This window comes from Ursus arctos, unplaced genomic scaffold, assembly GCF_023065955.2.
Source record: "Ursus arctos isolate Adak ecotype North America unplaced genomic scaffold, UrsArc2.0 scaffold_23, whole genome shotgun sequence".
Taxonomy (NCBI): Eukaryota; Metazoa; Chordata; class Mammalia; order Carnivora; family Ursidae; genus Ursus; species Ursus arctos.
In genome coordinates this window covers 23,527,899-23,672,077 of record NW_026622908.1, presented here as the reverse complement: position 1 = coordinate 23,672,077, position 144,179 = coordinate 23,527,899, and the positions used below count along the sequence as shown (strand labels likewise).

Sequence of the window (144,179 nt, the reverse complement as noted above, 5' to 3'; positions counted from 1 at the left end):
CTAGATCAGTGGTGGCATTTGGAGTTGCTACAGTTGTGCTGCATGGTGACCCTGTTCCCAAGGATAGGCTATTATGAACCTGCATCATATAGTACCCCTGTGTCCAGGAGGGCAGACTATGTTTCCAGAAGAAAGCAAATGATGGGAAAACATTCTAGAGAGCCAAAATAAACCCATAATCCACCTCAATGTATCACCCCAGAGTGAGAAGAAATGAAAATTCCACACCAACCCCCCCTATGCCTTGTGTCTGTGAGTAGGATGGGGCAGGGGAGGTAGACACCGCACTCTCTCAACCCTCAGAAGAAATCAGTATGTGTCTGCGAGATACTACAATGAGGAGTCACCTTTCCTTTAAGGAAACAAGCACACACACACACACACACACACACACACACATACACACACACGTAAAACCTTCCGCTGATTTGTGATACAAATGACAAAATGCAGCCCACCTCTTGAAATATGGCTAATGTCTGCTTCAGAAGCCACTTTCAGTCCTGAGAACATTTTTTAAAGAGTAAAACTCTAGAAATAATGCACAAAGACTGGCTCATGTTCACAACATCTCACCTTTTCCAATTCTCAACTCTGATGGACTCCTGGGTTTCAGGATGTGCACTCGAGAACCTGTGAATTAACCCACGCCAACCCACTCCAGGGGCTGCCCTGGCAGGCCACTGGGGAGGCAGCCGGGCAAGTACAGGCCACATCAGTGCAGCTGCTCCCTCTGACCCGCACAGTCAGCCCCTCCTGCTGCCCCCAGCTCACCCACAGAGCTGCCGGAAGAGGTCGGCAGGCAGGGTGGGGGCAGGCACCCTCCTGCGCTTCCCATCACCTGCAGCCCATCGCTCTGCAGTTAAACAGTGTCTTGTCTTTGCTCCTCTTTGCATGCTGTGCAAAGAAACACCTGAAGCATGTGTTTAAAAATACAGCTTCCTGGGGCTCCTCTCAGGCTTCATCGTACAAACATCTGGGGGCAGAGGCCCAAGAATCTGTATTTGTGCTTAGTCCTCTAAGTTGATTTTGATGCAGGGCAAAGAACCGCTGTGATCACGCCTTTGCTTGGCCCTTGTTTGAGACTCAGGCATTATGAACAGAAAATAAAATCTCAGAGCCACTCTAAGCCAGGCGTCCCTCCGGGAACTCTTTGCTGACTTATATCACTATTTCCTGCTGGGACCATTTACACTCTCCGAGCCTACTGCAAGGAACAGTCACTGAGTAACTGAGTAACACAGCTTTTGTTTATGTGGGCTGTACCTACTAATGTGTAAAATATTAGCAATGAAAATGGAGACACTTTAAAATATTCAATAAACTCTTTACATGTTCACATTAATAAGATATTTTCTAAAAAATAACTGTACTTTCCAGAATTTAAAAAAAAAAGGGTGAGAAGAGTGACACTGACATTCTCAGAAATCTTTTTAACATGTGGTTTAATAGAAGACAGCTGGCTTCTTATATTTGCTTTTACATTTAATCTGTTGCTATATCATACATCATGTTGCCTCCAGAAAACGACACTGGACACTCATGAGAGAATGAGATCAAGAAAAGCAAATAATGGTTTAGTATTATTAGGAAAATAAGTTTGACCTTATGAAGACCCTTTTGAAAGGTCTTCAGGGTCCCCCGGTAGTCCCCCGATCACACTGTGAGGACCCCTGGTCTAGCCCATTCCACACCACATCCCCTTCACCTTCACACACATGCTCATTTTTCTAATTTCAGTGTTTGTATATTTTAATGTCTTTTTAATTTTTACAAATGTTTGACTTGTTTCCCTAATCACGTGTGTGTGTGTATGTATGAAATCATTAGCTTTCAGAAACAGAAAGCCACTCAAGCTAGTTCAAACCAAGGAAGATTTCTGGTGAAGTTACAAGGAAATTTCCCAAAATGCCACGTGAGAGGTGCAGCTAGGTCCCCACTGTGTTTCTTCCCAGACCTCATGGCTCTGCAGGTGGGTCTACTCTCCATTTTGGTGTCCTCTGCAAGGCTCTTACTCTCTCAAAGGTAGGTTTGGGTTACCATAAGGCTATCTCTGATGAACCTTAGAGTTCCAAGTCTAACAACTTACTAGCGAATCTTGATTTTAAAATCCTAGATGAGAAAATTTGATTGGCCCACTGCGAAGAAGTTCCCAGAAGGAGTGGTGTAGCATTTCTGATGTTTTATTTATATCCATAGAGGAAAAAGCCCACATTGAGGACCACACAAGCAACCAAATGGTTCTCAGTTCAAAGGTGGTCTAATTAGAGCTCATAAACCAGGCTTATTGGCGCATTGGGCAGTCCTGCTCAGGTTGTGTAGTTTCACATAGAACAGAGTATGTGTGGCAGAGAGGTAACGGGCATCCCTAACACAGACTACCAGCACTGTTCAGTAGAAATATCATGTGAGCCATGTATGTAATTTAGAAATTTTTCATAGTCACATTTAAGAAGCAAAAATAAACTAGTGAAATTAATTTTAACATATCTTAACCCAACATACCCAAAATATTATTTCAACATGTAATCAGTATTAAAAAAAAGCAATAATGAGAAATTTTACATCCTTTTCTACTACAGTCTTCAAAATCAGTGTGTATAAAATACATCCTCAGTGGTACACTAAAGTTTTCATCAGAATTACTTGGATCTGTATTTAGAGATCACAAAATTTATGATCAAAAAAGCAAACCCATGTACCCAAGATGTTCCAGACATAGTTAGAACTTCCCTGGTAACTGAATCAAATACCAGTTTTAAATGTTTAATTAATCATAACATAATGCAATTAAATTAAAAATTCAGTTTTTCAGCTGCATTAGCCACAATTCGAGTGCTCGGTAGCCACACGTGAGTAGGGGCTACATTCATACACAGCAGGTGTAGGCTGAGTGCCAGTGCCTGGTCTCGTCCATTCTTTCATCCCTCCCACAGCTGGCAGAGACCTGCCTGGCAGGTATGCCCAACAAGCACTGGGGATGGAAGCTGTCCAAGCAAGAACCGCTCGAGTCTAATTGAGGAAGGACCCTTAAAAGCTGCATGTCAATGTTTTTCTTCAACAAATCACATCATTTTAAATTCATTAAAGAACCTTGTTAGTTAAAGGACTCCTACTGTGATTTAACTCATTTATCAAATAAATCACCTCTCAGTCATTCATGTAAAAAAAAAAATTCTTATATCAAGTTTAACCAAGGCACAGACATACAAAAAAACCAACTGAAGGCCACGCAACAAGTGAGTAACCTGAGAGGCCATAAGTCACATTCTCCACCCTCATGAAGCTGAAGTGAGTTTTTGCAAAAGTCCTAGACAACCTGAAACAAAAAGGTGCAATTTCTGGTTCTGGTGGCTGATACTGGCTCCACTGCAGTATGCAGGTCCCGCGCCCGCCGTGAGTGGGGCTGGAAATCATGAACAAAGGTTGGTAAGTGAGGTAACAGCCTTAAGCTCTTTCCAACAGATGGCACTGTAATCAAAAGGACTGCTCCATGATGCCACAAATCAGATTTCCACAAGGATTTCTGAAATCTGATGCCTTTACATCTGCCCATTATATTCGGAAGCTGGCCTATTATATGTAGCCCATTTTGACTGAAGTGAATTATTTAAAGCCTCCCTTTGCTCAATCAAATAAACACCTGAATGTTTAGTGATAGCCAAACAAGCTGTTCCTTTGTTCCTTCCTTCATTCATTTATTCATCAAACCCTCCTTGAGTGCTATCAAATGGCAGGTGCCAAGCCAGCGGGCTAGAGACACAAAGAAAAATAAGAAAAGAGCCTGCCTGTAGGAGTGCACAACCAGTTAGGAAAATCAGACATACACATAAATAACTACAAAATGGTGAGATTTAGTACTGTGAGAGAGAGGCAGTTCTGTCGGGAAGATGGAGACGAGAACTGAGGAAGGTTTGTGCATAGAGATACCCTTGAGATAGGCAAGGAAGGTAGAGAGCCATCGCCAGACAGAAGTAAGAGGGGAGTGGAAAATGGACATCCCTGCAATGGTTACAAGAGACAAAGTCTCCTACGTGGTCTTCCTGCCTCCACCTGGACCCACCGTGATCCAGTTACCAGCCACACAGCTACAGGCATGATCCTTGTAAAATGTCCATCAGATTCCATCACCCCTGATCTCAAACTTCCAATAGCTTCCTCACACACCTGGAATAAAATTCAAAGTCCTCGCCATGGTCTAAGGACCTCACATGATGGGTCCCTGCTATATTAGAGACCTCCTCCCTTCCTTCCATGTTCCCCAGGCTCATCATTTCAGCCACACTGGCCTCCTCGATGGTCTTCAAACATGCCAGGCAAGCTCCCATCTCAGGGCCTTCATTCAGTGCCTTCTTGAGCAATCCTACATAAAAGAGAACTCTCCTCACATTCTGGCCCCTTGCTCTGCTTTATTTCTCAACACAAGACTCAGGACTATGACATTAGATCACATATTTAGCTATTCACCTGTGTACCGTCTGCCTTCTCCCTTAGAATGTAAGCACCATGAGGGCAAGAGCTTGTTCACAGTGGTATCACCAGCACCCAGCAGATGCCTGGCACAAGGCAGGCTGCCCAAAAGAATTTATAGAACGAATAAATAATTGAATGAGGTGAAGGAAAATATGCATATTTCAAAATGTTGCAAATACCCCACATGATTAGTACATGGGTGGGGAAAGTGGCAGGTAGGAGCAGCTAGGAAGGGATAGGTGTCAGTGACCTGGTCATGAAGGGCCCAGAACTCCTGGCTAAGGGTTAGCACTATATTCTGACAACAGAGAGCCAGTAGAGCTTGTGAAGGAAGAGGATGACACAATCACACAAGCTGCCATGTGGTGGGGAGGGACTGTAGGCAGAGGCATCCAGTTTGCTCATCTGTAAAATGGACATAACGACATCATCCTGGTCCGCGGCTACCGTGATGACTGAGGAAGCTGATGCATCCAAAACACGGAGCACAGTAGCCAGCAAGAGGAAGCTACCGATAAATGGTATCCATTACCACACGGAGGAGGGAAGCTTGGAGGATGATGCCCCCACTTCCGCTCAGGTGACTGACTGCTTGAAGCGTGGTGCCTTTGATCCTGATAGGATCTACAGAAAGAAAAACTCATTTCTGGGAACAGAGAATAAATCCCATTTTGGGCAAGCGCAGTTTGAAATAGCTGTGGGATATCCAGGTGAGATCCGGTAGGCAGTCTGATATAAAGGTCTCCAGCTCAAAAAGGAAGTTTAAACCAAAGATAAAGATTCAGAGGAATCCTTTACCTTATGAGCAATTGTCCTGGTCGCTTATAAGCAAACCCTGAATCCAAAGTACTCAAAGGAAACTCACCAGAGTAAAAAGCCCCAACAAGAAATCATCTTATTGAGCTGAAAAGCAAACTACTGTTACAGGAATTGACTCCAATTCTGAGCCTCTCAGTAACTCCTGCAAACGTTCACAGAGCCCTCTTTTGCATTTCCTCCAGGCACAGGGAAAAGAGTTTCAGGCACTCAGGCTTTTACACATCCTTTTCCAAGGCCTTCTCCGCTTTCCTATTTTCCAATGTGCCCCTGTAAGAAAGAGCTGAATAAGCTCCGAGAGTCTAAACATTACAGCTAAGAGACCTCTTAGCTTTGAAGGCACTTTTTTTTCTGCGCTGAATGATGTTTAAAACTACTGCTGCTTCAAGAATCTGAGCACACACGCATGACAAATGGTCTAAGGTGCAGAGGGGATGGGAATCTGTATCGAGTTCCCTGGGGCTACAGGTTTAAGAAGACCAGGAAGAGCAGAGATGGAGGCGGCTCTGGAGCTGGTGCAGAAAAAAGCGGCTTGACTCTGTGCCACCGAAAGGACAATGGCTCTAGGGCCACATATGCATGTGTGCATTCACTCAGTCATTCAACAAACAGCTACTTAGTACCAAAACTATGTGCCTCCTGCAGGGGAAGCAACAGTAACCGAGACAGACCTGCTCTCTCACGGAGCTTTGTGCCTCATCTCCTGCTTCCCAGACCCGCAGGGATACCTAAAACACAGATACTTCTTGTACTTTCTTCATTTTCATTCTTTCAGTCAACAAAGATTTATGGAGGGTGCTGTGCTGTCTCTAGGGTTACAGTGTTGGCTGGGATTTGACAGTTACAATTCACCTTAAACAACACGGTGAGATAAATACAGCGTGCCAGGAGTGGTTGCAGGAAGGGCCCTGTGATAGAATAAGTTTCCACAAATTTTTTTGAGATTGCAAACCCCCTCAGTGAAAGAAAATGCCTCTGTCCCCTCCCCTTGAATCTGGCTGGTTCTGGGACTGTGCTGACCGGTAGAATATGCCAGAAAGGGTGCTTCACCTAGGCTTTAAAGAAGTGGCAGTATCCTCTCTGGGAATGCTTGCTCTAGGGGAAGCCAGCTGCCATGTGATGGGCCTGGCTGGCCTCAGACTGCCGTGCTGTGAGGGAGCCCAGGCTAACTATGTGAAGAGGCTGTGGGGAGAGAGAGGCCCAGTGAGCTCCTGTTCTTTAGCCATTCCAGCCAGGTGACAACACTTAAGTGAAGAAGCCATCTTGGATATTTCATGTGGGATGGTACTTTGGTCTGAATGTTTCTCTCTCTTAAAATCCCTATCTTGAAATCCCAATGCCCAATGTGACGGTATTAGGAGGAGCGCCTTTGGGAGGTGCTTAGGTTATAAGGGTGGAGCTCTCATGCATGAAATTAGCATTCTTATGAAAAAGACCTCACAAAGCTCCCTAGTCCTTTCCACCAAGTCAGGACACAGCAAGAAGGAAGCAGCTATGAACCAGGAAGAAGACCTTCTCTGGACCTCGCAGGCACCCTGAACTTGGACTTCCAGCCTCGGGAACTGTGAGAAATGACTGTGTGTGTAAGCTGATCAGTCTGTGGTACTTTGTTACAGCATCCCAAATGGACTAAAACAGATGAAAGTGCCTCTCCGAGGACGGGGCATTTAGTCTGACACCAGAGGGATGAGAAAGATTTTAACATACAAGAACCAAGGGGAAGCACATTCCAGGCAGTGGAAAGAGACATTTGAGATCCAGATTTGGGGAAGTTCTCGAGGCGTTCAGGGAGCAGGGATTCAACCTGTGCGGCAGAAGCACAGGGAGCAAGGTCAAGAGCTAAAGACTGGACTGACAAGAGGACAGGGACAGATCGGGAAGGCCTTGTCAGCCATGGCAAGGTATTTGAGTTGTGTTCTAAGTAGAAAGGGAACGCCTTGAACAATTCTAAACATAAAAACAACATAAGCTATATTAAATTTTTCAGAGGATCCCTGTGGCTGGTAGGCTAGCTTTGTGGGTACCAGCTCCATGCCTTTGATCACTGCTATAGTTCAGTATTGAGAATAGTATATACAGAAGGTGTTCGAAACACAAATGTTAAATGAATGCCTTAATAAGAATAGACTGGAGAGGCTAAGAGTAAATAAAGGGAGACCAGCAGGGAAGCCATGCAATAATCCAGGTAAAAGACAGTGGCCATGGCTGAAAAGAAGAGGGAAGTGTTGAGAAACAGCCAGAGGTAGAAGAGTCTTCAAGACTCAAGTTCAGGCTCTGAGATGCATCAGTTCTATGACCTTGAGCAAATCAAACTCCCCGTGCTTCTAATTCTTCACCTGTAGAAGCTTCTCCATATAAAAATCTCTAATTCACATTGGTGTAAGAATCTCATGAAAACATGTAAGGAAAGCACTTGGTCAAACTCTGTGTTGCAAACTCATGTGAACAGGCAGAACTATTATTACTCCATTCTTTGCCTAATGGCCTGATGGATTCATCAGAAACACAGTCACTGGTTTTCACCACATCTCCTAGTTTTCTAGAGTAGTGAGTACATGAGCCCAACCCGTCTGGTCTCTGAAGCTGGCACCATGATTCCATGAGCCACGCCAACTCCTGAAGCTCCTCACCATGGTCAGGAGAAGCCCCTTTCCATTTAGAGCAGCAGTGCTCAAGTTTTAGCATGCATCAGAAGCTCCTGGAAGGCTTGTTAAAATCTGGACTGTTGAACCTCACCTCTAGAGCTTTTGATGCGGTCAATCTGGAAAAAGAACCAGAACTGGCATTTCTAACTAGTGCCCAGGTGAAGTCAACTTTGAGAACTGCCTTAGGTGAGCATATACTCAATTGCCTTTTCTGCTTGGAGGGTCTCCTATTCTTCCCAGATGAGATTCCCAGGAAAATTCAAGAACCAAAAGAAAAATTTTGCCCAAGTTTCCTCCATATTTCTTTCTTTTTTTTTTTTAAGATTTTATTTATTTATTTGAAAGAGAGAGAGATCGAGACAAAGCATTAGTGGCAGGGGGGAGGGGGGAGAGAAGCAGACCTGCTGAGCAGGGAGCCCAATGCAGGACTCGATCCCAGAATCCTTGCATCATGACCTGAGCCAAAAGCAGATGCCCAACCAGCTGAGCCACCAGGCGCCCCTCCTCCATATTTCTTATTATGAGATTAGTTATTCTTGTTTTAAACAACTGGTATGTTTTAAAAGCATGAAGCCACCATGCCTGGCTTCAAAACTGTGTTGCGTGACCTTGGCCTAGTACCTACCTTCAAAAATCAATGTGGGTATTAAAAGTTAATACATGCAAAGCACTGAGAGCCGCAGCTGGCATCCAGTAAGCACTTGATAAATGCTAGCTGTTAGCATTATTATTCCAAAGTGTGACTCATGTAATTGGTTGTTTTATGGTTTTCACATAAAAACCGATAGAAAGTTCAGCTTCACCTCTGAAAAATGTATAGGACTGCACAGCAAGCATTTCAGGAACAAACCTCACTCCCAGCTTCATCTCACTTTCTAACCTACATTTTTCTTAGGATTCCGTTTCCTCACTTTGCTTTGTCTTATTGAATTATCATATGATTCTCTATACCACGTTCTTAAACAAGGTGAATCCTGTGCATAAAAAAAATAGTTCTCCATTCATTTACGCAGCTTCTTCATAAATAATCAAGGTGTTTCAGGTTCAAGATCCCTACACCCCAACTTCTTTGGCAATCTGGTCATTATTGTTTCACATTTTCAAGCATCATAAGCCCCCAGTAATAAACCAGACATGAGGCACAAACATAAAAATACAGGCATGTACACTTATCCTCCCAACCAACTTTCTGTCCTTTTGATTCTTGCAATGATGGAGAGTGTGCCACCCAGCTTTCGTTACCTTTCTCTTATGAAGACATGATTGACCTTCCACTGATAAAACAGTCTTTCCGTTGTTTTTATGGCATTCACTCATTCAAGAAGTAGCTGAGTGTCTAATACATGTCACACATTGTGCAGGGCATTAGGCAGGTGATAGTGCTTAAGACACTATCTGTCCTCACGGAATTCAGAATGTGAAGAGCAGACCCATAAACAGGTAGGCTATTACCATACTGCAAGACACACGCTATGAATAAAGGTCAGCGACACTTGCTGAACACTGGCTACATGCCAGGCACTGTGGTGTGCATTTTCACGAATGATCTCTTTTATCCTCACGCTGACCCTATGAAGCAAACACTGCCATTTCCCTCACTTTGTAGCTGAGGACATGGAAGCACAGAGACTACAAGGTCGTACTGTAAGAGGCAGAGACAGACTTCAAAGTCAGGCAGTCTAACCTCAGGGTCTGCACCCTGAATCTCTCTATTATGCTGCTTTTCTGCAATGTAACATAAACAACAATTGGACGAAAAAAGGTTTGAGGGAACTTTGGACCCAGTAATGCAAAGAAGTAGCACTGGACAGAGAAATCTAATTAGCAAGAAGAGAGAGGGCAGGACCCCTGGCAAAGCAGGTTAGGTGGCAGAATTAGGGAGCATTCCTTGGCATGGAAGCATAGGTTGAGGAAGGCTGAGTAAGTGGCCTCTGGTAATGACCCGTAGAGCCTTTGGAGGCTGACCACTGTAGCAAACTGCAGTACCAGCCCCCGGGAGACCAGTGGGCCCCACACGGGTAACCGTTTTATGTAAGGTTCAAAATCAGCACTTTCCATGGAGTTCATTGACAGAGCAAGGACTGTAAGACCTAAGGCCTAAAGAGGCACTCACTTCCAGGCCTCACACGTGAAAGAAGAGAATGGATTTTGCAGACAGGCATTGTCTGAGACTTCAGTGTCTATGGTATTCTATGCTATAATGCTGGACTTGTGACAGATATTAATTATCTTCCAAGTCTAGATTAGGGTCCTGTTCCAGCTACCTACTGCTACATAACCTACCACCCCAAAGCTAAGTAGTAAAATAGCCACCATTTTATGAAGCTCACAAGTTTGCAAGTTAGGACTTTGTGCACACCAGAGCTGGAACGGCTTTGGGGTAGCTTGAATAACTGGAGATGGCCAGAAGATTTGCCTGGGGCCACATGTCTGAGGCCATGGTTCTGGATTCCAGTTGAATTCCTAGGTTCTGTTCTGCATCGTACAACCTAAGTTTAAAATACCATAGACAGCTTCTTCGCTCAGTATTGGCACTTAGCAGAATGGCTGAATAGTCAGAGCTCACCTGGCAGCTCTCGCCCCAGAGCCTCTCTGCGTGGGCCTGGACTTCCTCACAGCATGGCAGTCTCAGAGCACCCAGACTCCCTACATGGCAGCCGGCTCCCCTTAGAGCAAACATTCCAAAAGAGACTCTGCTACTTCTGTAAAGCCTTGGTGAGGCATCACGTCTGCCATACTGCACTGGTCAACACAATCTCAGAACCGAGCCAGATGCAAAGGGAGGGGAAAGAGACACTTCCTATCAATGGGCAAGAGGGTCAAAGAATTTGTGGACAAACTTACTCCATCATAGGACCCTTCCTACAGACTTCACTGGTACATTGCACTTGTCTCACCATGACCTGTAAACTAAATTGTAACTGCCAATCTTAGCATTATAACCCCAGAGGCCAGCACAACACCCTCAAAAAAGTTCTGCTGAATGAACAAACGAATGGATGACAATTAAGAGGGTTTGCCTTATATTTTAGATATCCCAAGGATCCTGAGAAACAGAAAACAAACTACCCAGAAATATTACTTGAATGAAATCACTAACATTTTACCCAGGAAGGTGCCACAGAAATGTGTATTTATACTTATACAAGTATAAGACACATTTTTGTACAGATAAATATGGTGGTTTTGTAGCTGCATGAGAAAACAAAAATAATTGTACTATAATTGAGTAACTCATTGTTCATATAGTGCTTGCCATGTGCCCAACATCATACTAAGCCCTTCACAAGGATTACCTCAGTACAGGAAGCTGAGCTCTGTTTTGGACCGAACTGACACCCTATCCCTAAATTCACAGGTCGAAGTCCTCATCCCCACTACCCCAGAATGTGACCCTAACTGGAGATAGGTTCTTTAGAGAGGTAACCACGTTAAGACGAGGTCATTATGTGGGCCCTAATCCAACATGACTGGTGAAAAGGAAAGTATGACATAGAGGGAAGACCATGTGAAGACACCCACCTACAAGCCACAAGAGAGACCTCAGAGAAAACCAACCCTGCCAACACCTTGAGCTCTGACTTCTACCCTCCAGACCTGTGAGAAAATTAATTTCCAGTGGTGAGACCACCCAGTCTGTGGCACTTGGTTACTGCAGCCCTACCAGACTAATCCACGGTCCCCGAAGCCAGGGGCAGTACCACCATCAAGCAGGATGGGACCTCACCTCACTCTCTGCTGAATGCCTTGGGAATGAAGGGAGGGTTGTGGTTCTTCCCTAGAAGCAGAAGAGAGGACCGTGGCGTGCAGAAGGAGATACTGGACAATAAAAAGAACCTCAGAGAGCCATCTAAGCTGTCAGAGCAGAGGGAGACAAGAAAGCACTCCCAAAACATCAGAGGGTACCTGTGAGCTGAGAACTAGATGACTTGAGGACATTGAGTTTTTTTCCAGCATAATGGGGAATGCTGCCAATAAAACTTGCTTCTACAAAAGAAATAACTTCACGGTTCCACCTTGGAGTGTCAAGTGCCAGAAAGCCAACCCTGCCTTGATATGGGCTCAGGGAGGCTTGACCTTCCCCTGCCACCACCGGCCCTGTGATGGACCACATGAAGCAGGTGATTCTACTCCAAAGGGGAGGTGGAGGGGAAGCTGACGGTAGCAAAGGAATATTGAATCAGGTTCCTGTGGCTGCTGTGACAAATTACAACAAATACGGTGGCTGAAATACGGAAATGTATTCTCTCACTGGGCTGGAGGCCAAAAGTCCTCAGTATCACTGGGCTGAAATCAAGATATAGGACCTCTGGAGCCTCTAGAGAATCTGTCCCTTGAGTCTTCGGCCAATGATGGCTGTTGGCATTCTTTGATTTATGGCTGCATCACTCCAATCTCTGCCTCTCAGTCACATTGCCTCCTCCCCTCCTGTCTCTAGGTCAAATCTCTCCCTGCCTCTCCCTTACCAGGACACTTATGATGGCATCTAGGACCCACCCAGTAATCTAGGATAATCTCCTCATATCAAAGTCCTTAACTTCATCACATCAGCAAAGACCCTTTCTCCATTTGTAATGTATTTTACAAATATAAAAAAATACATATTTTATAACACAATCCATTTGTAACCCTAAGACAATATTTACAGGTTCCAGGTAGGAACCTGATATCTTTGGGGGCCATTATTCAGCCTACTACAGACATTCTCCACTTCTGCCTGGCAAACAATATTCCACCAGCTCTGGAAAAGCCACTTTTGAAGCTGGTTGGGATGCCCTTCTTGACACATTTCTCTATCTGCATATATGTTTGGCGGAACACCAAAATGCTAATTTTCCTAATGATATGATTCTAAACATCTTTCACTCATATTACATCTTCTACCTTTTAATTATTTATCACTGGCAAGTGGGCTCTAGGATGCAGCTCACTGTGTATACCAAACACGCTCAGGTATGCAAAGAGTTGCAACTTTTAATAAAGGTTTGCAGAGAGTTGCAACTTCTTCTTATGTTCGAATTCTCTGCAGGCTCCTCCTGAAATACACAGAAACTCAAGAGGAAGAGTGAAGGTCAGTCTGGCACTCCAAAGCCTGAAGCAGCAGGACGGAGAGAACACCGTAGGTGTAATTTTTAGGGCATCAAGATGTGTCAGAGGGTGCTATGTCCATTTTACCAAAGCTAGCAACTACGCCCTCAAGTAACTTCTTCCCCCTTATGGATCTGGCTGAGGCTGTTCAAAAGAGGAACTCGCAGGAGAAAGGAAGAAGTCATTCTCAGGACACAGTGGACAGACCTGGTGACAGTCAGATGCAGACAGAGGTGACTGGCAACCTCCCAGCTTCCAGCTCCTCTTTCTCACTCCCCCCCCAAACAAGAGTAGCCCCCGGCCAACCCCCAGAGGCAGCAGCTCCCCGATTTCTCTACTGGCCTCCTTCGCTGGGTCACTTCAGCAGCCAACATGCATCGGCCGTGTGATGTCCTGCAAGCTGTGACCTGCTCATCTGCCTCTATCAGGTTCTGTGACTGCTTCCCTGGTTCTCCGACCCTCCCCCCTCCACACTTTCACTTCCTCAGCACCTCCCACACTGTGTCAGCTCCAACTGCTGTGGTCAACCCCTTGTTCCCACAATACTTTTAGTGGCCCAACTGATACACAGGAGATGGCTTTTTCCAAGCACAACTCAGCTTGTCAGTTAATGAACAAGTAGTATTTCTCAAAGTTTAGTCCAAGACCCTCCTACACTGGAAATACCTGAAGAGCTTTGTTTTTATAAAGATTTTATTCAACCACTTGACAGAGAAAGAGAGAGAGCGAGCACAAGAGGGAGAGCAGCATGCAGAGGGAGAGGGAGAAGCAGGCTGCCCGCTGAGGAGAGAGCCCAATGCAGGGCTGGATCCCAGGACCCCAGGATCACGATCTGAGCCAAAGGCAGACGCTTAACCAACTGAGCCACCCAGGCACCCCAAGAGCTTTTTTTTTTTTTTTAAGATTTACTTATTTTAGAGAGAGGAAGAGAGAGAGAGAATGATGGGGAGGGGCAGAGGGAGATGAGAGAGAAACTCAAGCAGACTCCGCACTGACACGGGGCTCGATCTCACAACCCTGAGATCAAAACCTGAGCCAAAACCAAGAGTCTGCCGATTAATAGACTACCCCATGCAGGTGCCCTACCTGAAGAGCTTTTTAAAAATACAAATTCCTGGGGCGCCTGGGTGGTGCAGTTGATTAAGCATCTGACTCTTGATTTCAGCTCAGGTTGCGATCTCAGCCTTGTGAGTTCAAGCCCCGAGTCAGGCGCCATGCTCAGTGTGGAGTCTGTTTGAGATTCTCCCTCTCCCTCTGCCCCTCCTGCTGCTTGCACTCCCTCTCTCTCCCAAATAAATAAATAAAACTTTTTAAAAAATACATATTCCTAGGCTCCCCTTTAGACCCAAGACTCAAAATCTCAGTCACAGGGCCCGGGATTCTGCATTGTAAGAAGTATGCCAGGTGGCTCTTGGGCACCTACAAGTTAGAACAATTATGTTATTGCTCAGATTAAAAATTTTTGAGATCACTGAAAACAGTAGTTCAGTGTACCTATACTAATGGTATATGCGAAGAAATATTATGTTGCACTAAAATTTTAGGTTGCATTTCACAACTTATATTTTATAAGGCATATTACTGTCATTGATGAGAGGCCCCCAAATCTCCACCTTTTCGTAGGGAGCTAAGGCCTGGTGTAGTCCAGATAAGTGCAACAGTCTATTTCCTTATTCATGGAACCATCACTGGCCACTTGTCATGTGCTACAGACCGTATGAAGACCAGGAGATAATTAAGAGCCTCTCTTGTCCTCGTGGAGTGTACGCTCCAGTATGGGAAATGTAAATTTGATACCATCTCACATTTATGAGATGCTTACTATGTGACCATTTACATGCATTGCTTCATTAACAACCCTTTAACAAGTCAGACTCTTACTAAAGTCATTCTCCAGGCAAGAAAATTGAGGCTTAACAAGCTGAAGCCCCAATGTCAATAACCCCCAACTCCTAACCTCTGTGCCTTCCTGCATCCTGCAGAATAATGTAAGCTGGGCACGATTTACAGGCACCTCAGGTGTGAGGGCTGAAGAGTAAATCAGAATGGCAGAAACCATAAAGTGAGGAGGAACAATTTAAACCATAAAGTGATTTTGGAACAATCTTGAAATCACCCATATCTCTTCCACCGCTTGGGATTTGATAGTTAGAAGGCAGAATTATTTCAATGCCCTACAAATCTGTAGATAAATGCTTGATTCCTTTTGTTAGGAGAGAGAGAGAGCTCTGTTAAGATGTCCTGACAATCCTCTCTGTTCCCCTATTGTATGTAAAAGTTACTTTAGATATTCAGAAACCTGATGCCAGCCTTGACTGTAGAAGGCCTGAGGCAGTAGGAATCTGGAGGAACTATTTGCCTTGCTTATCTAGGTTTTGATATCAAAACTCTTCCCATTAGGGAAGAAAGGTTTTGTCCTGCCGAGAAGGTACTTCTGTGATTGCTATAAACCTGGTCCAAAGCTCGAAACATTACACTGCTCTCTCCCCTGGAGGCTCTTGACATTCTGATAATAAAAATTGCCAGTTATTATGAAAAGGCTTTTTCCTTGTATGAGAGGTTACTCTGGAAACTCCAGTCAGCCGTGGCTGTGAGAAGGCTCTCGTCGGGACTGTAGGAATAATCATGAGGTGTTAACTAAGGTTTCCAATCGTGGCACCCAGATTCCAGTCGTAGCTGCTACGCTCCTTTGGAGCTGCTTGAGACTCCCACACTGCCAAATTCCCAGGAGTGTCCTCAGAACCCACGACACACAGCACACCCGGGCCCTTCCTAGCTGAGCTTCTCCTATTTCCCATTAACGAAACAAGTACCTTTGGAACAAAATATTTGGTGCAAGAGACCCAGATTCCCTGTTTCCCTGCCAAACACCTTAGTATAAAGTTGGTTACACAGTCCTGATCTCCACCTGGTTCCACCCTCTGACAGCTGGATCTTACCCTTTCTTGTAGATCTCCAGTGCTGGTCTTGTTCATTTGTTCCTTTTTTTAACTGAGAGCATCCTGGAATATTATTGATCTAGACTGCTCCTCCCAGTATCAAACACTGTCTGAAACATGCCAAAGATGGCAACAGCCTTCACATCCTGAGCCTTATCCTCACTCAGTGTGACCATGCTGGAGAGTCCCATGAGACTCCGGCATTTCAGCGGGCACATATTCCCAGAATCTCCTCTTTCCCCTTCATCTTTCTTTCCCATTTCATTCTCATATGCCTTTGCTGGAAATACATTAGTCCCTTTCAGTGAATGTTTGACATTTTAACTAAAAGAATTCAAAGTAGGGTCTTTGCTATGAACAGAATTGTGCCCACCCCCCAACAAAGTTCATATGCTCAACTCAAATGTGACTCTACTTGGAGATAAGGCTTTTAGGAGGTTAAAGGTTAAACTTCCTAAGGTTTAAGGTTAAAATTCCTAAGGTTAAATAAGGACTTAATCCAATAAGATTGGTGGCCTTAGTAGAGGAAGTCGTGTCTCTGTCTTTCCATGTACAGGCCCCAAGGAAAGGCCATGTGAGTGTACAGAAAAGGCAGCCAACTGCAAGCCAGGAAGACAGGTCTCACCAGAACTCAACCCTGATCTCAGACTTCCAGCATGCAGAACTGCGCAAAATTAATTTCTGTGGTTTAAGCCACCCAGTCATGATATTCTGTTATGGTAGCCCAAGCTGACTAAGACAGTCTTATTCTAAACTACAGTAAATTAGGCTGACAAAATATACCTTGATGGGGGCTATAATACAAACCAATATCATTCAGTGTTGAACTAACCCAGCACTGAGGGTAGGAAATCTTTCCAGAAGAAATGATGTCTTAAAGCTGAATCTTAAAGGATAAAAGGGTAGAAAGTGTCTTCAAAGAAGTGGCCTTGAGTGTGCATAACTCAGAGGATGAGAGAGACCATGGTTTCACTAAGCACTACAAGTACTTCAATATGGCAGAAGAGGAGAGTGGAAAGAACCGAGTGGCCAAAAGTGGGACTGACGATATTAGCAGGGATAGGTTGAGAAGGCTTTTCTGGCCATGTAAAGAAATCTGCAGGGGTGCCTGGGTGGCTCAGTTGTTAAGCATCTGCCTTTGGCTCAGGGTGTGATCCTGACGTTCTAGGATCAAGCCCCGCATCAGGCTCCTCCGCTGGCAGCCTGCTTCTTCTTCTCCCACTCCCCCTGCCTGTGTTCCCTCTCTCGCTGGCTGTCTCTCTCTCTCTCTCTCTGTCAAATAAATAAATAAAATCTTTTTTTAAAAAATCTGCAATTTATTTTGAAAGCAAAGAGATACCACCTGAGGATTTTTAAACAAAGGACTCACAAAATAGGAAGTATATTTTAGAAAGGTCATGGGAATAAGCAGCATGAACATGTCAGGGGTGCCTTCGGCAACAGCAACAGTACTAATTCAACTAATATTTATTAAGGACTTATTATAGGCCAGGAGCTTTTCTAGATACCAGGGATAGAGAAGTGAACAAAACAGACCAAAAAACAAAAAAAAACAAAAAACATCCTGCTTTCATAGCACCTGAGTATGGAAATACAGTTCATAAATAAAGAAATATATAATGTGTCAGATAGCAACCAGAGTCCCGGATAAGTGTGGGTGAGCAGGTTATGGAGAGAAGAACTTGCTAGTAAAATGGCATTTGAGCAGAGACCTAAAGGAAGTGAGGAATAGACTGGTAGAACCTGAGGTCAGACCACCTCAGGAAAAAGAATAGTAAGAAAAAGGGCCTGAGGTACAAGAAGGCACATCCCAGAAATAGGAGACCATGACGGAGGCGGGGAAAGGTGCAGAACTGATGCCAGAGAGGCCAGCTCATGTGGCTTCTTGGGATATACTCAAAACCCTCAATTCTTGGGCTGCCAGAGCATTGCTAAGGCCCATGAAAAAGGACACAGATTATAAATTCCGTCCCATCTCTATGCCACACTTTGGACCCAAAAGCAGCTCTCCTTGGATCCAAAGTCTCTCTTGAACAGTTCTGCCAGCTACTGACCACAGTCCCTCCACCAGATTTCTCACAACAGGTAAGTTTTCATTCCTACTCCACTAACCAGAGGAATTTAAACCCAATCCAAGGAGTCCAAAGGAAACTAGTACTAAACCATCACTTCATTTATCATGCTCCTTGTTTTTCCTGCCCTCAACCAAAATTCCTCCTTCCTTTCCCACATCCACACCCGCGAGTCTGTAAATGCCTGAGAATACAAATACTTAGAAGAAAAAATGGAATTAGCCACACCAATGGTTTTCACACACCTCCCCATGAACCGTGCCAGGAGGTGAATTTTCACTAAATCCTTAGGGAAGTAAGAAAAAAAAAAAGGTGAAATAGAATGGGTTTTCATGAAATTAAACTTAGTCCACTTAAATTTAGTTTGGGGGATCTGTTTTGATTAGCTATTCTATCGACCACCAAATACCTTAGCTTGTAATACAATAAAAGAATATTTCTTACTGTGCTGACAATTACGCTATTGTCTTTCTTCTCAAAACCCACCTTTTCATATTCAGCTTAATGGTGCTCAGCAAGCCACATTCTTTTTCCAGCTGTGTCCTAGAGGTTTTGCCAGGAGAGAGCACCGCAAGGAGATTGCAAGACTGGTCGAGGACTAAGGGACCAGCTCTCTCGTGGACTGGTTTTGTTTTTTCGTCTGCGTTTTTGTGGGTTGTTTTGTTTTGCTACAACTACTAATGCTACCTGAGCACCAGTTCCTTACCTGCAGGCTGCACTCGATTCTGGAAGCAGCTGATTCCAGTTTCCACTTTGTTTCCGTCTTTCCCAAAATGAGCCTCATCAAGCTCCCAGAGATGTGGACGCCGCTTCACCGACCAATGTCCCCGCCTTGGGCTCTGAGTTTCAGCTCTGCGCTGGCTGACGTGGAGCCCAGTGAGATGTTCTGGCTCGGCAGTGGCCGTCTAGGCGCACAGGCTCCTGCCACCCTGAGACTTTGCCACCACTAGGGCTTCGGGGCCTCTGCGGAACGCTCAGCATCTGCCGCACACGTGCGGAGGGTGGCGGTGGATTTCCGGTGCAGGACAGCACGCGCTGAACCTCACTTCCGCCTCGGCCCGTGGTCCACCTGCAGGGCAGCTGGGAAAGGTAGTCCAGCTTTTGTGGCGGGCGCCGCAATGTCCTTCCTACACTTGCTGTGAAAACCTCCTTTCGTGAATTAGGGTGCTAGTAGAAGGTAGGTTTTCGTATCGGCAAAATAAGAGGTTATGTCTCCCAAGCCCCGGCGTGCAGTAAGTCAGTGAAATCCACAAGGTTGAGAACCACCCTCCCGGGATAACACCCGCTCTCACTTGCCTTATTTATGCTCACAGAGAGGATCTGTTTACTTTTATTTCCAAGTTTTACTCTTCCTTCCTGAACACAGGGATGCATAAAACTTCTCTCCCATGGTATGGAAAATCTACAATCATAGGTCATCCTTGATTTCTAACATCAGGGTTATAATTGTTCTTTAGTGAACTAGTATATTAAAGGTTCCAGATGAGTGTTGAAACTGGGACAGCATTGGCCAAATTCGTTGAGCTCCCTAGAAGAAATTTTCTATTTAAAAAAAGAAGAAGAAGAATACAGAGTTTAGAAGAGGCTCTAAGTTCTGTACTCGTTTCTACCTTTTGTTAAACTTGCTTTCCAACTGGTTAAGTTAATGTACTTACACTTGGCTCTTTCATTAATCTTTGCAAATTATGGAATGTTTTGCATAAATCTCCACCTACCCATAAATTGCTGTTGAATCCATATTAAGTAAGATCACTGTAAAGATATAGGTCATCTGACCTTTAGAAGGTGACACTGATTACAAGGCCCTAAGGATATCAACCTCATGCCTACAAAATGAAAACAAATTTCATCTTCAGTGCTATTTCTATTTTTTTTAATAATTGAACCAGAAGTGTTCAGGGTGAACAGACAGAACCCTTAATTAATGCAGGAAGAATGTTTTAAACTCAAGCCAGGACTGCGGGAGGTAAAGAGGCAATTAATAGTCTGTCTCTCTCTCTCTCTGTCTCTCTCTCCCTCTCTCTCTCTTTATATTCATAACAAAAACATTTAAGAGGAAAAGCATTATGCCAGCAGGGTTTTTTAAAGACAACTACTTTTTTTTTTCTTTTTCTGTAACTCTTGCACATCCAGGATGAGCTAGACTGTGACTGACTATTGCTGGAAAATCTTAAGTTTCAACCACCTCGTGAACATCGAAACCATTGCATTAAAGACCTCCAGAAGCCTACTGCTCTTCCATTTTCCCTCTTTTCTTCAAGAAGGCGTCAACATTCACCAAGTCACTGGAGCTAAAAAAACTTAGAATTGTTGTTGGCAGCTTCTTGTGTATGATATCAGTGCACGTGGCATTGCATTGTATGTATTTATTATTACCCTCGCCTCTCCTTCCAGCTACTTAAACACAGGAACCCTCCCTTTCTTGTTTTTGGATCTCTAGTGTTTAGCATGGTGTTCACACAGAGCAAATACCAAGTAAATGAATTTTAGTTCTTCCTCTTCCCTTCCTCTTTATTTTTGGTCACCAAGTCCTGCTCATTTTTTTCTCTGAAATGTCTCTTGAATCTATCCTCTCCCCCCAACATCTACACCCCTGTCACTCTCACTTGGACTTTCCAGAATCTTCCATTGACTATTCTCTCTGACTCCAGGCTCACCCCCTCCTTCTCCTGCCCTCCCATAGAGGTGCCAAGTTACCATTCTCAAACACAAGTCTACTCTAGTTGTCCTTTTGTCTAATACCTTCAATAGTTCCCTAGCACCTGGTATGGGGTCCAAATTTCTTAGCATAATTCTCAACACAGCTTCCCTGCCCAAATTCATTTCCAGAGACTTGCCCCCGTGTGTCCTAAGCTCGTGCCATTCCAAACAACTCATCATTTAATCAAGATATACTCCTTTAGGGCTCTGTGTTTTGCTCTTTTCCCTTTTCCATTTAAAATGCCTTTTCTACTCTCCTCAGAAAGTTCCTATTCATCCATCAACGCTTAGAGATTCTGTTCTTCCACTGAAGTTTGTGCCTCTCAAAGGTAGGGACCGTGTCTAATTTATCATTGTACTCCTGGTGCCTAATACAGTTTCTGAAACCCTCGGCATCAACAACTCTTTGTGAATAGTAATTGCCAACCAGTACCTAGGATTCTTTAGTGTCCTGATATCCTAATTGGTATCTTCACTTCTATAACGGCTGCATTCCTGCTCTTCAGAACAGCTCCCCAAACATATTATTTTAGTACAAACTGGAAACCCTCCAGAACCTCTGCTCAAAGTCACAGACATGATACCATCCCTTTTTAAGTAGCTGAAGAAAGTGGATTTACTTATTTGAAAAAAAAATAGCTGGTGTGATAAATCTGAGACAGCACAAAGGTAGTCCCTTTTTGCTAAAGATGATTATGATAATCTCATCTTGACTAAGTAATTTTCAAATCACTTCTATATACATTATCTTACTTGATGACATATTGACATGGCCGGGTAAAAGTCAAATTCATTAGCAAGGAGTCATTTGGACTTTGGCATCAAAATGACAGAATCTAGCCCCAGCGCCTCCTCCTACTAAATATTTGGCCTTGGGAACATTACTTAACCTCCTTAAGCCTCCTTAAACCCGTGTTTCCTCACCAGCAAACATCAAGATAATGACAATAAAAATAATTATTGTTTGTTCAAGGAAGTTCTTTTGTTGTTTTTTTGACAAAATTGCATACATTTAAGGTATACAACTTGATGTTTTGATATGCGTGTACATTGTGAAATAATCACCACAATCAAGCTAATTGCCATGTCCACTACTTCACATGGTTACCCTTGGTGTGTGTGTGTGAGTGTGTGCATGGGGGATTGAGAACACCTAAGGTCGACTTAGCAAATTTCAAGTACACAGCACAGTATTGTTGCAGTCACCATGCCTACACCAAGCACCAAAAAAGAATTATCCAGGGGTGCCTGAGTGGCTCAGTTGTTAAGCGTCTGCCTTCGGCTCAGGCAGTGATCCCAGGGTCCTGGGATCGAGCCCCGCATCAGGCTCCCTGCTCCACTGGGAGCCTGCTTCTTCCTCTCCCACTCCCCCTGCTTGTGTTCCCTCTCTCACTGGCTCTCTCTCTCTCTCTGTGTCAAATAAATAAATAAAATCTTTAAAAAAATAAATAAAAAGAATTATCCACTTCTCTACAGCTGCAGTAGGAAAACAAAGGGGGGAGCAGAGGTAGCAACAAAATAAGAGTATAGGTATGAAGGCAACTTACAAGTCAAAGGTACTTCAGAAATGAATGGAGGTGCTGTGACAGAAGCAGGAATTTCTGGAAGGGTGCCACATTACTGGCATTTAATTGTCCTGTTCCCAGTATTGGGACTGCTCATTTTCCTCCTTGACAATCAGCCCAATCCTATGGAAAAATGAACAGGGCCCTAGACTGTGTTTTCTTGTGGACACAAATCACATGATAATCATGTCTGTGTCCACATAGGAAACCAGCACGATACAGGAAAACCCTCCCAAATCCAGCCTTCCTCACTCCATCCCCCTAGGATCCCTAAAGTGGGCTCCCTCTTCGAATTCAACTGCCTTCTGTGTTTGACTATTTGACCTATTTTCTCCCCTCCAGACCACATGGATTCTACTTCCCTTCCTCATGGTTTTACTGAAAGCCAATTAACGACAACTGTCCCTTAAAATAGCAGATTAATTAAAAGAAAAGTTGTTGCTACAGGCATATCATATGTCAAGTGAAGATCCCTTTTCAGGAAAGCTCTATAGCATGCTGTCCAATAGAACTTTCTGCAAGGATATTATCTTCTCTGTCCGGTATGACAGCCACTAGACACATGTGCATATCGGGCTTTTGAAATATGCCTACTGCAACTAAGGAAAGAGATTTTTCTATTCAATTTACTTTTAATAAATTTAAATAGTCACATTTAGGGAGTGACTACCATATTGGACAGAGCAACTCTATAGACTATTACCCACTTCTACTAATCAATGCGGTATAGACTACTCAAAATTGAGGATCTGATCTCCTAAGACAAAAGAAGTCAACTCGGAGGAGGCCGGTCCTCTGAAGGCATGATGACATGTAGATCTATAGCCCAAAACCAAATATTTCTGAAATTTGCTTTCAGAAGAACAGGAAGGCCTGACTCTCAAATTGGCCCCGTGCCGCATTATCATTATTCAGTTCAAGCGTGTAAAACAATTACTCCTCTATCAGTTTTACAGAAAGATGAACATTTCAGTGGCAGGAGAAGTCCAGAATTGACTGCTGCAATCACAACAAGTCCCTAAAGAAGAAATTAAACATCAAGTATCACCCAAGGAAAAGCAAAATAATTTCTCTGTTCTTTCTCCTTCACAGAAACGTATCCCCAGGCATGCATTGGCCTGGGAACTGGAGTGATTTGCTTTCCTATGAAGATCAATTTGCTAGGGAAGAGAGGAAGGTGACAAGCTACACAAGACAGGTAAAGAGCAAATGCCAAAGCTTTGTGAGAAGGCAAGTGCATGCAAAGGAATGTGGGGCTTGGATCTTGAGAACAATAGAAAGCCCTTGGACTACAAGGAGCAGGAAGAGCACGGCCTTCCATTTTTTTTAAAGATAAGCTGGTAGTTTGATGAAATGTCTCATTTTTCAGCTCATAAAAGATGATGCCCAGAAGTCGCCTAAGGGCTTAAATAGACCAAGGAGGACTCCACAGCTTCATCCCTATAGAACTTCAGGCTGCCAACCCCTCCAGGAAAGACTACATTCAAAACCTATTTTGGAAGCGCCGCAAACATGATCAAGTCCTCACACACTCTGCCAAATGACCATCTGTCTTTACACTTGCCCGTCCTGGGTGACGCACCCCAGAGTCCACAGGGGTCAGGCTTGAACTGGACCGCTACCCAGCGCCATCCTGTTGTCACATAGGAAAAACTAGTATTACTGGAATTTATACGTTTTTAAGAGAAGCTGAAAACATGAGGCTTTTTTCTTTTAAGATTTTATTTATTTATTTGAGAGAGAGCGTGCACATAAGCAGGAAGAGGGGCAGAGGGAGAGGGAGAAGCAGACTCCCCACTGAGCAGGGAGCCCAGACATGGGGCTGGATCCCAGGACCCCGGGATCAATGACCTGAGCCGAAGGCAGACACTTAACCGACTGAGCCACCCAGGCACCCCTTAAATTAAATCTCTACTTTTAAATGTTTCGCTCATGTTTGTTTTTTTTTTTTTTTTAGAAGACCAACTGGGCCAAACAAAATCTCTCACAGTCCGCACTTACCCCATCAGCCACCAGTTTGTGACTTTATCTCGGGGTGGCACCTGCATGGCCTTCATCTATCCATGCATTAATCACCCCTGACTGATAGCCTTTCCCACTGAGTCTGAATGCACCCTCAGAATCCATCTCAACACAGTCCTCCAAGGGAGAGGATGTTCTAAGATATTCAGAGCTGTGGCAGTTGAAACTTATCTGCCATGTATATTCTAGCAGTGACCAATGTGACTCCACAGAAACGTGAAGACATCACAAAATGCCCTCAACGTCCCTCTCCTGCCCTCTCTTCAGGAGAAATGGCCTTGCGGCATGCTCACACAAAGGCCAGACTCTCTCGGCGCCTGTTTCTGTTAGCGCATATCGTGCTCCGGAGCCTACACACGGTGTACTCCCATTTCTTTTGCAGCCTGTCTCTACTCCTGACCTTTTAAACGCCACTGCAGCTCAGCTAAGTCAACATCTTTTTCTTCTTCTACTCAATCTTGGCCTTCACCTCTCCTCGAAACTTTTTTTTTTTTTTTTGTAAATCTCTACAGCATTTCCCTAAACACCTCGTCCTGATTAAAAGCAAGACCTGGACACTTTTCTCTGCATAATTCTCTAATGTGATAATAATTGATGGAAAAGCCTTTTCATACACTGACCTCAGAACTCAAGTGCAGTGAGAAGAATCTGCAAGGCCGTGCTCTTCCTGCAAAGCGACTCGCCTTGTTTTCACCTGCGTTTCAATAAATGGAAGAAAGAGTTCCCATTCATTCCAATTAGTTAAAAAAATAATCATTTTCTCATGTAAAATTAAAGCTTAGCAGGAACCTCTCTTTGGGAAGACATGAAGCCGAACACTTTTAATTTAAGCCAAACAAGCGCATTAAGAAGATGTATTTCTCTAGAGCTGTAGTCCTTCAGGGTCCTTGAATGCCAGTTATTGGCTTACTTTTTAGCCCAAGTAAAAGATCTTTTTGCTGCTGTCTTTAAGGATCACCATTAAGAAAAGCAGCAGCAGTTACCGCATTATTGAGTTTTCTTTGTCAGGGGAAGAGGGAGCAGGAATTATAGTCTCAGACCCTGGACGGCGGTGGCATTAGTTCGCTGGGGCCACCGTAACCAAGTATCACAGATGGAGTGCCTTAAATAGCAGGAGTTTATTTTCTCACAATTCTGGAGGCTAGAGGTTCAAGATCAAAATATCAGGAGATGTGGTTTCTCCTGAGGGTCTTTCTCTTCGACTCGAGGATGGTTGCCTTCTCCCTGTGTCTTCATGTGGTCTCCCCTCTGTGTGCGTCTGTCCTACTCCTTTCTACTTACAAGGACACCAGATGCAGTGGAGTGGGGTCCACCCAAACGATTTCATTTTAACTTAATTATCTCTTTAAAGACCCTATCTCCAAATACTGTCACGTTGTGATATAGTGAGAATCAGGATTTCAATATATGAATTTGCAGGGGATGGGGGGAACACAATTCAACCCATAATGGGGATCCTGAGGATAATGTATATTAGAGCAGAGTGTGTGTTTAGTGACGAGCAATAGAAACAAATTCCTGCCAGTAAGTAGCCTGAGCAGCAGCAACAAAAGAAAGAAAGAAAAAACTCTAAGGTAAGAATATAATCATGACTCAAGAAGGGACAGGAACCAAAAACGGAAAAAATCTCAAAACTTGTCCCCCTCCACTCCTTCTGGTAGTAGTTTTCTTCTCTGTCCACATACGTCCTTTTCCCTCTTCTCATTCCACAGGATAGAAAATGGTCCGTAGGCTTCTAAGCCTACACGAGACAGATTTTACCATTTATCCAGATGAACTGGCTAGAAAAACCAGCCCCGATTTCCAGGGGAGAGACTCTGATTGCACCAGCTTGGGTCAGGTGTTCACCATGGTCCAATTACGATGACCCGGCGATGTGGTCACCTGTTTCAAACGTGGCTGTTCTGGGCTTACCACTGTGAACTGGAGTGATCTTGATAGGAAAAGGGGGCGGGGACGTAGGGGTATGCGATCATGGCAGATGCTCTAACACTTGTCGCTGCGTGGGTAAGGATGTTTGTCGCCTGTCCCACTCTTTTTTGCCAGACCCCAGTGCGTATTGCTCCCCTGCTAGCTAGCCTAGCTAGATATTTCTCCTCTTGACATGTAGACAAGAGGTAACCATAGCAACTGGTTGTACAGGTAATTGCTATAAAACATTGCCCAGGGGTTAGAAAGCCATGGAGAAACTGATCCCTACATTCGACCAGGGCATTAGTTCACAGCTAAGGTGAGTTTCTTGGCTCCAGAACAATCAATGTTTTACCTTTAAAAAAAAAAGAAAAGTGTGTGTGCCACAATTCTGTCTGAAAGCTCAGGCATTGAAGTAGACCCAGGAGATGCAATTTCAAACAAGACTCACCTTTTCATTTTCCAGGTCTGTGACTTGGTTAGGTCTCAGTGCCTCTAATCTTCTTTGTTATCTTGGCTTCAGCTGCCCACCATTTCCAGAAGCAGGCTGACGGGGAACGACCCAAGTTTAATAACACCACCCTTAGATCTAAAAAGACAACATTCCTTTAAATGTGGTCAGTTCACCCCCCAAAGGACCAGCCAGCCTGTTAGGCATCCCAGAACCTGGGATGATCTCCCTCTTCATTAATTGGCTCTCACCTGGAACTCACAGACACAAGAACAATATCCTTCCCTCTCTTTCTCTCTTCTAAACTAAATATAGAATTGCAATGACTCACTTTGGAATTGTTGAGATAAAGAAACAGACATAACCTAGGGTTTTAAGAGCTCAGCTCCTCTCTTACCAATAGTTTGAGAGATGGCTCAGTAAGGAGCATGTCGAGGTTCAAAGCCCTGCTCTACCACTTACTAGCTCTACCTTAGACAAGTTATTAACCTCTCCGAGCTTCACTTTCCTCACAGAGCTGTCATGCTCATTAAATGAGCTACTGAACCTAAACTGTTTAGAGTTATGCAATTTATTGCTATTACTAATACTACTGTTATAATATCAAACATGGCCTGAAGGGATGACTAGGGTCAGTCTCAGACAAAACACAGGGACATTCCTTCTGCATTCCCTACTCAGGGTGCTCTGCTCTCCTGCCTCCTGCCTTCTTTTGTTTTCTTCATCATCCCCAGCACCCAAGCATCTGGGAGCCTCCTACAAACCTCCCCATCACTACCCACCCCGAACTCACTCGGAAGGTAGCAGCACTCTCTGAGAGTAAAGTCTGAGAGGCAGTTCCATTTTCTCTGAGAAAAATACCTTCACTATTTTCTGTTTCCTTTTTTTTTTTTTTAGAGCTTTTTTCTTTTTCTCCCACAGTGTGCACACATCTATAGCCAATGGAGTTATGCCAATTGTACCGAGCAGTAAGACGCCAATCTCCTTGAGCTGCCCCTGCCCTCTATACTCACGCAGCTGAGTTTGGACCCTCTCATCTCTCATGGACCATGACATCAGCCTTCCTACTTGGTCACACTATCAATACTTTAGCCAATCCACTGCCCATCATGGTAGGAGTGAGCTGGACAGTAGGTAGTCAGGGCCAGGGTCCCCAACAAGAAAATATACAGTCAGGACAGTTAAGATAAAACAGCACTGACATCCTGTTTTGCAGCTTAGAAAGGACTGCACTAGTATTCTGCTTTTCAGGCTTTGCAGAAATGCCTTCTGTAAGATGTCCTAAAATAAGAAAATTAACCACAAAGCATTTGTCCCCAACATGGGCAAGGGGCACTTAAGACATAAGCCCCCAGATATCAGCAATAAAGGCCATCAGCACGTAGACATTAACCTACTAGGCAGACAGATACGTGACCAAAGCCCTGATTGGCACGACTCAGCACACCCTGGTTGCTTAAGATAGCTCGTCAGAAGAGCTAATAAAACCCCCTAAACTTAGAAACTCCAAGGGAAACCCTCTCAGGTCCCCTCCCTCTCCAGGAGTTTTATACTCCTGCACAATAACCTTCGCTGCCCGCCACTCTTTGGTCTACCTCTTCATTCTTCCAAGGGGTATGACCAAGAAATCCTGCAACAATAGTGCTGACATAGGCACTTCCTAAACATTTAATTTAATCACAAATTAAATATTTTTCCACATAAAAAAACATTTAAAGATCCCTATAACCTAGAGGTATATTCCAAAATTCTTGGCATGGCCCAAAAGCCCGATTCTAGCCCCAACCTACATTTTCAGTCTAGTCTCCTACCATTTCACTTCCCTATAGCCCTGCATTCTAGCCACAGAAAATCAGGATCCATTGCCATTCTGTGTATTGTATTTTTCTCCCAGCAGGAATATTCCAGCCTTCTACTCCTCCACCTAGTTAACTCTTACCATTTTTCAAGCTGCCACTCAGCAGACATCTCCTCTAAAAACTGTCTATGGGTCTCCACAGAAATAATCAATAATGCCCTCCTCTCTATTCACATAATATGATATATATGACAAAGTGCCCTAAATACTAGTTTTCTAGACTCTCTCCCACCTTTAAAAAAAACCACTCTACTGAAATATGACTGACATATAAAAAGTATAAAGAATTCCTACAACTCAATAGCAAAAAACAAAGAGCCCATCTAAAAAATGAGCAAAGGACCTGAATAGACATTTCTTCCAAGAAGACATGAGAGTGGCCAACAGGTACGTGAAAAGATGCTCAACATCACTAACTATCAGAAAAATGCAGATCAAAACCACAATGAGCTATCGCCTCTCACCTGCTAGGATGCCTATCATCAAAAACAACAAGAAATGACACGTGTTGGCGAGGATGTGGAGGAAAAAGGAATCCAGGTACTACATTGGTGGAAATGTAAATAGGTACAGCCATTAGGAAGCAGTATGGAGCTTCTTCCCCTATTTTACTGTAAGTTCTTTGAGGTGAGGAATCATGTTTTATCAATCTCAGTACTTCCCTCAGCATCAAGCCCAGAGGAGAGTATGAGCTGTGAGAAAGATGTGATGAATGAATGAATGAGGGAGGAGGAAGATGCTATTCTTTACATACAAAGATTACATCACTACAACCCAACCAACAGACTCACTTTTGTCCATGTTTCCCAACATTGGGATGGCTTATGTGGATATGTCCACATTTCCTCATCCTTGGTACTCTAGGCCCAATGATTACAGAATGGCTGAGCGAGAGCCTTCAACAGTCTCTGACTAGGGACAAAGCCAACTGGCTCTACCCTTGAAGAAAATTCTGATCTTGGTCTCCTCATCAGCATCATACACTCCCCAGCTGAACCCAGGCCCCTGAATGAAGTTAGCTTACAGCATGGTCTGGCAGTGGGGTCAAATGTAAGGACAAATCTTCTCTAACCTGCAATAAAACAGAAAAAGCATGTGTGCCCCATGTCAATGGATGGAAGACTCCCTCCCTCCCTGCCTGCCCCTATCTGCCTTCCTTCTTTTCATACAGAATAGCAAATGTGCTGGTATAAACTTGAACATAACAACTCTGGTGGTTGATTAAACTCTTCATCTTCATTCCCTTGCTAATCAACTACAAAAGCCTTCAAAACACACACCAACCTCAGAAAGGTTTTATCACTTAATTACTATAAAACAACCCCACAGGTTAATGCATGCTTGATCTCAAAGGAGTGGCAGTAACCATTATGTTATTAATATCAATTGCACAGCTAGGAACAAGTAGAGAGAATTCAGGCCTAGAAATATGGCACAAAGTCTGATTTAATGGGATGTGCTGCTTGCCCCCCTGACACTACTCCCCAAAACTCAACCTACCATTTTGCTATGGTCTGAAATTCTGGAACCAGAAATGTATTCCTTTGGGTTTTTTTTTTTTCCTGTTGAAATGTAAATAGCATATAGATAGATCACATATCAAATATGGTCAATCATTTATGCCTTAAATAAATCTAAATAAATTCAGCCATTTTTCTAGGGCACTGGTGTTTACAGAGGATTGAGAGAGAATATGGGGAAGAAGTGACCTGAGTAGTTAGGGCAGGCTTATCATCATGTATTGAAAACAAGGCTGAAGAGGAATGAGGGTCTGAGAGAGCGATCCTACGTGCTTCACACATGTACTTCCTGCTTGACATTGATAAAATCGTATGTAGGCAATTGTATGGCAATAAGAGGCTGAGGGGTCTGACTGTCGCTCACATCCTAATCTGCAGGGTTGAGTTACTGAAATCTGCTGCCTCTAATTTTGCATCGCTAGCATCCAAAGAATGAGGCAGCGGGAATTCCAGCTCAGCGTTTCATGTGTACAGTGTATGTGTTCCTGACGAGCTCTGGGTCAATAACTTTTCATAAGTCAAATCACAATACAGGCACTCCAGGAGAGAATTTGTGAGATCCTCTTGAACAGTGAATGTGTCTTGACTATTTTGTATAAACGCATGCTTTTTTACATCAGGCTTGCTTGCTAAAGGAGGACACTCAACAGTGTATGCTACATCTCCCTCTGGAAGGCAGAGCAGTTAGAACTCTATGCCAACTACTGATTTAATTTACAAAATGCCTGCTCTGGTGGACAAGGTTCTGCATGAGGGTCCTGGTGATCTCAACGTGCCTGTGTGGAATGCACAGGATAAATATGATTATCCCCAAACTGGTGAGAGATCTGCTTACCTGACAAGTTGGTGGAGGAACGAGCAGACAGACTCTTCTCTTGGGAAACACAGAGGATGCCAGGAACCAGATAAGAGAGTCCTTATAGGGACTGGTGCCTATCATAAGAACAACTGATAAAAATGTTTTGAACAAAAGCCTCAGTGTCATTGAAATAGTTCATGGAAACTCAAGAATCATGATGTCTACCATTGTGTCACGTAAGGTTAGACACTCAAGTTTCTTCCAACACGGGTCAACAATCTAAAGAGTGCTGTGCATAGAAAAACACCTTATATCTCAACAATACAACTTGGTTTGCACATGATGATCCTTAAGAATATTTTCACAAACAAAAATAATTGGCTTAAGGTGGTACCTGGGGGCGAAGTGAAGCATGCCCCCAAAGAACCTGGAAACAAGGGTGCCCACTGACAGACAAACCCAATAAAGGGATCACTGAAGAGGAGAAAGGAAAAAGTCCACCAGAAACATAATCAATGATGTTGGCACATTGGGGCCTCACCTGGACCCCAAATAAACGTTCCCCAAAAGGAATCCGTACCCCTTTGCTTTGAATCTTCACTCAGCCATCTACTGATTAATACCGTAGCTCGACACCCAGAACAGGGGCCACCCAGGCACACGCGGGAGTTTTCTCTTGTAACCAATCACATTGGCATTCGAGTTTATTCATGAATCTTATGTGAATTGACTGGTGAGTATTCACTGCTTTAAATTTGATCAATTCTACGTATACCGATAAAGCCCAGTTTCTGTAGTCCATGGACAGTGGTACATTTACAAAGCTGCTGCTGCACTTTACCAAGGAGACTTTCTATGCCTCTCTCCTTTCCTTTCCCACTGATCTTCTTCCATTCTTCCACTGTTGTTTAAAAAGCTAATTTCCTTTAATGGTAGGACTCACAGTATCTACCCAATACCAAGAGAGCTAGTTGATCCCTTTTAATTGTGTGATTAAAAACCGTTCGAAATGATTATGTAGCAGCACTGGCAGAGATGCAAGACTAGACTTGATGATTTTCAATAACACCAAAGCTTAAACCTTTTTAGTGCCATAGTCTCCTTTAAGAATCTGAGACAAAAGCTACGGGCCCTCTCTCCAATGAAATGCACAGTCACAAGATTTGGAGTTCGGGTGGTCCCATCTATAGACTGCTACTTAAGAAGCCTGACCTCATGCAAACCTTTCATTCGTAGATGGGGAAACTGAGGCTCAGTGATGGGAGATGACTAACTCGAGGATTATCCAACTAGTTACAGGCAGACACAGAATGAGGTCTTTAATATCTTCAAATCAACGTTTGTATGACCAGTTATTTTTTTACTTTAGAACAAGGCATGTGGACATCTAGTAAACACAGTCATATGCAGAAAGCAGTCAGTACATTCTGCTTGGGCACCAGCCTATCCTGGGACCTGGAAAGGGACCTGGAAAGATCTCCTCACCCAGCCAACCCCCATTCTCTAAGCCACACTGCATGGAGTCATCCAATTTCTGAGGCTTCATTCGTATTTTTTTTTTTTTTTAACGGGGAGCTGAGGGAGGGGAGCAGAGCTAGCCAAGCCAATCTGGAGAAGAACCCAGGAATTAGCAGAGCTTCCTCCAGTAACCTGAGCTACATGATACAAACTTCTGGTTTGCCCAGTGATTTCAGTCAAACAAATGTGAGATTATGGAAAGAAAATAGCCAATTTTTAAAAACTAACTAGGCTGGTCAATGAAAACTGACCATCTAAGGGACCCAGGAAGGCTTCCCCTAAAGCCATTCCTCTGTAAAATATTAACTAACATGTCTTCGAGTTTTTGTATTTCATAAAGTGCTTTTGGGTACAGAAATCAACTGCAAAAGGAAAAATAAAAGGAAGGGGAGGAGCAGCAAATCCTTCACATTAAATGCTTTACTTCCAAAACAACTCTAAAATAAAGACCTCTGTTTTTAACCCATGAAGAATCAGACTCAGAGTAGTTAAGTAATGTACAAGACCACAGAGTAATGAGCAGATCCGGGATCCAAATCCTGATATCTGAGTAAAACCCTATTTTATAGATGACAGATTAAGGTTCTAGAAGGGTAAGTTGCTGCCCTCATTCATGCAGCTCCTGAGTTTTGGAGGCTGTATGTGAAAACTCACGTCTTTACGTCCTACAGCAAGCTGTTAATTCCATGGAGTCGGTGTTTCTCAACATAGCATGCGGAGCACCTGCGTGAGAATGACCCGGCTGCCCATTGTTTGAGAAACACAGGTCTTGAGTAGGGATTCTCAAGGAGACCAACCGCATTCACCAAACCTGGGAATTTGTTAGAACTTCAGCTCCTCAGGCCCACCCCAGACCTACTGAATCAGAAACTCTGGGGGTGTGGCACCCAACGCTGTTGGACCAAATGGTCCAGGTGATTTAAGAAACACTTACGCAGTTGGCATACTTTTCCTTCATGCCCTCCATAAAAGAAATTCATTTACACCTTTTCTAGAACAATTCTAACACCTGGAACCTCAGCTGAGGAATCATCAAAAGGTATTCAGTATTCACTCTAAGTCCCTCGAACTTCGCAGGATTCCAAACCCCGTGGCATTTCATTGCACCACATAATTCATTTAGCCTCTTTCCCCCAGACACACTCAGAACTCAGGGGGCTCAAGAATGGTTCAAAGAACTCAACCCTGAACATGTCCTCTGAGATTGCTTCCTACTAAAGAGGAAAATGATTCCCAACAATATCATTTGCTTGAAACATTTCACAACTCCCAATTTTTTTAAAATTTTGTAATTTTTATTATTTTTTTTTAATAGAGGAGCTTATATTAGAAAATAGAGTTTCCTCCAAGAAAACCAGCAGGGTAGGTTGTAAGGCTCTGTTTCGGAGCTGAGCTTGGCAACATGGTGTTGGTATGTGGGCCTTTCACAGTTTCCTTATTTCTTGGTGGGTGGTTTGTTTTATGACACTAAATGTTCTTCTCAAACAGGTGTTGGCTGGATAGAATAAAACTAATTAGTTTGATCTTGGGGAAAACTGAGCCTATATGCCTGGAATTCAGACTGTGTCTGCATTTGTTATTTGCTTGAATTACAAGCGAGTTCTAACAAGGGGTGAAAATGTATTACTTTTCCTGGAGTATGCTATATTTTATCATGGAAAACACAATCAGTGGTACCAAATACAAGTATAATGTTCGCTGGTTAAACCAACACCGTCCTGCATCTCCCAATTTATTGCTTAGCAATTGAATTTACCTGGAGCCCAGCTGTGGGTGAAGGTTTTGCAAGGAATGATGCAACATTGCCACCATGTGGTCCCCAGCTAAAAATGGCAGCGGCAGAAAGAAGATCCACCCCCATTAAAATAGATGCACTGCTTCCCAGCCCTCCCTCCGTGCTTAACCTTTGTGTTTGCAGCTCAGAAATCAGCTGGATAAGGAGAGGCGAGACGTATTTCCGGATGGACACAAGGCATTAGTCAGACAGTGCAGTAGTACTGTGTAATCAGCTTACCCTTAGGAACTCCCATTTTCACCTCTTGTTCAATATATTCTGTTCTTTCCCTTCCTTGTTCCTTTCTTGTTAGTGGCTATTATAGGACTCCAGCTTAATCGACCTCCGTGCCATTCCTGAATCTCAGCTGCTGGTTATTTAATTCCCTCCCCCACCACCACACACACCCAGCTCAAATCAGAGGCCCCACAACCCTTTGGATCCTCCAGGCTTCACAAAGTCCGTGCCCAATCATTAGGAACCAAATCTTACCCTGGTCTGTGTGAGGGAAAGGAGGAGGAAGACGCATAAAAATAGAAAACTCAGAAAACTTTAACAGTGATCCCACCAGCAGTTAACCTGCCTGTTCTTCATTTCTTACCGTTTTATGAATCATGTGGGAGTTTTGAGTTAGTACAAATATCAAAGAATCTCACAAGCCGCCTATAACTTTAGGAGAAAAAGAATTATTTTTCCCAATGAATCAAAGGCCTACATTGGAAGCTTATTTATCTGCAAAGAACAATTCCAAGACTTGCCTTAGGGCTCCAATCCATCATATAATGACTCATAATCAGCCAGTGAAAACCTTGAGCATGAACCATGTGCCAAGTATGTGTTACAGGTAATAAGCAAAAAGACATGGCGCCAGCTCTCATGTTGCTCCCCATTCGGGAGGGAAGACACATGTTTAAGAAATCATAGATGAGGAGCACCTGGGTGGCCCAGTTGTTAAGCATCTGCCTTTGGCTCAGGTCATGATCCCAGGGTCCTGGGATCGAGCCCTGCATAGGGCTTCTCTGCTCAGCAGGAAGCCTGCTTCTCCCTCTCCCACTCCCCCTGCTTGTGCTCCCTCTCTCGCTGTGTCTCCCTCTGTCATAGAAACAAAATCTTTTAAAAAAAAAAAAAAGAAGAAGAAGAAGAAGAAATCGTAGGTGAGATCTGTTCGACAAAGGAAAAGTACAAAATACAATGGTTGGATCTTCTGGGGATTTTCTCATCTTTCCCAAGAGGAGGCAGTATAGGACAGCCAAAAGAGCATTGCTTTTAAATCAGATCTAGATTTTAATTCAAACCTTCCCACCCATCCACTGGGGACCCGGTAGGGCACTTAAACTCTTGAAGCCTTGGTTTTCCTAGCAATAGAATCAGTGCATAAATCTCTATTTCGTGGGGGGATAGTAAGAGGATTAACTGTGACATTGCATGCGAACATGCACAAATTCTTGGCACCGGGTAATAAATGGTAGCCCCCTCCCCGACTTCAACCAGCATACTTCTGATGATGAGAGTCACTTGATAGCACTCCCTCGAACAACTTCACCTTGCAGCTAGATAAAGACTGAAGGCTAACTGCATATTTACCCAAGACAAATCTGGTAGTCCCATATTTTTACAGGTATCCCCATTTCATTAATAACCCTGTTGCATGCCAGGATCTGGCTAGGTCTTCATTGTCCATGTCATTTCTCATTCTCAAAATACTTGGCTATTTCTAATTCTTAAAATACTTGCTTTCAAAGCTAAATACATGCACGTGCACACACTCCTAGTATCTGGAAAAGTGCATTATTTGCAGTGGAAGATGGAGATCTCTTTCACTCCCATAGTAAGGCTGATAGCTTTAGTGTTTCCTTTTCTAAAAAGTTATTCAAAGTGGCTTTTATCCTCATGCCTGGAGAGGAGTTGGCGCTGAATGTAAATTGAGACATTTGGGCTGACCAGGAGAAGGCAGTGTAGGGGATTGTTCAATGGGAATACGCATATTTGTTTGTTTGCTGGAATCTGCTTGCTAGCAGCTCTGGTCAAACCTCATGCCAGTTGTCCCAGGCTCCCAGACCCCCTGAAGCAGCTGGGAAGCTTTTCTCCCACATTCTCTCCATCTTGGGAGGCTCTGCCTCCTGCTGACACCTTTATAAGCAGACGTCGAAGTTGGGAACTTACCGAGAAAGCTGGGAAATATTCATTCCTACAGAATTTTAAGAAACATAAAACACACACTGTAGCAGGATCAATATTCACTTACACTATACTCAGATGTACAAAAACAAATAGCCTTTTTATTCCTCTGTAATTGATCTGGCTTCCCTCACAGGCCTGCACCCAGTCGATGGCAGGAGAAAAAAAAAAGAAATGACACGTTTGTCCAGCCCAGTAATTTAGCCTCTGCAGGTATCACGTCTCTGCTGGGATAACTTGGATAATGCTCAGTGTTTCTGGGTCTGATCCCCTTTTTCCTAGGATGCCACCTTCGAGGATGGCAAGACCCATGTGGCTTATGTGACCTCACAGGGACAGAGGGGAGATGGCTGCTGTCCTCAAGATGTGGGTTGGACTCTGCTGCCGAGGGCTCAGGCTGGGCTGACCCCTGGATGGAGACCACTGAAGTGTGATCTTATGCCCTGGATATTCTGCTGGTGCCTCTGTAGTCTGTGGCTGGCCTGACAGTCTACAGACTAGCCTGACCTCAGTTCTTGCTGGCACGGTGGACACACCCCTGAGGCCTGGTGGGGGAGCCCTGACCTGCTGTCCTCAGCAACACTGGCTCCCCTGCCCACTGAAGCAACCCCTTTCTGCCAAGCTCCCTAGTCAGGCTCTGTAATTGAGGGCCAACTCAGTGGCTCGCCCTGGGGACATGAGGAATTCTTAGGTTCCTTTCAGCCGTTTGAGAATTCAGGCTGGTTTAGAAAAGCCAGGCCCTCCTCCATCTAAGCAGGATGTGTTGACGAGCGCCTTCTAGTGAAGATACCCGCGGGTTCCTGCAAACCCAGAATCAGCCAGATACACCAAGAATCCCAACTCCACTGCAGGTGTCACACACACACACACACACACACACACACACACACACACACATACTCCCCAGGTCTCTAGGGCTCAAACCCAAAAAAGAGAAATTCAAAACCTTGCACTTTCTCTGCAAAGTATTCTCTTTCTGGACATCAAGTCTTTGCCCTACCTGTCCAAGGCAGAGGGAGGAGCCTCTGCATGTGGAAATCTCTGTGCTTTAATCCACTGAGGCCTCCTCTTGATGTGGTGCATGGGGGGGGAGGGAAGAGTAGGAGGGGCTCAGGAAACCTTATCCTCTCTTGACAGAGGCCTTATCTTACTGCAGAATAAAAAATACTACTCTATTTTTATTTTATTTTTTATTATGATATGTTAGTCACCGTACAGTACATCATTAGTTTTTGATGTAGTGTTCCGCGATTCATTGTTAAAAATACTACTTTAAATACCAAACCCAGAATATTAACTTTTTCCCTTTGCATGCCTCTGGTCACCCCTCTAAGAGATTAAGAGGATGCCTCAGTAATCTAGGGTGAAGATTATGCATAGAAAAATGCAAAATTGAGTTAAGACAAATTTCAAAACATCATCCTGTAATACTGCCCCAGCTCTTCTGTTAAATTCTCCAGATCTTTCCCGAGTACCTGCTACCTTCCTCAAGATTAGGAAAAGTACTACAAGAAGTACAGAAGACACAGAAGGCATGGTCCCAACCTCAAGGAAACTTCAATCTAATAGTAAGAAAGTCTCTTGAATAGTAATAAAAGGTAAGACCTGACTTGTCTGAATGAGTGGTGAAGTCAATAAAAGCTCTAACTGGCGGTTCAAAAGGCACTCTCTCGACCCCCGATTTCCCTTCCATTTCTGCTATTGTGAAGTTCTTTATGTTTTTAATCTCTCCGCTGCTTGAAAGCAAAGCATTGAAGCAAAGAGAAAGCCGGCAACTGCTGGAGCGCATGTCTGCAGAGGACCCTATTGCGGGGAACAGCAATTCGCTGGGGTAGCAGCTGAGCGGCTGAGGACACTTACCCAGCATCAGGTCTGCATATGCAATTTGTGCCCATGATTATTTTGATTACTTCACGGGTCACATAAGGCTTTACCAAGCAAACAGCCACTAATTAAATATTATGCAAAGTGTCTCCTTCCCGGGCAGTCTTCTATACGTGAACTAGAGTCCACAAAAAGAGAAGTCTTACACCGAGTGATTTTGACCTGTCTGCTGGTATGGTAGAGGTGGATTTTTTCTTTTAAGTCAACTTTGGTAGATAGAAGACTTAAAGGGGCAGAACTAAATGTCGCCAGGAGTTACCCTGGCTCCTGTGTGTGTTTTCCTTGGGCCTTTAAGGTTAGCATCAACATGTCGTAAGCCAAATAGAGCATGAAAAGTCACATTCGGAAGTCAAAATATCTTCTACTGAATTTTCCACAGTTGTTTTGAGGATCACTTAAGATTTCCACCAAAAGGAAAAAACAAAAACAAAAACAAAAACAAAAACAAAAAAAACCCGAGACGAATAGGAGACCTGCTGACAGCTTCCCACGGACAGATGGGCAGATAGGAAGAAGGGAAGGTCACTGATCAGTCACTTCCACAGAAGGTTTTCTACCCTAACTCCGGTCATCACAGCCTCTGCCAGTTTTCCTTACACCCCTGCTCGATGATCTACTCCATCAAACACATCCTGCAATGGTCTCGATGTCCGGGTCCCTACCCCACAATGTCATGCTATGAGGAAGTGGGACATTTGGGAGGTGATGAGGACTGGATGTCGTTCTGAGGGCGGGGTCCTCATGAGTGGAGTGAGTGCCCTTGGAGGAGTCACAAGAGAGCCTGCTTCCTCTCCTGTGACCACGCTGACCCCGCTCCATGAGGATGCCGTGGGAGGTGGGCAGTCCGCAACTGGGAAGAGAGGTCTCACCAGAACCCGACCTTGCCAGCACCCTGACCTCTCCCAGTCTCCAGGACTGTGAGAAGTGAATTTCTGTTGTTCACAAGCTCCCCGGTCTGTGGGAGTTTGCGAGAGCAGCCCAAACTGAGACAGAGCCACACCTGCCCCCTTACCAGGCTCACCGGGAAGGCCAACACCTCCACACCTGCGCGATGGCCTCGCAGGCCAGACTGAGCAGTTCGGAATGTCCTCATGGAAGGAGGCCGCCCCCTTCTCGGCGGGCCTCGGGGCCTGGCGTCTCTGGCCTTCCTTTTAGATTCTTCATAGGTAATGCTCAGCACACTGCTGTAGCGATTCTTCACTCATGGGGTAGCCTTTGATCCCCTCCTTCTGCTTCTCCAATTCCCTTAAAAGACCAGAGGCAGATGATCCATGCAGCTCACATCTGTAGTAAGCAGACCTTTTTCTTTCAAAGAATTTTGACTCTGTCGGGCTCCTGCTCTGCCGCTTCCTCCGTCCCCTGGGTTAGGATCCCTTCGAAACCCTCCGCGGTCTTCCCAGCCCCAGGCCTTTCTCCCAGAGCTGCTCATACTTGCTTCTCCATTCCAAGTCCTCCCTTTGCAGGACTTTCCCCAGAGCATCTAAGGCCTCTGTCTGCTTGGCAGCACGTCCGTGTGCGGGGGGCCACCAGGCAGAGCTGGACATCGGGGCACCCAGGGGAAGGTCTGCCACATGAGCAATTTCCCCTCCTAAGAAACCAAGTGCCATCAGCTTCACTTCCAGGAGGCGGCCAGTTTGCATCGTGAATTTGTCTCAGTGGCCAGGGGAGCCAATTTAATAGGGCTGTCTTTCGGGAATGGGTCAAATTTGAGGTATAAAAACTATTTGCTCAGGGCAGGCTCTTTAAATGAGAAAGTTCTAAACTGCTCCAAAAAGCCCTCCTGGGTGCTGTGCCTAGAACACCAACAAAGCCTCTGAATTTCTTCTCTTGGAGGTCCATGGAGGCGCTGGCCCTTGCTGAGAAGGGGGGAAGGGGGAGGGTGGGGGATGTCAGCTCACTGCCCAGACTGCTCCTGGGAATTCAGGAACCCAAAGAATTCACTTCCCACCTCCCCTACGGCTCTTCTAGCCTCTGCTGCTGTTGCGCTTTAAATACATCCTCAGGTGATTCCAATCTGCATCCAAAATTGCAGACTCATGAAGAATAGATTTGTTCCCCAGGAGAGAGCCAGGTGAATTGAAGAGGGGGTGTATGTAAAAAAAACTTACACAGTTGTCTCATTTCTCCTGAGCTTGGCTTTTATGGTTTTACTTAATTATTTTGTGATTTGCTAGAAAATCCGGCAACTCTTCATATATTAAATTAGAGAATGCACTCTACAGACAAAAGAACATAAATGTTGGTTGTTGGCCTTTTTTAATAATGCTTTTGCTTTTGTTCCCCTCTTCTTTGCAAGTTGTTAAGATCTGACTATCTTGGTAAAGGTTCATCTAACATCTTTGTGTCAGACATCTTCATTTCTTGCCACTTAATTGAGGTTAACATGTGCTAGAACAGGTGACTATTGTCCAATGCAGAGTGCAGCTGAATTTTACTTGAATTATATTTTACTTGAATTATAATTCAAGTAAGATAAAATCCTTTGCCATCCCCACATCCTGTTCATATGACCTGCTGTCAACAGTTCTCTGCAAAGATGCGCAGGCTTCAGGGAACCTCAGGAGCTTATGAAAACAGATTGCTGGGTCCCTCCTCAGAGTTGCTGGTTCAGTAGGTCTGGGTTGGGATCTGAGAATTTGCATCTCCAACTAAAATTCCTAAGTGATGCCGATGCTCTTGTTGTAAGGGGATTCAAAATAAAAATTAATTCTCCTTGAGGTCCAGAAAATGGAAAAAGACCTTCCCTCATCCCCTTATTCTTTGAGAGTCTACCTTTAAGAAGTAGTCATTGTAGGTAGGCTCTTTCTCTGCCTCTTTGAAATACATGTAAATCTTTTTAAAAGCTAAGCAAGGTTCCTGCCAATTTTACAATCCAGAAATGTTTCCTCAAGGCCCAAGAAGTCATTTCTTTAAAATGTAATCATCAAAAAAGATAGGGCCCCATAGCAGTTTCCTGGAAGGGTAAGAGCCTAAACTCTTGGATCTGCATTACAAACCCACCTCCTGTCATAAAGATATTAGAAATTTACTTTTCCTTTGAATAAAGACACCTAGCAAACACAGATGGTCATCCCAATTGTCAGGCAGATGTGGGATGAACTGTGTGTGGCAAATAGTGCTGTCACATCCTCTTACTTGAGGACTAGTTATCATTTATCTTGAGAACATGTATGTAGTGGGTTGTATCTGCTTGGCTATATTAAACAGTGAGTTTCCTTTCTGTCTTTGTAATTTCTTAGCAGATAGCCCATGATGCACATCACATTCTAGTTTAATACTTTCTCAGTTAAAAAAAAAAAAAGAAAGAAAACCTTTCTTTTATCTTTGTGGAGAGGTTTCTGAATTGCCAGGAGGTTTTGTTTTTCCTGTGGGCTTTTTTTTTTTTTTTTAATGTTCCAAACTCTCTATTTTGAATACTTACCATGTTTGTGATTTCAAAAGTATTTTAATATTATACCATGGAATTAATACAAAAATTAAACATATCTGAATGCTATTTAGTTGTCTTGGATTAACATATGGGAATTAACTATCAGGAAGGATGGATCATTCTGGAATATTCTGGATAACCTTCAACACGACTGATTATTATAGACCTTGGTTTCTCCATCAGAACAATGAGGATTATGTAACTTATGTTAATCAATTACAGGTTTCAGAAGATGTTTAAACATCTCCTCAGTATGTCCCAAAATACAGTAAACTTCTAGCTTAATCACACACCAACTGTAGATAGGCCTTCCTATCGGTAAAGCTTTCCTTCTTTTGAAACTATGGTTCTTCTGTTAGGGGAAAGACAACAACACGGTGCAGGAATTATCCAGTGATTTACAAGTAGTCAGGATACAAAAAGTGAAGAAATGGGTCATGTTGACATTAGTATAAACCACCACCCTACCTCATCACATTATCTATTGTATTTTTATCAGCAAAATATTCAGAGATTTGCTCATTAGGATTGTTCAGGGTTTTTTTAAACTACACAGTAGTTTTAAATCCTAGAAATAAATACTTTCGATACTTTATTTACATTTAAAGAATGCCACAGCAATGAATAATGGCCTCATAACAATGATCAATAATACTTTCTATTACATTAAACGTTTTATCAACCCTAAATTCAAACATGGCCATGCTAAGATAACTGTGAGCAAAAGAAACAATAAGCTATCTGGTATCTAAATCCCTACATTAGGGGCACCTGGGTGGCTCAATCAGTTAAGTATCTGCCTTCAGCTCAGGTCCTGATCTCCAGGGTCCTAGAATCGAGCCCCGCATTGGGCTCCCTGTTCAGGGGGGAGCCTGCTTCTCCCTCTCTCCCACTTGTACTCTCTCTCTCTCAAATAAATAAATTAAAAATAAATAAATAAATCCCTACATTAAAAGTCATGGAGGGGCACATGGGTGGCTCAGTCAGTTAAGTATCCAACTCTTGATTTCGGTTCAGGTCATGATCTCAGGGTTGTGGGATCGAGTCCTACATCAGGCTCTGTGCTGAGCATGGGGCCTGCTTAAGATTCTGTGTGTCTCTGGGGCGCCTGGGTGGCACAGCGGTTAAGCGTCTGCCTTCGGCTCAGGGCGTGATCCCGGCGTTCTGGGATCGAGCCCCACATCAGGCTCCTCCGCTATGAGCCTGCTTCTTCCTCTCCCACTCCCCCTGCTTGTGTTCCCTCTCTCACTGGCTATCTCTATCTCTGTCGAATGAATAAATAAAATCTTTAAAAAAAAAAAAAAGATTCTGTGTGTCTCCCTCTGCCCCTCCCCCACCCTCTCCCACCTGCTTGAGCAGGCTCTGTCTTGAAAAAACAAACAAAAAAACCAGTCATGGATATACTATTTGACTAAACATTATACAGACTTTACAAGGTGTATTTTGTTATTTATATCACTTAAACCAAAGTTAATTTTAGCAATTTAGTATCTACTACTAATCACAGAAAAAGCCCTGAAACTCCTAAGATCCCAGGGCCTGAACAATTAAGACCATGGGTTTGAACACAGGGGAGAAAAAACAGACAGGCAAGCCAAGAAACAGACTCTTAACTATAGAGAACAAACTGATGGTTACTGAGGGGAGGGGCGGTGGTTAAACAGGTGCTGGGAATTAAGGAGTGCACTTGTCCTGAGGAGCACCAGGGGTTGTACGGAAGTGTTGAGTCACTAAACTCTACACCTAAACTAATATTACACTATATGTTAACTAACTGGAATTTAAATAAAACTTGAAAATGCAATGCAATGCAATGCAATGCAATGCAATGCAATGCAATAAAATAAAATAAAATAAAATAAAATAAAAAGACTATAGATTTGGAATCAAACAGATCTGGTTTTAAAACCAGGATTAACAATTGATTAACAGGGGGACCTTGGTCAGGTTACTTAGCCTCGTAGCAGAGGTTCCTCAGGTGAAAGTGAGTTGAAATCAGGGGAGCTACTACCCTCAGTAAAGAGCAGCCACTAGTATTGTTGGAGAACTGCTCCATCCAGCTGTGTCATTCAAAGGTATCAGAGTTCCCAGCTTTGTAGTCGCCGATGTCTCTGTTCATGACCTTGGTAATTTGTTGTTTTAAAGAAAGAAAATGGAAGTTGCCAAAATGCTCTCACAAATTATCATACAACCAAAAGCCAATAAAACTCAGCCTGGCTTCCAAATAAGAAAGAGACGCTTTGGTTTGTCCCTTTAAGAAATCAGAATTCTGGGGTGCCTGCGTGGCTGTCAGTTAAGCCTCTGCCTTCTGCTCAGGTCATGATTCCAGGGTCCTGGGATGGAGCCCTGTATAGGGCAGTTCTCCTTCTCCCTCTCCTTCTGCCCCTCCTCCCTGCTTGTGTTCCCTCTCTCTCTCTCTCTCTCTCTCTCTCAAATAAATAAATAAATCTTTAAAAGAGAGAGAGAAATCAGAATTCTGGATCCACCACGCAGCCAAAAATAAAATAAAAACTCAACTGCAGCTCACTCCTATCAGCGAGACTTATTGCTTTCAACCCGATTTATCATTCTGTGGTACAAATCAGCATCACGATAGCATGTTTCAAATTAATTAAAAGACATTCCTTTCCATCCAAGGTATAATCAAGGCAATTTACTTCCAAACATAATTAAGAAATTATGTAAAGGAAGATTAACCATATGAGGAATTTTTTCATGTGTGAAGTTAATTGATTTTCATATTTTTTTAATGTTTCAAATAAGGATTCTGAAAGACTGGGTTTTCTAAAATATCTCAACTCAGCAGAGTTTTGAAATACTTCTTCAAAGGAGATCACACTTTTCACCAGAAAAAGCTCCCAGGCTGTGGGGGACACTGGGGCACTCAGTGAATTCGTCATGGGCCTGCAGCAGCTGCATTCAGGGTTCCTGGAACTCTCGGTCAGAATTCCTTCTGAATACGTCGAAAGGGGCAGGCAGAACAAGGAAAACATATCCTCTCAGGAAAGCTTGGAGCTACCTAGTCGAACAGTCCAGCTGGGGGCAAGACCCTTAACAGCTCTTGGAATGGGGGAATAGCGAGGGGGGAAAAGCTGCTGGCCATGTTTGCTCATCTCTGATTCTCTGGGGCAGAAAAACAAAACTGTTCACCTGCAATAATCAGGAGGATTGGTACCCTCTACTGAGAGCCAAATAAGAGCCTTATTTAGACAGAAGACACAACTGCCATTGCAACGGGGATTTGAAAATGTTTCCCTGGTCCCAAATCTCAAGCTAGTATTTCCATAGCCCCTTAAATTTATTCCTGAGTCACTCCAGTGAACCCCCCCCGACACAAATATTGCAGGAGGGCAACATTATGGTACCATGAGCAGTCATCATGCACGTTTGCCCATTATCTTCACGATTAAGGATCCTTTTTATTATAGCCTTCTACACACCTCTGTGGAGTCCATGGATTGAAAGATCTTGCCAATCAAACTAATAGCATTTATTAACAATCCTCTGTCCCCTATTTTTTTTTTTAATTAATAAAGGACAAAGAAAATGACAATGTGAGCTGTGGTCAGCCCAGAGCTACCAACATCACTAGTGAGTGATATAATTCCAACCAAAACCCAGTAAGAGTGGTTCAGAGCCCAAACTCCAGAACCAGAGCACCTGGATTAGAATCCCAGTTCTGCCACTTGCCAACTGTGTGACTTTGGGCAAGTTACACAACCTCCCTGTTTCTCAATTTTCTCATCTGTAAAGCTGTTAGTAATAATAGTACCAACCAGTAGGGTTGTTAGACTAAACGTGTTAATACAAAGAACTTATAACACTGAAATATAGTAAATGCTAATTTGTGCTAGCTTTAATTTTTTTAACAACTTTATTTCTAAAAATATCTCTAGGAAATATTCCTAGAAAATTGTGTTCCTGAATGTTTGAACCTAAGTGAAGGACTTTACATAAAAGTCTTATAAAAACTCACCCTCGAGCTCAGTCGGTTAGGTGTCAGACTCTTGATTTTGGCTCAGGGTTGTGATCTCAGGGTCACGAAATCAAGGTTGTGAGATCAAGCCCTGTGACTGGCTCAGCACTTAGCATAGACTCTGCTTGGGTTTCTCTCTCCCTCTCCCTCTGTCTGCCCCCTAGCTCGTGCTCGCACGCTCTCTCTCTCTCAAATAAATAAATCTTTAGAATTTTTTAAAAAAATATAATAACTCATCTTATTTTCATGTGACTCTCACCACTGTAATTAATCATACCATTGATACCATCTCTCTGACCCAGGTGAGGTGAAAATAAACACAAGTTATCTGTAAGACTGTGTCAGTAACACCGTTAATCATTTAATCTCTAGATCTTTTAAAATGACTATTACTTCATTTATAGTAAAGTGTTACTAGGATGTACCCATTGTTTCTATTCCCCCTATTTTATTTGGACACTCAAGATATGATCTTTTGTCTGATAGAAGACAAGCAGTTGGAAGAGGGGGGCAGTAATAGAAAGGCAGGAAAAGTCTGTTGGTTCGATCAGATTTCTGGGGAAATAGGTCAAAATGTCCTAACTGGTAAACTATGTTACTATGCCCAGAGAAAATGAAGTATACAGTAATCTTGGCATAAAGAAAGAACTCTGAAAATGACAATGGCCCTATCTTTCTAAGTGCCGATATGGATAACTATCCAAAGGGTGAGAGAGTTGAGCTATGCAATCCCCATACCAGCCATCCTCAGGGCCACCAGCACTTGGGAACAGACTCTGTAGGCAAGACACCCCCGCCCCTATCAGTTTCCAATACGGAAACTGTGTAATCTTCCCTACTCCACCCCCTCCCCCCCCCCCGGAAGTCTTAAGAAGCCACTCTGTGGTTTGATTTGCTCATTTGTAAAATAAAGAAAATACCTGTACCTACTTTATAGGGTTTTATAAGGATTAAATGAGTTAATGGATGTAAAGCTCCTAGAACAGTGCCTGACACAGATGAAGTGTTACAAAAGTCTAAACTACTACATTTATTTGTAAAATAATACAGGTTCCTAGGCTTTTCCCCAGTTTTAGTGAATCTGAATGTGCAAATCTCCCCTGGGTGGTTCTGACGTGGGGCAGCTTTGGGAACTACAGATTGGCGACTTAATTATTATCTTAAATGAAAGTACCATTTGCTATTTCATTTAAAATAGCTCCAAATGGGGAGCACCTGGGTGGCTAAGTCAGTTAAGCGGCTGCCTTTGGCTCAGGTCCTGATCTCAGGGTCCTTGATTGAGTCCCGCATCAGGCTCCCTGCTCAGCGGGGAGCCTGCTTCTCCCTCTCCCACTCCCCCTGCTTGCGTGCTCTCTCTCTCTGTGTCAAAAAAAAAAAAATACGTTTAAAAAATCTTTTAATAAAATAAAATGAAATATCTCTAAATGGGTCAAAAGTTACAAACTTCCAGTTGTAAGATAAGTCATGGGAATGTTATGTACAGCATAGTGACGATAGTAAATAATACTGTGTTGCCTATTTGAAAGTTGCCAAGACAGTAGATTTTAAAAGTTCTCATCCCAAGAAAAAAAATTGTAACTCTGTATGGTGATGGGTGTTAACTAGACTTACTGCAATGGTCATTTCACAATATATACAAATATCAAATCATTATGTTATACACCTGAAACTAATGATATATGTCAATTTTACCTCAATTAAAAAATGTTTTTAAAGAAACAAGGCACTTAACAGGAAGAAGGAAAAAAAATACTCCAAATGGCCCAGAAACAGAAATATGAGACAGTTTGATGGATCTAGACCAGCAGTTCTAAACTGGGATCAACTTTGCCCACCCCCCACCCCGTCCAACCAGGGCACTCTTGGCAATTTCTGGAGGAATTGTGCCTGTCATAATTGGAAGGGGAGCGCTACTGGCACCTAGTGGGTAGAAGCCAGAAATGTGCTTAAACATCCTACAATGCACAAGACAGCCCCAAAATGTCAATAGAGCTAAGATTTGAGAAACCCTGATCTGAACCAATGCTTCTCAAATTTTCTGTACATACAAATTACCTGGAGATCTCATTAAAGTATATATTTTGACTCCGGAGATTTAGGGTGAGGCCCGAGAGTCTGCTTTTCTTTTCTTTTTTTTTATAATTTTAATTTTTTTTATTATGTTAGTCACCATACAGTACATCCCTGGTTTCTGCTGTAAAGTTCGATGATTCATTCGTTGCGGAGAGTCTGCTTTTCTAACAAGCATCGCCGGAGAGCTCGTTAGAATCATCTCAAGCTCCACCCCAGATCTGTTGGATCAAGCATCCTTATTGTGACAGTTTCTCTAGAGGACTTGCATGCACAAGAGAGTTTGAGAAACAGTGCTCTAAAAAATCCAATCAGATTCATACTGATCCCCCAAAGAGAAAGCTATTTTTCAGACATTGACAAAGAGTAAGATTGAACCTTATTCTCTAGGCAATTTTTCTTTCATTTAAATATGATGGAGAACTGTAGGCATCTCATTAGATGAGTCCCTGTGTTGGGTTATTCAGACATTCAGAGTAGGTCTTAGTCAAAGCCCCCCAGATTGTAGGGGTGTCCTGGGAAACTGAGAGGAGAGGGAAGGACAGAGAGAGGCAGGAAAGGGAAGAAGGGGAAAAAGAAAGGAGGAAGGAGAAAATAAAGGAAAGGAGGAGGGAGGAGGAGGAAAAGAAAGAGAAAGAGGAAAGATAGGGATGGGGGAAGAAGAAAGAAAGAAGGAAGGACAAGAAAATGAGAACTCAGGGTTTGGGAGATGCCCCACACAAGATTAAACAAAAAAGTTTTCTTTACTGCAGGACTTCTCAGAGCCTTTGATGTTCTAATGTGCAATTTGACATTCAAAGGAATATATTTTAAACACTTGACCATAGAAGCTGTTTACTATAGAGTATCTCAAGGCCTTGAGGAACTCACCTTTGGAAATGCTGGTCTAAGTAAACCATTCTATTTACCTGAGCATGGAAAGGACTGCCATGTCCTCTTTCTGGACCACTCAACTCCTAGGGAATTTGTACCCCTTAGGAACTAGAAGAGGCACTAATAATAAAAATAGCAGCTACCATTTTTATCAAGCACATACCAGACACTGTGCTAGACACCGATATGCATTTTTTCTGGTCGTTACAACAACCCTGCAAGGCAGGAATTAACTCTATTTACACCAAAGGAAAAATAAGACGTGGAGACACAGAAAATTGCTCAGATCCACGCATCTTAGTGAAGCTCAAGGTGCTCACTCAGCTCCATTTGATGAAACACTGTGTTTTGTGGCACAGGGATAAAAAAAAAACAAGAGCCCCCCCCCCGCCCCCTCCCAATTCAAATCCTGGCTATGGACATCTGTTCTCCTTGAAGCCCCGACTTCCCCTTTGCTAGTAAATGGCCTCGCCTCTGTCTGGATTTCTAACCCACATCTCCCCCGTCCTTTTACAGGCTCACCCGTCTTCCTCTTTCCCACAAATGAGCCCCTGGGATGGAGACCCACCACCTGGAAGCTCAGGCTCACTCTTAGATTTCCCAGGTGGATTATGTCACCACATCTAGCTTGGGAGGACACCCACCCAACAGATGAAGGCATTGGCAGATGGACAGCTCCTGTCTGGGGTGAGGACACCTCACCCCATTCAGTACCGAGTAAACTCTGGAGATTTGGCATCTGTTGTCACATTAGAGTAATAGGTGGTCCTCACACTGGACTTGACTGGGCAGCTCACCTTGTCACTTGATCCTCTGCGTTCATTAACCCTCCCCCCCCATCAGATACAACATCTGCCTACAACATCCCACTACTGAGTGATTATTCTGTACCAGGCACCCTGCTAAGTGCTTACAAGTACTACCCCTTCTAAACCCAACAGCACCATGAAGTAATATTACCCCCATTTGAAGAAGAGTAAAGTAAGCATAGACGGTACATTTTTCACACAATCCCCTAATATGTGCCAAACTCAAACTCTGCTCTTCCTGACCCCAAAACTCATCTTCTTGCCCACTAAGTCCTGAAGACCCTAGATGAAACAGTTAAATGCTCAGAGAATCCTACTAGAAGTGGATTAAAGAGGGGGCACAGACAAATGGTGTGTGTTGCCTGCTTTCCTCGTGAAAGGCACCTCATGAAGTTTTCTTGGCAAATATTTCCAACGACAGATGTGCAAACTGAGGAAGGCTGCTATAACACGCAATTGTATTTTTCCAGCCCAAATTTACCACTAAACAGGACTTTGGTATATGTCAAAACAAGAGGCTAAAAATGGGTGCACACGCTTTAATTTCACAGAGATGTGGGTTTGTAAAGAAAGCTCATCAAATCACAACACTGAAAAATGAGGACTGTGGAAAACCACGCACAGAGCCTTGGCCCGGTTTGGGGTGAAAAGGACCATCGAGGGTCCTTTACCCTGGGCTTCGAGACCCTACAGGCCTTTTTCCTCTCAAAAAATATCCTTAGGATATCAGTTACTTCATCTGTAAAATGAGAGAATGGAACTAAACAGTCTCCAAGTGCCTTCCAACTCCAACTTTTATGTCTCTCTGAAATGGCAAAACCAATTTCAAAAGGCCCATCGGGAGCGCCTTATAGAACATTTCTTGGAAGGAGATGTAGATAAAATCAGTCCTCTCCACACATAGGTTTTCCATCATCTGTTCATGCTCAGTTTCCTGCTTCCCTGTAATGTGGACTCCGGGAATTCCCAGACGTTTCTTGTCTCTCCTTTTTAGGGACCCACAGGGGTTACACACAAGACAAGAGCCCTGGACTCCCCATAACGCACTTGTGATGGGGACAAGCCAAAGTTGGAAAGAGCAACAACCAGCTCTATTTCCCTGCAATGCCTTCCACCTGTCATGTCATGTCATGTCACATCATGTCGCCACCTGTACTTCTGCACTTGGAAACACAATGACATTGTCTACTGGCCTCCACCAGTGCTTCTTAAATATCTGGGGAGAAAAAAACAACAACACAGTTTTGTTTGTTTGTTTAATTTCCCATCCATCTCAGATGGATACTTTATAAAATAGAATAAAAGCAAATTACTGGGGGAAAAAAGGAAGTGCTGCTTGGATGTCACAGCAATTTCAAATTGCAATAAAAGTTTCTAAATGTTGACTCTTCATTTCCAAATTTGTCTTGCCGCGGACCTGTAGCAAACTGCTCAGAACAAACAGTTCACAGAACCACACAGGACTGCAGCCCACACAGAGTGGTATTGCCCTAAATCCCTTTTCAATTCAATTCCAGACATTTATTAGGCCATTCCGATGTCTGTGCTAGGTGCTGTGGGCACCAATGATATTTAGATGACTGGCTTAAAACCTCTTTCAGATGCTGAGATGAATCCAAATGAGGCTGGGCCAATTCAAAGTGAGAGTGTTATTAAATAATCCACAGGTTTTAACTTGAAGAGAGGGAACATTGCATGCGGCTTGAGAAATATCACATCCAAGTCAGAGAAGATGATGTTTAGTAGAGAACAAAACCGATAATATCATGCGGTGCTGTGTTTGGAAGTTCTAGACAAATCCCAACCCCTTATCAACATGTTTCTCTTTATTCTGGCTTTAACCCTGGGAGGTTGAAAGAGAAACCTGTAAAGTAAAAATTTAAGATTCAGCCTCAGGGCCTCCCATCCACTCACCCTGCCTACAGCTGACCCCTCACTAAGTCCCCATCAACTCTGCCTCCAGAACAGGTCCTGAATCCTTCCACCTGCCACCATCACCTCCTACCCAGATTACTGCAATCCCAGCCACTTAGCTGGTCTCCCTGCTTCTTCTCCCAACCCCATCAGGCAGTATTGATCTTTTAAACTATGAAGCATATCAAAGGCCTAACAAGCAACCCAATGGCTTCCCATAACACTGAGATGAAAATCCAGCCCTCCACCATGACCTACAGTCTCTGGATCCCCCTACCTGTCTGATCTCATCTCCAACAACCTTAAAATCCCCTCTTTACACTCCAGCCACATGGGATTTCCTCGGGCTCCTCTGACCACCGAGTCTGTTCCCCCTTGAGAGTTTTAGCCTAATGATTGGCTCAACCAGGAAGACACTTTCTCCAGGTCCCTGCAAGCTGGCTCCATCCTGCTGTTCCACTCCCAGCTCCCCTGAAACCCCCTTCATGAGGTATGCCCTTCCCACCTAAATGCTCTCTGCCACTTCAGCCACACTGATGCTCCTCGTAGCGTTGGTCAGTAATAGGCATTATGTCTTATTCCCTGCTTTTGCTACGGAATGCCAGTGTCTTGCCTATAGTAAGCACTCAATAAATATTTATTGTCTGAGTTGCTATTTAGTATGAAAAATAACTAATTCGTTTAAAAAAAGTGCAGTAAAAGAAGCTGAGGGATTTGTTTGCTGACTTACTTGAGATTTAATTACACGGAGGATTTTGATGAAAAGAAGGAAAAATATTGTAGTACATTATGGTGCTAATGTGTGGGAGTTTTCATTGTTTACCCCTGTCTCCATCCTAGGGTTTTATTAATGAGCCACTATCTTGTATGTGATCATGTATTACAATGAGTTCCATTTGGTTGTGGGTCAAGATAAGATAGCACAGTGTAATTTAAACAAAACGATGTTTGCTTGGTGAATGGCAGACTTATTTAACATTTGCTTCCTTCTTTATGCACGTCAGCCGTGCACTCCCCAACTTGAACAGACCCAGCCTCCCTCCCATCTACTTATGGATGGGGGTAGATGAGCCAGCTGCTCAGCAATCCAATGTGACCTCTGAAAAATGCAAGAAATCAAGGTGGCCCCTCAAACGGCCACTCGTCAAAGACTCATCACCTTGCCTGACAGCCTTTGAACGATCATGGGTCACTTGACAGCCACCTGTGCTTTTCTGAAAAGTCGGGCAGGTATTCACCACCTGGTGACTTCTCAGAAGCAGCTCCATGTGCCAAAGCAGGGCACTGGTCCCAGAGAGGTGGCATTCCCCTCAACAGACAACCTTCAAAAGATGGGCAGCCCCTTACGCCCACCTGTGTTAACTGTCGGCTGCCCACAAGAGAGGGTGCAGTGGTGGGAATGCCCCTGTTATCTTGGGCTTTCATCGCTGTGGTAGAAAGAAGCTGCTCTTGTGGGCTGAGAGGGATGGATTTCAAGGGCTTCTTTGCCTTTGAGGTCAACCCTTTGTTACCACATGGTGAACACGTGCCATCTGTGGTCTAGCAAAGTGTCCAACAGGGAAGCAGGACAGGCTAAGAAAATATCATAATACAGACAGAAGGCAGAATACAAATGCTATCTGCCATTGATGCTACATAATCTAGACGAGCCATCTCTCCTCAAAAGAACATTGAGCTCAACTTCTAGAAAGTTATAAAGCAAGTCATTTTACTTCTGCTCTTAGCTGCAAAATGTCAGGATTTGAAGCAATGGGTCTAGCTAGTGTAGCACCCGGTCACCCCTGGATTTCCTGGGACACTGCATTGACTTCCCTTTCCTGTGTCAAAATGGGCCACACTGTGATGTTATAAAGTATATATTCGTTCTTTTTTTCCTTCTCCCACATCTCACCTAAGATGATGCTGGACATACGGTAGACACTCAAGTGATACTGAGTATTTTCTTAATATTTTCTATTTTGATCACTTACTGTTTAAAATGTAGCAACTGTCGTATTTTGGGGAGATGAACATGGCAGCCCACTTTTTGCTAAATGTATTCCATTCCTCATTCTGAACTATTGTGATGGCATTAGATTGGTTATTTATGTGATATATAACATATTAGAGTTTAATTTCAGCATGATGCGAAGTGATCCCTTCAGGTGCCATCTGTGGAAAACTCTCTGTGATCCTTGCAAATTGAAGACAAGGACTGAATAGGATATAAGAGACTTGTTCGGGCTGACAAATACAGCAACCATTACGTAAGTGAAGACCTGTTCCAGAAACACTAGGACCAGCACTGTACACAGGCACTGACGTGTAAGAAGCTCACATCTTTAGTGTTTCTGCACACAGAGCATCTCCAGGCCAACACCCCAGAACCCTCTGCAACCTGCATATATTCTTCTGTTTGTCTTCAACTGCAACCCCTTCTCCGGAGTTCTGTGCACCTGCACACGAGCAGCCAGGTGCTCAGCTGCTGGAACACAAACCAACAAGCGACACGTACCTCTCTCTGTTACGCTTACACTTGGTGGATTGGGCGAAGCAGTACAGACGCTACAGGCCAAAACAACAGAAAGGAATCGAGTTCACTAAAAACAAATGTTGCATGGTTTTTCTCCTGAAAAAGGTTAACAAACTCAATTTCAGCAAAACAAAAAGGCCCCACAGACTAATCTGTGGGATTTGTTGACATGTGAAAGGAAGTCGGATTCCCAGCAAAATAACATGCGTACAAGGACATAGAAAATACACACCGATCTGCATCGATTACAGGATGACAGTAGAATCAAATGATTTAAAGAGAGGCATAAACTATTCTTGAGGAACTAAAACCTCTTCAGGAATCAGTTGACTTTTATTTTCCAAGACACCGACATTCTTAAACCCAAGGACTTCGGAAACCATTTTTGCAACGGCATCTGATACCACGGTTTCAAGTAAAAATGCCCCAGTCTGGGTAGGATTCAAATCCTCCCCAAGTTCGCCCATCCTTGTGGGAGCGGGGATGGAGGGGGAAGAAGAGGAGAATAATTAGTGGGTTTTTTTCTGCCTGGTTGTGAAACACCCTAATGACTTCAAGCGTCATTACCACCCCTTGCACAGAAGCCGTCCTCTGAAAATACTTTTCAATCTAAACTAAAATTGATGCTAATTTCTTCTGAGAATATAGCCAATAGTAACACAATTTGGAGAGTTATTGGATTTACTTTTTTAATCTTAACAGGGATGTCAATAGTCTAAGCGCACAAAATGAAGATAATTCACTGGCATCTGAAGTGGAACCAACAACGAGAAAACTCTCTGGAAAGATGGCACATTTTGAAAGACATGAAAAGTATTATAATTATATATCATGTGCCATAACCATTATTACTGACTTGCCATTATTTTGATACTAAAGTGTCCTCTTGAACTCGTTCATGCAAGATTTACTTACATTCGAATTATATTGTTGTGGTTTTTCCCTCCCAACTTTTGTACTGGATGGAATGACTTTTTCTAATTGTTATCTCAACACATCAACATTCTGGCCTTGCTTGTACAGATATTTTGCATTCATTTCTTTACCATAAATTCAATGGGTTAATAAATCATGACATTAGTTATTTGTTTCTATAGCAAACTGCAGCAAAGAAGGCAGACACTAGATAAATATTAGTTGAATGAATAAATCTTAATTGATCCATTTTCAGGGCACTCAACCTGGATTTTGTCAGTCAATGACGCCAGTGATGGGAACCATAATGTTCCAGAGACAGCGCTTCCTAAAGACGCAAGCATGATGAGATTTGGTGCTTGCCCTTGGGGTTGGGAGGGAATCATGTGCACAACTAATACAAGGTGGAATGTGACAAGTACTAACAGCGTGACAGATGACGTCTGGGTTCTGGGGAAGATGAAATGATACCCGGGTGGGAGAACGAAGTCTTCATGAAGGAGGTGAACTCTGTGCTCAGCTTCAAGGCTGAGCAGAAACTCAATGGGCAGAAATGAAGGGGGACCATCCAGAAAGAAAGAACAGTAAGAAGGAAAGCATGGAGGTGGAAGGAAACATTTCGCAGCCACATGTGGTCTGTTTCGTTTGCTTCGTGGGGGTACATAGGCAGGGGCCTCGAACGCTAATTTGAGAAGTTTTTAATAAGTAGACAATGAGCAGCTAGAGGTAGTTTTGGAACAAGATAACCGCCATGAAGATTGATATGAAAACAATATGTAAAACAAGCCGCAGTGGAGAGAACAGAGGCAATTAGAATCTAGCTGGGAAGGAAGAAGGCTTCCAAGTGAATAGAAGTACAAAACGAAGGCCTGAACAGCAAGCAGGATACAGGAGAGGGAATGGAATCAAAAGGTAGCACAGAGGCGAAAACAACAAATCCTGGCAACCAATGCGGTGCCACCAACAGGAACAGGAACAGGAACATCAGAAACAGAAAAAGGAGCCGCTTTAGAGGATGCGGTGCCTAACACATGAATGCCTGGAACACACTGCAGGCCAACAGCCAGCGATCCACCACCCTGAGGCATCTCTCCCCTCCCTCAGCATCAAGGATCCTAGAACAGGGATCCTAGCCACCACGTGTCCACACCTGAGTCTTCCTACACACGAGAGGAATATCTAAGACCCTCTTGACATCTCACCCCATTTCCTATTGCTCATTCATTCAACATGGTAAGTACAAGTGCTTCCCATCAAGAAGCACTCTTCTCAACATGATCAAGGGTAAGACACGCCATCTTCACCTTCACGGTCCTGATGGTCTTGTCCCGATGCAACTCTTGGCAGAGCAGGATGTGTTTTCTTGGTGTTTGCCTTTTGTTTTGTTGTTTGTGGGAATGCTTTTACTGTTTTATGGATTTAAAAATTGTATAAAATTCAAAAAAGAAAATAATATACCCACGGTGATAAAAGATGTGGATGATAAAGTTGAAAAGAATCTCAGAAAAGAGAGCAAAAAAGAAGACAGCAGGAGAGAAGGGAGTACAAAATAGGAGAAGAGGGAGCGCATTAGAGGAGCAATCTAAAAAGTTCAACATCTGAAATATGGACACTCTGGGAAGAAAGAAATGAGGAAGAGAATAATCAAAAAAATTTTCAAGACAATTTCTCAGAACTATGGACATAGTTTTCTTTTTTTTTTTTAAGATTTTATTTATTTGACAGAGCGAGAGAGCACAAGCAGGGGGAACAGGGGGAACAGTAGAGGGAGAAGGAGAAGCAGGCTCCCCACTGAGCAGGGAAGCCAATGCCTGGCTCGATCCCAGGACCCTGAGATCATGACCTGAGCCGAAGGCAGACGCTTAACCATCTGAGTCTCCCAGGCGCCCCTATAGACATAGTTTTCTAAACCAAAAGGCTACTGAGTGCCCAGTATCAAAGAATGAAAATAGACCTGTCAATAAACATCATTCTACACTGTCAGAAAACTGGGGATAACAAGATTGCATACATTTCCAGAGAGAAAACCATGCAGAGGCCCTTCACAGCCCAGCCCTGCATCCCCTTCCCTCCAGGCTCACCCATCCCCAGGACAATACAGCCCAGCCCCCTTTCCACCCATCTCCCCTCAAACCTAAGTCAGACCACGTCCCTCCTCTGTTTAAACCCTTCTGTGGATTGCACTGCTCTCGGAATAAATGAAAATATAAAGGGAACAGGGGAATTGGACTCTAAGTCACCTCTAAAGTTTGATGGCTCTCAGGAGCATCAACATTGTTGAACGAGTGGATAAAAGATCCTGCTTTACAGACAGTTACCAAAATGGGACTTTTCCTCTTCCTACCTCTCTCTCCGAGGTTTATTTTCCTTTCCCTTCCCTGTTCGGCTTTTGTCATCAGGCCACACTTTTCAATGCAGATCGCTGGCAATACCAGTATCGCATGAATTGCTCCTGAATGGATCTTTCATGGAAGAAGTTGTAACAAAATTTCAAAAGAGCAGTTGAGAAATGGGTGAAGTTCCCATGTGAACAAGGATTCTCTCAACTCTCCACGGGGTTATGGTGAGGAAAAAAGAAGGCACACGTGGAACATGGAACAGTTCTGTTCAGTCAAGCTAGGTGTCCCAAATTTGCATTGGCCATCAGATTAGCATGAGTCTAGGAAGTAAGAACTTGTACATTCCCATATATAAGTTGATAAGGTGTATATAAAAATTGCTCAACATTTGTCTAACCAAACATTTGATGAAATGGACCTCCAGGTTTTTCAAACTAATAAGCTTATACTTTCAGGTTGGATTCATTCAGTTAATATTTATTGAACACCTATTTTACTCCAGCCCTTTTCATCAATAACAAGAATAAGTCCCTACCCTCTTGCAGCTTATGTCCTCCTGGGAGCATCTGATAATAAACAAGGCAAGGTGAGGGGATGCACAGTGACAGGGTGGAGGTTGTGAGACAGGAATTACTTTAGATAGGGTGGTCAGAGAGAGACTCTAGGGAGATACCTTTCACCTGAGACCTGAATAATGAGAGGATCCAGCCATACAAAGGCCAGGGGAGACCAGGCAGAAAGAAGAACAAGAGTAAAAGGCCTGGAGGTGGAAACAAGGTTGAGTGTTTAAAAAATAAAAAATAGCAACTGGTCATAACAAAAACTGAGAAAGATAGTTCAAGATGGGATCGGAGAGGTAAGCAGGGGCCATACTATGTAAGGGCTGGGTAGGCCAAGGTCAAGAGTATGGATTTCCCTTCACATATGGAGAAATATTTTTCTAGAAAATTCTTAATAAGACTTAAGAATATGACTTAATAAAATGCTATTGTATTCACTCACCATCAACTGCCAAGAAACAAACAAATGAAATGAATTTTTTTTCAACTATCTTTTTCCATGTTAATTCGACCTTACAATCACTGAACGCATATGGAAAATTTCTTTTTCTAAGTGAGAATACAGTTCTATCACGTTCGTGGCAAAAGAAAAGAGAATTCTTGATGAAGGTGTCAAGGAAATCCAAGATGATCTGACTATTTTTTCCTCCTTGTGCTACTCCACAACCGATGGATTCTGAAAGAGTACGCTCGCTCAGCCTGCCCCTACCCTGAAGACCCTGGCCTGGCACGGCAGGAAACTGTCTCTGTTCAAGCCAGTCTGTGTTGCCACTGCTGCATTATTGCAAGGACATAGTTTAAGTGTTCACGTTCTTCCCTCCCAGTCTGGTCTGCACACGCAGGTGCTTCTCCTTATCTTTTGCTCTTTATTCGTCTTACCTCGGATACCACTACCTAATCCAGGTAAGCATAATCCATCAATGGAAGTGCAGGCTTCTTCTCGAGGCGTTTGGTTAGGGTTTGCCAGCCAACAAAAGACAAACCATTGACATCGACTCAAGGGATCCACGAAGCTGAAAGTCACGGAGGAGCATTTGCTAGTTAGGGGAAGAGAGACGGTACGACTGAGATACAACTAGATCACTCAGAGGCTTTAAGGAGCCCATTTTCCAGCGTCACTTTTGCTGTAATGCACAATTGCCCCCAAATAATGCGAGAATCAAAATGCCAAAAGGAATAAAGCCAAAACCTAATGCAGCAGCTACACAGATAGAATGCTCAGCAGCAACGTCCTCCCTTGCCATGTAGCCTGGCTGGTTCATAAAATTCTCCACTAAAGTGTAGTTCTTTTCAAACACTTAGAAAGATAGTTGTGGTTCTTTTTTTCTATTATAAAATTATTTAAGTCCATAAAATTGAGATGTCTTAAAAATGGTGAAGTCTCTTCTTCATTCAAAATACCAAAACGCTGCATATATGCTGAGACGAGAGAGTGCTGGTCTCGTGAACAACTGGATCACGACGTGTTGTCCTCAAGCAGTGTGTACATAGATCATGTGCTAAAATCTTGTCTTAACCTCACAGACGCTCCCTCCTTCCCACATGGTCCCAATCAATAATCCTTGCTTGTTCTACTTCCAAATCTTTAATCAGATCCATGCCCTCCACCTCCACTGCTTTAATTCGAGTTCTTATCATCTCCCACACAAACTATTCCAACAGCATCCAACCAAAAACTCCTACTGCTTGCTCCCGAGCAAGCTCAAATGTCACCCCCTCGATGAAGAGTCCCCAGCTCTCCGTTCGTGATTAAATAACTGCACTCACTTTGCCCCAGTAGCTTTCGGTGCACACCACTCTTCCAACACAGGCTGCCCCCTACAGCAGGGCTGGCAAAGAGAAATATGCACGACACGTGTGGAATTTTAAATGTTCTAGGAGCCTCACTAAAAAGGCAAAGAGAAATCAGTGCGTTTTAATAATACGTTTTATTTAACCAGATAGATCCATAATCATTGAGCCATATCATTTCAACATGTCATCCACACAAAAAATGTAATAAGAGAGTCTACGACTTTTCATCTTAATTCTTCAAAATCCAACGGGTATTTCACACTTCTAGCATATTTTAAATTAGGTACTAAAGCTGTCATCAAAAATAACTGATCTGTATTTACCTGTCATAAAATTTACAGATGAAAATATAGATTCCCATACCCGCATTGTTCCAAATGTACACTTGAAAGTTTTATAACTGTATCAAATATCAACTTTAAAAAAAAAAAAGACTTGGGCCCTTTCTTTCTTTGCCATTGGCATACAGTGTATCATTTCAGGTGTACAACACAGGGATTTGACATTCGTAGACACTGCAGAATGGTTACCACAGTAAGTCTAATCACCTACCATTTGTCACCTTACAGAGTTAATAGAATGTTTTTGACTATATGCCCCATGCTGTACATTACATTACCTTTTTATTTCACATCAAAGTAAAATTAACATTTAAAAATCAGTCCCTCAGTCATACTAGCTACATTTCAAGTGCTGAAGAGCCACACACCGCCAGTGGCTATTATATCGGACGGCGCAGCTCTGCTGTAATTAGTTATGTATCTGTCTCCGAACTAAATCAGACCACGTCTAATTTACTACCTCTTCCCCATTGCCTAGTTTAAGGTCTGGCATGAAAATGGTGTTTTATGAAAGTTTGTTGACTGGATAAAGAAAAATAGATGTGGAAATCACTTGACACTATCACATTAAATCAAGAATGTCCTTTGTAAGGAATGTAAGGGGCACACGCAAGCACAGGCCTGCATGAAAACTCATTAAGCCTATGCACATTTGACTTGTTACTGATTCCTTTAATAATGAAAATTACTTCATACATACTATTCCCCCTTTTTCTGAGCCTTCACTCTTCTTTTCTCCCTCCGTTAACACATTTATGGGTATTCTTCACAATGAGCACTTCTTAAGATGCTTCCACATTCTCCAGTTACCTTCTCTACCTATGTCTGGCCTTCTTAAATGATATTTTAAGCTTCTGGAGACAGACACCATTCCCTGTACTTTGTAACTATCATCACACGTGGCTTAATGGTAATACGAAAGTGCAAGAATTTAATATATGACATATAATCAATTCTCAGATGCCTTCTTTTTCAGCGGAGCTTTTCCCGATTGATCCTAGAAGCCCAACCTCTCAGCACGCACATTCACACCCCAGTCTCTGGATAGCTGGGACCAGTGACCTCCCCACACCGTCAGTTTATCTCTGTGTGCTGCAGTGTTTTATGTATGCGACTGTCCTTCACCCCCAAGGAGGTGGGAGGTTGTTTCCAGTCTTCGTTGCAATACCTCACATTTTCTAGTTGCTGTGCTCTCATCACAATGGACCCTTCTGTTCTGGGCCCCGTGGGTACCCTGGCAGGATGGCTGAAGCTGAAACAGGCACAAACCAGGGTATCCCGGGGCACTCTGCACCCAGGGGGTGCCCTGGCAGGGTGCTGGAGCTGAGGCAGCCTGAGGGCCAGGAGGTCCCTGAGCTCTCCGAGCAGGGGGGCCCTGGTGGGATAGCTGAAACTAAAATGGGGTGCTGCAGGGCAGGGGGCTGAGGGGATGGGCAAAATAGGTGAAGGAGAGCGGGAGATACAGGCTTCCAGTCAGGGCAATAAAGGCGCCTCCTAGGGAATATAGTCAATGACAGTGTAATAGTGTTGTAGGGTGACAGATGGCAGCTACACTTGTGGTGGGCGTAGCATAAGGTATAAACTTGTCAAATCACTCTGTTGTACACCTGAAACTAATGTAACATTGTGTGTCAACTATACTCAAATTAAAAAAAAAAATTTTTTTTAAATGGACCCTCTGTAGCTGTTGCTTTCTGTCCCCATTTGCCACCTCCATCTTCCCCCACCTGTCATGGGATTCAGCAACACATGACAGAGGAGAATCCTATAAGCGTACGGATCTCTTTGGTCTTGTTAGTTACACCTCCCTCTTGACAAATAACGCTGATCAAATAATGCACAAGAAAATTTCGACAAAGGGAATTATAGTAGGTTTACCTTTTATTCTAATGTTGCTTGCATAACAACAAAATAAACGTTAACACAAAGATGTCTCGGTGGATCAGCCGTGGGGTTCCTCTAAGTCTGGGTTGGCGATCTCTCTCGTTTGCTGGGATAGCTCTGTGATCGCATCTATCTCTGCAGGAGTGAACTTGGGGGTTAGCATCACAGCGTCATAATCAAATTCTTCATCAAGTGAGAAGGGCTGAACTTCATCTCCGAGTATCTGTAAAAGGTAGAAGGAGAAAAATCCTATGATCATTGTAAATGAAGAAAAAGTTGAAAACATAAACTCCCTATTAATATTTAATTCAACTTTTTTTAGACTTCAGCACTCTCCGCTGATTAAGGTGTTTTTAAGTAAAGGAATAAATTCAATTATTCAATTTGACCTAATTTAAGTCTCTTAATATGCCCCATTTGTACGATCCTGCATCTGAATGAATATCATTAACTAATTCCGCCCACGGCAAGAATCAGAGAGTTTCTCTTGCACACATTCATTACATTTTCACCACTTGTAGTGTTAGGGCTTGAGGCATATAGAAAAACTAAGAGTTACATTAAAATGTGAGGAAATATACCTTGAGATTTTGATCAAACTTCAATACACCTTCACCATTTTAAAAAAGACTTTTATCAATAAAACGATTTTCAAAGATAAAAATACTCTACACTTAAAGTACTTACTTCTTCAGATAATATCTATAACTTCCCAGCCAATAACAGTGGGAATTAAAACCCATGGTATCACCTCAAAAAGAAATCCTCCAGGATCTCTTTCTCCTCCCAAGAATTTTAAAAATATTACAGAATTTATCTACAAGTCAGGGTAGCTGCAAAGTGGCACAATAATTCTGTACCTATTTATTCATAATCTGTGAGTTTTAAAGACTTCCTAAAGGAAGGTAGATATTTTCCAATAAACAAAAAGAAAATACCTTAAATCACATTGTATTTACCCCTTAAAGAGCCTCTCTGAAAGCAAATGGTGTGTGATATAATGAAATTATCTGACACCTCTATGTAGCTCTATGATGTGTATGGTGATGCTAAAATAATTGAAAACTATGGTTTATGGAAGAATGAAAAAAATGCCCTGAAGCTATAATCAGCTTTAAATATTCTTGCATCCAAGATTATCTCATTGAATGGATTTTGCAATGTTCTTAAAAATAGACCATGTAGCTGAGAAACTATGTGGGTGGGGGGCATGAAAAGTAGACATCTCCCATCTGTTTGGCAAGTTGCATCTTGTAGTTAGGTGTGCAGTGCTAACAGCAAACATGCAGCCATCTACCATCCTTTCTAAGCAAAACCAGCAAGAGAGCAGACTTCAGAGACATGTCATCTCCTCTTTACTTGAAACCATCTGCGTGCTTTCCTGACACAGGCAATGATGGGAGCTGCCACTGAGTGAGTTCTCACCTTGTGTCAACCCCAGTACAAGGAACGGTGTGGGCATCAGCAGTCATCTTCAAACACCCCCTCTTCTGGAGCTCTGAAAGGTTAAGTAACTGGCCTAAGGCTGTACAATTAGTAAGGGAGAGAAGCAAGATTGGAATCCCGGGCAATGGGCTTCAGATAAAGCTTTATCTTCTCAACAAAAACACCAGCAAAAATCAACCTTGAGCTTTTCATTAAGCCAAGTCATAGACAGCTCTTGGGGAGAAAAGACCTTTTCTAACTAAGCTAAGCAATTCCCATAGCTTATCGTAAAGAACATATCCAAGGCTCCATGTCACACCATGACTGTCTTTAAAAGAACTGGTGTACACAGGAAGCCAATCCGTCTGCAGAGTAACCGATATGTCCATTTTGGTCACTTTCTAAGATTACATTTATGACCACAGTGAAAAAGACAGAGTGGTGATATTGTTAAGAACAGCTCAGATGAAGAAACATAAACAATGACACAATATGTTCATTTCTTGAACATAAGCATCCTTGCCATCTCCATCTCTACTCAGTAGTAAGCACCATGGCTGGCAGGCCCAGCCACACCCCAACCTGAGCTGATTCCAACAGATCCTGGGAAAGGACCAGAAGGAGGCCCCTCTCTACCAGTGCGTCCAGTCTGATGGGATTCTTGCTGCCCTTTTATGCCTGATTTGAGGCCTGGCATCCACTTGTCAGCCAAGTTTCAGGCTGGAAGTACCCATGGGGGCCCATTGCACTAGGAATTTGAATCCCCACCCCCAGGCCTCTAAAACCTTACCTACGCCTTACCAGCCACTCTCTAGATGCAGTCACTTTGCTCTCACCCACCTCCTTTTGAGGCTAGAATGCAGTTTCAAAAGAGACAAATCTCTTTGCTGGGCTAAAATCCCAGTGATACCAGACCATCCTCCTCACATTCCCTCTACACAACATAAACAACGCTTACATTCCCACCTCACTCCCCTTTACCTGTTCACTCCATAAACATGTATTGAGCGTTTAACATGTATTAGATGGGGAACAAAAGGACGAAAACAGCAAAATCTGTGTCCACAAGGTTTCCTCACTTCAGGGAGAAGTCAGAGTATATGAACAATTTCCACATCGTGTGTTGTGCTCTCCAACAGAGAAACGCAAAAAGGGGTTGCAAAAGCACAGAGGGGATGTGCCGAAGCTTACCTTACCCTCAGCTGAGCATTGCCACTCTCCAGAAAATCCTACTTGGCCTCGCCACTTAACATCCCAGTCATGACCCACCTTGTATTAGCAACCCAGACAGAGTACAGCTTGTGTGTTGGACTTCTAGACTCTCTGATAAGGGCTCACTCCCATGGCCAACTTAGCTCTACATATGGCCCAACCCATCACCTCCTTGTTCCTCTCCCTTCCCTGAGGTCCCAACATACCGTGCAGCTGTAATATCCAACATTATGGTACGAAAGATGTAGAAGTTTATCCTTAAGTGGAAAATTCTTATTTTCCTTTAAGTTTTTTTTTAATACACTTAAGTTTTTTCTGTATTATAGAGTATGATTCCCTTAATCGGTCATTTGGTGTTAACCGAAACAATAGGAAGGAATAAAGTTTTTAGCTAGTCAATAATTTTGATGCCAACACAAAGGTTATTCATTTATAATACACTTAGAGTTAAAAAATACCTAAAAATATACATTTCTTCACTTGGAAACAGGTTATTAATGACAGCTATTGTTAGATTAACTCCCTAGACAATCAGTTCAACGCTGAACTATAAAAAGCAAGAAACCAAGAATAGCAGTAATTTCATATTTGCAATGCCAAAATGTGATGCTTCTCAAGACATTTTAAACCACGTGGGGGTAGCCCTGTAATGTGGCTAGTACACCCCTGATTCAAAATGTCAGAGGGGCAGCCTCTGGCAGTCATTCAGTTACTTTTCATTCTTTCCACAAACACTGTGTTCCTGTGAAACTCTAGGCATTGTGCTAGATGCTGAGGATGCAAAGATGAAGACTTGAATGGCAGCACAGAGAAAGGAGATAGATGTATAAACAAGTCAGTATAGGGGTGCCTGGGTGGCTCAGTCAGTTAAGCATCTGCCTTCGGCTTAGGTCATGATTCCAGAGTCCTGGGATTGAGCCCCACATCAGGCTCCCTGCTCAGTGGGGAGCCTGCTTCTCCCTCTCCCTCTGCTGCTCCCCTCTCTCTCAATTAAATAAATAAAATCTTTTAAAAAATAAAATAAACAAGTTTGTATAGTAAAACAGAATAAATACAAACAGTAAAGTTAGGGGGTGATGGGAACAGCGAAGAGACACCTAACCTCACTCACGCTGTAAGGTCTGGGGAAGGAATCAGAGAGGGCTTCCTGGGAGAGGTGATACCTAAGCAGAATCTTAAAGGATATTAGTTAACAAGGTTGAGGCAAGAAGAACTTTGCAGATAAGAACTTTGCAGATAACTTCTAGTGAGCAGGCCAAGGAAATCAGATGCAAAGTTTCACATGTGAGGATCTGCAAGTAGTTAAGTGTTAAGGTAGAGAGAAAGAAGCAAGAGACAAAGATGGTGCCAGATCATGATAGTCTTACATGCTGTTTATCCTAGAGATGATGAAGTCACTGAAGGATTTTTTGAAAGGGAGGTAGATACTTGGTCATCTATGCATTTCAGGTTAATTCCTTCATTCATTCAAATTTTAACTGAGCACCTACAATGAGGCTGGTGCTGGACAGGTAGCTTTGTACAAAACAGAAAGATGCCCTACCCTCTTGGAGATTATATCTAGATCAGTTACTTTGAAGAGTAAAAACGAGTAGATGTGGAGTCAGGGATACTGGTTAGTAGCCTGCTGGAGCAGTCCACGCAAGAGATAATGAGAACGGGAAGCTAAGAGCAGAGATGTGACAATATCAGAAAGTAAAACTGGCAGCACTTGATGACTGATTTGGATATGGAAAGGCAAGAATGCATGAAGGGAAGCAGGTAAAGAAAGACAAGCTCAGTTTTGAACATGTTGATTTGAAGGTACTCAAAGGAATCCAGATAGAGATAACAACACGCAACTGAACGGGAAACTGAAGCTCTGAGAAAGGTCTGAAGCTAAAGATACAGATTCAGAGACACAAGCAGAAAAGGTAGTAATCTAGAGATGAAAATGGATCCAAGTATGTAAGTGGGAAGAGGTTTAGCACAGAACACTGAGCAACACCAACTCATAAGGGACGGATGGAGGGAACCCCCCAAAGAAGACATGGAAAGAACAGAGAAATGCACAAAGAATCTGAGGAAAGCAGTAAAGTGAGAACCAGTGGACCACGAGGGGCAGGCACAGTAGAGCGATCCATTAAAATAAAGACTGGAGGGGTGCCTGGGTGGCTCAGTTGGTTAAGCGTCTGACTTTTTTTTTTTAAGATTTTATTTTATTTATTTGACAGAGAGAGAGAGAGCACAGTAGGAGGAATGGCAGGCAGAGGGAAATAGAGACACAGGCTCCCTGCCAAGCAGGGAGCCTGACGTGGGGCTCGATCCCAGAACCCTGAGATCATGACATGAGCCGAAGGCAGACGCTTAACCGACTGAGACACACAGGCGCCCCCACCATCCAACTCTTGATTTCAGCTCAGGTCGAGATCTCAGGGTAGTGAGATCGAGCCCCACACTGGGCTCCATCCACGCTGACTGGGAAGTGTCCACTGGGATCTGGCAGCTACAGAGTAACTGGTACCTTTCTTCTGAATATATCCAGGCAGGTGACTGGAGCCAAGGACGTTCTGCAGTACACTGAATGAGGAATGAGGGGAAAGGAAGCAGAGTCAACTAGTAGAGTCAAGTCTAATAGTTTCTGAAGTCTACATGAGAACAGAGGGAGAAGAATAGACAGTAGCCCAAGAGGGCCCGAGGTAAAGAGAAGGCTATTTTTCCTTTCCTTTTGTTTTACTTCATTTCATTAAGGATGGGAGACTTGAACATGTTCACATGTTGAGGAGAACGAACCAATAGAGAGGAAAAGACAGAATGACCCTGACCGTGGTGTTACATGAGAAACACACTCTCAGTGGGTAATGAGGTTTTTTGTTTATTTATTTGTTCATTCAGTATTTATCGCATGTCTACCACATGCACAGCACGGAACTCGGCACTACCTCCCACTTTTTTTGCTTTTTAATTAAGTAAGCTTATGAAGACACACATTGGTGAGTTCAGAGCCCTCCCAGACAAGGGCCACATATGTAATCCAAAGTACATGTACACTGCAATTCAGAAGACATCACTGCGATCTTCGAAATGGCAGCTTTTAAAATACAGTAAAGCTGCAATTCTATGTATGTATTTCGGCTCTTGGCTACTACGGCACACGCTGGGAATTCTCTTCCTTCGAGTTAGGTTCATTTCAGGGTTCTAAGCTGTACGACTCCAAGGCTTTGGGATTACAAACTGAAATTCTGATTTATTTCAAAGAGAAGAATTTGTGCAATGGAAAACCAAATCCCGTGCTACTAAAAAGAAAACAACTGTGAATTAAGTTATTAACTTGTTATTTTTGCCTAAGGAGCTGAGAGAAATATGTGGATTTGAGGGGTCTCATTTCAAATCTAATTGAAATCTTTTTGTAGCCTCTCAGGGAATAGAATTTGCACACTGTTAGAAAACGGCGAGTTTCCTTAAAATTGCTCATGTGACTTATTCAAAGAGAGACCCTGTTACCAGAGAAATCATTTTCATTCATAGTACCACACAGGCAAATTAAAGAAAACAGAACTAATGCTCAAATCAATAAGAGCAGCATTTAGCTGTAGGCTATCTTACAAAGTAATATAGTAAATAAACCGTCTTTATAGGTGAAAAAATTTAGAGTCCCATTACAAATTGGAAAAACAGGAGATCTCCCATTGAAATACCACAAAAGTTTCTTCAATGATTTAGGGGTGGGGGAAAAGGATGGGAGGAGGAACACACAATTTTTCCTCTTCTTAATGTAGATTCTTTTTGGTCTATAAAGCTGTCACAAAATTCATCAAGACAGAATTATTAAGGCAAGAAGTTATTCACAAATGGAAAAATGGAAGATTCTTGGCAAATAGTTGACTCTAAGGGGAAGATGCACATGTATAAAACTCCAGCGATAAAATTAGGGAAAAAATTAAATGGTCTAATCTGTATCAGGAAGTCATGGCCTCTTCTTAGGCAATTAAGAGGAGGTCAAGACATCCAGGATGCATTTTCATCTTTGAGACTGATATCACAGAAAGCAGCTACCATATCTAGCCCAAAATTGCCCCTTGGTTGGTCCTTACAGGACATATTTGCTAGAAATTGATTATTATGATTTTTTACTGGCAGTGAGTGCTTTAAAATAAGATTGATACTGTTAAACCAAGGTGCAGTTGATACAGTATTAGGATTCTAGACAGTTCTGAAATGTTTCTCTAACAAATCGTGGTTAGAAATAAAAACCCCAACCAAGATATTCTAGGTATTCAAAAAACAGCAAAAGTTCTTCATCTCTGTTTCATTAAGTTTGCCAACACAGAATTTGTTCATATCATTTTGATTCCAACATTTAAAAATGTTCACATTTTCAGGGGAGAAATTGATATTCCTTTTACAGATACAATCATATACAAGGTTTTAACCTGCATTTTTACTGGCTACTTGATGGATTCTAGGAATCATTCAGTTTTTTAACCCATCAACAGAAACAATTTTATAACAATTCCTATAATGGCACTAGGTGCCATGACCACTGGCTGGTCCAGCAATTTGTATAGTCAAAACTGAAGTCAAGAGCATGTACAAGTCTTTAAAAGAAACTGATTCCTGCCAGAAATAACACTGCAATTTTAGTTTCTTATTACTCGGAGAAAGCAATCTGTAATTCAAAGAGCACATTGAAGAGTGGCTGTCCCTACCAGTTTATCTGGTAACCAATTCAGGGGTTTAATATAAGCCTGCAAGCATCCTAGACACACTCCTGTGATGTCTGTAAACAAAAGTTCTATGAGAAAGACGCAATTTAAAATTGAAATGTATGGATTACCTTTTGAATGACTGCTTCCGTAACAGAATATCTTTAAGTGACAAGACCAGTAGTACCTGAATAATCAAACAAGCAATCCCTAGGGGTTTATTAGGAAGCAATAATAAAAAGCCCTTCACAACTTCTTGTGCCTGATATGCTTTTACGTTGGGAGTAAGCAGGGTGATCAAGGTCATGACCCAACACCACCAGCAGCCTTGGTTCATGTGCGTTTGTAGAGTATATGCAGAAGAGTTGCAGACCATGACAAAAGCTGACTTTCTAGATGTGCCATGGGACAGTACAGGCATGGCAGAGATCCCACGCCCTGACTGTGAAGTGCTTGGCTAGATGACACTTCCCAGCGCCCCCAGTGGCTGGACAGGAACTTGTGACTAAGTGGTTGCAAGTGGAATCTGAGCAGAAAGAAAGAGTCCTGAGTCCTAAGCCTTGGGGAAACATGAAGCTCCCATGCTCTTCTCTGCTGCCCCTCCAGGTAGGATAGTGACCTGAACTGGAACATTCACAAGAGGACAATGTCCTAAGGCACAATGGAGATCCAGAGAGAAGGAACCCGGGCCCCTGATGACCCCAGGGAACAGAGCAAATGCTCACTTTAAAGGCTTTCCATAGGTGCCGGGATGGCTCAGTTGGTTAAGAATCTGACTTTGGCTCAACTCCTGATCTCAGGGTCCTGGGATGGAGCCCCATGTAGGGCTCCCACTCGGCGGGGAGTCTGCTTTTCCCTCTCCCTCTGCCCCTACCCCACTCCCTGCTTATGTGTGAGGGCTCTCTCACTGGCTCTCGCAAATAAATTTTAAAAATATTTTTAAAAAATAAAGGCTTTCCATAGACTGTTATATGAGAGAAATAAAGTTCTATCTCCTTTCAGCCACGGACTCACTGTTGGGATTCTCTATGGCAATAGCTGGGCCTTATCTTAACCAATACAAGATGTTTATAGGACCCTGGAAAGAAGAGTAAAAAAAAATGGCAGGTCCAGACAAAAAGAGAGAATCTATTGCATAGTCCCCAGATAACACTGTCCTGTAGCATAGAATACATCATGAAACAAAAATAGTTTCCACATAAAAACATAATTGCTCTGTGTTTAAAAAGCAATCTACACATTAGAGATAGATGGCAGCCAGAGGGACTCAATTAAGCAACATGAATTCTAAATTTTCCCAAATGTAAGAAAAATAAAAAAGTACAAGATATAGCAGCATTTCTCTGAAAGGACAGGTTACGAAATCAAGGCAATTTCAATACTGATTGAACCAGCTATGGAGTACCTCTTCCGTTTGTCTGTCTGCTCCTCTCACAGAGGGCCCTGGCTTTACCGCAGGGGCGAAGGGCTGGGCCACAGAAGGAACGTAAGAAGGGACGCAGGTGAAGATGTCCTCCTCCACTTCTCCTGGAAGCAGCAGCAAATCTGTTGGATACAAAACGTTTCACTTGGCAAAAGGTCGCCAAGTTCACAACTGACCTAAGTCACCTACAAGCCTATAGTAGTCAAAAGAATGAAGTAAAAATGCTCAAGTGAAGTAGGTTCGTTTCACAATGCCTGTCCTCATTTGGGGATTTACCCAAGGGATTCCCTTTTCCATAAAAAAGACGCCATTGGTGCATTTATTTTTATCTTCCTGTCTCAAGGTCACATTCCATCCAAAAGGTCGGGAAGGATTGTCTAGGAACTGTTTTGATCATGCCTCTCACCCCCAACCCAATTTCTACCTCTATAGGAAAATAAGGCAAGATGTTACCTTTGCCTCATTTTCCATATTTTCCCGAGGGATGGGAAGAAAGGAAATGAAGTGCTGAATTCATCCTGTAACACTGTGGCAATATTTCAAAAATATATATATATTAAAAAACAGTGATGCCAGAAGGAAAGAACTTTAACTTCCAGAAGAAAAATGAAGCACTCTGTCATATGCAGAATTCATGATCTGATGTTCGAGGCTGCAAACAACAACTTGTTTCCAGCTTGTTTAGCACCATGACAAGAATTCAATAACCAATCTGGGTTTTCTGATCTGTCCATTGTAAGTGGATCTGTTGCCTTATTTTTGCGTGTGTGACAGAACATGGGGGCATCACCATCGGATCTTCCATAGCTTTCTTTAAGGGGGACGTAAAATAAAAACAAATAGAAGCACAACAGGCTTCCTTGTCAATCCAAGCTTTCATAGGACCAGAAGGGCTGCTGGAGCTGGCTAGTAACTTGCAGCTGGTTCAGGACGATGCTGCCTGCTACTCAATGATGATCCTAATGAAGACACTAATTAAGTTCTCAGTGGAAGTGATTAATTAACAACAGGCATGCCTTGGCCATTGCCAATGGCAGCATGTATAGGGAGATAATTAAGCAGGTACTGATATTCAAAAACTGAAACTTATTAGAAATATGTCTCTCACCACTGCAAATAACACCTTCACAAAACACATTAATTACAAAATTCTTAGGACTCCAGCAATAGAACGAACATAGCCTAGAAACTGAATCTGTGTGTGGGTAGGGGTATCGTGAAGAAGATACTTCCACTATGATTAATTATTGGAACCTTAAAATACGACCTAATTAGCAGAAATAAAAACAATAGTCAACACTTATATGAGCTGCCATTTATAGGCATCAATTCAGTTCATCCTCCCAACAGCACTATTACTTCCTGTTTCACAGGCAAGGAACTCTAAGCAGGGAGAGTAACCGCACTCAAGGGGCCACAGCTGGAAAGTGTCAGAGCCGGGAAGTCTGTCAGCAGAGCCCGTACTCTGCCCACAACGTCACATTATGAACTTCTTTTAAACAAGCAATTTCATTACACAAATTATTTAAGTTTATCAGATTAATCGAACTCAGAGCCAAGAAATGTCACTACTACAGCACATTAGCATGGTTAGGCAGTATTAAGTACACTTAAACATTTTATACCCAGAGAAGTAATATTTTTAAACTCAATAAGGTTGATGGAAAGATTGGCTTTCTGATATATCTATTCATGAGCTCAAAGCCAACTCCCTCATTGAGCTCCCTGGTGTAACTACCTAGGACAGATACCAGCCTGGTCAGGGGCCTGCCAACAACAAAGGCAAAAAGAGAAAGGTTCTGGCCTCTTTGTGCGAAAATCAGTACCTATGAGACCACTGGCTGCCAGCGCAGACATCAGTTCAAATGTGAATCAAAATCAATTCTGCTTTCAGAGCTATTTAAAATCTGATTGACAATATTATGCATCGAGGAGGACAACTCTCTAATTCCTATGCTGAAACTCTTTGCCTCCCTGATATGTTTGCAGAGAAGGTAGGATTTTCAACAAAAATGGTTTCTTTCATAAAGATTCTACTGCCATGGGAACAATTCCCTCAAAACAGTAAGATTCAGTTTCCTCCACACTTTAAATTCTTGTCATTTGTTTCTTCAGTGTAAAAGCGAAATGCACAAATGCATACTCACTGATGCCTAACACAGCACCTGACACAGAGCAAATTCTCAACAAATACCTGAGACAGGAAATGAAGTCCCCGCATCTCACCTTTTAAACTGAACAGTAAGTATCAAGAGTCTACTTACCAATAGGACACTGTGGATGAAGTAAACTATATACAGTCCTTACCCTCAAACACTAAATTCTGTTACAGGGGTAACACTTTCACACATAAAATCAATCTGAGAATAATCAAGAATAAAATTGAACAGCTTTAGCCCTAAAGAGGACAGATTTATAAAAGAGTGAAACTAATACGTACAGGAATAGTCTGGTAAGGCGTATTTTATGAAGAAGGCCACCTTATCTTTCAGCCATTTTAAAATCACGTGTAGGTTATACACATGTGTTAGTTATATACTCACATGCTCTCAGAGAGAAAAATGATTGTATTCATTGATGGAGTGGGGGGAATGGAATTTCTGAAGTTCTGTGTAAAATTCTCCAAAACTGAAATGCTTGATGTAACTTACTCTGATCTTATTAATTATTGTTTCTGAAACAACCAAAGGCCTTGTTTTCATCTTAACTAAATACCACTATCTTGGCTGATGTGCACTGCAGAGTCAAGCCATCTCTCAAAAGTGAATCTTCACGTGGGATGGCAAGACTGGTTGAAAACATTCCAATCTCTTCTTTCTCAACTACATGATAAGAATTTCAACATTTACAAACTATGTGTTTATGCCATTTGTCTTTCCATATTAGGTCAATAATCACAAGTCAAAGTGATAACCGCATAATCTAATACAACATTAAAAAGTAAGCAATCTACCTGACATCTCATAATTTAGATAACAATATTTAATCTGCCTGGCATATTTATAAACACTAACCCATCTGTTCCTTTGTTGCCATGTAGAAATGGCCAAAATTTTCTGTAATTTTTGTCACTCCCCAAGACCAAAAAGAATACAGATAAGAACTGCTTTGGTAATAAGGCCTCTTCAACACATAGTTTTCTGCTGTGATAGTCCATCTCACTGGTTCTTGTTCTTAAAAATTTTTGAAGACTCCAAAGAGCTTTTGTTTATGTGGGTTATATCAATCAATACTCACATATTAGAAATTAAAACTGACAAATTTACAAATATTCGTTTATTGAATCATTGACAATAATACCATTATATATTAAAATAAATATTTTTATGAAAAATCTATTTTCTGAAAACAAAAAAATGGGGGAAGAAAGCACTGTTTTACATTTTTTAAACGTCTTACATTTTTTAAACATTTTAAACGTTTATATTTTGTAAACGTCTGCCTCAAGAGAAAAAAAGCTAGGTTTTATATGTGCTTCTGCATTCAATTTTGGAATATGCGTTTCAGTTGAAGTCAATGAAGAAAATCTAGTCTCACACAGAAATGCAGTTGGAAAAGAGAGGAGTACTTTAATAGTCTTTTTATATAATTGTAGATCTTTTTCTTTGATGCTATACCAGATCTTGACAAATGACAAAGTTTTTAAAAATAGTTTCAATGTGCAATCTGAAACCATTCCAGTGAATTTCTCATACTGTTACATTAAAATTCATTGGTCTATCTTACACATTGAATGGATCTTTCTCCTATGCATAATTGTGTAACATCATAAATTGGTCATGTAGAAAATACTGGTTCACTGTTTTATGTAGATCTTCCAAATGCTGACCCATTTCATTATACGGTATAAAGATCACATTAGTTAACATCACCAATTTTATCAGAAAAGTCATTAAATATTGGGAAGCTGTCAAGCTCACAGTACTGGGTACAAGTTTTCCAAAAATGAATTTTCACTTGATCCATTGCCAATTTTATCATTAGCAATGAACATTACCAGTGTCTCTCTTGAAGAGACAGGCTTACTTCATTCTGAGAACTATAGTTTGTCATTCTTTCAAGTAAAAATGTTGTTCCATGAAAGTAAGGGGGGGAAAAAAACTAGCTCAGCATACCACTCAATCACCCAAGTGTTTTTCCATGAGACAAGCACAGTATTTCAGAACGCCCCAGAAGTGCTTTGTGCATACTTAACAATTTTAGCACACAGAACATTAAAAAAGGTGTACTCAAGAATCAAGATTTAATAAAATTAATAATTTTTACCATTTCATCAAGAACATTTTCAATGGAAAATAGCACCCATTTTATCTTTTTTTAAAGATTTTATTTATTTGTTTGGGGGGGTACCAGCAGGGGGAGGGGCAGAGGCAGAGGGAGAAACACACTCCTTGCTGAGCACAGAGCCTGACATGGGACTCTATCCCAGGACCCTGAGATCATGACCTGAGCCAAAGTCAGATGCTAAACCGACTGAGCCACCCAGGTGCCCCTCTAGCATTCATTTTAATTACAAATTCATGACCGTGAAGATTACAATGACTACTAGTACAATTTTGTGTCACAACCTTGATTTGCACTGAGCTACCAGCATCTTTACCCACTTTGCTTTTGCTACATCAGTACAAACACCAGCACATTTGACATCCAGACCTTGGGGTTTCCCTAGGAGTTCTGAGACCACATCCCCAGGGGTCTGCTGGTCTACCTAATATCAGTCTAACCCACTAAAAACAATAGTAAAGCTGGATACATTACCAAAAAATTAACTACTTAAAGGCATTGGTGAGCTACCAGGGCAGCCCAGGACTTGAGCGGCCAAGATCCCAGAGAGATGGAAAGTACTGAGAAGTGAGTCCAAGAGTCTAAGATGCTTTTCAACTCATGGCATTTACTGATTTGCAAGGAGAAGCTGAGAAGCCGAAATGCAAAGATGAGAGAAGTTAAGAGGCTGAGAAGTTTAGCAGAATTACCAACAGAATCACAGTACTATGAAGACAAAAATCAGAGTTCAGGGCCTCCAAGAAGGTGGTGCTATGATTTACCTTGAAGGGCTACACCCTAGGAGTAAGCAAGAACTAAAAGTAGAGTAGCCCCCACAAGGCCTTAAACCCAGTCCTAAATCAGCCCAACCCCAGACTGGATGAAGGTGATCTATTACTACTCTAATTGCTAGCAAAATGTTAAAGAAAAGCTACACTAGAAAAAGATAACATCATCCAGACCCTACATATTTTATATGCTACGTTCAGCATTTAAACAAAAATTACAATTTGTATACAATTACAGGTATACAAAGACATGAAATCAAAAGGAAAATGAATAATATAAATGGACCCACAGGAGATCCCAGGTATTAGCATTATAAGACATGAACTTTAAAATATCTGATTAATACATTCCCCAAAAAATACATTAAAAATGGAGAATATCAGCACAGAACTGAAATCTCTCAAAACAGATATTCCAGATCTCTTTTAAAAGCTAAAATAACTGAGAGGTGCTTGGGTGGCTCAGGTGGTTAGGTGTCTGATTCTTGATTTCGGCTCAGGTCATGATCTCAGGGTCATGAGATAGAGCCCCACATTGGGCTCTGCACTCAGCAGGGAGTCTGCTTAGGATTCTCACCCTCTCCACCTGCCCCTTCATGCCCCCATTCTGTCTCTCAAAAAAAAAAAAAAAAAGCTAAAATAACTGAAATATTGATGGCTGTACCAGAAGACAGACAAAATTAAAAAAAAGAATTAGTGAACTGGAATATAGATGGTAGAAAATATTCTTTTTTTAAAAAAGATTTTATTTATTTATTTGAGAGAGTGTGCCCTAGTGCGGGGGGGGGGGGGGGAAGCAGAGGGAGAGAGAAGCAGATTCCCTGTTGAGCAGGGAGGTGGCCATGGGGCTCTATCCCAGGACCCTGAGTTCATGACCTGAGCTGAAGGTAGATGGTTAATCAACTGAGCCACCCAGGCGCCCTGATGGTAGAAAATATTCTAACCGAAGCAAGAAAGGAAATTAAAAAGGATGGAAAAATGCAGAAAAGAACACAAAAGATAGATATATGGGACATGGTGAAAAGTTCAAGGCACAAGTAATATTTAAAAAGACAAGTGTTGAGAATTTCCCAATACATATAAGAATCTCTACAAAATCCAAACAAAATAAATTCAAATTAAATAATACCAAGGCATAGTGAAATTACTGGGGGAAACAAAAGAGAAAATTCTAAAAGCAGCCAAATAAGAGGAAAAATACATTATCTTTGAAAGAACAACAACCAGATTGACATCTGGTTTTCAACAGTTTTTAACAATTAACATCAAAAAAGAATAGAATATCATCTGTAAAATACTGAAAGAAAATAATTACAAACCTAGAATTCTCAACCAAGCAAAAATAGTGGGCAATGAAATAATACAATAATAGTTGATTAATCTAAAATAGGCAAGAAATGAGAGGGGGGAAAAGGCATAAAACTGGCAGGACAAGTAGAAAACACAAACAAAGCTATAAGATACCAGGTTTAAAGTCAAAAGTGTAAATGAACTAAATACTCCCAATAAAAGGCAAAATTTTAGAACGTGTGTGTATAGATGCATATATGTAAACCATATGCTGTTTCAAGGGACACATTAACTAACATTTATTTTGAGGAAAAAGATGCACAATAAATAAAAATGGAAGTGCAAAAGGAGGAGAAGATGGGGAAGATGAAGGAAGACTTACTTCATTGGGTTGGGTTTGCATTTGACAGTGATAATAAATCATATCCCTCTATCTTCAAGTATAGAAACAAAAGAGAAATATATACAGAAGTCAGAAAGATGAGGATTAAAACATGAGCTTTACAACTAATAGAGCTGAATTTGAAAATAGAGCTTGTCCTGCAGTCACAATTAGGCTTCTTATGTATCAAACTTTCCTACAAGTCTAGACCTCGGGATCCCACCTGACAGAAAGTGCACACAGCTGACTCGGATCCATCCAGGTATAAGAACTGCTTCACATCACCACTAGAGCCCTTCAAGTCGGCCCTCAGAGAGCAATGCGTCCAGATATCTGCCTAGAGATGGTTCCCAGCCTCACCTGCACAGGAGGATCACCTAAGAAGCTTCAAAACAGACACACACCAGACTACTGAAAAAGAATCTGCCAAGGCAGGATCCAAGAAATCTAATTTCTTTTTTAAGTGATGCCACTGTGTCTCTAAGGTTGAGTACCACTGAATAAGGTAGGTATGGGCCCCATCTTAAGTGTGTCTACTATTAGAAAAATGGCACAGACAGAGAGGAGAAGATCTATATCTTCCAAACAGCATGAACCCGAAAGAAGAAAGAAAGGGGCTGATCCATAAATACATAGTTTCTTTTCTCAATCTCTGTAAGTAGATAAAGCCTTACATTTCCCTTAGGGAGAAACAGACAAAGGATTTGGAAAGGGCAGAATTATCTTCCCAATTCTGTGCTCTTCTCGGGAATGGAGCAGAAGTTTCCTTGCACAATTGTGAGGATCGGGTGACAGTTTGCCCTTGTGGTTGATGTGGCTTTCAAGCTGGGCCTTCATAGATAGATAAGTTTGCACATACAAAAATTGGAGGAACAGGGGGAAAATTGGAGGAAGAGGGATAAGGGAACATTTTGAAGGAAGGATTTTTCTCTCTCAATGTTTTCAGTGATCTTCTGGGCAATGAAAGAATGATTTTTTTTTTTTTAAGTAGACTCCACATACAGTATGGGGCCCAGCATGGGGCTTGAACTCAAGACCCTAAGATCAAGACCTGAGCTGAAATCAAGAGTCGGATTCTTAACCCCCTGGGCCAGCCAGGCGTCCCTGAAAGAATGATTTTTAACAGTACTAAATATAAAATAAACAAAAGGCCTAAACCATAAGTTGCCTGAAATACGTGTTTCTGAGCTCAGGACCTTCAGCTACTCATGCTTTAGATCTCAGGCTCTCAGAGAGCTTTCTCTGATCCCACAGACAAATTTAAGTTCCCCTGCCATATGTTCTCATGAGATCTAGAACAATTTATAATCCTCTATTAGTGATTATCTGGTTAATGTCTGGTTAATGAGTTCAATGAGGACAGAAGCTGGATCTGTTTATCCTTCATTAGATTCCAGGCTCCAGTCATAGTTGTTACATGTCTGTTGAATAAGAGTCCCAGGCCATTCATTGGCTGCAAAAGCTGCTTAAAGTTGCAGGTAAGGAAATAATTTTTTTAAAAAGAGGTGACTGATGCCTTCGTTAGAATTGGGAGTACCAGACAGCTTGAAAATGAAAATTAAATAAGGCTGGCAATCTTCACACAGAGGTCAGTCATCTGTTCTCACCCAACACAATCAACCACAACACAAGCACACCCACCACCAGTCAAAAGACCTGTATAAGATGGTATGATTCTGAGAATAAGACCTCAAAAGACTCTCTTCAGTCAACTGCACTCAGCCAGAGCACAGGCTCGGCCAACTGAGGGGAAAAAATAAATAAAGACGTCTAGAAGATTCTTCCTGCTCTGAGGCCTCAGCATAATAACTAATACCTATTCCAATAATCATTTTCTGGATAACAGCCTGGGGCCTGACAGTCACCATCAGGTTAACTACCCTACCTTGAATTCAAAGGAGGAAAAAGTGGTTAACTTGATGTCAAATAAACACGGGACACCAAACTTCGTGGCAAATGTTACCCTCAGACAACTGCTCGGTTCAGCTGCATTAGGCTGCCTCCTGGGAAAAGCTGTCTCTGCCTGGGCCACCAAAATGATAAGCCGAATCCTGGGAAAGAATCACGCTCCTGAATCTTGGAGAATATTTACGATAGCAAACAAGGTGAACAAATAAAATCAGTGATAGAAAAACAATACGCGCTCTCCTTGTTGCCCTGGGCAAATCTGTTGCTTAAACAATAACAACAGGATCTCATCAGTAAACCTCTCAGCTGCCAAAATTATACAAGCAACTTGCCTATTTAAAATGTCACATTTCCCATCGGATATAAATATCTGCTGTCTGCTCACATTCCTGAAGTGTAATACAAATTAGGCCCAAACTAAAATTCACCTTGGCACAAACTAATTTTTTTTCCTTTCAAATGACCCAGAACTTGCATTATACAAATTGTGAAGCCCTGGTGGTCTTTTCAGTAATTGGAATAGATCATTGAAGCTTGGGTTGCTTTTCAGTCCAGACTGTCCACATTATTTTACACGTGGGATGGGCTTGACTAGCTCATTCAAGTCTACGGAGACCTGGCTCAGCCTCAGCAACCTCTTATACACAAACGCAACACTGCCTGTTACCTGATTGCTGGAAAAATCATAGTAGTGAGATGTTTTTATGCTATTTTTTTAACTAAAGAAATAGATCTGGTAATAAAAAAAAAACACAACTTGAAACAATGTTTAAAGAAAACAATGTGAAAATAATGGAAAAGGTAAAAAAGGGCATTTGAAAGACTAATATAACCATAATCAGATTTGTTGCCTATGTAGGTTAATGCCAATATACAGACTTTCTCACTAATGGCAGGGAGCAAGAAATGTAAGCCATGAAAAAAATGCCCAACCCGTACACTTTTGCGCCTTCCTATAAAATTTAATTTATATTGCAAATGTACTACATGCAGACCAGAACCATTTGTCTCCAAGTGTCTTCCACAGACAACTATATCAGAATCCCCCGGGGTAGTGGTGAAAAATGCTGTCACCAACGACCTTCTGAATTAGACTCTCTATTAGGAATAGGCCAGGATTCTGCATTTTCAACATCTCTTCCCCCAAAATAGTGTGCTTGCTCTACAAACTCAGCTTCCTGATAAGTCCTTAGCTATCCCTTCTGAACCAATCTGACCCCTTAAGCTGTTCACATAGAGAAATTCAGAGCTGTCTGGGGTTTTAAAGTTAAGAGAACCTCTCCCTGAAGCATGTGATTCCTTTAGATCTCTGATCTCACTTAAACCAAGTAAGTAAGGAAAATATCTGTGCAAAGTCTACTGGTTAATAGAGTGCATGAGAAACAATCCCTTCAATGGAGTAATGTAATGTTTGGAAGCCAAATAAAAATGTTAATTGCTTCCAATTACCAAAGCCTCTCAAATTTGGGCAACCAGAGAAGCCAGAGCCATCCCCAAACCAACAACACCCAGCACTGTCACTTCTGTGTGATTATAAACAAATCACCTTCCCCAACAATCATCACAGTCACCCATGTTCATGATTACCTAAAGACTGTAAACAACAATTCAACACCAGCAACCAAACCGCAAAGGGAAACAGCCCCTTCCCTAACATTCAATATCAACTTTGAGATACTCTTGCACATTAAATTAGGAATGAGAATTTTCAAAACAAACAACTCTAATTTTGAACATATTTCAAAGGTCTTTTGAGCAACAAAGGATACTTGTGTTTACATGGTAATGTTAAGCAGGAAAGGAAAAAGGCCTCATCTGCATAAACATTAATGGACTAGCATTAAGCTTCTCCCAGCCCAGTTCAATTGGGAAAATGCCCCGAAGAAACGTTTACAGTATGTCTTTAGACTTAAGTGTTTGGCTTAGATATTTCATAAATATTTATAAAAGTAAAAATTTTGATTTTATTTTTTTATTTGATGATGAATTCTGTTATTTTTATGATCAATTGATATGTTACCTATCACTCAAAAATAACTCAATTTACATGGTGCCTCTGAGAAATAAGGGTTTTACTCAAATGGCTCTACTTGAGAAAATTATCCAAAATTCAACCATACGGGGGAGTGGGGGAAGGTACCTTTATTTCATTTTAGACCAAAGACTTTACAACCTTCAACAGGCTTTGACCTTTCGGCTGAAATCTTTGTTACTGAAAAAGAAATTGCCCGACTGTAGTTTTCCCTAAGTCAGGGAAGGTGCAAGTAGGGCCTGCCAAAAAAAAAAAAAAAAAAAAAAAAAAAAGCCGTCTAAAGTCTTACGTGTAGTTTCTGGAAAGAGGTCAAGCAGCATAGAGAGGAAACAGAAAGCATACCCTTGCTCATTTGGGGCTGAGTCTCTTCATCCTCCTCCAAATCTTCTAAATCTAGGAAATTGTCTACCTAGAAAAGGATTAACATCATTGTTATGTATATTAGACCTAAAGAAAAAGTGCAATCAAGAATCAATGAATCCACTTCCACAGCATTCAAAGTGAGCAACTAAATCCACTTTTCTCATTAACTTTTGAGTCCCAGCTAAAGGTCTTTGTGTTCACTGTACTTTCCCAGAGACATCTGAAAGAAGCAGTAAATTTGGAAATTGGCCTGGATTTTGTAGGCACCATAGTAAGATCTCTATACTGAAAGGGAAAGAACAGTCTGAGGAGTTTTTGAAAAGCGACTTTGTTCCCAGATTCTCTTCGGGATATATACCACCACCGCGACAGTCCAAAACAGTGTCTCTGTTTTTTGTTTTTGTTTTATTGCTTTTCCTTCTCAAGCAAATGATGGTGGTGGGTCTGGCTATTACCATAATGGGCTTTTCACTCTAAAGAGTCAGAGAGAAGAAACTAAAGAAAGCAGAAGAAAAAGGTTCATTTGAGACAAAATCATCTTGCCCCAGGTAAATCGCAAGAGAGGTGAGCATGACCAAAAATCAAGTGTTCTCTCTTTCGAGCAAATAAAACCGAAAATTACTTCAAAGGTAAAAAGCAGAGCAAATGACCTTTGCAGACACAATAGAAGCATTTCAATGAAAGACTATTCCACGTGGAATACTGCTTTCCCCAGCAAGCTGACAATGAGACATTTCAGATTAATGGAACAGTAACATTTCAGACACGAACTAATTCCTCTCAGGTGAATATCAAAGAGTGTAAATAAGAAAATGATTTCACCACCGGCACAGAGGAGACCTCGTAAAGTAAAAGCATAATGTTGAAATGCCTTTTACGTTCATGACCTAAAATGTATTCATAACAAAATACCATAAAATTACAAATTTAGATCTCATAAGTGGAATTCAAAACATAGCCTGGGTCTTTCTTCCCCTAGCTGTATGTCCCAGACCATGGCTCTTACATATGACTTAAAAATGGTAGCTTCCATTGCTTATAAGTACATCACTGCAATTCTTTCCTGGCATCCAAGAGACAGCAAAAATTTATCTTCCCCACAATGGTTTCAATACCAAAACTGTTACACTGTCATTTCTCTTAATGGTGTATGTTCAGGTGACTAGAGTCATGTTTCTCTATTGAAGTACCCATTCCATTTGCTAAGCTTTGAGGAAGAAAGATCCGGAACCCAGCCAACGGAGCATAGTTTAAGACATTTAAACGTCAATTAAAAATAGATAGATAGATAGATAGATAGATAGATAGATAGATATAGATAGATATCTATCTATACCTATCTCACCTCTCTTGCGATTTACCTGGGGCAGGATGATTTTGTCTCGAATGAACCTTTCTCTTTTGCTTTCTTTAGTTTCTTTTCTCTGACTCTTTAGAGTGAAAAGCCCATTATGGTAATAGCCAGACCCACCACCATCATTTGCTTGAGAAACAAAATCTGCTGAATTCTCTAATTTTGTATGAGAGACAGCAAATGGGTCCTTCGGGGTTTTTTGTTTTGTTTTTACTTTTTTGTATTTTTTGCCATGGCAGAAAATTGAGTCATGCCTTACCTTCACCTTTCCTGCCCAAGTCAGATCACCTTGAAAGGAAATGCCAACTTTTTGGCCTTCATCTATCACTACCTGAAAAAAACAGTGAGGACATCGTGATTAGAAAATGAAACAACCAAAAATAAAGGAGCTGATCTTGTAGCCCTTCAGGCAATAAAACTCCTCTTCCGGTTTTTGTTAATTAGCTATGCATGATGGACCTGATCCACTAAACCATAGTAGTGGTCAGGGAATAGTTTTCAGGAGGTCTGACTTCTACTTGTGCCTCTAGACTCATCCACAGTATAACCTAGAGTAAATTACTTAACCTCAGTTTTCTCATGTGTAAAATAGGAACACGCCCCACCTCATTACCCCACCTCCCGTCCCATCCCAATGAACCCTCTCAAGGACAAACCAGAGAATGCTAATACAACATTTTCAAGTGATTAGGAAATAATATCATTGAACAATTCTCTGCCTCTCCACATGCTGGTTAAAGACTCAATAGAAAATATAATTCCAATTGCCAGTGATTGCCAGTAGAAAGTGAATCCTCTAGGGGAAAAAAAAAGTTCTGGGGGTGCCTGGGTGGCTCAGTCAGTTAAATGTCTGCCTTCGGCTCAGGTCATTATCCCAGAGTCCTGGAATCAAGCTCCGTATCGGACTCCCTGCTCAGCGGAGAGCCTGCTTCTCCCTCTCCCTCTGCTGCTCCCCTTCTTTGTAGTCTCTCTCTCTCAAATAAATAAATAAAATCTTAAAAAAAAAAAAACGTTCTGGTCCCATAATCATCTCATTGGAAGCGAGTTCTAGAATTAAAGAAATGTAGGCCTCTGCCGTATATAAACACTTTTCTAACAGAGACTTTTGTTCTGTCATATGAAACCACAATCTTATATACAATTTTGTCCACAATAACACAAGGAAGACATGACGAGCTAGAAAGTAGAAACTCAAATGTTGTAAAAAGTAGAACAGCTTCCACTAGGGTTCCTTAAGAGTTAAAAACCACAGCTAAGGAGAATATGAATATTGTCTAGTAAGTCTTAAAGATTAGGAAGAGAGCACCCAACATTTAATGACTAAATCTTGGAAAAAACAAAATAACAGATTTTACTTTAAAAGATGGAATCCAGAGCTGATAAGAGAAGCTCCCATTTTACACAGAGAATTATAAAAAGGACAAATAGAGGACAAGCTAAAATATGTAAATAATTTCGAGAATTTTTAGATGGCAATTCCTTAAAGGAACTTAAAAACTTGGGGCTAACCAAGTTACCATCATAAACACTGGCTGCTGTAATCATGAAATGTAATGATGATTTTCGGGGTGCCTGGGTGGCTCAGTCAGTTAAGTATCTGACTCTTGGTGTTGGCTCAGGTCATGATCTCATGGGTCCTGGGATTGGGCTCCACATTGGACTCCGTGCTCAGTGGGGAGTCTGCGTAAGATTCTCTCCCTCTGCCCCTCCCCCAACTCTCGCACTGACACATTCTCTCTCTCTCAAATAAATAAATAAATCTTAAAAAAAAAAAAAGAAAAAGAAATGTAATGATGATTCTTAATGAAGTTTCCCAACGGTACTCCTTCTAGAATTAAGAGTCTGAGTTACTGATCCAATAACTGTCCAATGATTCTTGTTTTCACAGTTTTCTTTTTAATTCATAAAGAATGCTTTTTTTTTCCTGTTTCTATAAATGTGCTATGGTATTACCTGTTCCTCTTCTGAACATTGTGATGAAGCACGAAGAAAGATGGCTTTATTTCTAAGATGATGATCATTTGGTTCATTTCCACGAGCAAATTTTATTGAAGGAAATATGTTTTCTGAAGAATCAGTTCCAAATGCTCCTCTTTTGGTCACATTATCCTCTGAAATGATAAGTTACATATTAGAAAACATACGCCACACTCAGCCTAGTTTATTTTGCATTTCCTGAGGGTCTTTCTTTCAAACAACAACAACAAAAAAATGCTCTTCAAAATCTACAAGCTGAATGCTTGAGGTACTGAGCACTCTGAACTTTATAAAATTGTTTCTAAAAATGCATAGTAAGATTACACTATTTCATTCACTTTTCAACAAATACTTATTAAGTGCTTACTATATACCCAGCACCGTTCTCAGCCATTGCTGAAAGGTCAATAAAGTACAGTATTTGTAAAACTCTTAGACATTCTCTCATTTTTTTCTAAATTTGAGGGGAGGTTTTCCTTATATGGAAGCAATGTATGGGTGATTTTGAAAAATTTCTAGAGAAAAAATTAAAATTAGAAAACCACTCATAATCTTACAAAACAGAAAAGCTATAACAATTTTTTCAATGGCTATTTTTCTCATTTTATCTGTGCGTCCATATACTTCTAAAAAGCAATGTTCGACTATTCTTGACTATTTAAAGCTATAAACAATACCTTGGTACTAAATCTATGCACATTCATGACTATCTTCTTAGGATAAGGAAAGTCTAAGATTAATCCTAAATTAAGAGATTGAGAAAATTATGATAACATGACACCATTAACAGAAATGTGGGGTATAAATTCTGATAAGAGTTAATGAATTATTAAGCTTTGATCATGTTCATTTCAGGTACCAAGAGAAATTGTGAGGGAAATATCCCAGAGGCAGCTGCAAATGTAGGCTAAAATGTGGGAGAGATACCGCAGTTATAGGTAACTATCTGGTAAAAATTACACTGGGATAATGGTTTAAGCCATAAAATTGTTTTCTATATTAGAATTAATAATCAGGGTTAACATTTATTGAGTGTCAGATACTCTTTTATGAGCATCTCATAAATCTCATTTAAAGCCCACAACAACCCTAGAGGTAGGTACCATTAGTATCCCCATTTTACAGATGAGGAAACCAAGGCCTACAGAGAGATCAAGTAACTTGTTCGAAGTTACACAGCTGGTAAATAACACAGTGGGGACTTGAACCCAGGGCTTTTGACTCAGAATCCACACTCCCAGCAACCACAGTGCTATGCCACATACAGTAACACAGCAAATGAGGGCAAAGGGTCCTTAGGGAACAGAGGAATGAAACAGAAAAAAAAAAAAACTCCAGAAAAGAGACAAAGAAGAAAGTTTACAATAGCACAAGAAGAACCAAGGGTGCACAGTACTTCCAAAACCAGAAGTGACTTGCTGCAAATGACAATAGCAAATGCAGGAATCTATGTAGTGATCAACAGAAGAGTGATAAAGGGAGTCAAAAGAGGCCAAGTGGTACAAATTAAGCTGTAGGCAGATTGGAGAACCCTGTTGCATCCCCTTATGGTACTCCACCATGAAAAAGCTCCAGAGCTACAAGGACTGTCTAATCTGTGAGCTTTGTAGGCAGGTATCTGACTAAAGGGGTTAGGAGACAGCCTAACCCAGCCCAGTGGCCATGCTTGTTTCTCTTGACCTATTAGTTGCATCAGAGTCATGAGATTCTTATTCACAGCCTGGTGCAACTCCAGAGTCCTTTGCTCCCTTCTCCCCCATCACTGGCAGAGTTAAGACTTGTAGGGGTATCTACAGGACATTAACACAGGAATACTGTTGGAGCACAGAGGTAAGGTAACCTAGTCTATAACAAGTTATTAATACTCAATAAGCCAAAGAGGGAAAGCACAAATACTGACCGCATCACTTTCTCTTTTAAAGGGTTGTATTAATAAATAAAGCACAAGTTCAGGCCAGCTCTCCCTACTGACTCCTGCACCAGCATCCATGACTCCTAAATAGCTTCCACTGGGAGAGTAGAAACTCTGATGTGAAGCACTAGCCTTGGCAGCGGGCATGGAGGGCAGGGGGACAGGGAGGGGGAGAGTGAGTGAGGTAGTGGAGGGTTGCTAAGAATACTGCTGGAGTAACCAACCAGCACTACAAAAGATCAGATAAGTGAGGTAGAGATGGTCTTGGGACTTCTCCTCCTGGGCTTCTTCCCCTTTTACAGCCACAGTCCCGGGGCAAAATCAGCCCCAGGGCAAAGATAAGCAATGGTAGCAGGGTGGAGTGAGATACATGTAGAAATGCTTGGAAACAGGAGGAGTTAATCTGAGGAATGAAACAGTTCCTCAAACTCCATCAAAGTTAGAGGCAAGACTTCCCATGGCTGCCTGTCATTTCTCAGTGCGCTGTTCTAAAAGAGGGGGAACGGTTTCCCTTCTCCCTGCTTATGTCTAGCACAACCTAAATCTACTATTGACTAAGGAAAATACTATGTCCCAGCACACTACTTTAATAGTCTATTGACTTAAAAACCCGAAAAAGCACAGTGATGTCTGGGAGGAACAGATGCTCTGTAAGGACAAGTTCTATTTATTCTCATAATCACTCCATGTACGCCTCTGCCATTTCCAATAAAACACCCAGGTTATTTGACAGATAACCAAATGAAACTTCTTCAAAATAAAAAGCAATATATAACAAAGTCCCAACTTCCGATGCTGATGTTGAACTGCTGTTGGGGTCTCCGATATAACAAAATATCTTGTTCATCCTTTTAAAACTTCCTTTCGTAAACAGAAAGCTTTCATTTTAAAAATACAAGAAGATTCAGAAAAGAACCTGTTCTCTCTGATGGAACCTACAGTTCAAGCCTCCTTCCTGAACCTTGAAAGTAGTTTCACAACAATATATACTCTATCACTCCAAAGACCCAGAAGTGCTTCTCATAAAGGCTTTTATCATTTTTTGAAAAAACAGCAAAAAATAAATCTCGTGGCAGAATAAGATAGGAAAAAAGTTCTTTTTTCAATATGATAATGTCAAAATGGCAGATGCTGGCACAGCCCAGAATCCAAAGTGGCCTAAAGCCTGATCAGACAGCCAGCGGCTGCCTCCCAGAGTTATCCTGGTGGCAATCCAAACGTGCCACCCAAGTGTCCGTCTCATCTCCTTCTGTTTCTGTGTTCCATCAAGTCCTTTTCCCCCTTTCATCTTATCCCTAATGTTCCTTGCTTTGAAATAAGTGTCAGACATAATACACTTTAGAAATCTAGCAGCAATATTTTAGAGCACAAGTAGGTTACTGAGACCTGAAAGAGAGTTTCTTTGGACATTTCTGAGTCAAAACTTCAATGCGGATGAAACAAAGGCTTTTTGTTGTGGGTTTTTTTTTCCTCCTAAAGGTTGCATTATTCTGAAGCAATGGAATTTCAATTTTCTTTTGATACCAAACAGACAAGCTTCCAACAGATCTCCCTTACAAGGCCACCAACTAGACCTACCGTGTCTAATTTCAGGCCAAGGAAAAAGATTTCACTCCTTGAAAAGGTGGAAACCACAGATACCTCGATAAATTAAACACTAATCACATAGTGATCGTATATCTTCCAGATGAAAGTGATTGCTTTCAGAGAACTCCATTTTGAAAAAAAACATTTTAAAAACTCAAATTTGTCCATACAAAAGCCAGACTAGACTAGAGGCCACGTGCTGAGAAGCTTCACCGCCCTGGCAGGAGAGTTTTCACAGATCATCACAACCAGCATCGGAATTCATGACCAAATCCTGACAGCAACCTCGAGTATCTTTACTTCTGCACCATGGTCAACAGCAATATAAATCAAGAACATGTTCTCAGTCGAGAAGAGATATTGACTATGTTGCTAGAAGGAAAGAAAAATTCATGGGGGAAATTCTGGGCAACACTGGGTAGTTGCAAAAAGCCTTCTGCAAAGAGAATACCCCTATTCTCTTTATAAGCAATCATGCTTATAACAAGGTTGGGTACTTTGAAAGTCAGGGGTGATTTTCACATTGTATTCCTAGCTTAGAGCAATGTTTCTCTGGACAATAATATTTGCTCTTGATTTGTCCAGCCAAACTACTTCACTCCACTGCTTCTTGATCACACGCTCCTTGGTATCTGGCCTCCCCTGGAGCAATAGTCGTTAGGATTAAATAAGCAATTTAAAAACCAATCAATCATAAATCAGAATAAATCCAAAGAAGCTAAATTCAGCAGACAAATGTTTTGTCTAAATTCCCTTTGCAGTGCTCTGAATTCCAACTGTTTTATGTTCTTCTTTGAAAGGGCATAGGGAGGAGAGGATTACCTCAGCCTGGCCAGTCAGGAATAATTGTGCTTTCCCCGAGGCTGGATGATAATTGACTCATTATTCACAGTCATAGCTCTCAAGCTGCCAAGACACAAATGCACAACCCTGGCCTGGAAAAACGTGTGTCAAAGCCCAAGATGAGGGACACAACAGCAGTAAGTTGAAATTTTTGAAACATCCAGTTTTAGGTACTCACAGAGAGAAAAATGTGAAGAGAGTGTAAAGTGGCTGAAAGTTGATTTATGGGAAGAAAATCTGAGTGGCAGTTGAGTTATGCAATCCATTCAATCTGAAAAGTTATCATTCCCAGCATCAACTATATGCAAGGTGACAAAGATGGGCAAGACCCAGTCCCTGCCCTTACAGAGTTTACAAACTAAGAAGTTAAGCTAGGTATGCCAACCACCAAAAGAGAACACAACTATGGCAGACAATGGAAGGGAGTCCAAAGTCAGAGAACGGCAAAATCACAATAGGTTTGGGAGAATCACAAGAGGCTTCACATAGGCATGGAGTATCTGAGCTGGGCTTTGAAAGACAGCAAAATTTCAATGGGTGAGCACTGCTGAGGTTATCCCACAGAGGGAAAATGACATGAGCAAAGCCCCTGAGGAAGAGTCACAAAGTATTTAAGAAAGATGGGAGCACACGTTCAGTGACACGTGGAAGGGCTAATATTTGGAAGGCCTGACCAAAACTCTATAGTTTACCTAGGCCCTTGGGAGTCACATTTACAGCTGTGTTCTAAGGCGAGGAAATGGGTAGAATGGAGCAGAGTAGCTGAGACACTGGAGTTAGCAGTAGAAAGTAGAGGTAGTAATCCAGATAAGAACTAAAGGGACCCTCAGCAAAGGATTTCAGAAAGGAAAAAAGAGCTCTCAAAGGGAGTTCTTTTGTCTCTAAGACAGAACTGAAGACACTATCTCCAAGTGGTTATATTTCCTCCTTCTAGATAACTCAGAATATTCACCTTATCTTCCCACTGCAATCTGTACTATTCTTTTAATTTAATTTGGCACACCCTAAGTTACTTTAAAAAAAAACAAACAATCCCTGTGAAGATGGAAGTAGGTAATACAGCATGCTCGCAACCTGTGAAACGGATTACACTTTGGTGCAAAGAGGCTACACATGTCACCCCATGAGATAAGCTCACCTTCCCAACAAATTTAGCCAAGGCCATAGAAAGAAGGTGGCCCGCAGTCGCAGCAGATCCCACACATTTGAGCACAGCTTTACTTAGCTCCCAGAATCCTTAACGGCTGCTGCTGACACTGTCTATGCAAGGTAGGATCTCGCTGAATCCAAGAAGTTCCTTTCCTTTTGTATCACAATCCTTACCTACTTAAAACTTTCAAGTCTATGCACACATACTTTATTTTCTCAGTAGGAAATATTAGGAGAGACAAACAGGACTCTCCTCGTTCTTAAGCCAAATCCAGAGTCACAAGGCCATACACTCACCTAGTGAAGAACTTACAATACAAATCGAAGTATCCATGAATAGTAGCTCTACCTCTCCATTACTGAGGTATAATTTACAAAATTCACTTATTTTAAATGTACAATTCAATGATTTTTGGTCAACATAGAGTTGGTCAACCCTATATCCCCCACCAGCACTCAACCATCACCACAATTAAATCTTTAGGTCATTTCCATCACCCCAAAAAGGTCTTTGGGGCTCATTTGCAGGCACTCCCTGTTCCTACATACAACTGCAGGCAAACCACACCACTCATCTACTTTTTATAGCTACAGATCTGCCTTTTCTAGACATTCCATATAAATGTAATCATACAATATGTGGTCTTTGTGCCTGACTTCTTCACTTAGCATAACATCTTAGAGCTTCACCCATGTTGTAGCACGTATCAGTACTTCACTCCTTTTTATCACTGTCTGGATAGATCCCATTTTGTTTCCACCGGTGAATGGACATTTGGGTGGTTTCCACATTTTGTACCCCCTTGATTCTGATGTTGAGTTTGATCCAAGGACCACCATTGCTAACCCAATTCCGAGCAGTGCCACAACAGGATGAAACCAAAACAAAAGACAAGGTCAGAGTTTCAACTTCCCTCCACACCCAGACAATGGGAAGAATGCACATACTCACTGAGGCTAAAACTCTCTGATCACCTTATCTCCTCACATGGTCACAGCCTTAGCATGGGGCCACTCTATCACATGGTCCTGTTTTCTTCAAATTTATCTGAAATCACCTGAAACTACCTTTCTTATTATTCACTGTCTACCTCTTCCAACTAAAATGTAAGCAGGGACCTCTCTGTCAGGAAATTACTCACAGTTCCTGAAAGGCAAAATATCCATTCTCCACTCCAAAAAGCACGTAACATTTAAGACCGAACGCAGAGTGATGCTCAACCCATCAACCAGTGAGTTCACTGCGTGCTGAGCTGAAAGACTCGAAGAGTTAAGAAAGTACAAGACGTGGCTTCTGCCTGTGAGAAACATATAATTTATTCTCTTAAAACTTTTACTCACTCAAAGGCACAACATTTTGCATATCTTTCAGCCAGCATTTCCATGTCTAAGAATTTGTCCAAAAGAAATAATTAAGTATGTGGGGAAAGATTTCACTACAAAGCCAAAAATGTCTAATCTAGTCCCTTGAAAATTTTTACTTAATCAAGGCCTTAAATTTCTGCATATCTTTGAATTTCCATGAGTAAAAATTTATCCGAAGGCCATAAATAAGAAGGGTACAAAGATGTAGCTATTGAAAAAATAAATAAATAAGGCCAAAGGCATTACTAGGACCTACAAGGCTATCCATAGCCATGCATCATCTGCCCCACGACCTCCATACCCTCTGACCTCAGCTCCCCGACTCACCCTTGCTCCTGCCACTCTTGGCCACACTGACCTCCTCACTGCTCCTCAACCAGGCCAAGCGCTGCTGTCACCAGGCCTCCACACTGGTTGTTCCCTTGGCCTCAAATGCCTTTCCTTCAATAATCCACAGGCTTTCCTCCATCAGCTCCTTCCAATTTTCATTCACATTTTACCTTCCCAAGGAGGCCTTATCGCATCACTCTACATAAAAATGCAACCCTATATCCCCCACCAGCACTATGATCCCCACATCCTGCTCTGTATATTTTGTTTCTTTACCACAGCAGTTACTATCTCCTAACACAAATATTTTTCTTATTTATTATGTTTACTGTTTCTTGCTCTCTCCCCCTTCTAGGATGCAAATTCCCTGAAGGTAATGACCTATGTCTCTTTTGGTCATTTATGTGAGCAGCACTTGGCACATAGTAGGTGTTCAATAAACATTTACTGAATGAATGAGGATGTGCAATGTAACATCATTTATAATAGCCAAAAAGTAGAAATCACTAAATGGCCAACAAAAAAGAGAATGGTTAAATAAATTATAGCATATCCACACAATTGAATACTATGCAGTCTTTAACAGTTCTATTAAATTATCATACTTATTAATTGGGAAGTTCATAATTCATTATGTGAAAAAGCAAGTTACAAAAAGTATGTATAATATGATATCACTTTTATAAAAATTATAATAAATTTGCTGAATATATAAATGAAATATCACATTGAGCCCTTACGGTAATTTGGTACTGTTAATATAAATAAATAAACAAACATAAATATGTATGTGTGGGTTTTGTATATATAATTATTTAATCCTAATAAAACATCTGCAAGGTAGAGGTTATTATGTCCATCTTACATATGATAACACTGAAACTCAGAGATTTAAAAAACTTTCCCAAGAAGACCTCGTCAGGAAGCAGCGGAGCTCAGATTCAAATTCTGGTTGTCTCTAAGTCCCATGAACAATTCAGCAAGGAGGTGTACACCCACGGTTTATCTCTAAGACACAGGATTACAGTTTTATTAATTAGTTAACTGGATATAGCTTTAGCTGTATGAAACAGACACCTCAAGAAAGCATGGCTTAAATGGGATGGAAGTTTATTTCTCTCTCATGCACTAATAGAGATGCAGATAACCCATAATATTATGGTTATTCTGCTTCACAGAATCATTCTAGAACCCAGGCTCCTTCTTCCTTTCTGCTCTGCGATCCCTAGGGCACCACCCTTCTCCAACATGGTCCACGATGGTGCACAACACAATCTTGCTCCAGGCAAGAGGATAAAAAAAAGAGAAGAAAGTGTGTACCTCTGTTCCCTTCTGTCATTAGTGAAGGCATAGTTTAAGCTATTATATCAAGGAGGTACCAAAACAGAGCAGCTCAAATAAGAATTTTGTTTCTCTCTCATGTAACAGGTTAGGGCAAGTGGGCAGGCTCTTTTCCATGTGATGGTCCAGGGATACAGGCTGGAGGGAGGCTCTGCCATCCTCGGCACATGGCTTCCATCTCTGTGTCTAAGGACTGCTCTGACAATTGCCTATTTTCAGCCAGGGGAGAAGGATTAAGAGTCTAGGACATGTTTCTTAAAGATATTACCTACAAGTTACACGTATCAGTTCCCCTCACTTCTTACTGGCACAAACTTAGTCAAACAGCTATACCCAGCTGCAAGGAGGCTGGAAAATGTTATCTTTATTCTGAGGGACCAGGGAGCAGCTACAAATGTTACTGCTATAGAAAGAGTGCATTTTTTGTTTTCCTGTCTGTGTGTGAGGGTGTGTGTGTTCATGGCTCTTTATTTTCTAACTCTCCCACCATGAACAAAAAAACAAACTTATCTGTAGAGGTGAAAAACATTTTATCTAACCAAGTCTTTTTGAATCTTTAATCGAGGGAGAATACCTGTATGCATCTCCTTCCTTCTTAAAAAGTCATTCCTAGAAATACTAAGAAAAAATACATACACATACATAATATTTCACATTTACATTTTTTATATTATAGACTCAAGGTTCTTTTAATATTCAACTTTGATGTCCCTCTTTTAAGTCCTAGTTACCTAATCATAAAATGTTACACTTGAATAAGTCTCTAAAAGTATCTTCGTGTATATAATATACAACAAAAAAGGTACCAAAGGCACCAGGATTATTGGAGGCGCATTTCCTAGAAGTACAGGCAACAAGATGCCTCCGGTCTCCCGACACTGTTGCCTGTGCCCTTGCCAATGGCGAAATGCTCATAAAAAACACAGTTCTTCCAGCAATAACACAAGTAGCCAGATTTCCCTGTGATGGAGTAACTCTGGCCTGTACACACATGCTCTATAATCCTTCAGGCTTGGGACAGAATGTATGCTGAACCAAAGCCCACTCTAAAATTCCATAAGCAAGTATACACTAGCCTCTGTATCAGAATCAGCAAGATCACGGTAAAATTATTCTTGTAATCCATCATTCTTTTTTACTGTCAAAATGCCTTTTAAATAATACAAAATGGTGACATTAAACAAAAAAATTATGGTTAAAGTAAAATAATGGTTCTTACCATCTGGGCAGGGGGTGCAGACAATTTCATGAAAGCTGTGGACCTTATTCCTAGGAAAATGCAATACATACAAAAGCAGGGAATTTATTGAATACACACATCTCCCCATACCTCTCCTCGATCTCATTCAGGGTATATTTCTGAAAGTTGGTCCAGAAGTCAAAGGCTCCTGGTCCGTACACTAGCACTGCTGAACCAAAATTTGGGGACTGATTCCCCAAGAATCCACATTTTAATAAGCATCTCCCAGGCAATACTTAAGGTAAGACTCCCAAGTAAAGATTCCTTAGAGTAGAACGTAAAAATTGAGAACTAAAAAGAGAGAGGGAGGTACAAGCTTCTCGTTATGGAATGAATAAGTCACAGGGATGAAAGGTATAGCACAGGGAATAGAGTCAATGGAATTTTAATGGTGTTGTATGGTGACAGATGGTAGCTACACGTGGTGAGCACAGTACAATGTACGGAGTTGTTGAATCACTATGTTGTATACCTGAAACTAATGTAACATTATGTGTCAATTATACTTCAATTAAAAAAAAAAGATGTAGTATCGGATATCTTTGTCAAAGTATATAAATACCTTTGCCTACAGGTTCTGTGTAAACATACTATTTAGTCTATCCACCAGAGGCCAGTGTAGGATTACTCCCTGAACTGTGTAGTCTTACACTATACAATAGACACTATACATAGACACCACACATTATATACCATACAGAGTTGGTTTTGACTCCATCAAGGAACAAGATGTGGACAGTTAACACTGTAAATAATATTTTACTTTTTTTATATTGTAGACTCAAGATTTATTTAATATTTCACCTTGATGTTTCTCTTTTAAATCATAACTAGTCCCCATAAATAAAATTACACTGGAGTACATCTTTAAAACCTACCAAGTACCTTCATGTATATTTCATCGGATTCACATCACAACCTATGAGACACACTGAGCAGGCAGAATTACCCCTGATTTACAGATTCAGAGAAATTAAGTGGCAGGCCTGCGGTGTCAAAGAATTAATAAATGCGTGGACCAGGTCTTCTGAATCCTAAGCTCAAATAGAACCCCTTCCATTACACTGGCCCTGCTTGCAACAAAATGAGAAATATAAGGGCAATACACTAAACTCTTCATAAAACTAAATCCCATCAACCTAAAAAATTTTCCTTAACCCTGAGATCATGCTCTCCTTCTGCCTGCCCACACAATGATACATTGACTTAAGACAACTTCTTTTATTCATATAGGTCGGAGAAAATCAGGGAAAGTGATTTTTTTTTCTATCCCTTTACAAACAAATGCTTTTTAGGAGTTTTCAAACTTTATAAGGTGGAATAACATCTTCTGCACAAACTCGTAATAATCCAGGACTCATTCATTGGCATAAAGCATTAAGGCAATGCAAGAATACACTTAAATTGTACATGTCTTTCACATTCCCTCATTTTTTTTTTCAGGGCACTTCAGTGCATCCCTCATTAAAGAAAAAAAAAAGGATGAAGTCAAAAAAGGAGAAAAAGCAGTCTGAAACGTCTAATCATTCTGATTGCTCTTTTTTAAACTCATATAGAGGGTTTATTCTAATCTAAAACTGAGTCCCCTTTGGGGCGCCTGGGTGGCTCAATCATTAAGCATCTACCTTCGGCTCAGGGCATGATCCCCGCGTTCTGGGATGGACCCCCACATCAGGCTCCTCCACTGGGAGCCTGCTTCTTCCTCTCCCCCTCCCCCTGCCTGTGTTCCCTCTCTCTCTGGTAAATAAATAAGTAAAATCTTTAAAAAAAAAAAAAAAAAAACTGAGTCCCCCAGACCAAAGGCAATATTCTGCTTATTGTTTTATCAGCACTATGTGAAAAGTAGTTAGTATTAGCTTACCAACCCCTCTAACTATACAGTCTGTTTGATTGCTAGTGTGCCTTCACACATCTAGAGCATTTGAAACACAGAGCACACAGAAATAAGAATGACATATCAGACTAGGGACTCTGTCTCATTCATCTTATATTCCCAGATTTTAGCTCAATGCCTAAAATATAGCAGGAACACAGTCAATACCGAAATGATCTCAACATTTGCAAGAAGAACAGCATTGACACTTTAATTGGGGACTAAGTGTAATACCCAGAAATTAGATGACTGGTTACAAGTCACACAAAGCATAATTGATGGAGAAGAGAAGGAAAATGTGGCACTTGATCCACAATCCCTTTTTTCTAATCAGCAATCCATACACTATAAAACCAAATGCACAGGCAGGCTAAGGCCAAAAAACACATGAAAATGGTATGATTCTTCTCTGTGCTAAAGAAGCAGTGGGCTTCAAGGAGAATGCGCTAAGTGGTGCCACTTTATCTCATCTGGAGGGAATCCAAGTAGGAGGGGAAAAAAAAAAAAGACACTAACAATCTCAAACTAGACAGACTGTGGTTTGATTTTCATACAAAGAAGATATGAGTTTGATTGCGATAAAGTTTCCTGTTTGTATCCCTTTGGGTTTAGCTGACCATTTCAAAGAAAATATTATTGTTCTACGGCTGAAAGATTCCAGATTTGAAAGCCACTCACATTTGAATACAGACCCATTCAACTGAATCAAAGGACATAGTCTTAAGACCACCTCAGTTTCAAGCTAAGTAATTTACTCTTTCTCTTCAAGTATAACAGTACATTTAACAATGATGAGTAGAAATAACGTCTCAAGTTAAAGACAAATGCATACAAAACAACTGTGCACTCACTCAATATTGTTTTCATCAGCCACTTAAATGCTGATGTGACCATCTTAAAAGTTTATTTGGCCACTTAGCAGTTTTCTGCTTGTATTTTGTAAAAGTTCAAGATCCCATTTCCCTAAGAAAATTAACTTCTCTCATTTGTATCCACACACGAAATATATATAATATATACATGTTCAAAACATATAAAGAAAATCAAAGAAAATTGCTCTTTATTTGTATGACAACCAAATTACAAAGCTCATAATATTTTATTTCACTGAGAAATAAATTTATTGCAACAAAATACTATGCATTAAAACACTGCCAAAAATAAATTTAATGGTTATAATTCAAAATGTTGTAAATACTTAAACACATTTTCTCTCCTTTATCCAATTACACCTGAACTACAGCAGGCACAGAAAACAAACGATTATCTATGGACCAAACATTCATGGGTAGACTATGAATTGTAATAACCGCAGCTGAACATTTACACTAATATATCTAAAACAAAATAGCTTAATCAATTCAAAATGCATCATAATCTGAGGGGGGAAGTTTCCTTCCACCACTGAACCAGCAGTTTTCTGTGTTTCCTAATTTGTCAATTTGTTCCCTAAATGTAGTGATTTAGTGATGACAAAAGGAATAGAGAAACAAATGAAAATTGCTTAATTACAGTTTACAGATGTTCCCCCAAAGAGAAAGAAGAGGGGACTGCTTCTGGGGCAGTTTCTTCCATCAGGCTCTGCTACAAATGATTTCACTTTGCTCAACACTTTTCCCTCCTTCAGCCTTCTAGGTGATATTTGGTACTGTGTTTTGACAGAGAAGTCACATACATACGGCTACTGATAGAAAGACGATATTAAATCAATATAAAACCATGAACTTTTTTCTTTTTTTAATCTTTTCAGCAATACCAAAAAAAAAAAAAGAGTCAATGAAAAGCTTTGACAGGGCTTCCTTATTCTCTCCCTTGGGCTGCCAGACTAATGAGTGGGGGTTTTTAATGGCCCGGTTGCTTTCATTAGCCGGTCCTCCTAGGATGCCTCCTACAACTTTCTCTTGAGGTTTACATTCCAATGGCCTATGTCTTAAGTCCAAGGAAGGTTACTGCTATTTGCTGGGCTGTTTTCCACTGTGCATGCACTTCACTGTTACACTCACATTTGCAAACGTGCCTTCCAAGCTGCCTTTTTTTTTCTCAGTGTGGCTAACGGAAAAAAAAAAAAAAAAAAGGAGAAACAGAAAGACACTGCAAATGGCCTGTGAACTAAAAACACCACTCAATATTCAGTAGGGAATTAAAGTGACTGACAACAACTGCGCAGAAAATGTGGCGTGCATGCCACCTGGAAGCAGAAAGCCGGGCCGTTCGTTTCCAGCTTCCCCTCTGGCAGGCAATCTGCCAGTTGCAAGGGTATCAAAACAGTGTTAAGCCCGCTGGTCTCTGTCTAATACTCCACTGAAAACAACCGCAAAAGGCTACACAGCAAGGATTATTTTTTGTTGTGGTGTTTTCTTTTATGAGAGAAAGCTGTTTTTATGCTCCACTGAAATTCCTTTCCTGCTCTGAGATTGGTAAGAGGGCCAGCTGCTTTCTCTACTTTTTTCTCTGCGGTATTTTTCTACAGTAGGTCTTAAAGGCATCCTTCAGATTGGGAAAAGACTCTCTGTACCCCTATGGAAGTTTAAAGATGTGTTTTTCTGACGTTCCAACTCAAAATAGCTTTGGGGACCAAAATGATATGTCAACTTCGGAAGTGTGTTGTTTTATGCGCTGTCACTACTTTCGTTTTTAATTACATTTTCTAGAACTTGTCAAGTACCAGCAGTGATATTCCTTTGGCTGAACTGACAACTCAAAACTTATCAGTCTGGAAGCATAAAGCAAATCCCAGCCCAGGATCCTAAGCTCTTGACAGAACAGACGCTCACTAAGGAAAGAAACAAAAGCCTCCTGAAACGAGAACTGTGTACCTTTGAACAGTCCCTCGGCCTCTGTGGGCCTCGGCCTCTCCCGGGCAAGACATGTGTGACTCATCTTTGACTCTTTCTCCCTAATCCTCTGTCACTCACTGGTTGCCAAGTGCCGTCAGGGTCTCATTAGCCTTCCCTGCTTTCCGTGTCCCCCTCTCCAGCCCTGGTCCATACCCCCCCAGGCATATTTCTGCTCAGGTTCCTTGCTGGGCTCCCTAACTCCAATTATTTCTCCCCTGGTTCTCAAAATTAGTGGTACAGCCAAATTATTAGTTAAGAGCCTTATGAATGTAAAAATTCCTAGACCCCCTTCAGCATAGAGCCTCTCATCTAATAAGCCCAGGATAGTGTCTGGAAATTTTTAGTCTTACACAAGTGTTGTTTTGTTGTAAGATTTTATTTATTTATTTGAGAGAGAGAGCATGCTAGAGAGAGAGAGAGCACAAGTTGGGGGTGGGTAGCAGAGAGAAAAGCAGCCTCCTTGCTGGGTAAGGAGCCTGATGTCGGACTTGCTCCCAGGACTCTGGGATCCTGACCTGAGCCAAAGGCAGATGCTTAACCGACTGAGCCACCTAGGTGCCCCTAGTCTTACACAAGTTTGACAGTACAAAAGTTTTTTCTGATATTCAGCCCAGTTTAAGAATTACAGATCTATAGCAGTGCTGCCCAGGAGAAATATAACATAAGCCACAGATGTGATTTTAAATTTTCAGGCAACCACATTTTTAAAAGTTTTAGAAAGTGAAGTTAATTTTAATAATGTATTTTACTTAAGCCAATTTTCCAAAAATTGTCATTTCAAATGTAGTTAAAATAAAAATATTATTGAGATATTTTACATTCTGTTTTCATACTAGGTCTTCAAAACCCTGGGCATATTTTGCATTTATACCGTATCTCAATTCAGATATGAATTTTTCATCAGAAGTATTTGATCTGTATTTGTAGTAGTCACTCCCTCTTCCACAAGGAATTTGTTCCAAGACCTTCAGTGGATGCCTGAAACTGCAGACAGTACCAAGCCCTATCTATACTGGTTTTTTCTAGTACATACATACCTACAATAAAGTTTGATTTATAAATTAGGTACAGTAAGATTTTAACAACAGCTAATAATAAAATGGAATAATTATAACAACATACTATAATAAAAGTTCTGTGAATGTGGTCTCTCTATCAAAATCTTATACCGTATTTACCCTTTTTCTTCTTGTGATGATATAAGATGATAAAAAGCCTACTGGAAGAGATGGAGTGATGTGAATGAGGCAGGAACTGTGGTGTAGCATTGGGCTACTATGACCCGATGATAATTCAGAAGGAGGACTATCTGCTTCCACATCCTGGTTGACCACAGGTAACTGAACCCACGGAAAGTGAAACCACAGATGGGTGGTAGGGAACTACTCTACATCTCATAAAATTTACATTTGAAAAAGTTGATTAACATAGCCAAGCTGTCCCAAATACATTTAAGTTTTCCAATAACTGAACTGAGTAGCAATATTTTTATTTAAGCTTAAACAAATTAAAATTAAATGAAATTTAAAACTCAGTGGGCAGCACTAGCCACATTTCAAGTACTCAACTGACAGCCACATGGGCTAGAAGCTCCATATTAGACAGGTGGACCTAATGATCACATCATATGGTAACTGCACATTCCTGAAATTTGCAATGATGATAGAGGGTTGGCATAGCTCCTTAAAGAACTAAATGTGAATAAAGTAGAAAATATGGATTAAGCTCTCTCGTGATTAGAGTAATCTCAGAAGATTACTAAAATCTAAGAAAAACCAAAACCTATTTAGAGGTTTTGAAACTCTAAGAGTTTGGAACAATCAAAGGCCAGACCACCACCAGTTTATAAAGCCACAGGCATTGGCCATTTTTCCTGAATGTTCTACCTCAGGGAGAATTTAATTCTTATATTAACAAGTATAAAGGGAGAGGAAGGTTGAGTTGATGGGATTTTTTTTCAAAGATTTATTGAAAGAATAATAAAACGCTAAAAGCACAAAGTATTGCAAGCGAAATGAGAATAGCATAAAGAGAACTAGAAACGAAATCACACATCAAAATCAGAAACAAAATCTTTGATCTAGACATAAGAAAACAGGTTAAAGTAGATAAATATAGCAGTGCACAGAAAGCTGTTATGTGGTAATACAGAAACCAGAAGAATCACTTAGAAACTGGATCCTACGTGATTTAAGATTAAAAGGAGAGAATGAAAAACAAAGACTTATTTAACAGTTAATCATAAAATCACAGTAGATTCATTTCAATTTCCAAAATATTTTAAGTTAAACAGTTGGTAAAGTGGGTAACTTTAATGAAAATTAATCATGTAGCCTGAAGAACAAAATCAGAAAAATAAGAGTGTGTGTGTGTGTGTGTGTGTGTGTGAGAGAGAGAGAGAGAGAGAGAGAGAGAAAGAGAGAGAGAAAGATTGAGAATTGGATGTAATTACTGTAAACTCCCCCCCTGAAGTTTCTACTATATGTAACAAAATGGACTTGAAAAGATTGAACGTCCATTTCTAAGTCACTGGCTTCTTAAATATATAATTTCTGTGTGACCGCAATGTGAGTAGTAATTAACACTCTAAAAAATGGGAGCAGATGGCTCCCAAATCAGATCGCGTGGTAACCTTGGTGTGGAAGGAAATTAGAAATAACTCTCACTCTTACTAAAACAAGGCTACCTCTCCACCTCCACCATACATTATTTAAAGAACAGGTATATTAGTACTAAAACAAATGGAAACATGATCCAAAGGACAATCAACAATGGAGGCATTTTTAAATCTTTCAATTTGGCTCTTATCTGTCAAAACTTCCTGCACTCTATTTTACTTTATTTTACTTTATTTTATTTTATTTTATTTTATTTTATTTTATTTTATTTTATTTTATTTATATCTTAGGACTCAAGGCAAGTTTTGATTCAGTGGTTACCACAGACTCACCACGGGCACCCTCTCCAACGGGTGGATTATACTGCGCTCCCCACCCAAGTAGGGGCTCTATGGCCCCCCCATGAGCTCTCACAGAACTCTGTGCTTTTCTCCATTATGGTACTTATCACACTAGTATAATTTTTTTGTCTACTTATTTATCTTTCCTCCTCGAATATGAGTGCTTGAAAACACAAACTATATTTTTGGATCCTCAGTGCCTAAAACAATACATAGACCATTAGGAGACACAGAATTAATGAATGAATAAATGAATAAATGCATTAACAGAAAATCAAATACGTTTTCACATCTGTGTTTTTATAACTTAAGCAAATGATAGAAATATGTCAGACAAGGAGGGAAAAGCACATTTTTCCTTTAGACGGATAGTTTAGAAAGACCTATAAATTAATCACCTTCACAAAGAAACTGAGATGCCAAAGACTGAAACTTAGCCTCTTATCTTTACTCACAATAATATCAATAATATAATAATATCTTCACCAATAATGAATAAAACTAAAATCTGCACACTGATTTTCTAATACAGATCTTATGACTTGGGTCTTACTCTCTTGAACTGATGACACTACTGAGAATTCAATACATCAATATACAATTATATACTGTTTAAAACAAATAACTAATGTGTCTCTTTAAACATTTTGATAGAACACTGTATTTATTATCAAGTATGTACCATGGTTTAAAAAACCAGAGTTGCTTTTAAAAAAAAAAAAAACCTTCAAAACGTGATCAACATCAATGTACTGGAGCAAGAATTTGCTACAATATTTACAGCTTCCAATGATTTTCCAACAGTCTGAAGCAGTAATGTGAATTTCTTTCAATCAGGCTATAGTTTAATTTTTTCCGGGGAAATATTTTTAATAGGATTACTGACCCTTTTAACACTCCTGGAAAGAAAATGAATCCTATAAGCATTCTGGCATATAACTATTATAAAAATAAATAGAACAGTCAATCAGGGGAAATCGTAATAGACTTGAGAAACCAAACTTAAGAAATGTACGTGAGCGTGTGTGGTGATAACCATTTTCACGGAGAGAGGATTCTATACATCAGCGAAATAACCGAGCACACAAAGACAGATGAAGGGCTGGAAAGAAGGGGGAAAATTTCAAGAAACAGCTTTCATGTCTTCCTTAAAACAGAACTAACCACATTTACTTCGACCAATTCTGCGGGCTATCACTCGACTCCTAGGCTGTCCCTAAGTGCTGTTTGATTTTTCAGAAGGTACTTAAATGTTTCAGGGGGGACAAGGACGCTTACTAATTTAAGACACATTTTTGCTTGGAGTGTGCTTGGAGATGCAGTTTATGTGACTTGCATCATCTATTTCAGCTCAATTTGGGGCCCAAAACTGAACTCGCAATGAAGTCACCACATCTGCAACAGTTTCTCAGCATGTGATGACCTTACGGCAATCTGAAAACAGAATATACCCCTTACCCTCAAAACAAAAACATTATAACCTCTTTAAAATATTCAAGTGCTTGCAAGAAGTTCTTACTTTTTCAGAGTATGAACATAAAGTCAGCTTTACAAGTAATTTCCAAAATAATATGGATTATCAAAATGCCATTGGCATTCAGAATGTATTAATCCTGCTAGTTTTAGTCTTGCTTCCAAAACTCCACCCCAACCATTCACACTGCTCTGTTAGGTACAGAGAGCATGGAACAAAATCATTAGGCTCAGAGAGAGCAAACATCTTCCCAAACCCAAGTCCATAGGCCAAAAGATGATTTGGTCATTAATCAAGATTAATTTGATCCACATATCCTTTTTTTTTAAAAAAGATTTTATTTATTTATTTGACAGAGAGAGAGACAGCCAGAGAGAGAGGGAACACAAGCAGGGGGAGTGGGAGAGGAAAAAGCAAGCTCCCAGTGGAGAAGCCTGACGTGGGGCTCGATCCCATAACGCCAGGATCACTCCCTGAGCTGAAGGCAGACGCTTAACGACTGAGCCACCCAGGCACCCCTGATCCACATATCCTGTCAAAACAGATCATTCACAGCCCCAAAGTAAACTAGCTATTTCCTAATTTTCCCATTAAGTGTAAACAAAAACATAGTCCACAGTTTAAAATTGTAAACAAAACAAATATCGATATTCCAACTGTCTTGCAAAAGAAACAGGGTAGAATCACTTTTCCTTTTCTTCATTGTAAATACCCTTCTTACACATTTGTTAAGGACACATGAATCATGACTTGAAGTCATCAAGTCAAGTATCTTGAAAATGTCATCACCCCAGGAGATTCTGAAACTCCCTGTTCTCAATCGGGTACACATTTGAATCACCAGAGAAATTTTTACAAAATACGGATTTCTGGGCCCCACCTAAGATTCAGAGGGGGCCCCAGAATCACCATGCTCTAAAATACCCTCCAGTGAGTCCAAAGTGCAGTAAGGTGGAGAACCAACTGCCTCACAAATGTGGATCAATGACCCACAAAGGACCAAATTGAGAGCAAGCCAGTAGCAGGCCATTTGAAGCAGAACCCAGAACAAACTCAAATGCCTACAGGTGCCACTTGGGTCAATGAAGCAGGCAAGGTGTATATACACATTTTTAGAATGTGTGAGTGCCAGAGGGTGTGATAAACAGGGGGCTCACAGGACAAGGGTTCCCAAGCTCAAGCTGCTATTGCCATCAGGGAAATAAGAGGTAACAGGTCTTCTCTCTTAATCGGAAAAAACAAAACAAAACAAAATAAAACCGCGAGTCGATATTTTTACGTAAAATTTCCCAACTTTTCAATGTTGGCTCAATTGAAAAAACACAAGACACACAATGAAACACACAACATGGGCCTTAGGCCTCAGTTAATCATCTCCCATCTAAAGGTTTGTTTCCATTCTACAGAAATTCTAGCATCATCGTCATATCAAGGACAACAACACAATATCTAGCATCCATTAAGTATTTATGTGTTAGCCACTATGCTCAGAGTTTGACTTGGATTAACTCAATTAACCCTCATCAACCTTTAAGGTACTATTATTACCCCCCTTTACTCAAGCCCCTCCCCCAAGGTCACATACCCAGCAAGAAGGAATGCCAGGATTCAAATGGATACAGTGAAACTCTACAGCCTACACTATGCTTTATTTCTTTAAAGTTTTAAATACGCTTTAAAAAACCTCCACTCTTTGCAGTTACATTTCTTCAAAAATAAAGGAATTATACAAAATGATTTCTCAGGTCCCTTTTAATTCTCAAATGCAATGGTTCTGACTCCATAATACAACTCCTGGTTGTATAAAAATGTTGGTATTTACATGCATAGGTCTCGAACACCTGATTAGCTTATCAAAAGAAATGAATGGATGCTTATTGCACAGTCTTTCTGAAAAGGCAGCAAAGACATAAAATTATAATAAAATTCTTTATCTCTACTGCTGTAGAAAGTTTACTTCATTTTACCTTTTGAAAGATGAGTAAAAGTGCTCAGAAATTCTTCATACGTTTGTTCATGGCAATTAACAAACTTATCCAAGACTTCTTCAATTAATTGATCTTCATCCATGATGTCCAATTCTGATATCTGGGCAGGCATTCCTATTCACGAGGCCACTTTATCTAGGAGAAAAAGAAAAACATGAGCTAGAGAGATTTGTGCAGTACCAGCCTCTTTGAAAATGCTGTAGAAATCTGCAGAAATTCAAAGTCTTTCAAGGTGAGATGGACTTCAAAGAGTATGTCAACCACCCATCCAATGACAACGATAATAGCTACTATTTATTAGCTACTTATTTAGCACTTACTGCGTATCAAGTGCTATTCTGAGAACGCTAATGTTAACTTCGTAACAATCCGAGCTCAGGTCACAGAGCCAGTAGGTAGAAGTAATGGGTTCTAGAGCTGGATCCTAGAATCCACACCCACTATGCTTTTCACTCTATCCACTGCATGACACTCAGCCCCCACCGTGTACTATTGTACTATTGCTGCCCAACAATTGACTTGTCTGTGCTTCAACACATCCAGGGACTAGGAACTCCAAACAGTCCAAAGAAACCTTTGGATAGCTCTATCAAAGACCTCTTTTAAATCTCTCTCCCTGTGCATTTCCCCAACTGGTCCCTGAGCCCCTGAGATCATACTGAATCATGTCAATCCTACTAATACAGGACATCTTTCCAAATATTTGAACGAGCCTATGCTGTCCCTTCTCAATTTTATCTTACTCGCTTAAATTTCTTTTCCAAAACCCAGCTCAGAATTCAGTTTCTCTCTGAAGGCTTTAGCCTTTTATCTCCCATCACCACAGAGAGCTAATCATAATTTCTCTGTGCTGCCTTTGTACTGTGGCTACTGTTCCACTTATCGTATTGTATTGGAAATAGCTGTGTACACTTCCATGTCCTATTAGACACAAAGCCCATGAAAGGCAGGGCCCCTGTCTTTTCACCTTGTATCCTGAACGTTTAACAGCTTAGGATGTGGCATACAGCTGGCAGCCAATCGATATGAAGCTAAAATTATTCATTTGAGCAGGTACCGTAGTCAAATACTGCTAGAAGCTGGCAAAACTTTCAACTAAACTTGCCCAATTATCTCACCTGTGTCTTACATGACATAGCTTCAAGTGTTTCCATCCTCCTGCTCAATTCACCTGGAAATGATTTCATACTGCCCGCATCTCCCTTTAAAATATCCCATCCAAAAATGAAGCCAAGACCCCAGATATGGTCTGGATCCAGTGAGACTGGGCTAACTCTCACATTCTAAATATTGCACCTCCGCTATGTAGCTGCAGTGCATTCACATTGCTGGTAGCCTCTTCACATTGTCAGTTCATTTAACATACTGCTAAATGCCTGTCAGCTAAGACACAATGCCTCCATCCTTGCAGCTTGAACTTTGTTTTTCCTTGTGATATTTCACCTTGTTAAATTCCACTCATTCTGTATGAAATATCCTTCTTGCATGGCTTTGAGAAATTTACCATCTACAGAAAGCTGAAGAGTAATTACTGCCTACGTAGTCAGTATAATTCATAGGGGATTATAAAAAGGAGGGGGTTCTCGAATACTGTACAGCAGGAAAAGAAAGCACCAAGCTTCTTCTATTTTTCCAAAACAAGAGTAAAATTTTGTTACCTGTTATTAACTTTATCTATTTGGTATTTACCAAAAGTTCGGAAAGACACAAAAATGTTTTCATAAGATGATGCCCAACGTCACTGGGGGGCAAGACCTGATCTGAATTAACATGGAAGTATTTATGGCTTTTATTTATTCTACTCAGTGTGACTACTCATATGTTTCCCTGAAGAAATGTTAACGGGCTTGCTTCTGAGGTGCTTTCCCAGACCCCACTGGAGATTTTGTGTCATATGTGGTATTATCCCTGATTACCTTTCTAAACTCCAAAAAATTCTGAATTCTGAAACACATCTGACCCTAAGGGTTTTCAATAAGGAACTGTGAAATCTACACACACGTCACAGGATTGCTATGAGGATCAAATGGGCACACATGGCCCCTCAGAAATGTCAGCCATGATGATCGTGATGGTAACAGATCAGCCTTGGTACTCTGTCCTTTGCCTACACAAAGACGTGCTTTGACTGTGACCCCTCTGACTCTGAAGACACTGATGTCACCTGAAGATAAACAAGATAAGCCCTCATGCTTTACACCCCTAGATAAAAACATGGTGTTGTAGAAGACCAAAAACCACAAAAAATAAAATGGAAATAAAATGAAAGTTTTCAGTGTCGCTGTAGATGAACTCAAAATGAAAGAAACTGTTTCAAACTATTTGTACCTGAAAATTAAATACAGGAAAAAGCATCAGTTAGAGTTTATGCAAATTTACCTGTAACACTGCCAGGCTTCAGCAAGCCGAAGTTTAATACATTATGCTGCAGTTGCTAGATAAAAAATAATAAATAAATTCGAAGGTGGCTATTATTTCACTGTCAGGACATGTACTTAATTACAAGAATGTTAATGTCAATCTGCTTTTCCAGAATTGGACCCCAGCAAAATTCCAACACTGAATGACATCAATCTCTTCCTCAAACCATCTTGGGCAATCTACTTCAGCGAGCAAAATACCAAACAGAAGCAGCCAGGTTGTGTTTTAAATTGCTTTAAATGTCTCCTTGTGGATGCTTTAAAAGTGATAATAGAAATTCTTTTAAACTTCCTTTCCAATTCTCGAAGTGGTATTTTTTGAGGTTTTAGCCTGAACACATCCCAGTTCTACTAAAGGGAAATAATTAACAGGCTATGCACAGCACACATTCAAACTCCTTCAAGGCCTTTAATTTTATTTATGTGGTTATCATCATACAGGAGAGGAAATGTTTTTTATTGACTTTTTTAAGACTTTTGGAAAATCCAGTTTCATAAACTGTCATTATTTGAAGAGTTTAACAAATACCCACCTGCAAATTCAGAACTTTCCTTATCTATAAAAATACAAATAACCTAATGCTAAAAGTCCCTAGGGACTGACAGAGCAGATAATCATTTACCAGACAGTGAAGTGGTTTATGCAAATCCTAGTGGTTTTCTAGAAGGAAGCAATGCTTTTTCAGTTGCCATTCATGTATATTTGTGTTTTTATCATGAAGTATTTTTTCTAAAAGAAAAAAAAAGGGAGACAGAGACACTTGCCCATAACAGGGTTGTTTTGGTTTGATTTTTACGTTTTAAGGCTTAGAGCTCTGCATGAAAGACCCAGAACACATTGTGACGGTAAGTAAATGTGTAGGAATATTGACCAGTAAATCACACACAACACTTTCACAATCACAGCAGCTAGAAGGAAAAACAGGGAGGATGTTTTGCTCTGCTGGGACTATTAAATTTCACAGGAAGACCACAGGCTTGGTTCTCTTCCTCTCCAGTCACTGAGAGATGGAGAGAAAAATCACATAACCTTCCTGGAGTCCTACTTTCTACCACTGAATAATGAAACTAACAACCACCCGAACCAGTTAGGTTTCTGTGCTCTCTGAAAGGACATTATTATGAAATACGGCATGTGGAATTCTCACCATGGATTTAGCACATCTTTGATGTTTATCTTCAGATCTCTGCTTAATGCAACTCCCTAAACAAAAAGCAACTTTCAGAGGCAAGAGTGGTTAAATCTTCAGAAACAAGTTGCCATGAGCTAGTCTCCTCTCAAAGTGTGTAACCTGCTTTTTAACAGCACAGAGAGTTGTGTGTTGGTAAAAATAGGGTTGTCTCTTTTAAACTGTGAGGTTTACTGCTGATATTCTAAAATAATAAATAACAGATTTTTAAAGAGTTGTGCAGAGGCTGTCAAAATCCACTTTCTCAAATTTTCATAGTTCTGCTCAACAAGAATCTCCTGCTGTGCTGAATGGTAGGATGGAATATTATCAAAAGAATTCACCTTGCCTACGGAAATGAAACCAGCAACCTTGGTACTTCACAGGATGGGTCTCCTTTTATATTTTGGAAAATGGGCAAATCTCCAAGAGACCAAATTACATGGCAAGTGTACAGATTTATTTATGTGACAGAAGAGACCCAGTATAAACTAATTTCCTCTTCCTTGACTGAACTACATCTATTTTGCATACTCTAGTATTTTTCATGTCTTTTAGATCATATTAAAAAGAGAGAAAGAAATCCAATGACTGAAATTGTCACAGATTCTCAGGGTTGAGAGAAGAAAGCTGAAGGTCATCTAGTCCAGCGATAGAGAATAAATAAATAAATCTGGGAAAGAAACTTTAGGGAGGGTTTTTGTTAAGTAATGACTATTGATGAGGAACAGTAATGTGGCTCTCATGTCAAAAGTAGTAATGACGTGCTTTTGACTATGAATTTCAAGGCACACACGAAATCAGCAGGAAATTAAGGAAAAGGCAACAATCTCACCCAGATGGGTATACCCAGGCCCCCAGCTACACTCTGTACCCCATAACATACAAAACACCTTGAGGCAAAGCAAGGCAAAGCAAGGCAAAGCGTGTGTGTGTGTGTGTGTGTGTGTGTGTGCACGGTAACTCCTCTACTGTGTTTTATCAGGATGAGATAAAAACATACAATTCTAGTATCAAAGAATACGCTGCACTTCAAGTTGTAAACTTCTCCCAGTGAACCTTTCCTAACACTTAAGTCACAGAATTCTTCATTGTCACCAAAATGTTGATGGCATAAGCATCTAGACCTCTATATAAAGACTTCCCCAGGGTACCTGGGTGGCTCAGTCAGTTAAGTGTCCGACTCTTGATTTCGGCTCAGGTCATGATCTCAGGGTTGTCAGATTGAGCCCTGCTTAAGATTCTCTCTCTCCTTCTCCTTCTGTCCCTCCCCTCTTCCTCTCCCCCCCTCCCTTCCCTCTCTGAAACAAACAACAAAAAAATAACAAAAAAACACCTCCTCTAGGTACACTTCTCTTTTTTTAATAATGATTTTTTATTATATTATGTTAGTCACCATACAGTACATCCTTAGTTTTTGATGTAAAGTTCCATGATTCATTACTCGCATATAACACCCAGTGCACCATGCAATACATGCCCTCCTTAATACCCATCACCAGCCTATCCCATTCCCCCATCCCCCTCCCCTCTGAAGCCCTCAGTTTGTTTCCCAGAGTCCATAGTCTCTCACGGATCATTTCTGCAGTGAATTTTAAAGGAAACACTTGAAGTTGGGAAAAGCTTGGGGTTTACTATTAACTACATAACTTAACAATGACAGAAGCTGTACTGTCATCCATGTGAAGGTTTTAGTAGTAGGCCTGTCTCAGCTATATTTTTTTCCTTGACAAAATCTCACCGTGAGGAAAAGAGTAAAAGGAGATACCCATTCTAAAAACTGCATCTAATAAAAAATGTGGGCTAAGTACATGCTTACCATGAACACAGATACCACAAAAGCTGCCTTAACAGAAACAGATCTAGCTCCTTTCCTAAAGAGGATTATAATCTATGCATTCTATACAGGACTCCATCTTTGGAACAGGAATGACTCTGATGACCCACGTGGTGATTATTTTTAAATTAGAGCAATATGGAATGGAGTGAAAGTATTTTCAAATGAAGGCTGTAATAGTTAGTAGGAACAATAAAAACATCTCAAGGCAAAATAGTGGATTTTATAAAAGAAACACGAAAAAATATATAATCTTTAAGACATAGGACTAGGCAAAGAGTTCATAGGCTTGATAACAAAAGCATGCTCTATAAGAAAAAAAGTGATAAGTTAAACCACATCAAAATTAAAAACTTTATTCTGTGAAGGATTTTGTTAAGAAGATCTTTCTAAGATCTTCTTAAGATCTTGTTAAGAAGAGGAAAAGAGAAATCATAGACTGGGAGAAAATGTTTATAAATTACAAATACAACACAGGACTAGCACATAAAACATTTAAAGAACTCTCAAAACCCAATATGAAAGAAAAATCCAAATAAAAAACCTAAAAATATCCACAGATATTTTACCAAAGAGGATATATAAATGACAAATAATCTCATGAAAAGATATTCAATATCATTAGCCATTAAAAAAATATAAATTAAAACCACAATGAGCTATCACTATACACGCCTCAGAATGTGTGAGAAAAATCACCAGAAAAATCGTGAGAACATGAAATGCTGGCAAGGATGCATTAAAACTGGATAACTCATACATTGCTATGATTCAGCCACTCTGGACAATAATTTGGCAGTTTCTTTCAAAACTAAAAATGGACTTACCATAGAAACTAACAATTTCACTCTTGGGTATTTATCCCAGAGAAATAAAGTCTTATTCTCATGCAAGAACTTGTATATGAATGTTCATAGCAGCTTTATTCATAACAGCCAAAAACAGAAAACTACCCAAAAGTAGTTTTGGGCGAATAGTTAAGCAAACCCTGGTACATTCATACCATGGAATACTACTCAGCAATAAAAAAGAACTATTAATTTATGTAACAACTTGGATGAACATCAAAGAAACTGTGCTCAGTGAAAAAAGTCAATCTCGAAAAGCTACATACATACTGCATGATTCCATTTATGTAACATTCATGAAACAACATAATTATAAAGATGGAGAACAGACTAATGGTTGCTGGGATTAGGGATGGAGGAAGGGTGGATGCGGATATAAATAGGGTACCACGAGTCTTATAGCGGTGGTACAGCTGAGTATCTAAACTGTGGTGGTGGTTATACAAGGCTACACACATGATATAGTTGAACTATAAACACACACACACACACACACACACACACATTAGTGTATATGTAATGGGTGAAATCTGAATATGTTCTGTGGATTGCACCAATATCAGTTTCCTGATTTTTATATTGTACTACAGATACACAAGATGTTAACACTGCAAAAGCCTGGAAAAGGGTGCATAAAATCTCCTTATACATTTTTTTTTTTGCAACTTTACGTAAGTCTATCCGGTGATCTGTAATTATTTTGAAGTTCAAAATTTAGAAGCAGGGGGGAAGAGGAGCAGGAGAAGAAGGCTAAGCCAATTAGGGCAAAAAAGATTTAAGAAAAGAAAATTATCACTAAAAGTGTACCAAGAATGCTGGAACTCATGCATGTTGATTGTTTTCCCCCCCTGCAGAAAGCTCTGGGGGAATGGGAATAACACTAATCTATAAAATTACATGTTTAAGCAGAAACTTTCCTCTTGAAAAATTTGCTGCCCTTCCCAGCTCAGCCATCCAAGCTACTGTAATGAGGTTTCTTGAGGCTATCATTCATTAAGCCTTGCTGTTCATCAGCAGATTGTATAAAATCAATTTTATTTCCCCAAAATATACTCTTCCTTCAAGCTGTTTAAGTCAATCCAGAAATGTCTGCATTGACTCACCGAGGCAGGTCAACTATTAGACTGTTTTCAATTGCATAGTTATTAATTCATTAAACAAAGAAAAATGCAAACAGTTAAGCATTCAAACTTCCTCTCCCCACTCACTCCCTATTGTTTTTTAAACACTAGATTGCCAGTGGACATGGAATCTGAAGGATTTACCCATAAGACAAATTTCAGAAAATCTACTATTTTGGAAATCAGACTTTTTTTTCATTACCCTTTTTGTTTAGTCCCTTTGTAGAAAAAGTTCAAGTTACGGATGATCACAAGTAAATACCCTATCTTCACCCCCTAATAAAGCTCCGAGTGCATTAACTCTAGACTAATACATTTATCAAGAAAAATGTTCAATACACGTCCTTCAACCACATTCAAAACTGATCTCCTATCTTCAGAAATGTAATCAACTACATCAGTGAGTTATGAATGATAACAGTTAAGTCTTTCATTGAACTTTTTTTTTTCAAGGACCCTAATAAAGCTGTGAATCCAGTAGAGACAGTAGAGTTCCTGAATCAACTTTATAGCTCTATAATCATGCAATAATATTTCAATCATAAGAGATTTTTTAGCTTAATTGTAATCCCACCTTCACATGGGATGCAATGTCCTATTAATGCTTGTGTTTTCTCTACTGTGGAACAACTGTAACACAAAGGCATCCGCTCTTAATTAAAGTTATTCCCCCTCTCCAGCTTTCTGAGCCTGTCAGCCACCTGCACAGTGCACAGCACTTGTACAACACCAGAAAGCTTGCTTTAAAGCAAAATCCACGTAGCTAGTTAGGAGCAGGTGTAGACAAACCCAACTAAATCAACTCTGCTTGCAGAAATTCATTTCTAAGTGTTTCAAAATGCCAGATCTTGCTAATAAAATCGACCTTTTCATTTGACATTCTCTTAAAAGAAACAGGATTTTAAAGATGCATTTCCCAACTATTTTTTATTCTAAATTCCTATGACTGTGGAATAATATATGAGCTTTAAGAGGTATACAGTGCTTTCTCAGCTTCCAATTAATCTCAGCATTTTATTTGCAATGTTGCCTTAATGTATACAACATAACACACATATACCAACATGGCTTCTACAGCCAAAGATAGTAACTAAGAAACACAAAACCCCTCCTTCTTTAAAAATAAAAATTTTTGAAGTGATGTTTTTTCTAGTACAGCATTGTAAATCACCTCTGAAATTTTTCTCCATTTTATTTTACAGGAAAGAGTCCACCTTAAATCACAGAACAATGAGACATAGGAAAATACCAGTCATTCCAGTCAGGGGGCCATATTTAATTAATTGCCCTAAATAAAAAGTGACAAGTCACTTGTCATGTTCTTCTCTTGACAATCCATCATACTAACTGTAGATTGCTTCCTTCCATATATTTCCCCTTCCTTCCTCTTTTCTCCTTTTTGCCAGTTTCAGTTGTAGCTCCCATTATGAGATTCACTCAACAACACGTCAATACCTCCTTTTCCTATGCTATTTATATTATTTCCTTAAAAATCAGCCACTTATTTAAAAAGTAAAAATTGTCTATTCCTATCAGAATGCTATGAAAAGTTGTCATTGACACTTATTAATTCATTAAACCACCATGTAATTTGTTTCCCCATTTATAAAACAGGGGTGGAAATGCTTGAGAGTCACTCTGCACAAAAACAGTCATGAGTTCACACGAGTGTTTCTTCCCTGCCTCCCCTCAACTCACCATGTATACACACCCCTGCAGCTGTGTTACCCTTGTGATGTGGTTTAACTTCTCTGGCCTTAAGTTGTTTGAATGTAAAACTAAAGCGACTGGACTTGAAGCTGTCTTCCATTGCTGGCATTCTGTTTTTCTCCAATTATGCTTCCTAATTGTTCAACTATTATGTCAGTACAGCCTGTTACTTTTATCCCCCTACTGTTAAATAAAAATTATTTTATTCTGGAATTGCACTGACTTGCATTCTTTAATTATCTACTGTTTTTGAATGTAAGGCAGGAGAAATCAACATATTTCAGTAAACATTTGAATTTGATTCTGCCTCAAGGTTTAAGAATGGGCTGAGTAACCTATAATTATGATTTCTTGGTGAACTTTTAAGAATTTTAAGGGTGAGTGTAAGGATGTAAAGTTGCTTCGTCCTATTACCATGTATGTCCCTTAAAAGCAAGCCCTGTGTCTGTGGTAATTTTTCTAATTCTCCAATGCCTCTGTACATAGTGGATGATCAGTAAACACTGTTGATTATTTCACATTTAGTTTCTATGCTGAGCACTTTAGTAGACTAGGATCTTGACTGAGATCACTGCAAGTTCAATGCCCTCCTGAGGGTGTGGCAAAGGCTGAGGGCTTGAAACCCATTTCCAAACGTGTTGCTAATTTCCAGTTGCTTCAAGAAACACATAACCCATTCAGCAACAAACTGCCTGTTGATGTAAGTAGGAAAACACAAAGGCGAAATACTTGCCTAAACATACCCATGGTTTCCATGTTACATTTCTTATTTTACATTTACTGTGGAGATATCCAATATGTCAACTTTATGGGAGCTGTCATTGATGCTGGAATTTCAAGTACTATAATCATTATATAACACCATAAACAGGTTAGGGAAATAATCCAATACTCTTTTTCAGACGAAGAAAAAAAAAATCATCATGGAAGTAACTAGAAGAGATGATGATGCTTTTTCAAAGGATGGACCTACACTTCAAATGATGAAAACCAGCCAAACAACTGAGCTACTCATCAGTTTTTAAAAAGTCAACCCTGACAATATATCCTAAAATTTTGCAAAGAATTAAAATATTCATTTGTACAAATATATTTATAGTATCATCATCATCAGACAAAATTTACTGAGTACACTCTTCTATACCAGACACTTTATATCCTTTAAACCTTACAAGAAGGCAGGTATCATCTGTTTTAGAGATAAGGAAACTGAAGCTCGAAAGGATCATTTAGCTAGTAAGTGGCAGAACTGAGACTCAAATCCAGACCTGTCTACCTTTGATTGCACATTCTATCATCTAACCTACATGGAAACTGATTAAATGACCAACAATGGTGGATGGTCAGGTTTATTATGTTACATTTACCTACTGGAATTTAAGGAAGTGATTAAAAATTTTAAAGGTAAAAATAAAATATACATTTTATAGTTGTATATGAAATGTTATATTAAAAAGATAAAACGAAATTTAAATGCATTCTCATTATAACCAGGTAAAATGCGTATATATTTGGATAAACACTGTAATAGAGCACAAATCAATAAAAAATTTTATGTTAGGTGACGGGATAATGAGTGGTATATATCTTTCCTGAAGTAACTGTTTTTTATGAATTGTTTTAAAATGAAATCAGCTATAGTAATCAAGGCAGTGTGGTATTAGTGAAAGAATAGATAAACAGATCAATAGAACAGAACAGAGAACACTGAAATAGACCCACATAAGTACAATCAACTGATCTTTAACAAAGGAGCAAAGGCAATACAGTAGTATAGCATAGATGGTCTTTTCAACAAAGATTCTGGAACAACTGGATCTCCACAAGTGAGAAATGAATCTAGCCACAGACCTACACCCTTCATAGGAATTAGCTCAAATGGATCACAGACCTAAACAAAACAAAACAAAAATGCAAAACCATAAAGTTCATAGTTCATGGGAATGGCAACAACTTTTTAGATACAACACCAAAGGCACAATCCATAAAAGAAATAACAGATAAGATGGGCTTACTAAAATTAAAAACTTCTGTTCTGCCAAAGACACTGACAAGAGAATAAAAAGAAAAGCCATAGACTGGGAGAAAATATTTGCCAGAGACCCATCTGATAAAGGACTGTTATCCAAAATATGCAAAGAACTCTTAAAATTCAACAATAAGCCCTCAGTTTGTTTCCCAGAAACAAGAGGGGAGGGGGGTGGGGGAATGGGATAGGCTGGTGATGGGTATAGCATGGTGCACTGGGTGTTATATGCAAGTAATGAATCATAGAACGTTACGTCAAAAACTAGAGATGTACTGTATGGGGACTAACATAATAAAATTTAAAAAATTATTAAATAAAAAAATAAATATCATACAAATGATCATACAAATATCATACAAAAAAAACCAAACGTCATACAGTTGTAATCATAAAGTTTGTATCTTTTTGAAATTGGCTTCTTTCACTTAGTCATATGCATTTAAGTTTCTTCCATCTCTGCTCATGGCCTAATAGCTTATTTCCTTTTTGACACTGAATAATATTCCACTGTCAGGATGTATCACAGGTATCCCTTTACCTTCTGAAGTATATCTTGGTTGCTTCCACATTTTGGCAATTATGAATAAAGCTGCTTTAAACTTCTGTAAAAAAAAAAAATCAACAATAAGAAAACAAACAACCTGATTAAAAAATAAGCTAAAGCTTTAACAGACACCTGACCAAAGAAAATATACAGATGACAAAATAAGCACATGAAGAGATGCTCCACATCATATGTCATCAGGGAAATACAAACCAAAACAAGGAGATAACCACTACACAGCTGTTAGAATGACCAGAATCCAGAACGCGGACAACACCAAACGCTGACAAGGACATGCAGCAACGGGAACTGTCATTCATTGCTACCAGGCTCTTTAAAGATATTATCTGACTTAACCTTTTTGCAACAATCTTTTGAGGAGACTACTTCTATTATTACCCCATTTTAGAGACAGAGAAACAGAGGCTTAGAGATTAAGATGACTCCACTGGCAAATGGCAGAGCTGGCAAAGAAAACCAGGTCAGTTTGACTCCAAAGCCCACTTTCATAATCATTCTGCTGTACAATATTACACCACAGCTCCTGATATAAAGTTGGTAGGAGACCTCCAATAATTAGAATGACTTCTGAGCTTTGTGTTAAAAGAAAATGAGACCATTGAAGAGCAACAAGATCAAAATGACTGGCATTGGTATTAGTGGTCTCTGCTTTTGGAAAAATAATTTACCATTGGATTCTTAATAGTATTATTTAAGTCACAGCAAATATATTCATTTTCTTCTACATTTTTCTAAAATGTTTTTAATAAAAATATGAATCAGGTTTCAGCCAGATTTTTTTTTTTGTCTTTACACATAGTGGGTTGTGTTTCTATTGTTGATTGGTAAGGAAATAGTTAAATCTTGAGAATATACCCTGGTGGATATCTCCCTCAACCATCTAAACACAAGAAAAAAAAAAAGGTCACAGTCAGTTACTCCCGTTAGATCAGTGTTCACTGGAACATCTGTAGGCACATATACACACTCTCTTTACTGTGAGCCTTCTGCGTGCTACGGTCAGAGTGGGCAGTCAGTGAATCTTCCCCAAGTGCTGACATTTAATACCTGGTTTAGCGTCAAAGATTCAGAGAGGGGCGAGCACCCCTCTGGCCTTCAGGTAGGTCCAATACCTTCATTTCTACCAAAGCTAAAAGATGGGCACCCACGTTTGTCAACTTTCAGGGAAAGACGATGCTCCCCTTTAGCAGCGTGTTAGTTACAGATGGATTGGGTGTCCAGATGGGGAGGGCATGCTGTAAAATTTGGAAACTATGGGGCTTTCTGGTGTCAGGCTGCTGCAAGGATTCAATTCCTGTAGCATCAGAGCCCATGTGTTAATCTTAGTACATAAATGCTTCTCTGGCATAAGTGTCAGAAAAAAGACCTAATCCTGCCTTCAGTGCCAGCAAGAAAATCAAATAATGTATGCCTCGAACCTGATTAGCTGTGCAAGATAGTGTTAATTCATGCACAAAATGACTGCAGTTACATGAGGTTACCTGCTATCTTGGAGCAATCAGGAAAACATGGGCAACGCTGATCAGTAAGATTTAATGCCTCAGAGTACAGTACTTTTCTTTGGAAGGAAAAAGAGTTAGTCCAGACACAGGGAAACTACAAACCCAGACCTCACACCATTAGTCCTCTTTTGATTCTCAACTATGCCCTAGCTTCACAGTGAATAAATGAAAACCTCCCTGCCAAGGAATGTTAGCATGGGGTTGGGAAAATTGTATAAATTTATTGGTCCTCTATTTCTGTCTTTTAAAAAGAATCTTTAATGTGTTGACTTTGAAACTTCCTTCAGTTGAAGAACAGTGTCTTCTTTTTCAAAATCTGCCTTTTTTATCTAGCCTATTTAAAGAAAGTAGATTATTTTAGCTCTAGTATAACCGTTTAAAAACTCTTAAAAACCAAGATGTAACTAATATAGTCGTATTAAGACCATGGAAAATATACAATAGTCTACTCCAGTGAAAACATATTTAAGTTAATAAAGCAAATTTCAAAAACTAAATAAATATGGCAAAATAATGTGAAAACACTTTCGATGTTCCTGTTTATTCTTTAAATACGTAAGTCATCTGGTCATGGTTTAAAATGGGTATTCTAAAAATTAAATGCACAAATATTTGACCTGTGTTACAAGAGGAGATAATTCATCCTAACAGTAATAAACCTCACCACTGTTTTAGGACCCTGAAATCATGAAGTGTACCAAGAGCAGGGTACCAAAGGGAGAACAGGTCATAAATCTTTAGGGACCCATAATAAGCTACAAAAAATGGGTAGTATTCCTTATGCCTTGCCTAAGAAAATGTTTCTGTTAATCTACAGTAATCATGTTTTCACTTATGAGAAGCCAAATTCCCTATGACAACCTTAAAATGAAGCCAACAGGCTACAGTGAAAACTTAAAAAAAGTTTGCTGTTTAAAAGCAAGTGTTCTTGGTGTATGCTCATCCCTTGGGATCTGGAATCCATTACCCCTGTATGGCTTGCTCTACATCCCAATAACAGTCTTCAGAGGTGTTTAAAACAAATAGGCTTTGGCTTCAGTGCTCCCTCCAACCCAAAGTGGACAACTCTTTGACAATCATCACATATGCTGAGTGTAATCACTTACGGTTTTCATTTACTGAACTGAGGGTTAGCAATATTCCTTTTAATTCCTATGGAGAGCATTTCCTTAGTTCCCAGAAGCCTTCTCCTATGTATACTTGGATAGGCCATGAATAAAGAAAACACCCATGTTATTTCATAAGTAGGGCAAGTTGCCAAACCTACAAACCACCATGGTCTGAAGAAGAGACAGGCTTGCTTTCGTGACTTTAGTAATAATGCTTCTCATTCACCACGTCCTTACTTGGATTAATAACCCACAAGATGATTTAAAATATCACACCTTAAGGAATCTCCCAAGTAAACTAAAACTAAGTAGAACAGAACATTTAGCAATTAATTACATCTTGTGTAAGAAGTGCTTCAAGGCAAAAAGCACCCCTCCAACATCTCATTAGACTGACCACAGATTCTAAATGGTTCAAGGAATCTTTGTGGGGAGAATAAAAATATAGAGTCAACTAACATTTATTCCATGCTCATTATATGCCAGGCACTGTGTGTTGTGACTTACATGTGTTATCCCATTTATCCTTCAGAACAACCCAGTGAATAGGTACTAATACGATTCCCATTTTACAGAAAAGAAAGAACAGAGAAAAAATAACTTGCCCAAGATGGTTACACAGCAACTAAGTTTCAGAGCCCAGATCTGGACTCAGACTCCAAAGTCTGCATATTTAATGAGGGGTCAGAGAAAGGGTAACAGAAGAATAAATGAATTATTCCCTGTTATTTAAATTGAACTCACCACCAGCACCTCCTTTGATATGCTTATCCAATTCTCATTAGTCTAAAAAGTTAATCAATCTATACCCACTGAACAGATCCCAGACCCTAAATCCCTTCGAACCATCTCCAACGTTATAAATATCATCTGCCATGACTGGCAGAGGTAATTGTGTACTAACAACCTTACTTTTGATAAGTTCAGGCATAATTATAAAAACTATCACGGTGTGCAAAGGCCTGTTCTAAGTGCTTTACATGTATTAATTTACTAATCATAACTAACATCGACCAAGGAGGTAGGTAATTATCTCATTTTACAGATGAGGAAATTGAGAGAGTGAGACATTAAATTACAAGTTCATAGAGTTAGTAGGTGACAGAGACAGGATTTGAATACAGCTGGTCAGCCTTCAGAGTCCAGACTGAAGTACTAAGAGCCATATTCAGATACACTGTTTCAAACTTTTTGAAGCATATTAACAATTTTCTCTTTAACAGTCACTTATCTGTACTATTTCGTTTCGTTTAACATTTGGTGCCTAGGACTTCACTCTGCAAACAGGGAGTATATTATTAAGGCTCCTGGCATCTCTCTAAGGTAAGTAATGATAATAAAAATGTATCAAGCTTACTTCATCTAGTAAATCCCTTTTTAAAAATACTATAATACTAGTATTAAATCCTGAATAATTCTGGCACCTCTTTGCTTAGTGCCTGCTTACTACATAGTTACTTAAGAATTATTTCAAATGTCTTGGGCTGGAAAGAGAAATCTGAAATACTAGCAACTGTATTTTTTCTAGAGAGAGAGGGACAGGGAAGAAGGGAGAGGGTTGGGGAAGAAGAGAGAGAATGGAGAAGGGAGGGAGGTGTTTAGGAATCTTCTCTGCATCGCTGCATGAACCCAAAAACAGGAGCAAGAGCGATTGAGGAAAACAAAGGGCCTCTGATGTGACACTTGCTAAAATCTAATTACAGTGTTTCCACTAGTAAATCACTATCAGGTAATTTCTCCCCTGAACTCCAAGTATTCAGAGACTGATCTTTAGCTTCCGTAAAATAAACAGTCACAGCTTTTGTGACCTCGGTGTCCCCCTCGTCCCACCTACACCCCCCTCCCTGTCCCAGAAACCTAGGGACGCTCAGAGCGGTAACTGAGTCCAGTCCCCCAGAGCGGGAGGAGTCTGCAACCTCGCCTCGGCCGGGGCGTCCCTTCAGGCTGCGGTTTCCAGGCAACCCCCTTAGGGCCAGAAGCAGTAGTGCTTCCTATTGGGTCACCTGTTTGAGTCCCTGGAGAGGCACCGGCAACACCCGGCAGCGGGCTGCCTGACGCCCCTCCCGGTGCTGCGACCTTCCCGTAACCCGGATGTTGGGTCTGCGTCAGACACTCTCACCTCCCATTCCCTAGTTTTCCGCCTTGGCTCCCATCTAGTCACTTCGCACTTTGAGCGTCTTTATTCAGAGAGGCGTCCTAGGAGTCTCCTCTCCTGTAGCCACAAAAACTATTTTGGCCACACATCCCATAGAGAACGGATTCCTGGGAAATGTAGTTCTTTCTGCTGACAAGCGGGGAATCTGTGAGGAAAAAAGGACTACAATTCCCAGAAATCTAAGGGAGGCTAGTCCACGTCTAAAATGCGTCCCAATTGCTTGGATCCTATTGGGAAGGAAGGTTCTGCGGCTCTTTGCTAACCTAGCTTCCTGGGTTTTGCTAATTCAGTTCCCCTACAAGCTTGTGGAAGAACTTTTTTTTTTTTTAACAAGCTTTTTATATGTAAGATGATCCAAATATAGTGATTTATATGAAGAAATATATGTCATTTCTTAAAATTCTTTCAGATAAAAGATCTACACAGGATCAGAAAATATGTCACTACAGATGATAACCGTCAGTAATAACATGGCCTTAATTCAACCAGGCTTTTCACTGATGAATTTTGATGGGCAAGTTTTCTTCTTTGGCCAAAAAGGCTGGCCAAAGAGGTCCTGCCCCACTGGAGTTTTCCATTTTGATGTAAAGCATAACCATCTCAAACTGAAGCCTGCAGTTTTCTCTAAGGATTCCTGCTACCTTCCTCCTCTTCGTTACCCTGCCACTTGCATATTCAGAAGCAGCTTAGAGTCTGAAAAGCATCAATACATCATCCATGGAGGGAAAACACCAAACAATGAGCTTTCAGATAAGATTTATGTCATGTCTATTGTTGGCAAGAACAACAAAAAAGTTACTTTTCGCTGCACAGAGAAAGACTTGGTAGGAGATGTTCCTGAAGCCAGATATGGTCATTCCATTGATGTAGTGTATAGTCGAGGGAAAAGTATGGGTGTTCTCTTTGGAGGACGGTCATACATTCCTTCTGCCCAAAGAACCACAGAAAAATGGAATAGTGTAGCTGACTGTCTGCCCCATGTTTTCTTGGTGGATTTTGAATTCGGGTGCTCTACGTCATACATACTTCCAGAACTTCAGGATGGGCTGTCTTTTCATGTCTCCATTGCCAGAAATGATACCATTTATATTTTAGGAGGACATTCACTTGCCAATAACATCCGCCCTGCCAACCTATACAGAATAAAGGTTGATCTTCCACTGGGTAGCCCAGCTGTGACTTGCGCAGTCTTGCCAGGAGGGATCTCTGTCTCCAGCGCAATCCTGACTCAAACAAACAATGATGAATTTGTTATCGTTGGTGGCTATCAGCTTGAAAATCAAAAGAGAATGGTCTGCAACATTGTCTCTTTCGAGGACAATAAGATAGAAATTCGTGAGATGGAGACCCCAGATTGGACCCCGGATATCAAGCACAGCAAGATCTGGTTTGGGAGCAACATGGGAAATGGAACTGTATTCCTTGGCATACCAGGAGACAATAAACAGGCTACTTCAGAAGGTTTCTATTTCTATATGTTGAAATGTGCTGAAGACGATGTGAATGAAGATCAGAAGACACTCACAAATAGTCAGACCTCAACAGAAGACCCAGGCGACTCCACTCCCTTTGAAGACTCAGAAGAATTTTGTTTCAGTGCAGAAGCATGTAGTTTTGATGGTGATGATGAATTTGACACCTATAATGAAGATGATGAGGAAGATGAGTCTGAGACAGGCTACTGGATTACATGTTGCCCTACTTGTGATGTGGATATCAACACCTGGGTACCATTTTATTCAACTGAGCTCAACAAACCTGCCATGATCTACTGCTCTCATGGAGATGGGCACTGGGTCCATGCCCAGTGCATGGATCTGGAAGAACGCACGCTCATTCATCTGTCAGAAGGAAGCAACAAGTATTACTGCAATGAACATGTGAAGATAGCAAGAGCACTGCAAACACCCAAAAGAGTCCTACCCTTAAAAAAGCCTCCACTGAAATCCCTCCACAAAAAAGGTTCTGGGAAAATTCTTACTCCTGCCAAGAAATCCTTTCTTAGAAGGTTGTTTGATTAGTTTCACAAAAGTCTTTCAAATACAAGTGCATCAAATTTGTACACCTATTTTAAAGAATCATAACAATTATGAAAATTATATTTTTATTTTTTATTGAAAATGTCTATGATTTCTTTTAGTCTTATGAATTAAGTGCCAAGAAAAGTGCTCATAATACAATGCTAAATATTTGAAAATCTTTTACTGAAAGGTATCTTAGATGAGAACTTATGACCTGAATTTTTTCATTCAAGGAATCTTAAATACAGAAGAAGTAATAATAATCAAGGTATGCTTATATCCCTCATATGATTTTTGGTTACAAATAAGCTACAGAGTAGTTAAGACAAAGTTAAACTGATAAAGAAATTAACACCTAAAAGAATTGAATGAATTATTTTGCACAATATAGCAACTTGGTGGTTGGCCAAAAATTAAAACCAAGATCACTTGTATCCCACGCTAGTGCTCTTTGCACACCTCTAACTCTAAATTGGGCTCTTGATTATGCCTGTGAACAGAAAAATTCCATATAGCTTATTTCAACTATAAGACAGACAGTCTCCATTGACATGAAGAATGAGCAAAGGAATCTACATCAAGTTTATTATATTTTACCAAGTTACCTGCATGAACTTTCTTCAGAGGATCCCCCCACCGTCTGGTGCACAGATGATGAACCAAGACCAGTCATTTGAACAAATTCTTTGAGAGATTTAATGAAAACTGAAGTCCACTGCCACTTAGCATTCTGGGAAAAGAAGATAAGTGAGAGCACACTAAGAAAGGACCACCAATTAAATCTCATAAAGAACAATAGTATTACTTCCCCCCCCCCGCAAAAAAAAGTTCAAAGGATTTTCTAAAGTTAATAGGTAGAATATTTTAAATGGGGAAAAATAAATTTGTGTGTACATGTATCTAGTTATTATGTGGAGTTTGCTGCCGATGAAACTTACAAAAATCAATGAGCTTTCTAAGGTTCAATTAGATACTTTCTAGAAAGAAAGTTTAAAAAACTGTTCATTTTGAGGCTTTAAAGACATCAACTAATAATCAGGTGATCTTAGAGAAATGTCTTTCCTTTTGGAGTATTTTTCCGGCAAAGCATCTCACGTTAGCCTAAGAGCTTAAGCCATAGCTTTTTATTCATCGGTCTTCCCTGAAAGTCCACAGTGTGGGGGGTACTATGGCCAGATTTAGGGGAAACGTGACCATACAGGAGATAAACCCTTGGAACACAAGTTCGTCTGCTCCAGTTCCATGTCTTAGATACTAAAAGTAACTTGGATAAATTAAATCATTTCAGTAATGTTGCTTATTGAATATTCCTTTTGAACCCTTTACTGTACCATTGCTCTGATTTTTCATTGTTTTTGTCACCTATGTAAAACTAATAAAACATTAAAATGTCTTCCGTTGATATTGATTTCCTCCAGTTATTAATTGTCCCAATTAGGGACAAAATCTTACTATTCAATTTTCTCAGGATCATTCTACTTTGATTTCTTTTTTTCTGTTAATAGGAAGTGGTATACATTAAAACTGAAATATCCTTCATAGAATTCAAAAGAGTTATTTCCTTAAGAGGTAGATACATGCCCTTATCTCAACTTGTCTATAGTGACTGAGTAGCTGAAGAATTATTACCACATTTGTTTTGTAGTCAGTGAGTTTAAGATATGATCATCTAAGAGATGTAATTCTGAACTCACTGGGTTCTACAGTTAAACTCAGATCCCACCAGCATAGCTACTTTTGTGGTGTGTGTGTGTGTGTGTGTGTGTGTGTGTGTGTGATGCGTGTATGTATATTTGAGTAAAAATAGGTCTTTTTAAGAGAGTCCATCAGATGTGACATTAAAGATAATGGGGCTTCTGTTCTAATAAGCATATGCAAACATTCAGGTGAACCACATTAGAAGAGTACTCACTCCAATGATATACTGCTTTCGCTTAAAACATTTCTTTCTTTTTTTTAAGATTTTATTTATTTCTTTGAGAGAGAGAGAGAGTGTGTGAGAGTGAGTGGGAGGGCAGAGAAGGAGAGAGAAAGAATCTGAAGCAAGTTCCACACTAAGCGCAGAGCCCACTATGGAGCCCACAGCTGCTGTGAGATCATGACCTGAGCCAAAACCAAGAGTTCAACCACGCTCAACCAAGTTGAGCTTAACCAACTGAGGCACCCAAGTGCCCCATGCTTAAAACATTTCTAGGACTCACATTTCAGTCACCTTCAGGGCCTATGGTTCATTCCTTTGAGGAAACTCAACAACTGTCCCTCTTCCACCATTAGAGATGGAGTTGGTTTCTGGAAACAGACAAACATCATCCAAAGCCTAGTAGGGTATAATGCTCAGTGTTATATTACCACTTTAGGTAAAAAAGAGAAAGTCTGAGTACAAGCTACAAGATGGGCTTTCTGATATGGCTTATAAATAGGTTCTAAAGAATAGTATGGAAACTGTTTACACAGAATAATTTCAATAAATAAGGTATGGCTTTCCAAGGTGATCATTTTAAGGTGATCATTTTAAGGGACATCTACAGGTACAAGTGAATTTAACGTGTCAGGAGGAAGGGAAGTGTAAGGAAAAGGACTAGTCTGAAGGCCCTGGGATGAGATGAAGCTTATCACCTTTGAGGAACTGAAAGGTCGGTCTGGCTAAAACAAAGTCAACAAGAGGAGTACGGAGTGAGCCTAAAGAGATAAGCAGGGCCTGGCGCCCTGTGATTTTCATTAGTAAAACAAAGTCACATACAACTCCGTTCACACCGTTTGTCCTGTCCTGTACCCTCTGTGGTGAATCTCCAGAAATGCCAAACTGATTAACATTTCTGGTGAGAGCCCCTAGTTGTCTCGGTACTCAGGGCTTTTGACGATCCCATCTGTTCTGCAGGGCATACCTTTCCTCTTGTGCTTTATCACTCGTGCGAACATCTTAGTCCATCTGGCCCATTCCTACCCACTCTACATCTCAGTTCAGATACCTGCTCCCCTGGAAGACTGCTCTGAACCCCGTCACCTCCTTGATGGTTATAGCACTTACAAATCTCCGCTTATATACTCAGAAGCCCAAGAAACACAACTGTACTTTCTGTAACTCACATTGTATTATGCATCCTTTCTACTATGTGTTGGAAATTTAATTTCAATACATTTAGGGTCCTCCCTCTTCACCCAACTTTTTATCCAACTCCCAGGGAGAAACATAATGCTGAGTTGCCAGGAGTAGAAATGAGTGGGGGTGAAACATCTGGTTCTTAAGGTCATCATCCCTTCTCACTAGCTTCTGCTACAATATCCACACTCCCACAGGGACTGAGATGATCCGCTTAATGATGACTCCTGAGTTGTATCTCAGCCTTAACCACAAGACATCATCAGATTTAGGTCTTGCTCAGCTGCTTTTGGGTCCCTAGTGGGCTCACATGATAAGGAGATCATTCTGCCCCTTCCTTTCCAAGTGTAGCCACTTGGATTATACATACAGCCACACTGTATTATACACTTTCTCTCTGTGAGGCCACCTAGGACTTGTCTGTATCTGTACTACTTTTGGGCATCTTGTGGTAAATTTAGATTGAATAAGCAGCCATTCTAATCCACAGTGACAAGAATTCCACATTATGTATATGCCACCAAATTCCACTCTAGCGTAGAAGGTTACCTTTTGCTTTGGAATTTACCATAAATGATATCACATTTTCCCAAACCTAGTTCTGTCAGGAAACATCTAATACAACATAACAACCAGTAAGTGTAAGAAAAGTGGCTTCCTGATTTCTGAGAGCCATTCCCTTGAATTATCAAACCTGGGAATGAGGGTTGTGGGACCCCCAGATTCATAGCCGACCAGGCAGAACTGTGGGTAGCCTGGGCACAGCATTTATGGCTGGTGTCACGGGGCGGGGGGGAGTCTCATGGGACTGAGCCATTCACCTGTGGAGTCCGGACTAACTTTGGGTAGTTAATGTCAGAATTGAATGGACTTATGGGACATCTAGAGGGTATTAGAGAATTGGAGAATTGATCACTGTGGGGGAAAACTTATCAATGAACTTTTTGAAGACAAAAATGGAAAGATGCCTAACCAAGCACTAGGTATTTATTTAGACCCTGATCAGACCTCAGGATAAAAATATGCATACTTGGCCTGCAAGTAACTCAGTGTATTTTGTGAAGGCTGAGATACATTGTCACTATCGGGAGGGGAAAAAGGGATTATATAGAAGCCAAGGAGAAAGGGAACTTCCCATGAGAAAGAAGGAAAACTGTCATGGGAAGAAATGCCAAATTCATGAGAAGATGATTCTATGGCCAAACCTCTCTTCATGTCCTCCTGCCTAGGGTTGACCACAGTTGTCTGAGGGAGTAAGATATGTGAATTAGCAAGCCATGTACAAGTGACATCAAAAAAATGCTTGAAATTGCTAATCTGTCATTTAAATATATAGTGTGACCCTTCTCATTCTTGGACAAGTCCCCTCATATTTAGACCTTCTGAAAGCATTTCACTTGTGTCCCACCCCTGACGTGGCATGGATGGCATCCACTGCTTGCTTAAAACTCTTCATAGATTTCCATTTGCACTGGGGTAGGCTTCAAAGTCTTTACACAGCGCACTGTGTCTTGCATAATGAGGCCTCTGCCTGATTCTCCAAACTCACACAACCCTTTTCCTGCCTTCACTCAATCTGCTCCTGCTGGAGGGACCTTCCTTCTGTTTCTAGATTCCACCAGTTACTCTCCACCTCAGAGTCTTCCCACAGGCTAAGTCTGTTCCGGGTCCATCTCTCCACACCTGCCCTCACCTCACTCCTTCCACCCATCTCTCCTTAAAGTTTCCTTCTTCCTAGATGCTTTCTCTGATCCCCCAGTTTAAATTCTACTGTCCTACTGTACTCAGATTGCACTCAGTACTTTTTCTTCATAACACCTACAGGAGTGTGTCATGATGCATTTATTAGGCTTACTGGTATTTTAATGTCTACTTCCACCCAGCTCTTTGTGAGCAGAAACTGTCTGTGTTGTTCACCTCTGCATGTCTAGTGCCAAGCACACACTGCCTGTTCGTAGAAGGCATCCTATACACATTTCCTTAAAATATAGGCTGAGGCACGCCTGGGCACCTGGAAGGCTCAGTCGATTAAGTGTTTGACTCTTGATTTAGGCTCAGATCATAATCTCAGGGCCATGAGATTGAGCTTCACGTCTGGCTCCATACTGGGCATGGAGCTTGCTTGAGATTCTCTCTCTCTATCCCTCTGCCCTACCCCCGACTCACACACACTCTCTCTTAGAAGAATAAAAGTAAAATAAAGGGTGAAGTAGTTAGAAAGGGTATCGAGAACAATATAGAACTTAGCAGGGCCTTAAAGGGTAAAGAGATGCCTCCTTCCCAAATGTGGGGGTAATATTCAAATACTTGGTCAAAGGTTACAAACTGTCAGTGATAAGATGAGTAAGTTCTGAGGATCTGAAGAACAGCATAGTGACTACAGTTGATCACACTGTATTCCACACTTGAAATTTAAGAGGGTAGATTTTAAACACCCTCACCACACCAAAATAAAAGGTAATGATGTGAGATGATGGATGTATTAATTAGATTATGGTAAATATTTTACAATGTACATCAAATCATTACGTCGTACATGTGATATACAATTCTGTTTGTCAGTTATGTGTCAGCGAAGTTGGAAAAAGATAAAACAAGGCAAGGTTAACTGTTAAAAAAGAAATCAGACCAAGAAAATGGTACGGACTAATGAATCATCGAACTTTACATCAGAAACCAGGGATGTACTGTATGGTGACTAACATAATATAATAAAAAAACAAAACAAAAAAAAAGAAACTTTTACTTCACTTAAAAAAAGAAAGAAAATGGTGCGGGAGCAGTCCTTCAGGCTCCCTGAGGTGCTGGGATAAACCTGTCACTTGCTGGATCATGAGTTCCTGAAGGATGGGCAGGCTGCCAGAATGGGAAGGGTACTGGGGCCCTCGGGACACAAGCTATTTACCTACAAGTACAAACATATTTCAGTATTTTAAAAACTGCTACGGTTCCACAGAAGCACCAGGTTGAATCTCTGTTCTGAGCAGAAGGGAGCTGAGAGCTCTCTAGCCAAGGTGGTGCTGAGATTGAGATGCTTGAAAATTCATGGATGACAAGGAGGCCACCCAGTCGTGTGAAGGTAGACAGGCAGGACTGAGATTGTGGCACTGTGGCTCTGCCCATGGCAGGCTGAGCTAAGCGTCTGTGACCATGCGAGAAACGTGGAGGTAATAGCAGTATCCCCTCCAAAAGGATCCAATGAGAAAACCATGGGCAATTCCTTCCACCCTGTTTGCTAAGTGGCAGATGTCGTTGTTTTAGTAGCAGTAATAATAGTATCACTGTCATCATGGCCATCAGGAAAGGCACTGGACAAAAGAACCTGGGATACAGCTCAGTGCTGCCACTATCTCTGTGACCGTGGACAAGTCAACCACTCTGATCAAAATTCTGAGTATATGAACATGTGAATTTTCTGCGGAACAGACCCGTATTTTTATCAGGTTCTCAAAAAGAGTCAGAATCTACTGATTTTCAGGGTGTCTGGGTGGCTCAGTTGGTTAAGCGTCTGTCCTCAGCTCAGGTCATGATCCTAGCATGCTTTTTTTTTTTTTTTTTTAAGATTTTACTTATTTATTTGCCAGAGAGAGAGAGAGAGAAAGAGCATAAGCAGGGGGAGCAGCAGAGGGAGAGGGAGAAGCAGGCTCCCTGCTGAACAAGGAGCTGGATGTGGGACTCGATCCCAGGACCCTGGGATCACGACCTGAGCTGAAGGCAGACACTAAACCACTGAGCCACCCAGGTGCCCCAATAAATAAAATCTTTAAAAACAAACAAACAAAAAAAACCTACTGATTTTCAAATTCTACATTTTCAAAAGGCTTGCAATTTACTTCCAATATCCAGAAACAAATGGTCTCAGCTGATACTAGGGTAAATGATACCTATTAATCACTATTCTGTTGCCCTTTATTCTAAGGCACACCAAATTTATTTTGTATTTCCCTCAAGAAATATACATTACTTCATTTTTTCAAATGTTGCACTTAATAGTATTACCACAATAATCACAATACATGCTCTTTTCCAAATTTTAAACTTTTATTTCAAATACTTAAACATAAAGTTAACAATAACCATTATATTAATAAGAAGTAAACATATTAAAATATAAAAGTAAGTCTCAAAACACATACTTTGTTTAATTTGAAAACATTGGACATGGAAACACAGGTCACCTGCATCAAATAAATTCCATTGCATCCTGGCACCTGAACTTTCCCTAAAACACAAAAAAAGAAGGCTCTTGGGAGCCATTAAACAAACTTTATGATTACTTGTTAAGAAAACAAAGTGAAGTGCAGTTCTGCACAAAAATCTTACCAAAAATGATTTCCGAGGTATATTTATGTAGATTACTATAGTTAAAGAGAAAAAAAAAATAGAACAAAATATCCACCCTTACTTAAAGTCTCTTAACATTAAAAGAATGGACCATCTCTCATACAAAAACCAAAGACACACATGTATCTGCGCTCAAAAATCACCTGCATCACGTGATGATTCCTTCACCCAAACACCACTGGTGCTTACAAACCCTGCCTCCTGGTCGTGTGGCATTTGCATTCGTTTGATGTAACGTGAGACCTACGTACTCAACCAACAAAATCTTTATCTTCATCTATATTTTGTGAAAAAAAATGGAGGCAAAACTAAATTCCAGCTCACCTAGAAGGAAAAGACATCTTTTCTCCTGCTCTTGCTTCTCAGTGCATGGTTATGAATCCCAAAGCACTTTTTGACCTCCCCTGGACCACTCCTCTGTTTTCATCAGACATTATCCCTGGTCCCTGCAGTGTGCCTCCATGGGTTGGCAAGAAAACTTGGAGAATCGGCCTTCACGGGAGGAAAATGCATTGCCCTTCTGAAGTCCCAGTCTGTACTCCAAAAAAAAAAAAAAATGCTCCATTCAGTGTGGTGAATTTCCCTCGAGTATGTGACCACATTTACAATGGGCATTATCAAAAATACACTCGAGAATCAAACCAGGCCTTAGATATTGCAATCTCAACAATGTGGGCTAACACAACCATAAGCAGCATTTCTACGTCCTGAAATGTCCGCGGCCAGATGTTCCTGGGGCTTATCAGAATGGGATCTGATGAAGAGATTACTGGGAAGGTTGTGTTATAAATCATGCTGTTCGTCACATGCGTTCAAAATCGTTCCTACAATGCTAGAAATGGAGGATTTAATATTGGAAAGTATTTTCAGTGCCACCAATCAAGTAACAGAGTAGTAATGGGGGGGGGGGATTCTACAAATAGCCAGCACCAGCATGCTTCCGGAAATGAATGATTACATGAATTTAGCTGTTTATTAGTGCAGAAGCATGCTGTAAGGACTAAATGAGAGAAAGCGAAGGGGTGGCACAGAAGCCATTAGTTGGCAAAATACAAAACTCGACATTTTCAAGAAAAAATACAGTTAAAATGCGTATATATTTTTGACGACTAAATTACAAATGTCTTTGTAATTTCTATATATGTTGTATATAAAAAGCAAGGAAAACGTCTATATTTTTTAATGGAAAATACGGGGCTCAATCCCTGCAAAAGCACCAAATGAGTATCATTTAGGATAATGTCACTGACACACGTTTGACAACTAAATTACACAGCTCTTTGATATACTGTGTATGAACAGTGGCAATTATGGCCAATAAAATCAAAGAAAGAAAAAAAAAACCTAATTAACACTAACATATCATTATGACTCACTAGCATATAAAATCCCACGCCTGCTCTAAATTGCCAGCAATTGGCAATTCCCAAATTCCTAAGGATGAAGACAATAATTTCCAAATAACCAGAGCCATCAGAGACTTTGGGGGGCTCTTGGTAGCTTTACCATTACTTTCTTCTATCAAAGGGCCCAAAACACAGTAATGACTTATAAAACCCACCCACCCCTGCTCCCAAGAATTATAAACTGCAGTCATTGGTTTGGGATCCTAAACAAATTATGATACTGCCTTATAAAAGAAAAGAGATGGTGGTTAACATTTTTTTTGGTAGAAAGAATATGGAATTTGGAGACAAAAGGCCTGAGTTCGAATTCCAGATTAGACATTTATTATCACTGTAACTTTGGGCAGATTGTATAACCCTCCATCAAGTGGGAATAGTAACAATGTCTACCCTCACAGAGTTGTTGTGAGGCAAAAAAACGAGGCAAAATGAATGCAAAAATATTTAGAAATGGGAAAAAAAAACACTCTACAAATGTTAACTCTTCCTCTGCGCTATGAACAGGCTTCGTCTACACTTAGCAGGTGCAAAAAGTACAAAGGTATCCTGCTACAAAAATCTGAATACACTGAGGGGCACCTGGGTGGCTCAGTCATTAAGTGTCTGCTTTTGGCTCAGGGCGTGATCCCGGATCCCTGGGATCGAGCCCCGCATCAGGCTCCTCCACTGGGAGCCTGCTTCTTCCTCTCCCACTCCCCCTGCTTGTGTTCCCTCTCTCGCTGGCTGTCTCTCTGTCAAATAAATAAATAAAATCTTAAAAAAAAAAAAAGAATGGCTTTTAAAAAAAAAATCTGAATACACTGAAAGTAAACTGATCTTAACAGAAAGAGTAACACATTGCAGAGGGAAAGACTCCATGAAATCTGGATTTAGTGAAAGTGACCCAGGTTTCATATGGAGAAAATCTGGCAGAAAGTTTCAGTATGACATTAAATCTGTTTTTACACAGTGAATAAACCCAGATCTTAAAAGCCTCTGTGGCTTCGAGATTCTATAGAAAAGCATTGGCGACGCTAAATTCATTGAAATTAAAAAGTAAAAATAAAAATCATACTTGGCTACTGATAGCTAAGTAAAAATGTATTACCAGAAGACTTAATAAATAACTGTAGATAGCAGTTTTATTCTTCCAACTTTATTACTGAAAAATTCATAGTTGCAGATGACCTCCTAACCTCTTAAGTTCACTCCATGGTGACATCACTGAAACCCAGACGAGGGCTGATTTTCCAAAATTTTCCTGGATGTAGGGGATTTCTGCATAAATGTACCAAATAAGAAAATGCATTGAGAGCACTCTGTGAAGGTCATCATCCCATACAAGTGTGTAAGATGTTATTATTCGAGAAATCTGAAAAGCTTTGAAAGGTTTTTGAATCTTGTGGCATAAGCCCAGATCTGTGAAATTTACAAAATAAAAATATTCTACAGAAATGATATAAAAAACATGTATATCTCAATATAAAGAATAAAAAATTGAAGGGGTGGGGAATGGAAACCACGAGACAAATTCCTCTCCCGGCTTCCCGGGCTGCTCTTGGACAACCTTGGTTTTGATTTTTCATGTCGCTCAGTCACACACAATGTACATCTTTGTTCATCTCTAGTCCCCTGCAGTTACTCCTGTTCTGAGTTAGTGAGCTTTCAAATAACTGATTTCTCCTGTTGCTTTTCTGAACTCCCTAAACGGCTCCAGCAATCAGCTCATCAGTTATCCATTCCTGACATGGATTCAGCACCGCCGGCCTCTCCCATCTAGCGCTGCTTGCGGGGGGGGGCGAAACCCCACACCCAGGAATGAAGGGCGCGAGGAGGCCTCAGTGCAACCCAGAGGAAAACTGATTTGCAAAACCAACTCAAAAGCGGCTGCCCTCCTTAGAATTCCATCGAATCTTGAGTTTCTGGACAGTCCTCTAGGCCTAACGGGTCCCCTATGCCTGACTGCGAGCTCAAGGTAAACCCAGAGTTTTTATACGCGTTATGAGCATTCATGAACTTCTGCAGGTATTTGGAGGTATAGAGCCAGTGGTGTTTTAAGACATCCTCCATCTCATAGCATTTGGACTGCCTGGCATTCATTTTTCGGAAGCGCCTGAATAGTTTGTTGCCAGACTCATTTCCCTCACTCGCCCACGCCCCAATGGAGCCATCTCTCTCAATAATTTCAGGGACGTGTGCCAGGGTTTTGTGAAAATAATTGGTGATTTTGCCCTCGTATCTATACTTGAACTTGGTAGAGAGGAGCTCAGCAAAACGCTGTGAATTGAAGCTATACTGGCAGAGGGATTCTGGGCACTCTTTCGCAGGACACGACGATCGCCATACAGGCTTCATCTTCAGGTAAAGGTCCATCAGCTCTCTCAGAGCCTCGTGCCTCTCCTCAGAGGGAATTAATTCACACACTGCTTCAACCGTCTCTTTGGTCATGAGCTTCCTGGCAAAGTTGCCATTCATCCTCATGATCGGCTTGAGGTTCATCTTCTTCCTGAGATGCTTGTCCAACGTAGCCTGCCATCTTTTCCTTTCCTCTTTGGAGGCATTGGGATTCTTATACACCTCCCCTATCTCTAGCTGGAAAATCTTGTAGAACTCGGCCGCATTGCCAATGTCGCAGTGGAGTGCATCTATGGAAGGGACTGTCTCGATGAAAGGTTTCGATGAGACCCCCTTCACCCGATCCCGCAGTTCGTCCACAGACTCGTGGTACGGGTTGGAACGCCAGACCTCATAGCGCTCCAGGTTCTCAGAGTGGCTTCTGGTGATGGAGTGGAAGACAAGATTTTGAGAGGCTTCCAAGCGGGTGGCATCACAAAGGGTACAAATGTATACTGAGCCAGAAGCCTCGAGGCCTTCGACTTCCCGGACGAGTTTCTCATCATAGCCGGTGCCCCTGAAGATGAACTTGAAAGTCCGAAGGATGCCTCCCATCTCAAGCATTAATTGGCTGCTCTTCATGGCCTCCCTCTCAGCAATGAGAGGGCTCAGGATGGCCGTCAGGGTCTCATGGTCAGACTCATCTGCCAGCATGAGACACAGAGGCTTACAACACAGTTCAGAGTTAGGTTTGACTTCTTCGAACACCTTCACATTTTCTGAGCCACGTGCTATGGTAATTTTCATGACCGTGAATGAAAACCGAACTGCCTTTTCTGGAACTGCGGGCCCGCTCCCGTGCTTCTCGCTCACATCTCCCATTCCGTCGCAAGACTCCTTCACCACGACGGTAAAGGGGCCATTCAGGTAGTCATCAAGGTCTTGGGCTCTCATGCCTTCCAGGATGTCTTCTTCCATGTCCATCAGAGCAGACACCAAAGCCGAATCGTAGCGGAACCGCTTCGCAATGGTGTCCACGGGGTAATCGTCCACAGAGGAGGACAGCCCAGACAGGCCATCAATAATGCCCACGTCAGTGCTGGAGGACACGTTCTTCAGAGGGGGCTGCCACTCAAAGGGGTGGTAGCCTGGCAGGAGGACCTTCTCGGCATTCCGAAGCGCATGCAAAGGCTGGAAAATCTGCCTCCCGGTGATGGCTTTCACAGTCCTGTACATCTTGTGGTACTGACTGCAGCTGAGGAAGGTGTTGACACGGATGGCCAAGCAAACAGCTGGCTGCAGCCCAGAGCCCCGCCCCTGCATGATGGCCTCCAGCTCATCCGCTTGTCTGTGCTCATTCCTCGCCCTCAGCGCCAGCAGGAACAAGGTCAGACACACAGCTTTCACATCTCCACCTTCTTCTTTGTCAGCGAAAGCCTTGACTTGCAGCTTGAGCTCCCTCAGGCGGTGCTTCTGAGCCCTCCGGGTCAAGGAGAGGAGATGCTGGCGGGGCCGACCCCCTTTGTTAATATGCACAAAAGTCTCTTTGGATTCCTTGTGGCTCGAGACGTGGTGATTATACTTTTCCAAGCTGACCTCCTCATTGCACTCTTTGGCTGGACATTTCACCATCAGGGAATTCAAGATGCTCAGAAAGGACTTCACTGGACTCTCCAGGTCAGTAGGGAAGCAGGGATAGTGGCAACAGGGACAATAGCTGCCCATGACTTTGAGGCATCTGAGAATGCAGATCCTGCAAAACACGTGCTTACAGGTGGTCTCCACAGGGTCAGCCAGAATGTGTTCACAAATCTGGCAGGAGATGGATTTCACAAAGTGTGCTGGGAAGTCCACTGCAAGAAGGGTGGTACTAAGATGTATATTACCACAGCTGGAAATCTTCTTCATCACTTCTTTGGTGCTAATCCTGGCCTGAGCTCTTCTCTTGTGCCGACTGGCTCTTCTCGCTTGGTCAACCACGGTTTTGAGTTTTTTGCTGAGCTGCACGTTTGGCTGATGACTCTTCCTCTTGCGTCCCTGGTGGGCAGTGTGGCAAATGTCACAGGAGGGTGTGTGGGGTTGCCACTCCATGGTTGCACTCCTTGGGAAGTAAACCTCACGTGAGGCGCTGCTAAACTTCCTGTACATGATGCTCCAGCAGTTATGGCAGAACTCAGTGGGGTGGATGGAGTCCACATCTGCTTTCACATCGATCCGGAAGACCTTGGCAATAAGGTCTGGCCAGGAAGTGGCTCTCTTTTCCTTCTTCCGTAAAAGGACTTGGGTTTTACCATCGACAGGCCCGTGGACTGGATATCTCCTATTGTGCCCATCAGTTTTAAAAGAATTCCCACAGATACGGCAGAGATGTCGAAGGTTGGCTTGGTGGATTGCTTTGTCTCTTGTTTTCCCATCATCATGGGATTTCTTCAGAAACGTAGGGTGAGCTTTTAATGCTGGTTGACTCAGAGCTGGCTTCTGACCATCAGCCTGGTCTGGGACTGCTGGAGATTGCTCCAGAGAGGGTTTCCCCTCAGAGGAAACTTTCTTTTCTACTTGAGCTGCTTCAGGTGCCTTTTCAAAAGATCGCACCCTGAATAGTTTAAATTTCCATTCTGAAAATTTAATATGTGGGTGCTGAATTTCATCTGGGGCAGGAGTGAGTCCCAGGGTGGGTGGCAAAGAGACAGCCATGCTGGCTGAGATCCCTGAGAACAATGAAAAAAAAGTCAGATTAAGAAAAGAATTCAATATCCCACTGATGCATCTTGGAAGGAATACAAATTAATACATTCAATTATTCATTCATTCATTGATCCAAAAAGTTACTTATTAAACCTCCTATTTTAATATACTCCGTTAGGTGCTGAGCATACAGCAGAGAATAGTCATTTCCCGGCTTTGACCGTGTACACAGTCATCTATACCAACATGCACCACAATGGTTCATTTTACGTATTTATGTATGACCTTACTTTCTTTCCACCAAAACCTTAAGGTCTTTGAGGACAGAATCTTTGAGTGATTCATTTCTATCTCTCCAACATTCCTAGTACACATTAGGGCTGAATAGTAATTTGCTGAGTAAATCCAAGGAAAAACTGGCTAGTGAAACCACAGAAAAGTCATATTTTCTGCATTGTATTAGCCTCATTGCACTAGCTGGACAATATATTTCTAGCTTTTTAAAGCAGTCTCCCGGGAGCTTGGTTGTTTATTTCTTACAAGCGGATCATAAAGGGATGATAAAGCTACAAACCCAAAGAAACTAATTACTCACTACTTGAAAGGATGAAGTGAATTTTGAGGCTTTATGAATGCTAACTAATAATAAGTATCATGGATAGTAATTATGCTTACAATTTTAATTAGTGAACACTGCTGTAAATTACAAGGCTATGTCTACATTAGAAACAAAACACCACAGAGCTCTTTAAACCTGCAACAAACCGTATTATGAACATACAAAGATTCCAAAGGACTTTTAAGATGAAAAATTCGAGTAGTTTCAGATAAAAATCACACAGGCCATCCTGGAAGTCATTACTGGACAATGGTCATTAGCTTTATAGTCTGTAATAAGAGGAGGTAGGAGTAATATTTTTCTTCTAATAAAAAATATTAGCAATTGCATAGGCCAGGAAACCCTACCAATCTGGGTAGTGAGGCAGAATAAAAATCTGCAAATGCCATTGGGGTCCTCTCCAGATCCAATTAGCCCAATATTTTCAAAATTCCTTAGCACACATCACTGGAAAAACAACAACTGTGTTTCAACCCATTATTTAGCTCTCCCAAATTTGCCAGGGTTAACACTCTTGACCCACAAATTATGTCAAGCAACCTTTTCCCCCCCTCTATTACTTAACTAACCAGATTGGGGTGGCACAGTCAGTTGGGCGTCCGACTCTTGGTTTTAGTTCAGGTCATGATCTCAGGATCGTGGGATCGAGCCCCACATCAGGCTTTGTGCTCAGCGGGGAGTCTGCTTGAGATTCTCTCTCTCCCTCTGCCCCTCCCCCCATGTTCTCTCTTACTCTAAATAAATAAATAAATAAATAAATAAATAAATAAAATCTTTTTAAAAATTAACTAACCAGCTTGATGATATTTTTACACAGTCATGTGGTCATGGAGAATAATCCTCAGATGAATAGCTGGGGTGGGGTGGGGTTAGGGGGGAAGGAGAAGCAAGGGCCAATTCTGACTGCTGCTACCAAAGTTTCTGTTTGAGTCATCCCTGTAAACTACTGAAGTTTGTCCCATCTTGCATCCTCTAGGCTTCAGAGGCTGATGTTCTTCGTGAAAACTAAAAGCCAATTTCCAAAGCATGGTTAAAAAGGAAATCCTGTTACATTGTTCTATATGCAGGACTGTGTGAGATCTAAACAATTTCAACCTTCTCAAAGGTCTCATTAACCTCAAAAGTATTTCAACTGCCACCCAGAAAACACCTCAGCGTTGCTTAGGGTTCAGTTATGTTCCTAAATTTTGTCCTGCGTCAGGTGTGAAGGCCTCCCAGGTCTCCCCTGCCCCATTGGCTGGAACTCCTTCCCAAATGCCTTTTCATGCCATTAGATTTTTCCTACCCAGTCTTTTTCTAACATGCTTGTTCTCTGGACTTCCAAGATAATATTTTGAATTTTTATTTTTAAACACTGCATCACCATCTCTGGAGCTAAATAATGAACTTCCACAATGAGTAAGTCAACCACAGGCATGTTGGAGGGATCTCTAGAACTATCTCCCCTCCTTACCCACTACCCTCTTGACTCCCACTGGCTTGAAATGTTATGTCAAAATCTGCCAAAATGCATTTATTTAAATACTCCCAGAGAAAGCATACCATCACCAGCCAATTATAAGCCACTGACATCCAAATTAAATGCATTTGTTGTTTTGTTTTCAACACAACTGCTAAAACTTTATCCAAACTAGAAGCAAGAAGGGGGTAGAAGGGATGCTTTATTCTTCTTGCTTCGAGGGGAATATCCACCAAGATGCTAATCGTGGTTATCTGTGGATGCTATAGATTTTTTTTTTAAGATTTTATTTTTAAGTAATCTCTACACCCAACGTGGGGCTTGAACTCACAACCCCGAGATCAAGAGTCACAGGCTCGGGGCGCCTGGGTGGCGCAGTTGTTAAGCGTCTGCCTTCGGCTCAGGGCGTGATCCTGGCATTCTGGGATCGAGCCCCACAACGAGCTCCTCCACTGGGAGCCTGCTTCTTCCTCTCCCACTCCCTCTGCTGTGTTCCCTCTCTCGCTGGCTGTATCTCTCTCTGTCAAATAAATAAATAAAATCTTTAAAAAAAAAAAAAAGAGTCACAGGCTCTACCAACTGAGCCAGCCAGGCACCCCAACTATAGATGTTTTATATTTTTCATCCTTACCTCTGATTTCTACTTTTTCTGAAATAAACCTGTATTACTTTTAGAAGATAGAACTTTTAATAATTAGATCTAATGAGGCATATTTTATCTATCTGGTTAACAAAGATTAAAAATATTATTACTCAGCATTAATGAAGGTATGGGGAAATGCAAGTATCTTCATACATTGCATGATGAGTATAAACTGGTATAATATCTCTAGTGAACAATTTAGCAATGTCTTTTAAAAGTTTAACTATATCTTATCTTTGGTGCAATCAACTTGCTTTTAGAAAGTTATTCTACAGAAACATTCCCACAGGTTATTTCTTCTGTGGAAATAAATAAACATTCCATAGGCTATTCCCACAGTGACTATTTCATATAGAGAGACTGAGACATAGAAAGAGATTTGTTTTTAAAAAAATGTTTGTTACTTTAAAAAAACAGGAAATAGCAAAATAAGTTATCACCAATAGGGCATTATTATATAAACTATGGTCCAGATATACAATGGAAAACAACACAGACATTTAACATCTCCATACGCATTAATGCATATGTGTGATTTCTATATGCATCAATGATGCAGAAAGATACCCACATGACAAAGCAGAAGACAGGACAACAATAGCTAAGAGGATTCCATTTATGCACACTTGCTCACACCTAGAAGTACACACATTCTGGGAGGATACACACTAAAATCTTAATAATGTTTACTTTCCAGAAATAGAATTAACCCTAGCGAGAATGTCTCTTTAAATTTCCTGTTTTATTCTTTCTTACATCATTTTAATTTTTCACCACAAACGTATTATTTTTTTAATTTTGTAATCAATCTACTTTAAGAAAAAATGTTTTAAAGACTAGATTTATATATATCCATTGTCACTTTTCTTTATTTCTTCTTTAATCTTCCCACAAGTTTTAAGACCTGGCTAAGCCTCAAATCTGGTCAGCAACCTCATTTTTCTTTTCTGGTAAACGTGTAGAAAGGGAACGAAAATATAGACCTATAGAGAGCATGAAGTGGGGATTATGTAAGTGTTATCGTGTGGTCATTGTGTGACCCTCGGGAATCTTACAAATGCCTGATCTCTCTTCTAACAAAAGGTCTCAGCAGCAGACCAGCCTCACTTGCCGGCTCAGCCCTGTTCCCATGAGGCACTGCCATCTCAGCGCGGCCATCACCTGCCATCACAGCTGCGGGGCCTTTGTTAACACAGAGCACGGATTCATTTGCACAAACCAGGGTGGGATGGCTTGGCCCGGGGAGAAGCTACAGTTTGGTGAGCGCATGACTAGTTACTTCAGGAGGCTGAGCCACAAGCAGGAACACCTCCCACTTCCAGCCCAGCCCCCACCCTACACACACCTGCATCCTAGCACTTGACCCACAATCTCCCCTTTTCACACCTTCCACTTGGTCTGTATACAAAGTCCAAGTGACCACTGCGTGCCCAAGTGTGATCCCTCGTTGTCGCCCCTATTCCACTCGTGCATCCATCCATTCACTCCATAAATACTATTCTCTACTTTCTGCCAAACACCATCATCAAAAAGTTGACAGCATCAGCAGCCTTTCTATAAGTCTCAGGCATCCACGAAATGACCCTAAGATGCTTTCCCTTCCTCCAGGCAACTTCTTGCTTGAACTACTTCAGAAAGAGAAGGGCACTGTCGCAAGCCCTGGTCCGGAATCCCAGTTCAAGAACATAATCTCTGTGTAGGGTCTCTACAGTGGCAATTCTCAAAATGACTATGTATCAGAATCACTGGGGAGCTTGTGTTTAAAAAAAAATAATGCAGTTCATCCAGTTCCAAAGATTCTGGATCAGTTTATCTAGGATGGAGTCCAGAAACTGCATTCGGTAAACATTGCAGGGATCCTGCTATGAGTAGCCCACGGTTACACTTTGAGAAAAGCCGGTGTCCTACCTACTCCAACAGAGTTCAGGAAATTGCTGGCAATTGCTGGCAATACCTGGGAATACCTGGGAAACTATATTTCCTCCCACCCTGGAATTCGTTTGCCGATTTATTTATCATGCCTAGACAAGCACAGCATTTCTTTCCAAGGGTCACACCTTTCCCTCTGATAATTTATTTACTCATTCATTCGAAAAGCACTCCTTAAAGGTTTCCTCTGCCCACAATATTCATTTACAGCAATTTGGATATCTGTATCTTCTCTAGGAACCTACACTGTCTTCCTAAACTTAGCTTCTTACTCCTTTCCAATTTTTATACATTAGAAAGAAAAATCAAATTGTTGTCAGCCTCCTTAGATCCCTCCCCTCATTCCCTACAAGGAAAAAAAGCCCAAGTCCCTCTGATTAGAAACATAAAAATGTAATAAATATTGTGGCTCAGGGCATGAAAGTTACGAGTGTTACCTTGCTCAGCAGGACTGCCTGGCCAAAGTGTTGGGATGTCTGTAATTCGGTTGGTATTACTTGCTAAGCAAAGAGAAGGCAAAGTGTGTTCTCTTCCCCCTCTTTGCTCTCTGGTCCCCTGGCGCAGACTGCTGCATTATTTATCAGCTCCCACTGTTCTTCCCAGCCTCCCCCACCACAGAGGGCTAACCACACAAGCTAGCAGCCAATCAGAGGCCAGGAGCCCCCAGCTCCAGCTGGCACCTGGCTCTTCAGGAAGCTTAGCCAGGGGACCTGAGGGTCACGGGTGCATGCTGGAGCATTGCCAGACCTGCCAGCTCACTCCCCAAGACTGTTTGGGTTGGAAATGAACTTGTCAACATAAGCTCTGGCTTCTACTAAAAGATTCTATAGCTCTGTGCCTCAGTTTCCTCATCTGTAAGATAGAAACGCTAGTAGCATATACCTCAGAGTCAGTGAGATTATACAGTGAGAGTTATCACAGGAAAATACGGGGAACGGTGTCGGCCCTTAGCAGATACTCATCAAATAACTAACATATTTTTATTATTATTTGGAAATAGTGTCCAAACCCATCCCAGATTCCTCCTACCTGGTCAATTCTCAGTCAGGGAAGGTTGTGCTCCTTGCAACAACACTGGGTTTGAACATGACTAGTGTTTTGAAGTCAACAGGCCTGGATCTGAATCTTGCCTCAGGTCTTCAATATATTACTTAAATTTGGGGAGTCAGAATCTCCTCATCTACAAAATTGGATTGATCATTTGTGCCCCGAGCAATAGGTCAGGCTTCTAAGTGCTTTACATATTATTTAATCATCCCAACAATCTATACCTTTGACATTATTATCTCTAAAGAGAAGCAATACAAGTTTAGAGCAATGGAGAACCTATCCGTAGTGACACCGCCACTAACTGGTCAATGTGGGCTCCTTAACCACTCCACTCCACTGTAAAAGAATGTTGAAAGCCAATTTGTGGTCATAGTGGGAGATGACTCAAGAGTATACTTCTGTATACTTAGTACCATCTCTGTTTCAAACCCCATTCATATTTCTTAGGACAGCTTGATCCCCAAAGTACCTCTCTGTCCAGCTAATACGTGAGGGATCCTCTATACTCTCATTTG

The 144,179-nt window shown here is 41.1% G+C and overlaps 3 protein-coding genes across 11 annotated transcripts; 1 reads left to right on the top strand and 2 right to left on the bottom strand.

The window, feature by feature from the left end:
• Positions 1-59,520: 59,520 nt before the first annotated feature.
• On the bottom strand, positions 59,521-122,200 carry IFTAP (intraflagellar transport associated protein). Of its 9 annotated transcripts, XM_057317353.1 has the most exons (10): positions 122,060-122,192; positions 118,811-118,887; positions 117,303-117,366; positions 108,010-108,064; positions 105,610-105,765; positions 84,709-84,866; positions 83,015-83,086; positions 81,381-81,447; positions 70,358-70,497; positions 59,521-61,853 (listed from the first exon to the last, which is right to left on the bottom strand). In XM_057317353.1, the coding sequence occupies exons 5-10, from the start codon at positions 105,740-105,742 to the stop codon at positions 61,689-61,691; spliced, it is 735 nt and encodes a 244-aa protein (XP_057173336.1). In that variant the 5' UTR covers positions 105,743-105,765; positions 108,010-108,064; positions 117,303-117,366; positions 118,811-118,887; positions 122,060-122,192; the 3' UTR covers positions 59,521-61,688. The 9 variants fall into 9 exon arrangements, with proteins under 9 accessions (XP_057173336.1, XP_044244948.1, XP_048072720.1 ...); XM_044389013.3 differs by lacking the exon at positions 108,010-108,064; XM_048216763.2 differs by lacking the exon at positions 118,811-118,887.
• A 332-nt stretch (positions 122,201-122,532) lies between these two features.
• On the top strand, positions 122,533-124,116 carry RAG2 (recombination activating 2). The gene has a single exon (XM_026511862.2). The coding sequence runs from the start codon at positions 122,533-122,535 to the stop codon at positions 124,114-124,116; it is 1,584 nt and encodes a 527-aa protein (XP_026367647.2).
• Positions 124,117-134,841: 10,725 nt separating this feature from the next.
• Positions 134,842-137,973, bottom strand: RAG1 (recombination activating 1). The gene has a single exon (XM_026511863.4). It carries the CDS (start codon positions 137,971-137,973, stop codon positions 134,842-134,844), a length of 3,132 nt encoding a protein of 1,043 aa, XP_026367648.2.
• Positions 137,974-144,179: the final 6,206 nt, after the last annotated feature.

What these genes read in the sequence shown, in the direction of transcription:
- IFTAP (XM_057317352.1), bottom strand. Translation starts at nt 105,742, where the DNA reads ATGCCTGCCCAGATATCAGAATTGGACATCATGGATGAAGATCAATTA. An exon ending in AATGTTCAGAAGAGGAACAG is followed by an intron (nt 83,087 to 84,708) that starts GTAATACCATAG and finishes TGTTTTTTTCAG; the next exon opens with GTAGTGATAGATGAAGGCCA. An exon ending in TCAGCCCCAAATGAGCAAGG is followed by an intron (nt 70,498 to 81,380) that starts GTATGCTTTCTG and finishes TGTATCCAACAG; the next exon opens with ATTTGCTGCTGCTTCCAGGA.
- RAG2 (XM_026511862.2), top strand. Translation starts at nt 122,533, where the DNA reads ATGTCACTACAGATGATAACCGTCAGTAATAACATGGCCTTAATTCAA.
- RAG1 (XM_026511863.4), bottom strand. Translation starts at nt 137,973, where the DNA reads ATGGCTGTCTCTTTGCCACCCACCCTGGGACTCACTCCTGCCCCAGAT.